We start from the raw sequence: 128,602 nt of genomic DNA on the forward strand, positions 1-128,602 counted from the left end.
AGGTTTCCTAAGATATTACTGTAAAACAGCAAATTTACCTAAATCTTTCTTAAACTTACTATGTTATTGGTGGATGTGGAGTGTCCACTGGTGGGAGTGGGGAATGTCTTTCCCACTGAGTATTGGGGGTCAAGTTCTTACAACATTTTGAGAAAAAGAATTTTCTAAGACTTGCAGGGAGAATGAGTGATTTTAATTTGTGTAGAGTTATATACCTTGGTTTGCAAAGTCCCATGTTCCTTAAGCCAGTCCTGGAAAAAGTGCAGCTGGGGCCTTAGCAGAGCTAAAAGCAAAGCCAAGGTCCAGAGTTTTCATTTCACAGTGGAGTTGAGTCTGATGTAGTATTAGGGTAGTCATAATCCATCAGTCAATTCTGTGTGTCTCACATGGCTGTGAGTCATGTGGGAGAATGCAGGGGAGTCTGTCCTCTGCAATAGGAGAGACAGGAGCCTGGCACGCAGGAGAGGCAAGACAGGGAACTTTTTTTGTTTAGGAGTTTAAATATTTTAGATTTTGCACCCTTGCAGTGGCCATGCCTGTTCTGGTCATTGACTCACTCCCAGGTGTAACTGACAGGTATCTTCCCACATCATCCAGACCTTACTGGGCATGTGTCTATTATCTAGTCCCTTCCCCCAGTGATTTGTGGGAAACAGATTTGGAGAATGTTAGCTGTAGTTTTCTGGCAAAGCTACATAAATGGCATGCCTATATTATTTATTCTCCCCTTTGATCCTTTTCTGTTAAATAATAACCAGGTTATTATAACAGTATCAACTACACAGAATGCTCCTAAGTGTCAGATATTATTAGACCATTTATATTTTATATCATTTAATTATCACAATCATTTGAGGTGGATATTATTATCTACCTTTTAAAGATGAGAAATATGCAACTGAAATATAGTAAGTAAATTGTTCCAGGTAACATTGCTTTTAAGTGGTAGAAGTGGGATAAAAATCCTAGGCCTATTTTGTTCTAAACACCATACACTTTCCATTATACCAAACTGGGCTCTCTTTTGTGTTCCATTGGTCTATGTGCCTGTTATTATGCCAGTACCAGGAAGTATTGATTACAGTGGCCTTGTAGTATAGTTTGAGATCTGGTACTGTGATTCCTCCAACTTTGTTCTTTCTCAAGATTGCTGTGGCTATTCAAAGTCTTTTTTGGTTCCATAAACATTTTTGGAATACTTATTCTAGTTTTGTGAAATATTCTGATGGCATTTTATTAGGAATTGAGTTAAATCCATAGATTGCTTTAGGTAGTATGGACATTTTAATGATGTTAGTTATTCCATTCCACAAACATGGTATATGCTTCCACTTATTATCTTCCTTAATTTCTTTCTTCAATGTCATATAGTTCTATGAGTATAGGTCTTTTATCTTTTCAGTTAAATTCCTAGGTACCCTATTTTTTTGTTGTTGCAATAGTAAATGGAGTTATTTTCTTAGTTTCTCCTTCTGATAGTTCACTATTGGTGTATAAAAATGCCATCAACTTCTAGGTGCTGATTTTGTATCCTGCATCTTTGTCGAATTTATTTATTAGATCTAGTAGTGTTTTTTGGTGGAGTCTTAGGATTTTCTATGTACAATATTATGTCATCTGCAAATAATGAGTTTTACTTCCTCCTTTCCAAATAGGATGCCTTTTCTTTCTTCTTGTCTGGTCGCTATGGCTAGAACTTCCAGTACTATGTTGAATAAGAGTGATTAAAGTGGATATCCCTGTATTTTTCCTGATCTTACGGGAAACCACTGGCTTGCTATATTATCTTATTGATGCTTACAAAGGTAAGGTTGCTTTTGGAGGAAACATGTCTAGTGCCTAGTGGCACTTCAACTAAACATCTCCAAATGGGGTCTTGAAATGCCTCACATATAGTAAACACTACTCTATTGGGGCTAATATCATATTTTCTCATTTGACTTTTAGCCTGCAACTTCTCTTATGATAATATTTTTCACTATTCTTTTAGGTTTCAAGAGATTTTCATTACAGAATTCTGATATTTTATAAGTAATGTGTGTATACCTTATCTATAAACTTAGGGTTCATTTTTTCAGATGTGATATATTTTTTACTACCATAGCAAAGGTGATGCCAATATCATTTATATGGAAAGTTGAGGTTGGACTTTGATAGGAAAATGGCCCAAATTGCTGAAATTTGGATCAATCTAGGGAGAAAATATTTAAAAATAAAGATGCATGGTAATTTAGAAAGAAGTTTTTATTTATGCCATAATTGAGAATGATTAAAGCATAAAGAAAAATGTTCCAAAATATTATTAAGTTTAGTGTATGTAATGTAAGTTTATTTAAGCCCTATTTATTTACTTTTATCTCTTAATAAATATATTTTGGTGAAAAAAATAAATTTATATTATTCTAAATCTTGTATCTTTATTGATTTCAGAGAGAGGAAAGGAGAGGGAGAGAGAGAGCTAGAAACATCAATGATGAGAGAGTCATTGATCGGCTGCAGCCCGCAACCCGGGCATGTGCCCTGACTGGGAATCGAACCCTGATTGCCTGGATCCTAGGTTGATGCTTAACCGCTGAGCCACGCCCGGCCAGGCTAATCTAAATCTTAGATAACCTACATCTATAAACCAAAGTGATTTTAAACACCATAAAAGTACTAAAAATAAAAAAGAGCCCCTCCTGATTGCTTAGCTTACAATATGAACTTATAAAGTAAGCTAACACAAACAGAGTTCATTATAATAAAGAGATTTAGCTGTTGGGTACACAATTAATGAGGGGAATTATTTATAGCACAGAAAGAGGACTGAAGGCTACTGAGGACCACCAAAAGCAAATTATGTTATCACTTTATTTTAATGTAAGTTCCATAGCTACTTGGTAGATCTTTTAATAAGATGTAGAATAAAAAGTTATTTTATTCTCTATGAAGTGATATCTGTATACTCCCAGAGTTTGAAGAATAACACTCAAATACTTGTTCAAAATTATTCTATAAATTGAATGTAAGCTAAGGTATCCATTTCTCTTTGACTTACTTAGTTATGTAAACCCCAGGGTTCCAAACTATATAGAATCCTAGTCTATTTCAAGTATGAACATGTTCATACCTGTTTTCAAATAATCTTTTTGTTCATATAATGATCATTTTGTCAGCAGCTTAATAACCAAGTTTTAATAAGAATACAATAATCCTACCATAGCCATAGATGGGTCCTGACACTTTACATTTTGTGTTAACTACAGTTTTAACTTTGTCCTTTTTTTGTTTACTTTGTCTCCCTAGTTAGTACATTGCAGCTGTGCACTACTTAAAGAAGCAATTTTAATCACGTCCTTTCTTAAAGATGTAGTATTTCTACTTTCTTGTGACAATTTCTGGGTTACCTCATCCTGTCAGATTGAAAGCCTTCTGTAAGCAGAGACCCTGCACGCTTTCTTGCCATTGTATCCCCATAAAAGTTAACACATGCCTAGTATAGAATAGGTACTCAAATTTTTTGATAAATGAATGAATGAATGAATGAACTTTAGGAAACTAATTGAGAAAGGCTATTAACTTTCCCAAATTCATAGGGCTTACTATCAAATGATAGAGCCAAGCTAGAACTCAGGTTTTCTGTCTAATAGCTGCTCTTTCTCTCTAAGAGATACAACTCTGATAAAGGAATGGATTTGGTAAGTATACTTTTTGTTATACCAATAAATAGTACATGCAGGTGGGTGTTTAAGCACACACACATATATAAACATACACATATAAGTTCATCATTATTGATTATTTCAATACTCACTCTGATGAACCTTCTTCCAATATCCTTGCCTCTCATTATCTGGCACTCTTCAGTTGATTTTATCTTCTACCCCATGGAGAACATTTATTCTCATAGTCATACCTTTGACATAATTGCAACCCCTCCATTATCTCAATTTCAAAAATTTTATTCTCTGACCATCTTTTCTTTCCAGCTCATACCTTCTAGTACCCTGACTCCAAAAGTCTGTGTCCCCATTGGTCCTACAAACAATTGATCCTACCATATTTTCACTGTCTTCAACTTGCTCATATGTTCCTTTCTTTCCTTACTCACTTTAAATTTAATCAGTTCCTTATAGACATACCCTCAGTTACCCTAACTCTCTCTCACTTCATCATACTCACTTAGTTAAAGCCAATTCTCTGCCTACTCATTGCTTGAACCCATGAAGCTGAACGTGTCTGAGAAAAAACACAAATATGCTGACAAGTTTCGCTTTAAAGTTAATAACCACTAATTGTGAGTGAAATTGTAAACTGAACTGCCTTAGTTTATTTTTTCTTCCACTTTCTTAGACAACTAAAATTCCTTAGTTTATTCTCTCTTCCATTTTCCTAGACAACTATATATACTTTCCACGCTCCTCAAAGCTTTAAAATCTTCTCCACAGTCTTCACTCTTGTCTGAGCAACTTGTTTCTCACTTCAATGAGTAAACAGAAACAGAAGACAATTTTTACAAGCACCTACAACCTACTCTACTCACTTCTCTGCATCTCTGCCTATGTATGCTACCTTTCCCCCTGTTAACTATGAATGACTTGCCTATACACCTGGCCAGAGCAGATCCTGCAATCTCTGTATCATATTCCATTCTACTAAATAGTCAAGGATATTGTTCTAGATATTCTCTTCTCTCTCTTGGAGCATCATTCTTTTTCACTCTATTAGATTTTTTTTTTTACCAACAAAGAACTTCCTGTTATTTCTTCCAGATAAAAAATAAAATAAAACCTCTCAGGATTTCATCTCCCTTTCTAGCTACCCTATTTTCCTTCTTCCCTTTACAGAAATACTCTTTGTAAAGTAAGCTATACGTCTTATCTCCATTTTATCTCCTCACACCACTTCACTTACTCTCCAATGATGTCCAAACTGTTAAATTCGGTACTTACTGGGTAGGCTTAATCTTTCTGGACCAATTAGCAACATGTGACACATCTGATTACTCTTCCTTAAACACTTGCCTTTTGGGGATTTCCAGGACCTATACACACCTGGTTTTCCATTACCTTTCTAAACACTCCTTTTCATTCTTTACCTCAATCCTAAATTCCAGACTTGTATATATAAATGCCTACTTGGCATATCCACTTTGATGTTGAATATTCATATCAACTTTTATGTTTCCAAAGTTGAGTTCATGATAGCATTCATCATCCCAAAACATTCTCATGCAGGTATCTCATATCTCAGTTAACTGAGTCATCATGGACTCATCTCTTTCACACGCATATATATTATTCTTTTTATTGAATTTATTGGGGTGACACTGGTTGACAAAATTATACAGGTTTCAGGTGCACAATTCCATAACACATCATCTGCACACTGTATTGTGTTCAGCACGCCAAGTCAAGTCTCCTCCATCACCATTTAACCCCCTTATATCCTCCTACACCTCCCACACCTCCATTCCCCATGGCATGTATCAACAAGTGCTCTACTTTCAAAATATAAACCAGCCCAGCCAGGCATGGCTCAGCTGTTGAGCATCGACCTAGGATCCAGGAGATCGAGGTTCAATTCTCAGGCAGGGCACATGCCCAGGATGTGGGCTCGATCACCAGGTGGGGTCATGCAGGAGTCAGCCAATCAATGACTCTCTCATCATTGATGTTTCTATCTCTCTCTCCCTTTCACCTCCTCTCTCTGAAATCAATAAAGATATATTTTAAAAATACATATATAAACCAGATGTCAAACCAGTTCTTACTATCCCACTGTCATTACCTCTTGTGTGTATTATTGCAATAGCCTCCTAATTGGTCTCCATCCTTCTACCCTTAAATTTTTGCAACTCTTTTTCAATACAGAACCTAGAATAAACCTTTGAAAATGGAAGTCTGATTGGGCCACATCTCTGTTACAAAGCCTTTCTAGTGATTCCCTGCTTCACTCAGAATAAAAAGCAACATCTTGACGATAACTTACAAGGACCTACATAATTTGGCTCCTCATTATTTCTCTGACATCATTGACTACTCTTCCCCTTATATCTACTCCAGCTACACTGGCCTTCTTGTTGTTCCTTGAATATGCCTGGCACACAAACACCTCGGTGTTTTCTGGTCTGGAATATGCCTTAACCTTATATCTATATAGTTGTTCCCCTGCTTCCTTCAGGTCTTAACTCAAAAGTCACCTTTTTCAGTAAGACCTTCCCTAGCCATCCTTTATAAAATTTCATTGTCCTGCCTCCACATACCTCTTCCATCTTTTATCCCTTTTACTTTCTTTTCCTAATTAGTATGTATAACTTTCTAACATTCTATATTTTTATCTCATTTATTACTATTATTGTCTACCAGCACTACTATTAAAATGAGGGCAGAGACTCAAAACAGGCTGGTCCCACACCTAGCTGTGGCAGATAAAAATAGGGAAGCATAGCTCCACTTCAGCAGTCCCCTCTGAGGAGCAAGGGGTCCCAGCTCTATACCACACCCCTGAACCCAGAGTTCCAGTACCAGGAGAGAAGTCCCCATAACTTCTGGCCGTAAAAACCAGCATGCACTGAGGCTGAGTGAGAAGGAAGGCTGCTGGAGACCCAGGCAGTTTCTTTTAAAGGGCCACATACTGACTTAGACTCACTCCTTCTGAGCTTCAGGGCTAGAGCAGCAGCTCAAAAGGCACCAGATACATACAGGGAGGAACTGAATTGTCTGGCATCAGGACAAGAGCTGCAGGGGTAGCTTTCTCCCAGACAGAACTGGCAGAAGCCACTGTTCCATTGATGATCCCTCACCCCACAAAGCTCACTGGCAGGAGCCATATCTGAGACTCCATCGACTTGGCTATCACTGTTCTCCCTGCCCTGATAATTCCCTGAGACCCTGTCCCACCCAACTTGTAGGCCCACCCAAGCTGTTTCCAGTGGCTTTTCCATATAAATGGCCTGTCTTGGCTCATGCTTCAGGCTTTCTTAAAATCTCTCAAACAAGCAGCAACTGGCCTCAGCATGCCCCATGCCTCTCACTAAATGGCCCTAGGCTCTGCACTAGTGCCAGCAGGCCTCGGATCACAGCTTGGCCTCTCCTGGGCACCACCAAGCCAATCACAAGTAGTAGCCATATGCATATGGCTTTGTAGCTCCTGCCGGGTCACCCAAGGAAGAACACAGGTGGTGGCTGACATTGTCCTGCACATCCTAGAAGGCACCAGAGCCAGAGCACCCAATGGACAGCTTTGGACCACATCAAAGCAACACTCAACCACCTCCACAAGGGACACACTCAAGGTACAGACTCAGCAGGTACAAGAGCACTGCTGAAGTAAGTCCTACTCTGTGGGGTGGGCCCCTGCACAGATGATCCTTCAAGGTGGTTGCAGCCAGTCCCTGCAGCTGATCAGATTGGTGGGTAAATCTTTTCCATTGATGTCCCAGCAGCAATCAAGACTCAACTACAACAGGGGGGTTTACAGCCCACATTGGGTGGGGGTACACCTGGAGTGCCCAGCTCAGGTGAACAGGGAGGCTGTGTCACTGGACTCTACAGGACACCTACTACATTAGGTCACTCTACCAAGACAGGGGCATGTAGCAGTTCTACCTAATACATAGAAACAAACGGGGGGTGGCTGTCAAAATGAGGAGATGAGCAAACATGTCCCAAAAGAAAGAACAGAACAGAACTCCAGAAAAAGAAATAAACAAAATGGAGAGAAGCAATCTACTAGATGAAGAGTTCAAAACACTGGGCATAAGGATGTTTAATGAACTTAGGAGAAGAGTAGATAAATTTAGTGAGAACTTCAACAGCATAGAAAAGGACATTAAAACTATAAAAATATTCAGTCAGAAATGAAGGGTATACTAACCGAAAGAAAGAATAATTTACAGGGAATCAACAGTAGATGAAGCCCAGAGTCAAATAAATGATTTAGAATATAAGGAAGCAAACAGACAAACAAACAAACAAAAAAACCCCACCCAATCAGAACAAAGAAGGAGAAAAAGAAGAGTAAAAAAAAAAAAAAAAATGAGGATAGTGTAAGGAGTCTCCAGGATAACTTCAAGTATACCAAAAGTCTTATCATGGGAGAAATGGAAGGAGAAGAGAGGGAGCAAGAAATTGAAAATCTATTTGAAAAAATAATGACAGAAAACTTCCCTAACCTGTTGAAGGAAATAGACATACAAGTCCAGGAAGTGTAGTGTCCCAAACAAGAGGCCCACACTAAGACACATCATAATTAAAATGCAAAAGGTTAAAGACAAAGAGAGAATCTTAAATGCAACAAAAGAAAAGCAATTAGTTACCTACAAGGGAGCTCCCATAAGACTGTCAGCTGATTTCTCAACAGAACTTTGCAGACCAGAAAGGACTGGCAAGAAATATTCAAAGTGATGAAAAGCAAGGACCTACAATCAACATTATTCTACTCAGCAAAGCTATCTTTTAGAATCAAAGAACAGATAAAGAGTTTCCCAGACAAGAAAAAGTGAAAGGAGTTCATCACTAACAAACCAGTATTACATGAAATGTTAAAGGGCCTTCTTTAAGAAGAAGAAGAAAAAAGATAAAAAATATGAATAACAAAATAGCAATAAATACATATCTATTAACAACTGAATCTAAAAAAACCCAAAATAAACAAAAAGCACAACAGAAACAGACTCACAGGTACAGAGAATGTTATGACAATTGCCAGATGGGAGGGGTTTGGGGAAGATGGGTGAAAAAGGTGAAGGAATTAAGAAGTACAAATTGATTGTTAAGAATAGTCATGGGGATATAAAAATACAGCACAGGGAATATAGTCAATAATATTTTAATTATGATGTATGGTGTCAGATGGGTATGAGATTTATCAGGATGATCACTTAGTAAATTATGTAATGTTTAATCACTGGGGTGTACACCTGAAACTAATACAATATTGTATGCCAACTATAATTGAAAAATTAAAATAATGATTTAAAAGAAAAAGAGAAAAGCGGAGCAGATCTTTTCTTTCTTCCTTTCTACTTCCCCTATACTAAACTGGTTTAGTTAAAAAAGGACCTATTTCACTTATTCTATCATTCATTTTATTTTTCTCTTTTTTATACTTCTGTCCAGCCCTAGCCATAGTTTGTCTAAATATTTCTATTTGAGAGTCCAGTTTTATTCCAAATGTGAAAAAGAGCCCCCCCCCCCCCCATTCACCCTAAAATCTTAATCCTAAACCACAGGCTATAACATAGAATGCAGCATAGCTCTACATTAGGGTATCGGATGCTAGGTCAGCTAATAATAAAGAATCTTTGATTCCCATTCTACTTTGTTGTTTGGTTGGAGAGAAACCCTGCAGGGAGAAGGGCAATTAATAAGGCACAATCCAGGAATTCCTAGGTTCCTGACTATTACATCATCCAATAAAAATGTAAACTTTTACCTCTAGCAGAAACTATCATTCAAGTACTCTACAAAAATTCAGAGTTCATTAATCATTGCTCTAAAAAGATTAAGACTCTAAAAAAATTAAACTGGTATTTTTGCATTATTGCTGTGCAGTATTGCAATTTTAAAAATTTCCTCAAGTTTTTCATACACATACAACTACAACAACAACCACAACAATACCCTTCTTGAAGCAGCAAGGGTAATGACTTCCACTTAATGCTTCCTCATATCTAACTTTGTACATGATGGGTACTATTACTCTCTGACAATTCTCCCATCATCCCATCATCATATAATGTAATTTTAAAAAGGGTAACCTAAAATGTATTTATTTATTTAGAAAATAAAATAAGGTACTTAGGGATAAATTTAACCAAAGAGGTAAAAGACCTGTGCTCAGAAAATTATAAGATACTGAAGAAAGAAATTGAAGAAGATACAAACAAGTGGAAGTCATATACCATGATCATGGGTAGGAAAAATTAACATCATTAAAATGAACATACTACCCAAAGCAATCTAAAGATTCAATGCAATTCCTACTAAAATACCAATGACAGACCTAGAACAAATATTTCAAACATTTTTATGGAACCATAAAAGACCCCAAGTAGTCTCAGCAATGTTGAGAAAGAACAGCAAAGTTGGAGGTATCACACTACATGATAATAAACTATACTGCAAGGCCATAGCAATTCAAACTGCAGGATATTGGCATAAGAACAAACATATAGACCAATGGAACACAACAGAGAGCACAGTAATAAACCCACATATTTATGGTCAGTTAATATTTGACAAAGGAGGCAAGAACATACAGTTAGGTAAAGATGCTTTCTTCAATAAATGGTGCTGGGAAAATTGGACAGATACATGCAAAAAAATGAAACTAGACCACCAACATACGCCATACACAAGAATGAACTCAAAATAGATTAAAGACTTAAATTTAAGTCACAAAACCATAAAAGTCCTAGAAGAAAACAGGCAGTAAAATTTCAGAATTTTCTCATAGCAATATTTTTGCTGATATATCTCCTCAGGCAAGGGAAATAAAAGAAAAAATAAACAAATGTGACTACATAAAACTTAAAAGCTTTTGCATAACAAAAGAAACCATGAACAAAATGAAAAGGGAACTCACTAAATGGGAGAACATATTTGCCAATGATACATCTGATAAGTGGTTAATTTCCAAAATATATAAAGAACTTACACAACTAAAAACTAAGAAGACAAACACTTCAATTAAAAAATGGGCAAAGCACCTGAATAGACACTTCTCCAAAGAGTACATACAGATGGCTATTAGACATATGAAAAGATGCTCAATGTTACTAATCATCAGAGAGATGAAAATTAAAACCACAATGAGATATCACCTAACAACTATCAGAATGGCTATCATCAATAAATCAATAGTCAACAAGTGCTGGTGAGGATGTGGAAAAAAGGGAACTCTAGTACACTGTTGGTGGGAATGCAGACTGGTGCAGCCACTGTGGAAAACAGTATGGAATTTCCTCAAAAAATTAAAAGTGGAACTGCTTTTTGTCCCAGTGATCCTAGGAATATATCTTTAGAAACCCAAATACTAATTTGAAAGAATATATATACACCCCTATGTTCATTGCATCTTTATTTATAATAGGCAATATCTGGAAACAGCCCAAGTGCCCATCAGCAGATAAGTGGATAAAAAAATCTGTGTTACATTTACACAATGGAAAACTACTTGGTCATATAAAAGGAGGAAATGTTACCTTTTTCAACAGTGAATATTGACGTGGAGATTATTATGCTAAGTGAAATAAACCAGTCAGAGAAAGACAAATACCATATGATCTCACTTATATGTGGAATGTAATAATCAAAATAATTTAACAAACAGAACAGAAACAGAAGCATAGATACATAGAACAGACTGACAGCTGTCAGAGGAGGGGGGGTGGCTGGATGAAAGAAGGTAAAGGGATTAGCTAAAGAAAAGTTATATCAGGGACTTATTGAGAAAAGCGAACATCTATTATAGGGTTAGTATAGCTTCAGCTAAATATTCTAAACCTCATCATATACAGTAGCTAACATTTTTAATGATTATCCTAATATCCAATGAAATTCTCATGTGTCTTATGAATTACACAAGATTAATTTTAGGACAGTGATGGTGCTAAATATATTCTATTATAACTGATTTCTATGAAAAATGATAAGCCATAAATGGAGCCTGTGGCAAGTTAAAAGTTAACCACCATATTTCATTAACCAAAACAAATCATATCACTGCCCAACATTCTAACTATATGAGATTTACTACATACAAATTAAATATAGTCAGCCAGTCCTCAGGTTTCCAATTTCCACTTAAAATACATTTGGTCATGACCAAAATATGTATTTTCTTCTTTCACTTATACGATGTGTGGCCATTGCCATGTCACTATCAGAGAAGGAATAGGAAACCACAAATCAGGTCTAATTTTTAGAAAATATCTCTCAGTGAATAGAAAAGTTTCAACTCTAGCTAATTTAATCTGAGAACAAACAGATTAATGTATCCCATAGGTGTGTCATTGTATTTCTCACTCTGACTTTGTAGTTCACACTCGGGTCCTTGCTGTGACATAAACTACTTATGAGTCAGTTGTATAAGACAAGAGAACATAGTAGATACCACTTTACAAACAGAAAAAGTATATGATAGTTTGAAGGGTTCTCCCCAAAGACACATGCTGGATTTTTAAAAACAAGTATTTACAGTTATCTTGGAGAAAGAATTTATGTTCTTACAAAACAATTTTTATGCATGGATTTTTTCATGCTATAGCCTAAAAAGAAGACCCTGAGATAAGTTATGGCCCACAAAATACTGAAAACACATAAACATTAAGACCTACTTTTATAAAGTATTAAGAAAAGAGATTTGCCTTGGATTTAATAAAATATTTTCTATTTTTAAAACAGCAATGAATTGAGCTTTGTGTATAAAAGATTATATATTGACAAATATGTAAAATGAAATCCTTTATCAATCAAATAGTTACAGTAAGGTAATTCAATGATACACAGTCAGCTATGATTCAATCATGATTTCTGGGGGCATCCTGTCCTTAGATTACCTTCAGCTTGTGTTTTGTAACACATCAAAATGATATTAAAGGCAGCATTGTGATAGCACCAACTTCATTTTTAACAGTAAGTAAACATCTATGCATTAAAAGAAACCTAGTATTGAGTAACTATCATTCACAGGTATCACTCTAAGTGTTTTACTCACAGCAACCCCATGAGAAATATATTATTACCATTCCAGTTTTACATTGCACAAACCAAGACTCAGGAAAGTAACTTGATTACAACAGTTAGTTAATGAGAAACCAGGAATTTAACCTAAGTACCCGGGAACACAAATACCAATGCTCTTTATTATTGTAATAATCTATTCCTTTCACCCTAGTTATCTTTGTTAGTAGCTTTTACTGAGCAACTGCTGCAACAAGCACCTAAGGAGTTAAACATATACTGATGCTGGGGTGCCATAGGAAAGATTCTGATGAAATAGGCCTGGTCACTGAGAATTCTAAAGGCTCCCAGTTGATCCTAATGTGCAACTGAGAGTGAGAACCACTACTCTATATGTTAATTCCACTTTCTATGCCTGATGGTTTGTGAGAAAAATAGACCATTCCTTGCCCTCAAAAAAGATATGAAACATATGAAATCCAACTAAAAGCACAACTTACATTTCAGAAAAAAAATTCCATAAGTTAAAGCCAAATACTGTTTATGTATCTTTATGCACAAAATATGGTACAAATGAATATATAATTTGGTTCTTCCTAAAGTAAACAAAATGTTTATAAAATTGATAAATTACTGGTTGATTATATTAGAAAATGTTCCCCCACTGTGTTTCTTTAGTGAGTTTCTCTATAAACTTAAATTATAATTTAACTAAATGTTATTTTCACATTTGTGAAAGCAAAGACCATGAATTGCAAATGAGAGAAAAATACACCTGGCAATGATGTAAATTCAATTTAAAAGCAACAACAACAACAAAAATTAACCAAGTAATAAAGTACTAAAATAGTATATAAATATTCATGAAGGAGCATTTAGAATAAGGTAATGTTTATCAGGGAATACTTCCTAGAAAATGGGAATTTTACACCAGTGTTGTATGGAGTGAAAAACCCAAATAAAAAGAGAGAAAAAGGGATGACATTACAGATAGAAGAAGAAAAAGCAAGACCTGTGGAGGAGAGGGGAGTAGAGAGAATAAGGAAAGAAGTAAGGGGAAAGGAAGAGGGGAGGGGAAGATAGGGAGAAATACATGGGAAGTGGAAAGTTTAAAATGTGGAGTTAACTTTGAAGAGGGAGTATAACACAGTGGTTAAAGTGGGTGTGAGGCTGTGGAGTCTGACTAACTAGATTTGCTTCCAGGTTCTGCCAGTTACTAGCTGTCTGGCCTTAAGGTGGTTATTTTGCATCCCTCTGAATAAGTTTCAATATCTGTAAAATAGTGGGAACACTTATTTGCACTTTATGGGTTATTTTGAGGATTATGAGTTTTATATATATATATATAGTATTTAGGATGGTACCTGGAACATCGTGTTAGCTGTGTGTGTGTGTGTGTGTGTGTGTGTGCGCACATGTGTAAAAGCAGGCATGTATATGTGTACAAAAATAGGCAATCATTTGAATTTACATCAGAGAAAGAGGTTCAGAAAGTTAAATAGCTTGTCTAAGGTCAAACAGCTGGGATGGATTATGCAATAAAGTTTTAAAAAGGTATTGGGACTAATTTTCAGAATTTATTTGATATAAATGTAAGAATTTGTGCTTGGAGAAACAGATAAAAAGAAAAATGTTTTATGCTACTTAGAGCCATCAGATAGTGGAACAATTATAGATAGACAAGAAACAATTTCTCAGTTATGATAGACAAAAATGGGTTAGTTTATTCAGTATCTTTGGAGAGCCAAGGTATTCTTCTTAAAATCTTTGCTAATACCTAGCCTTGACCCTTAGAAAAACTGGGGAAATAAGCAGAGTGGATGCAGCTGCCGCTAGGACGGTCTTCAGCCCTACTAGTGGTGCCTTCTATGTCTTGAATTTCCCATTATAATTAACTGTGTGTTATGACCTAGGAAGTTAACTACTGATTATGAGTGCTAGATAGAGTGAGAATGAAAAGGCACAGATCATTAAAAACAATGGATAGCCTGGCTGGCGTGGCTCAGTAGATGAGCATCAACCTATGATCCAGGAGATCATGATTAGATTCTTGGTCAGGGCACACATCTGGGTTGCCGGCTCGATCCCCAGTAGGGGGTACGCAGGAGGCAGTTGATCAATGACTCTCATCATTGATGTTTCTATCTCTCTCTCCATCTCCCTTCCTCTTTCTGAAAATCAATAAAAACATATTTTAAAAAATGGATAATCCCTTCTGAGATTCCAGGGAAGCGGGGGGGGGGGGGAGGGAAGAGATTAACTGAAGAATTTATATGCATTTACGCATTGCCCATGTACACAAACAATAGGGTGGTCAACATCTGGGACTGGAGGGAAACTGGGTTGTGAGGGGCAAGGGAGAGAACAAAAAGGGGGGATATTGGTAATACTCTCAAAAATAAAAATATGAAATAAAAATAAATAAATAACAAAAAACAATAGGTAATTCCAATAAATACCATGTCTAACTTTACAAAGTATTACAGTTTTTTGTGGGGTTTTTTTGCAGATTTGTGGGTTTTATTTAAATTTTTTATTATTTAAAAATTTTTTTTATTGTTGAAAGTATTACAGGTATGGCCCATTTTCTAGGCTTTACCCCCCTCCCCCTATCTCCCACCCATCCCTCAGTCTTCATCTGTCTATTGTCTGTCTCCATGGGCTGTGCATAAATACTTATAAGTTCTTTGGTCAATCTCTTCCTGTCCTCCTTCCCGCTACTTCCCTCTGAGATCTGTCAGTCTGTTTCATAATTTCATGTTTGTGATCCTATATTTTTCATCGACTTACGTTGTTTCTTAGATTCCACATACAAGTTAGATCGTGTGATATTTGTATTTCTCTGACTGGCTTATTTCAATTAGCATTATATTCTCCAGGTCCACATTTCCTCCTTTCCTGGATGCCTTTGATTTTTCCTTTTTGTTTGATCACTGTGGCAAGGACATCCAGGACTACGTTGAATAATAGTGCTGAAAGTGAACAACCCTGTCTTGTTACTGTTTTTAAGGGAAATGGTTTTAGTTTTTGCCCATCGAGAATGATGTTAGCTGTAGGTTTGTCATATACGGCCTTTGTAATGTTGAGGCATGATCCCTCTAACTACTTTGCTGAGAGTTTTTATCAAAAATGGGTGCTAGATTTTGTCAAATACTTTTTCTGCATTTATTGATATGATTGTATGATTTTTGTCCATTTTGTTTATGTGATGTATCACACTTATTGATTTGGGAATATTGTACCAGCCTTGCATTCCCAGAATAAATCCCACTTGCTCATGGTGTATGATCTTTGTAATGTATTGCTGGAACCAAAATGCTAATAATATTTTGTTGAGGATTTTAGCATCAATGTTCATCAGGGATATTGGCCTGTAATTTTCTTTATTTGTAGTGTCTCTCTCTGGTTTGGGGATTAAGATAATTCTGGCTTCAGAAAAAGAGCTTTGCACTCTTCCCTCCTCTTGAATTTTCTGGAATAATTTGAGAATAGGTGTTAATTCTTCTTTGAATGTTTGGTAAAACTTGCCTGTGAGTCCATCTGATCCCAGACTTTTGTTTGCTGGGAACTTTTTGATTACTGCTTCAATTTCATTAGTTGTTATTGGTGTATTCAGGTTTTCTGATTCTTCCTGATTCATTTGGGCAGGTTGTATTTTTCTAGGAACTTGTCCATTTCACCCAGGTTGTCCAGTTTGTTGGCATATAGTTTTTTTGTAGTATTTTCTTATGATTCTTTGTATTTCTGTGGTGTAAGTTATATTGCCTCTTTCATTACTGATTTTATTTATTTGGGTCCTCTCTCTTTGTTTTTTGGTGAGTCTGGCTCAAGTTTCATTAATCATATTTATCTTTTCAAAGAACCAACTCTTGGTTTCATTAATCTTTTGTACTGTTTTGGGTTTTTTTTTAGTCTCTATGTCAGTTATTTCTCCTCTGATCTTTACTATTTCCTTCCTTCTACTTATACTGCAATTTTCTTGCTGTTCTCTTTCGAATTCTTTTAGTTGTAGTGTTAGATAGTTTATTAGAGGTTTTTCTTGTTTCTTGAGGTATACCTGTAATGACATGAACTTCCCTCTCAGGACTGCTTTCATTGTGTCCCATAGATTTTTGGTTGTTGTCTGTTCTATTTCATTTGTGTCCAGGGAGTTTTTATTTTCTTCCTTGATCTCTTTGGTAACCCATTCATTGTTTAATAACATGCTGTTTAGCCTCCATGTGTGAATATTTTTGAGACTTTTTGTAGTGGTTGAATTATAATTTCATGCCACTGTGGTCCAAGAAGATGCTTGATATGACTTCAATCTTCTTGAACTTGTAGAGGCTTGTTTCCCCCCCCCCCCTTTTATTTGTTTATTTAATTAATTTTTTAATTTTTTAAATTTAAAATATTACAAATGCCCCTTTATCTCCCCAATGACCCATTCCACCCCATCCCACCACCCTCCCCAGTCCCCCTCCCCACCATTGTCCGTGTCCTTGGGTTGTGCATATATGCATATAAATTCTTTGGTTACTCTCTCCCCCTCCACCCACCCACCCTCCTCCCTCCCTCTGACATTCCTCAGTCTGATCTATGCTTCCATGTCATTGAATCTATTCTGTTCATCAGTTTATTAAGTTGTTTTTTGTTTTTGTTTTTTAATTATTATTATTTTTTTAAATATATCTTTATTGATTTCAGAGAGAGGAAAGGAGAGGGAGAGAGAGAGATAGAAACATCAATGATGAGAGAGTCATTGGTCGAGCCCACAACCCGGGCATGTGCCCCAACCGGGAATCGAACCCCGATCGCCTGGATCTTAGGTCAACACTCAACTGCTGAGCCATGCCCGGCCGGGCTATTAAATTCTTTAGATTCCACATATAAGTGAGATCATGTTATGTTTGTCTTTCTCTGCCTGGTTTATTTCACTTAGCATAATTTTCTCCAGGTCCATCCATACTGTCCCAAAGGGTACAAGAACCTTCTTCTTTATAGTTGCGTAGTATTCCATGGTATATATGTCCCACAGCTTTTTTTATCCACTCATTTACTGATGGGCACTTGGGCTGTTTCCAAATTTTAGCTATTGTAAATTGCTCTGCTATGAACATAGGGGTGCATATATTCTTTCTGATTAGTGTTTCAGGATTCTTAGGATATATTCCTAGAAGTAGGATCACTAGGTCAAAAGGCAGCTCCAGTTTTATTTTTTTGAGGAACCTCCATACTGTTTTCCATAGTGGTTGCACCAGTCTGCATTCCCACCAGCAGTGTACTAGGGTTCCCCTTTCTCCATATCCTCGCCAACACAAGTCGTTTGTTGATTTGTTAATGGTAGCCATTCTTATAGGTGTGAAGTGATACCTCATTGTGGTTTTAATTTGCATCTCTCTGATGATTAGTGATGTTGAGCATTTTCTCATATGTCTCCCGGCCATCTGTATGTCCTCTTTGGAGAAGGGTCTATTCAGGTCCTTTGCCCATTTCTTAATTGGGTTTTTTGTCTTCCTCTTGCTAAGTTGTATGAGTTGTTTGTACACTTTGGAGACTCGTTTTTTGTCCTAACATGTGGTCTATTTTTGAGAATGTTCCATGTGCAATTGAGAGTAATGTATTTTCTGTTGCTTTGGGATGAAATGTTCTGTAAATACCAATTAAATCCAATCGATCTAGTGTTTCATTTGTCTGTTTCCTTGCTGATTTTTCATCTGGATGATCTCTCCAGTGATGACAGTGAGGTGTTAAAATCTTCCCTATTATGATTGTATTGCTGTTCAGCTCAACCTTAAAGTCCACTAAGAAAGTTTTATATATTTAGGTGCTCCTGTATTGGGTGCATATATGTTTATTAAGGTTATATCCTCCTGTTGGATCGATCCTTTTAGTATTATGTGGTAGCCTTCTATGTCTGTTGCTATAGTCTTTATTTTGAAGTCTATTTTGTCTGATATGAGTGTTGTTACCCCAGTTTTTTTTTTTTTTTCATTTCCAGTTGCATAGAATTTTTTTTTCCATCCCTTCACTTTCAGCCTGTGTGAATATTTTGATCTGATGTAGGTCTCATAGACTACATATATATCAGTCATGTTTTCTTATCCACTCAGCTACCCTATGTCTTTTGATTGGGCATTTAATTTGTTTACATTTAAGCTTAATAATGATATGTACTTGTTTATTCCATTTTTTCCCTTTATGCCAATTATACCGTTCTCTCTATAATTCTTATTCTTCTTGAAGCAGTCCTTTTAATATTTCTTGCAATACTTACTTGCTGATATTGAATTCCTTTAGCCTTCTTTTGTCTGTAAAGCTCTTTATTTCACTTTCAATGTTATTTATTTATTATTTATTTATTTTTGTACATTTTTATCCATTTTTTTTCTTTCCCCCCCATTTTAAAAAATCTTTATTGTTGAAAATCTTACAGATGCCCCCTTTTTACCCCATTGATCCCCTCCACCCTACACCCAGGCCTTCTCCAGACCAATGTCTGTGCCCATGGGTTATGCTTGTAATCATATAAGTTCTATGATTACTCTCTCCCCACCAATTCTCCCATCCCCACCTTCCCTCTGATATCCCTCAGTCTGTTCAATGCTTCTATGTCTATGGATCTATTTTGTTCATCAGTTTATTTTGTTTATTGCATTCCATATATAAGTGAGATCCTGTGATACTTGTCTTTCTCTGACTGGTTTATTTCACTTAGGATAATACTCTCCAGTCCCTGCATGCTGTCCCAAAGGATAAGAGATCCTTCTTTTTTACAGCTACATAGTATTCCATGCCATAAATGTACCACAGCTTTTTTATTTTTTAAAGATACCTTTATTGATTTCCAAGAGAGGAAAGGAGAGGGAGAGAGAGAGATAGAAACATCAATGATGAGAGAGTCATTGATTGAGCCCACAACCGGGGCATGTGCCCTGACCGGGAATCAAACCTTGATTGCCTGGATCCTAGGTTGACGCTCAACTGCTGAGCCACGCCCGGCCGGGCACCACAGCTTTTTTATCCACTCATCTACTTACTGGGCACTAGGGCTGTTTCCAGATCTTAGCTATTGTAAATTGCGCTGCTATGAACATAGGGGTGCATAAATTCTTTCTGATTGGTGTTTTGTGTTTCTTAGGAATATATTCCTAGAAGTGAGATCACTGGGTCAAATGGCATTTCTGTTTTTAATTTTTGGAGGAAATTCCAGATTGCTTTCCATAGTTGCTGCACCACTCTTCATTGCCACCAGCAGTGTACTAGGGTTCCCTTTTCTCCACACCCTCAGCAGCACCTGTTTGTCAATTGTTGATCGTGGTTTTAATTTGCATCTCTCTGATGATTAGTGACTTTGAGCATTGTTTCATATGTCTCTTGGTCATCTGTATGTCCTCTTTGGAGAAGTGTCTATTTACATCCTTTCCCATTTTTTAATTGGATTGTCTGCTTTTTGTTAAGTTGTATGAGTTCCTTATATATTTCAGATATTAACCTTTATCAGGTGTGTCATTGGCAAATATGTTCTCCCATACCGTGGGCTCCCTTTTCATTTTGTTGATGGTTCCTTTTACTGTGCAGAAGCTTTTTATTTTGATGTAGTCCCATCTGTTTATTTTCTACTTTGCTTCTGTTGCCCTAGGAGATGTATCGGCAAACATATGGCTACGAGAGATTTCTGAGATTTTGCTGCCTACATTTTTTCTAGGATTTTTATGATTTCACGTCTTACATTTAAGTCTTTCATCCATTTTCAGTTTATTTTTGTGTATGGTGTAAGTTTGTGGTCTCGTTTCAGTTTTTTTTTTGCATTTATCTGTCCAATTTTACCAACACTATTTATTGAAGAGACTGTCTTTCCTCCATTGTATGCATTTGCTTCCTTTGTCAAATATTAATTGACCATAATGGCACGGGTCAATTTCTGGGTTCTCTGTTATCTTCCACTGATCTATATGTCTATTCTTGTGCCAGTGCCGGGCTATTTTGATTACAGTTGCTTTGTAGTATAACTTGATATCTGGTATTGTGATCCCTCCAACTTTGTTCTTCTTTCTCAAGATTGCTGTCCTTATTTGGGGTCTTTTTTGGTTCCATATAAATTTTCGAAGTGTTTGTTCTAGATATGTGAAATACGTTGTTGGTATTTTAATGAGGATTGCATTGAATTTATAGATTGCTTTGGGTAGCATGGACATTTTTATGATGTTAATTGTTCCAGTCCATGAACATGGTATATTTTTCCATTTTTTTATATCTTCCTCTATTTCTTTTTTCAGTGACCTGTAGTTTTCCGAGTACAGATCTCTTACATCTTTGGTTAAGTGTATTCCTTTGTATTTTATGTTTTTAGTTGCAATGGTAAATGGGATTGTTGTTTTAGTTTCTCTTTCTGAGAGTCCATTATTGCTATATAAAAATGCTATCAATTTCTGGGTGTTAATTTTATATCCTGCTACGTTGCTGAATTCATTTATTAAGTCTAGTAGTTTTTTGGTGGAGTCTTTAGGATTTTCTATATACAATATCATGTCATCTGCAAATAACCGTTTTACTTCCTCCTTTCCAATTTGGATGTATTTTATGTTTTCTTCCTGCCTGATCACTGTACTATATTGAATAAGAGTGGTAAATGTGGACACCCCTGTCTTGTTCCTGATCCTAGGGGAAATTGTTTTAATTTTTGGCCTTTATTATGTTGAGGTATGATCCCTCTATTCCCACATTGCTGAAAGTTTTCATCAAAAATGGGTGTTGGATTTTTACCGAATGCTTTTTCTGCATCTCTTGATATGGTCATGTGGTTTTTGTCTTTCAATTTGTTTATGTGATGTATCACGTTTATTGATTTGCAAATCCTGTACCAGCCTTGCATCCCTGAAATAAATCCCACTTGGTCATCGTGTATCACCTTCAATTTTAAATGATAGCGTTGCTGGATAGAGCAGTCTTTGTTGCAGGTTCTTGCTTTTCATTACTTTGAAAACTTCATGCCAATCCCTTCTGGCCTGAAGTGTTTCTGTTGAGAAATCTGCTAATAGCCTTATGTGGGTTCCCTTGTATTTCACTAATTGTCTCTCTCTTGTGGCCCTTAGGATTCTTTCTTTGTACTTAACATTTGCCATTTTAATTATGATGTGTCTTGGTGTGGGTCCCTTTGGGTTATCCCTGATTGGGAGTCTCTGTGCTTCCTGAACTTACGCAGCTTTTTCTCTCACCATGTTAGGGAAGATTTCTGTGGTCATTTCTTCAAACAGATTTTATATTCCTTTCTTACTTTCTTCTCCTTCTGGTACCTTTATGATGTGGATGTGTGTTTTTTTTCATTTCCTATTGTCCTAGAATTCCCTTAAACTACCCTCTTTCTTCTTAATTCTTTTTTATTTGTGTTCCTCGGTTTGGGTGTTGTTTTTTTCTACCTTGTCTTTCAAATCACTGATTCTATCCTCCACTTCATCCAGCCTACTTTTAATTTCTTCCAGTGTATTCTTGATGTCAGGTATGAAATTCTTTATTTCCATATGGCTCTTATTTAGGGTCTATCTCCTTTTTCACGCTATACAGCTGTCATTAAGTTCTTTGTAGTTCTCACTAAGTTATTTGTGCTTCCTTATAACCATTATTTTGAACTCTGTGTCTGATAAATTGCTTGCTTCCATTTCATTTAGTTTTTTTTGTTTTTTGTTTTCCCTGGAGGTTTTTCCTTTTCTTTCATTTGGGGTTCTTTGTTGTCCCATATTAGCTGTCTCTTTGCTATTGTTCCTATGTGGAAGATGGAACTTCCATGACTCCCAGTCTTTTTGAAGTGGCCTTATGTAGTAAGTGTCCTGTGCGACATGGTGGTAAAATCTCCTTGACCTCCTGAGCTGAATGCCCTAGTAATGTCCCTTGTGTGGGTTATGTGGACTCTCCTGTTGTAATTTGGAGCTGATTGTTGGCCTTTTTTTTTCACCCCACAAAAATGAGCTTAGCCAGCTGGAGATGAGAGTGCAAATCCAATCCTCCCTTCAATTGGGGTGACACAGGCCCTCAGACCTCGAGAGGGGAGCTAGCTGTTTGCCTTCTAGCTTGATGATGTCCGTTCAGAGACCCTAGGGGAGGCTACTAAGGGGTCACACCAGATGACCCAGCTGTGGGTTATATCCCCTTTCCCTTGTGAGGCTGCACCAGCAGGGTTGTGCAGGCAGGGCTTGGAGATAGAGAAAAAGTCTGCCTCCTCAACTTGAGGTTTGCTTCCCCTTGGGAGGAGAGAGCTGCTTACCTTTCTATCTTTGCAGTGCTCTGCCAGAGGCCCTGTTGGAGTGCTCTGAGTGAGGTCCAACATCCAAGCTCTGGTTTTCGTTCCCTTCCCCCAGTGGATATGAGTTTAGCAGGGCTGGGCTGACAGAATCTGGGGATGCTAGTATAATCCACCTTTTGATTGAGGTGGCAAAGGTCCTTAGGTTTCAAGACCGGAGGCAGGTGCTCTCCTTTAAGCTCCATGCCAGAGCTCTGGACGGGAGGATCCAGGAGGGGACACCAGATTTCACAGTTCTGATCTATGACCCCTTTACCCTCTGAGGCTGCACCTGCAGGGCAGAGCATGTGGGGCTTGGAGTAATAGATCAGAGCTTCCCCCTCCACTTGGGGTAGCACTGGCTCTTGTAGGGGGTGTGATAGAGAGCTTGTTACCCCCCTCTCTCCTTGCAGCTCACTGTGAGAGGCCCTGATGTAGATCTTCAAGGGGGTGGCTCTAGATGCTCCACATCTGACCTGCAATTCCTAACCTCTTTGGGTCTGCACTTGGCTGGTGATGAAGACAAGTTTTGGGAAGGCAAATCCAGGTGGCCTCTTGGGGGTGGTGCAGGTCCTTAGCCCTCAAGAAGGGAGCTAGTAGCTTGTCCTATAGCTCCAGTGGCACCCCACCACAGCTCTTGAAGGAAGGCTCCTTGGGGGGTCACACCAGATTTCACAGTTCTGATTTGTGACCCCTTTCCCTGCAAGTCTACCCCTGCAGGACGGTGCAGGTGGGACTTGAAGTGATAGATCAAGGCTGCCTCCTCTGCTTGGGGTTGTGCTGGCTCTTGTGGGTGGTGGGAGAGAGCTTGTCACTCCGCTCTATCCCTGCAGCTCACTGTCAGATGCCCTAGTAAAGGCCTCTGAGAGTGGGATTCAAAGACCCAGTTTTGGTTTGCACTTTGTTCCTGTGTAGGTCTGTGTTATTGGAGATGCAAATCCAGGTGGCCCCTTGTTAGAGGTGGTGCAGGTCCTTGGCCTTCAAGAAGGGAGCTAGGTGCTTGCCCTACAGTTCATCGGATCCCCACCAGAACTCTTGAAGGGAAGCTCCTAGGAGGTCTCACCAGATTTCACAGTTCTGATTTGTGACCCCTTCTCTCTGCAAGTCTGCCCCTGCAGGTCTCTGAGGGGAGGATTCCAAAGTCCCAGTTCTGGTTTGCACTTTGTTCTGTGCTTGGCTTATGGTGCAGGTAGATTTTGGAATGCAAATCCAGGCTTTGGGGATGCAAATTCAGATGGCCCCTTGGGGTGGAGAAGGACCTCAGCAGGGTAGTCAGCTGCTGGTTTTCTAGTGTGGTGGCACCGGGCCAAAGATCCTGAAGGGAGGCTTGCAAGTGCATTTGTCCCCCTAATTCTGAAGCTGCCTGTAGCCTGAGGCCCTGCCCAGGGTGCCTTACTTTGAGGATTGTGACCACCTAACCCCTGGGGGGGAGGGGACAATTGGCCCTTGTTCCCCAGCCACTCAGTTCAATGTTCATCTAAGACTGTGTATAGTTTCTCCAGAAGAAAAAGCACTGTTCAGGTCCCTTTTGGGTAGAGCCTTACTTCTTTATACCGGACTCAACCTTGGCAGGGTAGTGTCACCAGTATTTGGAGGACAGGGTTAGTGCACTATCTCCAGCTGATGCTATAAGAATAGAAGTGCTGGACCCTGGGAGATGGCATCTGACTTCACAGCCGCTGCCCCTGGGTGCATGGTCCAGTCCTTTCTGCGTCTCCACCCCTCTTACCAGACTCTGTGTAGCTTCTTGTTTTCTCCTTGGATATAATTCTCCTGTTCAGGTGTCCTTCTGTTGTTAATTCAAGTTAATTGCTCTAAATTTTAGCTGTAACTCCAATTTGGTGCTGGGAGCAGGTGTGTATTGCTTTCACCTATTCTGCTGCTATCTTCAATCTCCAGATTTGTGGGTTTGTTTTTTTTCAGTATTACAGATTGTTGAGAGCAAATTTACCACTTTAAGTAAGCTTCTGATTAGGGGAAATGAGATAAATATATATTTCTTGAATATGCGCACATTGGCTACCCAGCAAGGGAAACCTACATGATAACATGGTGACAGATGGGGAAAGCTAAAATCTAGAAAGGAGTTTATTAAAAAAATAACCAACTCATGAAAAATTAAGACCTGATTATAATGATAATGGACAATTTCAAACTGGGTTTTTAGAGACACATAAACCTAATGCACATTTTATTGAGTCTGAAAATGTTTGACTTAAAGACAGATGAGACAGGAGTAACTGCAAAAAAGAGAATGAAAATTTACTAAAATACAAAAAGAAGGGTGACTTGTTGAACAAAAAGATACATTTCAGCCATTAATGTTTAAATACAAGAAATAACTCTGACTGCATTAATTCCTAGCAGATGTATTTTTGTTGCATAGACTATTTTTTAATTATGAGAGAGAGAAAACTGCAACACTATAAAGATACAAGAAACTTTTCAGCATTTTATTGATTTTATGAATGGAGATTAATAAAAAAATAGGATTTACAATACAATGAGCAGATTATTTACCTCTTGTACTTTCAACAAAGGAAAATTAAAATCCAATGGAATAAGCAATTAGGTTATAAATTTTAATCATTATAAGTAGCAAAATATGAAACTCCCTTAGAGATCTATTATATACTGCCCCTCAAAATTAATATTAAAATTTCTTATCTAGCCAAACAGTGTAAACATTTCAGAAAACTGTTGTTATTCAATTTACCATCTAGAAGCATAACAATCTATTTCTATCAAATAAGAAGTAAACAACATATGGCACGCAATATTTATTGCCTCTTATTGCAATCAGATATTCCATTTTACCAAAAACATCTATAAATATGAAGCAAAATTCTTAAGAGAATAAAAAATATTACCAGTATTCTACAAACAGGGCTGTTTTGTCGAACTCTGTAAACTAGAGATTTGAGTTTTAACATTGTTTGTCATTAAAGATTTCTACTTTTTCAGAAATACTATGCTTGAATTACCACATAAGATTTCACTAAAAATTAGCATGATAGGTATTAACCCTATTTTTCGTAGTGTTTTCTTTTCTTCTGTTTTTAATCCTCACCCAAGGACATGCTTTTGTTGATTTTAGAGAGAGAAAGGAAGGAAGAGAGAGAAACGTCGCTGTGATGTGAAACAACGATTGGTTGCCGCCCATGCACCTGGACCAGGGATTGAACCCGCAACCTGGGTATGTGCCCTAACTGGAAATTGAACCCATGACCTTTCGGTGTATGGGGCGACTCTCCAACCAACTGAGCCACACTGGCCAGGGCCACAGAGTGTTTTCTTGTCTTCTAGAAATGAGCACAGAGAGGAGGTAGAAAACAGAAAGAAGGTAGAAAGGTGGTAGAAAACAAATATAATCACATAACAAATGAGTGAAAAGGTCACTGGAATCAGAGTTACTGAAAATATACATGTACAAATTGTACAAAATATAGTTATGAACTGGTGCACAATTAGGAAATTTTCATTGAAGCAAAACTTATAAAGTTATCAAGTTATCATTTCTTAAATATAACAGATCACCAGATTTATCGAGCACCTATTACATTAAGGCACTTTAGGAACCACAAGAAAACATAAAGCACTATCCTTCCCAACAAAAAATTTACAACTTAGCAAGGAAAATAAGATATATACATCTGGAAAGTCAACTAGCATTGTAGGCAGTATATATATATAAGTACTCAATGCACATGAAATGAGCATGAGTTTAGAAAAGGGAAAGACAGGATGTGATGAGAAAATGGTTTCTAGGTATGAACCTTAAGTTTTATTTTGAAATATAGGTAGGATTCTGACAAATAAGTAATGTGGATGGAATGAATATTCCAGGAAGAAAAAACTATAAAAATAAAAGTGGAAATAGAATGTAAAACACAACAGTAACAAAGGAGAAGAAATTAAATATACAAGGCATGCACCCGAGAGGCAATGAGTAAAACAGATTGGTGCATACAATATAGAAGAATTAGAGAAGTTTAAAATATAGCTGTTGGGCCATACGAAAACATTAAACTGAGTATGAAAGTAACATGTTAAAAATGATGATTTTTGTGAATTAATCTAGAAAGAGTACATAATAAAGTGAATTAAACTGGGTAAAAGCAAAAGCCAGGGAGCATGATAACAGCAATGGGAAAACAGAAAGAAGAATGCGCGATGCCAAACATAACTTTAGAAAGAACCGCAGTTGATGATGAATATATATGAGAGATCAGGAGAGAAAAACTAACCAAGAGGACTAGACAGGTGGTTTTATTCTAATTATTTAATCTTCTGTGCCTCAGTTTTCTTGTCTATTATAATGAAAATATTCTCTAGAGTTCAGTTCAAATCCAAAATAATTCCATGATTTGATGGCTTCGAAATTTCAAGCCTGGGTAACTAGGAGAGTGATAATACTAGTAGTGGCAGAAATGGTTTTACTTAGAACAGTGGTTTAGCCTGCATCAAAATCATCTGGAATGTTTCTTAAACTGCAGACTGATGACCCCACCCCCAGAATTTCTGATTGGGAAGGTCGGAGTGCTGTCAGAGAATTTGTAACTTCCCAGATGATGCTGATACTACTGAAAATGAAATCACAGAATTATATACCTAGTTCCATATAGAGTTATAGTTGCTTCTTCTGCTGGTTTCCATAGCACTTTCTAAATATATGTATTACTTCACATTGTTAACACTTCATGTTGTATTATATTATTTTCTTTCATGTCTACCTGTTTCATTAGACCCTCAAGTTTTAGAGGTTGAGGCACATCTTATCTTTTATTCCCAACATCTAATAATTCCTAAAACATACCAAGTGAAAGAAAATAACAACGAGATAGCACTTTTGCTTAAAGTAGCAATTTAAAAAATCAGATGGAATCAAAGATTTATGCACAAAGATATTCAATAAAGTAAAGGTGAGATACATTAGAGATAATAGACTATTAAGTAGACATTTAAAATCACTTAAAATTAACTAATAGTATTAGAAAATGTTCAAGACGTTAAATTGGATACAACATTTTACATACTTTAATCCAAATAAAAATATGATATGTATAATACACATATGAGTAGTAAAATAATAAAATATAATTTGGGTTATCCATTGGTGATAATATTTCAGTTTTTAATAACTTTTTTGGTGTTTTAAAAATTTTATAACATTAACATATACTATATATATATATATATATATATATATATATATATATATATATTATAATCAGAAAAGTATTTTAAATCAATAAAAAGTTTATAATAATTTCATCAACTCACAGTTCACCTGTAATATATCATATCAGAGCTGAATGCAAATAATTCTGCAGAGCTTTTATTTGCTTCTTAACTTTAATTTTATTCAATAATTCTTAATTTTAAATAAATGCTTATGGAGAAAGTACTCTAGATAACCATAATGTTAGGTCCTAAGGATAACCAATATTCACAAGACATTTTCTTTAGAATTTATTAACTGGCATGTAAAGTTTCCTTCTAAATGCTAGATAACATATCAAATGTTAGGGGGTTTATCATATTTGTGCCTTGGTATTTTGCTGATGTATTTTCAAAATCCCTTTCATGTCAGACATAGAATTTTTTTTTCAGAAAAAAAGTAAAATCTAAGTATAATTCTTAATACTAAGAATTCTTAAATTTGGATTTTTATTTTGAATATCTGAGAACATTTGTATTTGCTATGAACACCTTTCCTTTTAGTCATCATGATAACAAATGAACAATATTCATGACCATGAAAAATTTTCCTTTTAAGATTCTTGATTACAATGTGTCTAACAAGGTGAAATAGCATTAAAAAAAATAGGATAGTATTTGAACAATCCAAGCCCCCCAAATCACTTATACCTGATATTATTAGATAACTGAAGCAAAAATCATCAGTAGGTGTATATACAAGAGCAAGTTCACATACCTTTTATATCTCTGGGTTCCGTTAACAGCACCTAGTGGTCTGGCAAAAAAGGAGAGCTCAATTAATACTGACTGAAATAACAACATAACTATAATATTTAATTATCATTTACTTGTGTTTTAAGAAAAAAAAAGGTTAATAGAAAAAATTAATTCCTGCTTTCTATGATTTACAGTACAAGGTAATGGCCCTTAAGCTTTTTGAGTATGAAGACCCCTTTTTAATATCAAAAAGATTCCCAGAACCCCACATGACAGTAGTTGTTCTCTTCAGTGTCACTGAGTAAATAACTATATGACAGTAACTTTGATAAATTCAATAACACTTTTAAATAATTGTGTTTCAAGGATTTTACTTAAATTACAGTCAGTTCCAAAACGTGGATCACCTGCAATAACTCAGAGCTCTTGATCCTTTAGGGAATTACTACTCAAAGGAGTATAGCTTTGGTCAAGATACACATACAATTTAAATCAATTGATTACAATAAATAGTTTTGAAGTGCCTACTAGGTGCCAGGCACTATGAGAGGGCCAGATGATAAAAGATAAATTGAGTCCCTACCTTAAAAAAGTTCAATATAGTAAGAAACACTAACTGAAAATTATAAACACAATCTGCCAGTACAAAAATCACATAATTATACAGGGAGGTAGTGAGGTGGCCCCCCAAAAGGTTCTTATGGATGGCATCTGAGCAGAATCTTAAATGTAGAATAGGAATTACTGGGGTTTAAGAGAAGGTGGAATTCCAGGTTGAATGCCAGCCCAAAGCAAAGCCACAGAGGTAATAGCTGGCATCAAATAGACTTGGAGGCAAAGCTCTGGATTGTTGCTCTACAGTAATGTATAAATCAAGCAATTGCAGAGTATAATCCTAAAAGAGACAGAAAGAGGCCTAATCATGAAGTACCTTATGTAACTATGTTAAGGAGCTTGAATCTTATCTTACAAAGGACTGGGGAACCATTTAGGGCTTTAAGCTGAGGAATGGCATAATCCAACTTCTGCTTAGATAGAGCTTTATGGTAGCTGTATAGGAGGTGGATTTGAAAGAAATAAGAATAGAGGTAAGGAAAATATTTGTTGAATAAAATGAATGACTGAATGAATGAAGCCATCGTAGTCCAGACAAAAGACAGTGAGAGTCAGAACTATGATTATGGTAGTAGGAGTAGAAAGGAAAAGATTCAAAAAATATCTGAATCAGCAGGGCCTAGAGACTGATAAAATGTGAATATAAAGGATAAGAAGTAAAAAACAAATCCTGGTTTGAGTGAGTGGGTGGAAAATGGTATCACCAAATGAAATTCAAAATACTCAATAAAGAAGAGCTCTTTTGCGGAAAAATGACAAGATCTATTTTTCCTGCCCTGTGAGACAGAGATATTGAGCAAGAGTTAGATAATGGGGTTTGAAGCTCAAGTGAGAGAAATGTAAGATAGACATATATACATTTGTTAGTTATCATCACATAGGTAATAGAAAAAGTATAAATTAGTTCACCCCAGGAGAGAGTGTAAAATTATAAAAAATATTTGCATAACAGAATCCTGGGAACACCTACATTTAGAGGGTGGAGAGAAGAAGAGGAGTCCATGAAATTCACAAAGTACAGTTAAATATGTACAGAACCAATAAAAATGTTTGTTTAACAGTGCTATGAAGTGGAAAGTTTCAAAGAGAAAAATGCAATAAATATTATGAAGTGAAGTTTTGTTATTTAGTAAGATAACACATTTAAAAAATGTTCATCAAACTTGGAAATTAGATAAGTAACAACTATGATAAATATCAGAAGTGGAAGGGAAAATCAGATTGCAGTTGGCCATAACTTCCATTATCTGTTCAAGATATTTATTGCGTGCCTTCTACTTGCCAAGCATGATACTATATACTGGGCATACAGTGGTAGACAAAATAGACATGGGTTCCTCCCATTATAGAGCTTTTACCATGTAGTTAGGTGCCTACATCGCCACTGGGCTGGAAAATGGAGAAAAAAATATTTTTAAGCTTTTATTTATTGACTTGAGAGAGAGAAAGAGAGGGAAAGAGAGAGAGAGAGACAGGGGATTGGAACTGCAACCTTGGCATATCAGGACGATGCTCTAACCAATGGAGCTATTTGGCCAGGGCTGGAGAAAAATAATTTTAATGAGAAATTTGTTAAAAATTAAGAAAACTATTTGAACCATTTTCCTGGTTGGACAGAAGAAATATATTCTCTATTATGAAGAAGACACAAGATTATATATTTATACACACACACATATACACAATGTCATAGTTCTGAATTAGCTGAGCTACAGGAAAACCTACAACTTGAATTTTTTTCCTATCCCTTTTTATTCCCATTTTAACAAATGAGAAGAAGAAATGAAATAGATTTAAAATTAAGCTGTATTGTACAAAACTAAGAAAGAGCTACTTGCCTGCCAAGGATATTAAATGATGTAGAAAAGAATTAAGATGAAAAACTACTGACCAGAATTTTGTTTTGTTTTGTTGTCATACAAGATTACTGAGCATATTATAGATGGGATGACTACTAAATTATATAGGCAATTGACTATATTAGAGTATCTTTAGGCTCCCTTGAAATTTGGGGACTCAGGTGTGTTTTTTCTTTTTTATCCTGTATGCCATGTGTTACCATAATGTGGAACTTGAAATCATGCTTGTTCAACTAAATAAAGCAAGCCACCATAGCAGTTACAAATATGAACTGATTCCAGTAAAATGACTTTCCAAAGTTATATTAGATTATACAGAATTAGAAAATAAAGAAGCTTACTGATATGGCTCATTTGACTTTTTAGTTTGACATGGCAGTAAAATTTTAGATCTAACTTCCCTGGTTATGAGATGAACTAAACTACATAGTTATGATTATTACATTATATAATATATCATATATCTTTCTATTTTTATATGCTCTCATTGTTTACTGACCAATTAGTCCATATAATTCTAGCAAACATCAATGAATTATTTCATGTTCCATACCTATTTCCTAGCCCCCTCACTTAGGAAATGTGCTTTCCTGGGCCTATCTAGAAAACCAGTGATCAGGTTCAGCAGATTATATGCATCTATATCCCTATAACTTTTGGAATTTTTCACCAAGAACACTGGTATTTCAACTATTCTTTCTAAATTTAAGACTTTCAATATTTTCCAATCTTATTTCTGTTTTTCATCCTGGGTACTTATAATTTGGACATTTTTCCATTTTAATTCCTATCCTGCTCTTTATGTTTAATAGGGTATATCCTCATAGCTACTTCTGAATACTTCTTTGTTTTCCTATTTTACTCTTATCTTTGTTGTTGTTATTCTAATAGTAAGCAAACTCTCTAATTTCAATTTGAAGTTTTAAAATCTTTTGATCTCTCTAGACATTATGAAACTTAATCATTATTCTTTGCCACTTTAAAGATGTTGTTAGGTACCTGTACTTGCCCCAAAATGTGAATAAAATAATCCTCTCATTCCATTTCTTTTTCTTAAATGGTCGTATTATTTTAGCAAGTGTATTCTTCAAATCCTTGATCTCTTCAACATTTCACTGTCACTCTCTAAAAGATATATTACCTCACACCAGCCAGAATGGCTATTATCAAAATGTCAACAAATAACATGTGTTGGTGAGAATATGGAGAAAAGGGAATCCCTGTGCACTGTTGGTGGGAATGCAAATTGGTGCAGTCACTATGGAAAACAGTAGGGAGATCCCTCAAAAAACTAAAAATAGATCTACCATATGACCCAGAAATTCCACTTCTGGCTGGGTATTTATCCAAAGAAAATGAAAACACTAATTCAAAAAGGTATGTGTATCCCTATATTCATTGCAGCATCATTTACAATAGTCAAGATATGAAAGCAACCCAGGTGTCCATCTATAGATGAACGGATAATGTGGTACATATATACAATGGAATATTATGCAGCAATAAAAGAATGATATCTCGCCACTTGCAACAACATGGATAGAACTAGAGGGTATTATGCTCAATAAGCAAGACAAAGAAAGAGAAATACTGTATGGTTTCACCTATATGTGGAATCTTAAAAACAAAAACAAAAAACCAACAAAACAAATGAACAAATAAAACCCAAACAGACTCATAGAAATGGAGACCAAAGGGATAGTTGCCAGAGGAGAGGGGGTAAGGGGTATAGGTGAAAATGTAAAGGGGGATGTAGTCAATAATATTGTGATAAGTTTGCATGGTGAGAGATGATTACTAGAATTAGCAAGGTGATCACATTGTAAGGTATAAAAACATCGAATCACTATATAGTACACCTGAAACTAATGCAACTAATATAGTATTGCATAGCAAGTATACTTAAACAAATAATTAAATAAAAACAATCCACAGCAAGTGATAACTATAGCCAAGAGAAATACAGTTATAGAAGCTGAAATTTAGTATGAGAATCCCTTTTTTTAATAGGAAAAAGCTTTTATTCAAACACACAACTTCAATAACACAAGGGGAATGCACCCAATTACCAGTAAACAAATTGGTTTTAGTAGACATTCTATCTTTGCCACGTTTCTTCCAATGTAGAAATTCCAACCAAAGATATCAAATATAGATATGTATGCCTGTTACTTGTCTCTAATCAGTTCTATAGGATTTGGAGACAGATTGGAAACATTTCTGTTACCTGGAAGCAAGAGCTAAGTTCCTATCCATGATAAGCTTGCATATGCCTTTGATTTTTAGTTATGAACTCTCTGTGCAGGTTCCTGACACTTCCAGAACTCAGCGAGCAATAACATTTAACCTTTAAAGTGAATTACCACTGAATTACATTAATATTAAGAATACTCTGTGTATGTGTTTGTGTGTGTGTGTGTGTGTATAAATAGCTACATAGAATTCAGATGGGAAAGAATGCAAAATGCTCAGAAGAATAGAAATAAAAATTAAGACTTTGTAATCCCCTTTTAGCTGCCATTATTTACAGGTGTTATAATCATGTTTGTAATCAAGTATATTGTACTATGAAGCAGAACAATTTTCCTCAATGAGAAAATACAGGATGTCAGGAAATTAGTATATACTTAAATGACCACCTAACCTTGAATAATTTTTTATTTTTATTTATTTATATTTTTAAATATATCTTTATTGATTTCAGAGAGAGGAAAGGAGAGAGAGAAAGAGATAGAAACATCAATGATGAGAGAGTCATTGATCGGCTGCCTCCCGCACACCCTGATTGGGGATCGAGCCCGCAATCCGGGCATGTGCCCTGACCAGGAATCGAACCCCGATCGCCTGGATCCTAGGTCAACGCTCAACCGCTGAGCCATGCCCGGCCAGGCTTGAATAATTTTTTATACCTCAAAATTAAATTACTGGGTGGGGAAATGGAATGATGCAACAATAGAAAGTATGTCAGGAAGCCACAAAGCATACAGAGTAAATATGCATCAGAGTGCTAGATATATTTTGGCATTTAAATGGATTGTCTAGATATTTCTTAAAATCCTCAGTAATAAAAAGAAAAGCACATTAAAAGACTTTATATTTTTCTTGGATGTTTTTTCAGGCTTATTATTTTATGATTTCAAATTTCAAGGCAAGAAATAATAAACTATAGCCAAAATACATATTTTTTTTTTTTACTTTTTTTGGAAAGTATTACTGTTTTAAGTGCATTGTAATAAGAGGGTGAAATTCTGAAGTTATTTTATCCAGGGTGGGGAAAAAGTAGGTTTATAGTTATTGGTATGGAAAATAATATAATAGATAATAATACAAGAATAAATTCTGTTTTGTGTACTCACAACCATAAACCTACTTTTGTCACACTCTGTACAGTAAATAATATTAAGATCTATATGAAAACCAAAGTGCTAGAAAAATAAGACATCTTACTATTTTCTCAATAACACTTATTCCATTATTAAGGCTTCATAATACATTGTGGAATAAATTCCATAAGGAATATACTCACAACTGGAGCTATCTAGTGCTATAAATAAATAATGACACTGACAATTCTATCAACTATTTTTTAACATACCACAAGAAACTATTAAACAGAACAAGTGAGACTTATGAATTAATCAGTAAACTAAATGTCTATTAAGAGATCTAACATTTGCTATGACACATTTCTAGGACAAAAAAAATATGGTGACAAGAACAATACTACTATTACAATTATTCTACTATTGCTGCTGCTTCTCTTAACAATAATATAATAACTCCTCTCTTTTATTGAACATTAGTTGTATTTCTTGTGATCTGCTAAATACAGTCATGTATCATTAAATGACACAGACACGTTCTGAGAAATGTGTCGTTAGGCAATTTTGTCATTGTGGGAACACAATAAAAAACACACAAACCTAGATAACATAGCCTACTACACACCTAGACTACATAGTATAGCCTATTGCTCCTTGGCTACAAACCTGTACAGGATGCTACTGTACTGAATGAATACTGTAGACAACTATAACACAATGGTGTTTGTGTATCTAAACTTTTATACAACTGGAAGCCCCGTAAGTTGGTTTACATCAGTATTACCACAAATATTTGAGTAATGCGTTTTGTTATGATGGCTACGATGTCACTAGTTAATAGACATTTTTCAGCTCCACTATAATCTTATGGGACTACTGTTGTATATGTGGTCCATTGTTGACTGAAACAGCATTATGTGGCACACAACTGCTCTGTTAAGTGTTTTATTTCATTTAATCCTTACAATAACTATGATGAAGGTATAACTACCCTCATTTTATAGATGAGGAAACTAACAAGAAGTCACAGGTAGCAGAGTCAGGATAAAACAAAGCAAAACAAATAAGAGGTGTAACCCTAAAGCTGACAATATTAAAAACTACCTTTTACTGATTCCTAATATCTCTAGAAACTTTAGTTGCAGACTACTATAAATAAATATATAATTTTCCAAAAATCTTGTTTCTTTCACAAATTTTTAAAACAAAAACCAAGCCATCGAAATTTATACAGTGGATAATTCCAATATTTCTTATATAAAAATGAGCAGAATACTTACTCTGTATCAAGCAAGTTTCCTTAATATTAGCTACACTACTAATTTAATTGAAACATTAAAAATGTACTTTGAAAACCTAGAAATATAATTCCTGGTAATCCTTTTCTGATCCCACAAAAATTTTCAGTTATAAAGTATACTCTACAATGTTTTGCTAAGACCAAATTTGAGTACCAGCATATAAGTGTCATATTCCCAAATCTTCATAAAAATAGCCAAAGAAATATGTAAAGAGGGGAAAAAACCCTTGCATCATCACAAATCTCTGGAGTGATATCTATATACCAGAAAGAAATTTTGAGAAATTTCTGTTTGATATAGACTAAATCAAAGGCCAGGCTGAAGGAAGGCACCAAAGACTTCCTGATAAAGAGAAGTGGTATCAAGAAGTGAGAACCTTACCAATAAGTTCACACACAGGATTTTCCATCTGGAAGGAAGGAAGGAAGAAAACAGGAAAGAAGAAAGAAACCTCTTTTGGAGATAAACTATATATTTGTATTTGTAAACATAATCTCTGGAATGATATTTAAAAGTAACAAAAGTAATATGTTACCTATTTGTGGAGGAGGAAACAGAGATTAGGAAGTGAGGGACAGAAATGGGAGGGAAAGAGACAGACATATATATGGTGTGTATGTGTTTTCACTTTGAGTCTATTTATTCAAACTAAATAAAACAAAAATAAGCAAACAGGAGGTCCCAGATCTCTCCTCCTCTTCTACAACTACCCTATTCACTCAATTTTAATTCTTCATATGGCTTCTACCTCCCCCACCCTAATTGCACTGAAACTCTTAAGTTCATGCACAGAGTACCTAGTGAGAAACTTAACAGACACTTTCATATATAGATAAATGAACAGATTCAGAAATGATTTTTGAGGTAGAGTCCATAGTACTTGGTGATAGACTCAATGTGGAATATAAGAAAGAGGAAGGTGTAAAGAATTAATCCCTGCTTTCTGGTTTCAGCAGTATGGGCAAATGTTTGTGCCATTTACTGAACTGGAGAAAAGAGAGCAAAACAGGCTTGTGGGGTGTGTGTGTGTTGCAGTAGGGGGAATCACTAGTTGACTTATAGACATGTTAAATAGGAGATGCCTAAGAGGCATCAGCTTATAAAATAGACAGTGGGGTTTTTGAGGCTGGAGTTCAAAGGAGAAGTTTAGCCTAAAGTTTGAAATTTTGGAATAATCTTTGTATAGATGGAATTAATAGTTATAGAAACGGAAAAGCCAATCAAGGAAGAGAGCATACAGAAAAAAAGAGGAACCAAGACAGATGCTTCATGACCTCTAATTTTATTTTATTTTTTTAAAAATATGTTTTTATTGATTTCAGAGAGAGGAAGGGAGAGGGAGAGAGAAATAGAAACATAGATAAGAGAGAAGCATCAATTGGCTACCTCCTGCACGCCTCCTACTGGGGATTAAGCCTGCAACCCGGGCATGTGTCCTGACCAGAAATTGAACAAGCAACCTCCTGGTGCATGGGAGGATGCTCAATCAACTGAGCTACACAGACTGGGCTGAACTCTAATTTTAGAGGGCAGATAGATCAAGAGGAGCCAGCAAAGGAGATTGAGGAGTGGCAGAGGAGGGAGTAAATCAAGGAGAATATGTTATCATGGAAACTAAGAAAAGAGAGCACTTAAAAAACAAGGGTGTGACAGGCCAAGACAAGGAGACAACCAAAGTGTCCCTTGATAGATGACTGGATAAAAAGATGTGCTACAAAATATACAATGAAATACTACTCAACCATAAGAAAAGATGAAATACACTGTTTGTGACAACATGGATGGACCTTGAGAATATGCTAAGCGAAATAAGTCAGACTAAAAAGTTAAGAACCATATAATTTCACTTATATGTAGGGTATAAAACTGAAAGCAACAAATGAACAAACAAGAACAAACAAACAAAAACTCATAGACACAGACAATAGTATGGTGGTTACCAGAGGGAAGGGTGGTGGTGGTAGTAAAGGCTAAAGGGGGCCAAATATATTGCGAGGGAAGATGATTAGATTTTAGGTGGTGGGCACACAATTCAATATACAGACCATGTATCATAGAATTGTATACTTGGAACCTACATGATCGTATTAACCGTTACCCCAATATATTTAATAAAAAATAAAATAAATTGAAAAATCAAAAAAACCAAGGGTGTGGCTAAATTTTTGGCATATTCCAATGAATGAACAGTAGAATATATGGTTTATTAAAAAAAAACATTTAATTAAGGCCACTGAAAACATTTTGTAAGAAAAAACATGAAACAATGTACCTTTTGAAGTTACTTTTTAAAAAACAAATGAATGACTTATAAAATTCATGGCAGTAAAGATAAAATTTTAACAGTTATCAAATTCTGCTCTAACCTGGATATATTAAAAAATGACTACCATGCCCCATTTTGTGTTAAGGATACTTATGAATGCAACAGGAAAGTTTGGTTTTATATTCAATGACTTCTAAGTTAATGCCATTAAGTTAGGAAAAAGCAGTAATTGGTAAATTATAAAGTCAATAATATTAACCTGCCATGGTATTTTAAGACATTGGCACACAATACAATATACAGATGATGAATCATTAGAATTGTACACTTGAAACCTATATAATTTTATTAACCAATGTCATTGCAATAAATTGAATTTAAAAATGTGTCAAAGACTTAAATGTAAGGCCTGAAACCATAAAACTCCTAGAAGAAAACAGGAGCAAACTATCTGATGTTAGCCTGAGCATTATCTTTTTGGATATGTTACCATGAGCAAGGGAAACAAAAGCAAAAATAAACAAATGGGACTTCATCAAACTAAAAAGTTTCTGTACAGTGAAGGAAACCATTGACAAAATGAAATGGGGAAACCTACTGAACAGCAGAATATATTTGCAAATATATAAGAAAGTCACACAACTCGGTAACAAAAAAATGAACAATCCAATCGAAAAATGGGCACAGGACATAAAAATATATTTCTCCAGAGAAGACATACAGATGGACAACAGACATATGAAAAGATACTCAACATCACTAATCATCAGGGAAATGCAAATCAAAACCACAATGAGATACCACCTCACACCTGTCAGAATGGCTATTATCAAAAAGTCAACAAATAACATGTGTTGGGAGGAGGTGGAGAAAAGGGAACCTGTGTGAACTGTTGGTGGTACTGCAGATTAGTGCAGCCATTATGGAAAACAGTATGAAGATTCTTCGAAAAACTAAAAATAGATATACCAGCCTAGCCAGGCGTGGCTCAGATGTTGAGCATCGACCTAGGATCTAGGAGATCAAGGTTCGATTCCTGGTCAGGGCAAATACCCAGGTTGTGGGCTCTATCCCCAGTTGGGGGCGTGCAGGAGACAGCCAATCAATGACTACTCTGTCATCACTGATGTTTCTATCTCCCTCTCTCCCTCTCCCTTCCTCTCTCTGAAATCAATAAAGATATATTTTTAAAAAAGGAGAAAAAAGATATACCATATGACCCAGCAATTCCACTTCTGGATATTTACCTAAAGAAAATGTAAAAAAAAAGAAAATATATACACACCCCTCTATTCATTGCACCATTATTTGCAATAGCCAAGATATGGAAGCAATTTGGGTGTCCACTGACAGATAAATAAATATGCATACACACACACACACACACACACACACACACACACACACACACACAGAGGAATATTACACAGCAATAAAAAAGAATGAAATCTTGCTATTTGTGACAATATGAATCCAGAGGGTATTATGCTAAGTGTAAGAAGTCAGACAGGGAAAGATAAATACCATATGACCTCACTTATATGTGGAATCTAAAAAAAACCTAATGAACAAATAAAACAAAAATAGAAACAGAGACAAAAGGGATGGTTACCAGAAGGGAGGGGGTGGGGATAGTTGAAAAAGATGAAAGGTAATATAGTCAATAATATTGTCATAAGTTTGCATGGTGACAGGTGATTACTAGCATTAGTGGGGTAATTGCATTGTAAAGTGTAAAAATGTCGAATCACCATATTTTACACCAGAAACTATTATAACTAATATAATATTGTACACTAACTATACTTAAATAAAAAATAAACAAAAATATCTATTTCTACCCTATATCCTAGTAATTCCACTTCCAGTATATACCTTAGAGAACTCTTGCAAATGTGTACAATAAGATACAGTGAGTTACTATAGTATTGCTCATAATTGAAAAAAAAATGAAAGCAACCTATAAATGTTCATCAAGATAGAAAGAAATAAAATGCACCATATTTACATGATGGATTATTACATACATATACGAATGTACATACATCAACATGGGTAGATCTCAAAAACAATGTTGAGTAAAAAGTATGGAAGCTAGGCAATATTAGTGTAAATTTCAAAACACATACGCATATTTATGCATAGAAACGAATACCCAGTACTTCATGAAAGTAGTTGACTGCAGAAAGGAGAGCAGAGAATAAGATGAGAGAGTGTGATCTAAGGGGATTTCAACTTCATCTATATTGTTTTACTTATTTTAAGAAGGACTTGACACAAATGTGACAAAATATTAACTGTTGTAAATTCTTAGTGGAGGTGAAAACGTGTATTTAATATATTATTCTTTATATTTTTTATATTTAGAAAATTTATCATAAAATTAAAATTTCTTACAAAACTACAGAAAATCATGTAATATTGAGAGAATATGCTATTAAACTTCTTTAAAAAAAACAACCAATATTTCCTTCTAATATTGAGGAGGCTGATAACTACATATTACAATCACCAAATATCACCATTTATTATTAAATAGCAATGAAATCTTAGAAATCATTATATAAATGGTAAGTATGTGGATGTATTTTTCCTAAGTATTCAAGATTATTTTTCATTTTTTTCTAGTCACTTGAATCTTACATTCAGCTTTTCATCTGTGTTCCTTGTGCTCATCTTCCTATGGAAGGCACTCAAACCCATTCTTCTTGTCTTTGAACATCTGTTCCTGCCTCATCTATTTGCCTCAGCTGATAGAGTTTTACCTCTTCTGCAGCTCTAATCTCTTTCACCTGTCACTTGAAGAGTTCTAGGGTAGACAATTTTGCAAAAGAACAATGAACCTGGCTGGTTCATTCTGGGTCAAGGCACATGCCAGGTTGCGGCTAGATCCCCAGTGGGGGGCATGTAGGAGGTAGCTGATCAATGACTCTCATCGTTGATGTTTCTCTCTCTCTCTCCCTCTCCTTTCATCTCTCTGAAATCAATAAAAACATGTTTTAAAAAACAATGAAATCAGGAAGTTGTTCTCTGCTTGCCTAGTGAAACAATTTTTCCATCATGAACAGGAAAGACCTTCAGTTTTTACCACTCTAGTATTTCTAGGAAACTGAATTTTCTTATGGAAACCAGAAAGACTGCCAACCAGCTGGAGTAATTCTTCCTTTTACTTTTACACTAAATGGGCACCTGAGCTACAGAAAGCAAGAAGTAGAAGTGGTCTTATTTATGATTCCTCTTTTACAATCTGCTATACACATTAAAAAGTACTGAAAAAAAGGGGACATCTGTAATATTTTCAACAATAAATTTATAAAAAAGTACTGGATTAGGAATCAAGGAGGCCTGAATTGAAGACAAACTCCGTTTCCTCAAAACTTGCTTGAGCAAATCATATTACTTATCTGTGCCTTGTTTTTCCTCTTTTAAAAAATTGGTGCCCGGCCTGGCGTGGCTCAGCAGTTGAGCCTCGACCTAGGATCCAGGCGATCAGGGTTCGATTCCCGGTCAGGGCACATGCCCAGGGTGTGGGCTCGATCAATGACTCTCTCATCATTGATGTCTCTCTCTCTCTCTCTCCCTCTCCTTTCCTCTCTCTGAAGTCAATAAAGATATATATATATTTTTTAAAAAATTGGTGAATAGAGGATAATGCCTACCCTGGTTGCCTCAGATTACTTTAAGTATAAGAAACATTTTGTAAATTATGAAATTCCATCCAAATCGAGTTATATTAGGCAATATGGGATTTATATCACTCTATATTAGAATGTTCATTTCCATTACACAAACAGAAGCAAAATATAGACTTCTAGTCTCAATTCCAAACTTATTCTATCAGAATCTATAGAGGTAAGGCAAGCCATCTGTATTTTTAACAATTTGAGAAATACTATATAATACTACACCATTTGCATTTCTGGTGCACTCCTTTCTTCCTACTTCAGTGGAAGTTTAACTGTTATGTACCATTTAATTTTCTAATCATCTTGAAATAATTTACTAAAAAGTAACAAAAATCTTGTATTGTCACAAAACCACCCAAATTAACATTAAAAATTAAATAATTTATATTTCAATTGCAAATTATTTTATAAAGGTTTTTAACTTTAAAAAAGCAAAGCTTGTTACGTGCAACACAGTGCATTGCAAAATATTTAGAGAACTAAGAATGATTAATCATGAAAATAACTCAATTTCCTGGGGGAATTATAATTTACCACATTAACTTCGTTCATGTCAAACATTAACACATTCAATAGTGGCTGAGTTAAGATACTGCATTGGTTCTTTACATCTCAATTATCACAGTAAAAACTCACAGATACTTTAAAACACATCTTTCTAACTATCCATTTATCAATACATGACTGATGTTGCTTCAGTTAAACCTTCATGTTTAGCGTTAGCTAAGTTCCAAAAGAACAATTTGGGAGGTCCTATGCCTATTATCTTCATAGCCCTGTTATACAGGTGAAAGAAGAAAGTAGTTGCCTGCTTAGGTGAGACAGGGTAGGAGTTATTACTAAATCCAGTAGAGTGTAAGAAACAAAGCTAAGATCCAAGATAACCCAAAACTATAACAAATATGAATAAATTTCCAGATTTCATCCTAACATGTTTAGGAGACTGAAGTTATTGATCTTAAATGTTTAACCAGTGTATCCAATAATAACACTTAATATATTCTCAGAGACTATATTAACCTGAACAACACAAATATCCATCAGGAAAATGGGTGAATAAATTATGATATATTCACACAGTGCGATACTCTCAAACAGTGAAAATTAATGAACTATGGTCACATGCAATAACACAGGTAAAGAACATCATGAGTTACAAAAGCAAGTCAAGAAGAAAATGCAGTATGATTTCATTTACACCAAGTTGAAAAACATGCAACATTAAATAACATAATATTTAGGGATGCAAATACTATGGTAAAACAATAAAGAAAAACAGGAAAATTATAAATTTGAGACAGATTGCCTCTAAAGAGGGAAGGAAAGGAATATGATTAGGAAAAGGGGTACACAAGGGAATTTAAAGGGAATGCCCATTTTCTTAAATTGGGTGACAGGCCACAGGTGATTCCTGTATTGCATTTGTTTATTCTGTACTCATGTTTTGCAAATACTATTTTATAGGTATTCAATATTTAACAAAACAATTAAAATTTGATGTCTTTCCTTTCTATATTTTCTTGTAATAAAACAAGTTTACGATTTTAACAAATTTCAATTCCTTGTTTTCAACAGCAGCGGTTACAATTGAATATAGATATATATTTTAGTTCTATTACTATGCCTAAGATTAAAAAATCTAAATCTAACTTTAAGAAATAAGATATTCAATAAAAATTAGAGTAATTTTTGGAGTCAAAATTAGTTCAGAACTCATTTTTTATCTTAAAAACTTAATCTTTTAAGATATAGGCTATGCATATATTTTTTTCACTTCAGATGGACATAAGTAACAAATTTCCTTACTGAACAAAGGTCTTCAGATCTTGATTTTACTAAAAACCTAATCCTATCCTAAGGAAGCCTTTCTTAAGAAATTCAACAATATGGAAAACACTTTAAAATATTTTTTTAAAGGCTTGTTCTTATTGGTTACCTAATTATAACTACAAAATATTTACATAAAACCTCATCATGCTTAAGCTTTAGTGGATTCTTCTGGTGTACATGTGGATTTATTGAAAGGACTGTGTTAATACATATTAAGCTCCTAGGGAATAACTTTAAAAAACATTTTTTTACCTTTATACCAAATTCTCAAACAGTGAAATACATTGGTTAGCATGGAAAGTGATAAAACAATGAAACCTACCAAGTTTTGTCTGTCTCTTTGGAAATACATCTTACTTCTCAAATACACACACACACAGATAAAAAAATAAAAATAGTATTTATACTGTTTCATCTATGGAAGTGGTTTCCAGATTAACCTTATAGTCAAAAAGGTTTGTTTTCTCAGCATCAAGGATTTATAATTAGGTACTAGTCTGAAGCCAACCAATCATCATTTACTGAAGAGTAAAACAGTAGCTTTTAGAACCATTTTGGATCAATAGGAAAACATCCTAAAAATAAAAAGCAGCTCAGCCTATTATGTACTCATTATTTTCCCCACATATTGAAATTTTAAAGATGAGGAAAATTTTAAAGCCAAACTTACAAAATTCCTCACTAAGAGAATGACTATTCTAGCTATTTCCCCCAAAGTAACATCCCTTATCTCTTCCTTGGAATTTCCAATAGTTCTTAATTAAAATGCAGTGACAACAGCGTCAAAAATCCCCTTCGTTCCCATAAATCTAGAGATGGCGTCTTATAAATTATCTTTAGTTTTAATAAGTCACATATAAAACACCAACTGCTGTTTAGTATCTCGATTAACCTCCCCGCCCACTATAGTTTAGAGATTGAGTAGTAATTTTCGTATTTTACACCATCTATTGTAAAAAATAATAATATATTACGAATACATATATCTCACAGCAACTTTACCTCTTAAAACTAAGTTTACTTTTCCGTCCTCCCCTTCTAACCTAAAAGTTTAAGGATCACGCTCCCTTTTAAAACTTCAACTGAATGAACATCACGTTTCGAAATTGCCAACCCCGTTTATCCCTTAGGTTCTTATTCCATGATTATAACTTTAAAAAAAAAAGTACTTAAAAGCCCTATACCTTTTTCCTTCATCCGTAAGATTTAAGCTCTGAGAACAGAATTGAGGGACCAAAGATAACATCAAATCTGAGGGAAAAGGTGGGGCGGAAGGGTAAGAAGAGTTCGGAACTAGTTGAGCTGAGTGAGGAAAACCGTTAGGCGCAGGTTAGGCTACGGGGCAGGAGGGGGAGGGGCGTGACCTCTGGCCCTAGAGTTCTCACGTCCCCTAAGCGACAGCCTTCCACTCTAACTGCCTCAGCCGGCGGCAGCCATTTTGGCATTGCCTCAGCTCCGCCCCTAGAGCGCCGATAGCTCCGCCTCCCAGCCCGCCTGCGCAGAAACAGGAAGTGGGCTCTCAAACCGAGCTGCTAGGCCGGTCGCAGGTCTGTACCTTGACGGAACTCCGAGTGCCCTCACGTCAGACCCGTGCCGCTGCCCGGGCTGTCGCCTCTCAAGAAAAGTCGTGGGACCATGTCGAATATGGAGAGTATCCTTTCGCGTCTGAAAAGCTGCTGCTCGGGCTTAGTGAAGGGGAGGCAGGGGCTAGGGCCCTGGGAAGAGCTCGGTGGCGGTCATCTTTTAGGTCTAGTTGTGAAGGGGCGAGGTCGCTGACGCCTATTGGTAAGCGCTAGCAGCTTGTTTTGTTTGTTATTGTTTTCTGATAGCCGCCGCCATCCTAGAATCGGGGGACTTGGAACTGTTTTGGTGAGAGGCAGAGTCGCCGAACTGGTTTGAGAACATTCTTCAGCTTGAATCCTCCCTTGTTGAGGGCTTCTGTCACCTGTTCTTTCAGTGGATTTATCCGCTGCTTAGAAATAAATCCGGGGGGATGGTGTGGAAACAGAGGCGGCAGGAGTTTGCCAGAGGTTTGGGGTGGAGGTAATAGGTTTAGAATGCAGTAGCTTCTGTGGAACTCCTTCCTTTTTCTGGATGGAGGTGACTGGTAATAAGGTGTAAGTGCTTAATATCAGCCCTCCAAAGTAAGTTGAGTGCGTGTGTGTTAATCTGATTTAGCACATGAGTAAACTCATGTAGTTACTTAAAGTATAAAAATTAACCAGTTGTACCTGCGTTCCCACTTAAGCAACGGGGTTAGGAACCAAGCTGTGTGAAACCCTGAATTGAAGAAGGATGAATTGCTTTCCACAACTGAAATACTGTACTGTCACAGGTTTTCCATGTCGCTGTAATTCTTCCCTTTTTCCAGGAGTTGGCATTATAGAAAATAAAGTTGGTATCTTGCCATTGAATGAAACTTGGCAAAAATGACAAAATGTGAGTAATAGTATTTTATAGCTTATTTTAAAGCTCTTTGCCTTCATTAGTTTGTAAGTCTGAAATATGTCTAGAAAGACTTTTGTGAGAGGATTACATTATATAAACCATACTGGGAGTATTGATAACACATACTGGTGTGAACTATCCAAGATAAACCAAGAATAAAATGTGAGGAGGTGCAGAATAGATCATTTTATGAACAAAGTAGATAAGTAAAAGGCTCAGTTATCACTGCAGTTTAAAGGATATAATTTATGAAAGTGTAGCCCTGTTAGATGATCTTTTAAAGCAGTGTCATAAAGGAAAGACCACTGAAGATCAGTTTCTAATTCCAGTTTTGCCTCTTAAGAAACATGTGAGTTAGAGCGAGTCATATAGTCTCTGCAGTCAAAGATGACTCATCTGTTCATATACTAACCAACCTGCCAACCTTATAAAGCTGTTACGAAGATAAAATGAAGTGGAGGTGCATACTGAATCATAAAGTTTTGAACAAGCTGTTAATTATTAAGAAATAGAGTATTAATTGCTATGTCTTTCCCCAGAACTTTTGGAAGGATTTGAGGTAATAGCTCTAAAATTGCTTTTTCTACTCTGATAATGCAAATTAATTTTCCTCTACCTAAGCCTACCCTATGTGATTTTCAATAACAAGATAATTGGTTACTAATTTCTTTCACTGAAATTTATGTATGCCTGACCATAATTAAAATTAATAGTACTGTTATCAATAGTTTATACCTTAAAATGAACTGTTAACTACCCTTCAGTCTGTCAGAAGTGAGGAGGTCTTGACTGATATCATGTGCCAATGATTCCTTGGTTCCATTTTGTAGATTCCAGACCTTTTCCTTATAGTAGAGGAGGAAAATGACATACTGACTCAGACCTGTTTTTCATAAATAACTTGAACTGAAACTTGAGTAATATTTATTACCTATGTATAATGCAAAAAATTCATTGTTACAGTATATAAGAAGATTAAATGTGCTAACAATCGAATTAGCATGGTAATTGTGACTTCTTTGTTTGAACAGTTAAAACACTGAATTTATCATGGTGGATTAGATCAAATCTCAATTTAAAGAACTCAGCGGAATGACCAAGTTTATTGTAACATGTTCATATAGGTGTTTTATAAGTTTAGAATTAATAGCAATATGTGTGCATTATTAGTGTTTCAGGAGTAGTGTTTGATTAATTATAGGAGTTATACAATTGAAGAGGAATAATTAAGGATACTTTCCTACTCCCCTACACCATGCTCTTATTTATTTATTTTTGCTTCTCTCTGTTATTACCCCTCATTTTGTTGTTTTGTTGGATCAAGAATGTTTTCAGGAAGTTTTCCATGTCATCTTTCTAATCTAACCCACTGTCTCCAAAAAACTAGAAATCTGAGAGCACCAGTTCCCACCAGTTCCTACTCTGTGGTCCCTTTTCCCCCTATGTTTTCCTTTCCATTTTAGCCATTTTTTCACTATTTTAATCAAATGTTTACTTATTTATCTCTTACATTAGATTGAGTTCCTTGAGGATGGGGTCCTTACTTAGTCTTTGAATCCTCATTTCCTTGCACAGCACTCGGCCATTAGTGGACACAAAGTGGGTAAATTACCTTCTGCTAACAATTCATTATTAACATATATTGAGTCTCTTCTATAGGCTGAGCAATGTAGCCAGGCTGTTGATACAGAGGGTTATAAGACCCATTCCCAACTCTGAGCAACTGTTGATCAAACTAAGCCAGGACACACTTGGGTGGGGATAAATAGCAATATAAGGTAGCACATACTAACTTAGATGAATACTAGAACAGTGATTCTTGATCCCATGTGTGGATTTACTAAACTCCTTGAAATTGTATGCAAAATTTTCTGTGTTAGTATGTGCCTTTTTCCTGGGGGAAATATCTATAGCTGACATCTGTTTTTCCAAGGGATTCTAACCTGAAAAAGGTTGAGAAGCAATGAAGTAGGTAATAGGTACTGCATACATTCTGGGAGTACAGAAAGGGATGTGAACTGGACTGGTATCTTTGTCTCCTTTTGTAGTCTCCCAGACAGATGAGACTGTGTTTTAGTCAAATATTGCTAGCTATCTTAAAAATGTCTGTTAACCACTATAAATGGTTTTATATCCTAAAGCAGAAGTAATTCTCCGACGAAGTCACTGAGGCTTTCCTAGTGTTGACAAATGTGATTTTTTTACCAAGATATTAATAATATTTTATATTTTACCTGACAGTAGTCTTATAATTTATGGACTGGCTAGCTAGTAGAATGTTGTGTCTTATAAGAAGTATTGCAAGTAAAGATTACTTATGGTTCATCATTTAATGCCATTTGAGTACCAATTCTGAGCAATTCACTATGAAGTTAAAATGTAAACAAAAGTTGAGCCAGATTGTGTTCGTTTTTATCTTTTATTCAGCAATTGCTCCTCAATTATCCATTTCTAGGCTTCAGTTTTCCCATCTGTAAAATGGGGAAAGTTAAGTGATCTCTAGGGTTCCTTTTTTTTTTTTTTAATATGTCTTTATTGATTTCAAGAGAGGGAGGGAGAGATAGAAACATCAATGATGAGAGAGTCATTGATCGGGTACCTCCTGTACACCCCGAACAGGGGATCAAACCCTCAACCGGGGCATGTGCCCTGACCGGGAATGGAACCTTGATCTCCTGGATCCTATGTCGATGCTCAACCTCTGAGCCACACCCGGCCAGGCTCTAGGGTTCCTTTCAGTTCTGATGATCTCCCTGTTTTTCTGTGATCCTCAACTCTACCTTCCAGAAACACACAGGGATGATCAAGATGCAGGTAGCTGAAAAAGGGGAAACTGATATGTCATAACATTTCTCATCAAATGTATGCATAGACATTCTGTGGTATTGGTACCACTGCTTTATTCTGGAGCAGGCAGGCACTAGTGGAACATTTTTATTTTCTTCCTCTTACCTCCTTTTTATTTTTATCCTCTACTTCCCCCTGACCAAAGGATTATATAATCCTACTTTTGGCACTTGGAATCAAAGAGCCTTCTGCCCTACTGTGTTTGAATAACTTACTTTCACTTGGTGTTGCTCCACCCAAACGGACCTGAGATTTTTACTATGAATTTCTTCTAGGAATCTTGAAGCAGATTGAAATCTTAAAGCAAGGCTTGCTTCTCTATACATAATGAATATGTTTAACCCTAATGATTCTTATTTATTTAAATTTTAAAGCAATAATATATTAAGACATAGCTGATTATTATCCTTTGCCTCCCAGTAGTGTAACTGCAAATAAATGAAACCAGATTTTATTTTATTTTATTTTATTTTATTTTATTTTATTTATTTTATTTTATTTTATTTTATTATTTTATTTATTTTATTTTATTTTATTATTTTATTTTATTATTTTATTTTATTTATTTTATTTTATTTATTTTTTTATTTTATTTTATTTATTTATTTTATTTTATTTATTTTATTTTATTTGTTTTATTTTATTTTATTTTATTTTATTTTATTTTTTATTTTATTTTATTATTTTATTTTATTTTATTATTTTATTTTATTTTTTATTTTATTATTTTATTTTATTATTTTATTTTATTTTTATTTTATTTTTTATTTTTGTTTAAAATATCACAGATATCCCTTTTTCTCCCGAATGACCCGTTCCACCCCATCCCACCCTGTCCCATCCCCCTCCCCAGGCCCTCTCCTCACCATTGTCTTTTTCCTTGGGCTGTGCATCTATGCATACAAATTCTTTGGTTACTCACTCCCCCTCCACCCACCTGTCCTCCTCCATCTGCTGTAGAATGTTTTAAACAGACAATGGGTCTTTTTATTCCCTGACTAATCACATTACCCAATTAAGATGGATGACTTAGCAAAGTCATGAAGTGGTAATGATGGTTTATTGAACACCTACTATGTGCCAAACTTTGTGCTGGGGATTTTGTATATATTATCTCAAACTCAAAACAACACTGGAAGACAGGTAGTAGTATACTCATTTTATAGAAGAGGAAATTAAAGCTAAGAAAGCCACAGCACTTGTAAGCATACAGTAAAATATCTGGCCTGGGCTCCAAAGTCTCTGCTGTGTTCACTTTTGCACAGTGACTCCACAACTTACAGTGAAATCCTGTTATGTTTGATGGAGTCCTAGGGTTATGTAGAGCTACTTTTTCTATATATTGACATTCAACTTGAGATTTTGTTGAAAAGAGTGTGGAAAACCATGAATCTCCATAATCACTTTAGGAATAGCCTAGTTTAGATTATCATGAAGACAAGTCTGGATCATAGATATTTTCTATTAAAAGGTACACCTTGATGTAATGTTTTAAATTTTAATTTTGTAGAATTGGAAGGTGAGGAATTATACTTTCAGAAAATTTGAAATAATTGAAATGGTCAGATGATTCATTTGATTTCCTTATTACTTCCTTATCAATCCCAAGGACCAGGTAAATTAGGTTTTTGCTTGTGCATGGGTTTTGACAGGAGGAGGGAAACCTTTTGCCATTAATGGAGGTGTTTGAGAGACCAGTTTCTCAGTCAGTGTTATTGTTTATGTTAGCCAAAAAGCAAGTATGATGTCATGTGCTAAACTTCACAGGAATTAAGAGGAGGTGGTAGGGAGGGGAAAAAAGAAGGGTACATTAGGCAAAGGAACTATGTATGGAAGCCACAGTCAGATAACCGTTGGAGGCCAGCATCACTGATGCACAGGGTGCTGGAGCCTGGGATAACTCAACACCTAGTTTAGGGCCTTATGCATCTTTCTATACATGTTAATAAATATTACTGTTCAGCCTGACTGACATGGCTCAATGGTTAAGTGTCAATCTATGAACCAGGAGGTCACAGTTTGATTCCCCATTAGGGCCTGAGTTGTCAGCTCGATCCCCAGGAGGGGGCATGCAGGGGGCAGTCGATCAATGACTCTCTCTTATCATTGATGTTTCTATATCTCTCTCTCTCTCCCTTCCTCTCTATGAAATCAATAAAAACATATATTTAAAAAAATATATTACTGTTCATCTTTTTAAACTTTCAGTCCATCAACAATAAAGTATTTCAGCCATTGCTTTTCCAGTCGGCAAAGAAAAACAAATGTTGTCTTAATACTAATGACTTTGCCAAGTTGAATTTATGATTAGTCAGCGAAGGAGATTATTCTGCCAGTGTTATTTTTCCAAATAGAAAAATACTCCAGGGATTTATGGCCAACTAAAATATTGCACCGTATATCAAGTCTGGTTCATAGCTCAATTTAGTAGTTGAATTGATTCCATTGTTTTTCACATCAGCAATTAATTCCCCCAGCTCAGTATAGAGGATATTCACTTATTGTAGTATACACCAAGGGCTATGATTTGAATTAGCAGACACCTGAATCTAAGAATCTCATAACCTGCATGTAAAAAGTACCCAAGAGTTAGAGGCAAGGCTTTAGATTCAGGGATGTTTTGATTTCTGGTATGGGGCAAAATATTTGTTATCAGAAAAACACTGGTGTTACAAGTTGTCTGGACTAGATAGACACACATGAAGATATTTGGTGGTGGTGATAATCTAGGCTATGTAGTCGTTTTCTGTGTATTCATGTGATTACACTTATTTCTACTTAAACTGTACTAAAACTGTTGGTAGTCTTGTCTCTACCATATTCTTTTGTAAGGTTGAGGTCAGGGTATTCATCTCATTCATTGCTGAATGTATAGAACTATTTGGAATAGGAACTTAATGTACATCTAGCGTCATGATAGTTCCTATTTTTTTGAAAAAATATATCTTTATTGATTTCAGAGAGACGGAAGGAGAGGGAGAGACAGAAACATCAATGATGAGAGAGTCATTGATCGAGCCCGCAACCCGGGCATGTGCCCTGACCGGGAATCGAAACCCGATCGCCTGGATCCTAGGTCATTGCTCAACCACTCAGCCACGCCTGGCCGGGCGATAGTTCCTATTTTTTTAAATTGAAATTTTAATTTAGCTAGAGAGAGGAGGGAGGGAGGGAGAAAGAAAGAAAGAAAGAATGAGGGAGAGAATGAGAATGAATGTATACACACATGCATTTTCTGCTTTTATGGGACTGAATTGTTAACTCTGAATTTATTACAAGTGTAATTTTCAGAACTGCTAGTAATTATGGTATAATCAAATTTCATGCTTTATTTCACTAATCATTGTTGCATTATATGAAGGACTTTTCATAATTGACATATCCTTCCTGGCAACTAAAAGTAAATTACATTTTAAATCATTTGAGTTCCTTTAAAATTTATAAGTATTCAGGAGTGTTAAGTTTTAGACTATTTACTAAGCCCAACATGCCCCCCCCCCATGTGGTTCTTTTGCATTTATTTATTTATTTATTTATTTATTTATTTGTTTATTTTTAAATTTGAAAGTAAAACAGATGCCCCGTATTTCCTCCAACTGATCCCCTCCACCCTGCATCCGCCCCACTGCTAGGCCTTCCCCATAGCATCGTCTGTTTCCAGGTATTATGCCTTTATGCATATAAGTTCTTTGATGGATCTCTCCCCACCCACTTCCCACCCCCACCTTGCCGCTGAGATCCCTTAATCTGTTCCATGCTTCTATGTATCTGGATCTATTCTGTTCCTCAGTTTATTTTGTTGATTATAGTCCACATATGACTGAGATCATGTGATACTTGTCTTTCTATGACTGGCTTATTTCACTTAGCATAATACTTTCCAGTTCAATCCATGCTGTCCCAAAGTGTAAGAGATACTTTTCTTTTTTTTACAGCAGCATAGTATTCCATGGTGTAAATGTCCCACAGCTTTTTTATCCACTCATCTACTGATGGGCACTTGGACTGTTTCCAGATCTTAGCTATTGTAAACTGTGCTGCTATGAACATAGGGGTGCATATATTCTTTCTGATTAGTGTTTCAGGATTCTTAAGATATATTCCTAGAAGTAGGATCACTCGGTCAAAAGGCAGCTTCATTTGTAATTATTTGAGGAACCTCCATATGGTTTTTCGTAGAGGTTGCGCCAGTCTGCATTTCCACCAGCAGTGTACTAGGGTTCCCCTTTCTCCACATCCTCGCCAGCACATGTCATTTGTTGATTTGTTGATGGTAGCCATTCTGACAGGTGTGAAGTGAAGCCTCATTGTGGTTTTAATTTGCATCTCTCTGATGATTAGGGAGGTTGAGCATTTTCTCCTGTATCTTGACCATCTGTATGTCCTCTTTGGAGAAGTATCTATTCAGGTCCTTTGCCCATTTCTTAATTGGGTTGTCTTCCTCTTGCTGAATAGTATGAGTTCTTTGTATACTTTGGAAATTAGCCCCTTATCAGTTACATCCTTGGCAAATATGTTTTCCCAGACCATGGGGTTCGTTTGTATTTTGAGGCTGTTTTCTTTTGCTGTGCAGAAGCTTTTTAGTTTGATGTTGTCCAATATGTTTTATTTTTTCTTTTGTTTCTCTTGCCCTAAGAGATGTATCAGTGAAAATTCCACTACGTGCCATGGGATGTCTGTGACTTTATTGCCTATGTTTTCTTCCAGGATTTTTATGATTTCATGACTTACGTTTAAGTCTTTTATCCCTTTTGAGTTTATTTTTGTGTATGGTGAAATTTGGTGGTCTAGTTTCATTTTATTGCATGTATCTGTCCAATTTTCCCAGCACCATTGATTGAAGAGACTGTCTTTACTCCATTTTATGCTCTTGCCTCCTTTGTCAAATATTAACTGACCATAATGGCGTGTGTCTATTTCTGGGGTCTGTTCTGTTCCATTGGTCTCTATGTCTGTTGTTGTATCAATACCAGGCCGTTTTGGTTACAGTGGCTTTGTAGTACGTGTGATCCCTCCCACTCTGTTCTTTTTTCTCAAGATGGCTGCAGCTATTCGGGGTCTTTTTTGGTTCCATATAAAGTTTTGAAATGTTTGATCTAGATCTGTGAAATATGCTGTTGGTATTTTAATAGGAATTGCATTGAATTTATAAATTGCTTTGGATAGTATGGACATTTTAATTATATTAATTCTCCCAAACCATGAGCATGGTATATTCTTCCACTTGTTTAAATCTTCCTCTGTTTCTTTTTTCAGTGTAATGTAGTTTTCTGAGTATAGGTCTCTTACATCCTTGGTTAAGTTTATTCCTAGGTATCCTATTTTTTTAGTTGCAATGGTAAATGGTATTGGTTTTTTAGTTTCTCTCTCTGAAAATTCATTGTTGGTGTATAAGAATGCCATTGATTTCTAGCTGTTGATTTTGTATACAGCTACCTTGCCAAATTCGTTTATCAAATCTAGTAGTACTGTGATGGAGTCTTTAGGGTTTTCTGTGTACAGAATCATGTCATCTGCAAATAATGACATTTTTACTTCCTCCTTTCCAATTTGGATACCTTTTATGTTTTCTTCCTGTCTGATGGCTGTGGCTAGGATTTCCAGTACTATGTTGAATAAGAGTGGTGAAAGTGGACATCCTGTCTTGTTCTTGTTTTTAATGGAAATGGTTTCAGTTTTTGCCCATTGAGTATGATGTTGGCTGTAGGTCTGTCATATATGGCCTTTATTATGTTGAGATATGATCCTTCTGTTCCCACTTTGCTGAGTTTTTATCAGAAATGGGTGCTGGATTTTGTCGAATGTTTTTTCTGCATCTGTTGATATGATCATATGATTTTTGTCCTTAATTTTGTTTATGTGATGTATCACATTTATTGATTTGCGGATGTTGTACCAGCCTTGCATCCCTGGAATAAATTCCACTTTGTTGTGGTGTATGATCTTTTTAATGTATTGCTGGATCCGATTTGTTAGTATTTTGTTGAGGATTTAAGCATCTATGTTTATCAGGGATACTGGCCTGTCATTTTCTTTCTTTATAGTGTCATTATATAGTTTTGGGATTAGGGTGATGCTGGCCTCATGAAAAGAGTTTGGGAGTTTTCCCTCCTCTTGAATTTTCTGGAATAGTTTGAATAGAATAGGTGTTAATTCTCTGAATGTTTGGTAAAACTCGCCTGTAAATCTATCTGGTTCAGGACTTTTGTTTGCTGGGAGTTTTTTGATTACCGTTTCAGTTTCATTAGCTGTTATCATCCCATTCAGGTTTTCTACTTCTTCTTGATTCAGCTTTGGAATGTTGTATGCTTTAGGAATTTGTCCATTTCCCCCATGTTGTCCAATTTGTTGGCATATTGTTGCTCATAGTATTTTCTTACAATTCTTTGTATTTCTGTTGGGTCAGTTGTTATATCACCTCTTTCATTTCTGATTTTATTTATTTGGGTCCTTTCTCTTTGTTTCTTGGTGAATCTGGTTAAAGGATCATCAATCTTACTTATCTTTTAAAAGAGCCAGCTCTTGGTTTACTTGATTTTTTTTGTATTGTTTTTTCACTCTCTATGTCATTAATTTCTCCTCTGATCTTTTTTATTTCCTTCCTTCTGCTTCCTGGGGGTTTTTCTTGCTGTTCTCGTTCTAGTTCTTTCAGTTGTTGTGTTACATGATTCATTAGATCTTTTTCTTGTTTCTTGAGATAGGCCTTTAATGCTATGAATTTTCTTTTCAGGACCGCTTTCCGTGTGTCCCATAGATTTTTGGTTGTTGTCTGTTGATTTTCGCTTTCCATGAAAAGAGAAAATGAAAAACAAAGTTATATCAATGGATCGAGAGGAGAGAGATAAAGCCTGGACAGAGAGGGAGTCCAATAAGAGATTTGGGGGAAACTATAGAGGAAAGCAGTAAACTTGTTGGTTATAATGATAAAGTCCCAGTCATTAAGCAGGGATATCAAGATAGTAGAAGCAAGGATAAAGCAAAACAAACAAATAAACAAAACAAAGTAGAGAAACCAAACAAAAAACAAGCTAAGCAAAACAAAATTCTATTATAAGAAAAAAAAAATTAGTTAAAAAATATTTTTAAAAATAATTAAAAAATAAAAAATAATTTTTATAAAATTTAAAAAGAAGGAAAAACATAATTTTTCCCCATTCTCTTCTTCCTAAGGGAAAAAGAGAAAAAAACAAACAGAAACAAAACAAAACGAGAAAAAAAAAAGAAAGAAGAAAAAGACGGTCAATCAGGTGAGTTTCTTCTGGGCAGCTTATGTTGTATGCTGCTCGCTGTTTTGTAAGCTGATTTCAGTTCTCCTGGGAGGTACTTGTGTATCAGCCAGTGTGAGGTGGTGTCTGGGTTTGGCTCTGGTGTCCTTCGGTAGATGGTTGATCTGAGGCTCTCTGTGGACCACCTCCTCTTGTCAGCTATTTTACAACTTTGTAGTTACCTGGTCTTACTCCAGAGTCTTTTTGTAGAGTCTTTAGGGTGCAGGATGGCTAGTGTAGCTCAGGGTATCACTTCCCTTAGAGGTTTCACTGTCAGGCACTCACTGTGAGGGAGTTAGTCTCTGCTCCACAGCCAGTTCCTCAGTCCCTACCATATCCTCTGATTCTAATTCCCCATGCACTGGCCTGCTGCAGTTTCAGATTGATTTCAGCCTGTTGCCTTTTCTGTGTGGGCCCTTTCAGCAGCCTGGGCTCAGTGGGTTTGATTAAAGAACATTGCAGTGAGCTCATTGCCTGCCCAGCCCCCAGCAGGAGTTTTCAGTGTTTCCTCCAGTTCCCAAACAACAGTCCCTGAGAGTCTTATTCTTGTAATGTCCTCCTGTGAGCTGTTCTCCCTTCCCCCTCAGGACTGTGTCATGTGGGTGTGTCTGGGGCCTCAGTGATCGGACCAGCCCCTTTCCTGTTGAGGGTGGTGCTCCCAGGCTGCAGGAGAGGCAGGTGGGCTCTGCCCCTCCCTTCCAGGCTCTGGTTGGCTAGTTGCACCAGGCCCACCCCACCAGGCCCACCCCTCAAACAGGCTACTGTGCAGACACCAATCCCAGTTCAGCTGGTCTGTCTGCCCAGTGCAGGCACAGAAGGTGAGAACCAGTCCCGTGATCAGAACTCAAAAACACACAAAACAACACACAAGCAGAGAGTTTGCCCTGCAAGGTCCTGCTGCCCGAGTGCCAAGGCACCCAGCAGGAGGGGCCCCAAAGTCAGCTCCAGGCAGCTTCCCGCACTGCTAATCTCAGCAAAGCTGGGGTGGCTTCCTGTACCACCAGGGCGCCCCTCAGGGCTGTTCACAAATCCCAACCACTCCACACTGGGAGCTCAGGGAGGGAGGGCTCTCCTCTTCTTCCCCGTCCCACGCTGCTCAAATGGTTTCTGGGGCTCAACCCAATGCCTTATAGGGAGGCAGAGGATCCCTGTATGTGGCTGCTCAGTCCAACCTCTGGTCCCTTACTACTGGAGTGCCACACACTCTGGGACCCCCTTTCCTATGATGAGGGCCCTGAGCTTTAGACACAGGTCCTGTCAGCTATTAGAAGCTTTGCTTCCCTATGAAGGCACCTTCCCCTCCTTGCAGACTCACCACTTCCCTGGGTCCCTCTGCCTTCCACACGGGGTACACTGCTCACCTCTCCTCCACTCAGGCTGTGAGATCCCCTCTTTTGGAGGCCGGTCCACACTCTTGAGGGGAGGGAACTTTGCAGCCTACAAGCCTCAGGGCTCGGAGCCCAGCACAGACTTCAGGGGGGACTCCCCTTTTCTATGTCCCCCCTCTCTTACCAGACTGTATGATGTCTCTTCAGTGCTCCCTACTTGCACTCTTTCCACTCAGATCTGTTTCTCTGGTTTTTCCAAGCTGGCTACATAGTATTTTAGGAGTAAACAGAGTCTGTGGCTCGGAGTGGGAGCGCTCTGCTGCTTTTCACAGTGCCGCCATCTTCCGTCTCCCTGCCGTTGATATTTTAATGGGGATTGCACTGAATCTTTAGATTCTTTTGGGTAGTATGGTGATTTTAATGATGTTAAATCTTCCAGTCCATGAACACGATATATTCTTCCACTTGTTTGTATCTTCCTCTGTCTCTTTTTGCAGAGTCCTGTAGTTTTCCAAGTACAGGTCTTTTACCTCCTTGGTTAAGTTTATTCCTAAGTATCTTAATTTTGGGGTTGCACTGATAAATGGGATTTTTATTTTTTTTTTTAGTTTCTCTTTCTGAGAGTACATTATTGGTGTATAAAAATGCCATTGATTTCTTGGTGTTAATTTTGTATCCTGCTACTTCGTTGAATCCATTTATTAAATTCAGTAGGTTTTTGGTGGAGTCTTTAGGGTTTTCTATGTACAATATCATGTCATCTGTGAATAATGAGAGTTTTATTTCCTCTTTTCCAATTTGAATGCCTTTTATGTTTTCTTCTGTTCACTGTGGCTAGGATACTGTGTTGAATAAGAGAGGTGAAAGTGGACACCCCTGTCTTGCACCTGTTTTTAGGGGGAAAGGTTTTAGTTTTTGCCCACTGAGTATGATATTGGCTGCAGGTTTGTCACATATGGCCTTTATTATGTTGATGTATGATCCCTTTATTCCAACTTTGCTGAGTTTTTATCAAAAATGGTGTTGGATTTTGTGGAATACATCACCTCAAGTTTATTGATTTGCAAATATGTACCAGCCTTGCATCCCTTGAATAAATCCTACTTGGTCATGATGTATGATCTTCTTAAAATATTGCTGGATCCGATTTGGTAATATTTTGTTGAGTATTTTAGCATCTATGTTCATCATGGATATTAGCCTGTAATTCTCTTTCTTTGTAATGTCTTTATCTGGTTTTGGAATTAGGCTAATACTGGCCTCTTCAAAAGAGCTTGGAAATGTTCTTCCCTCTTGGATTTGTTGGAATAGTATGAGGAGAGCAGGTGTTACTTCTTTGAATGTTTGGTAAAACTCCCCTCTGAAGTTGTCCGGTCCAGGGCTTTTGTGTGCTGGGAGGTTTTGTTTTTTTTTATTACTACTTCAACTTCATCAGTAGGTATTGGCCTATTCATGTTTTCTGACTCTTCCTGATTGAGTTTTGGCAGGTTGTATTTTTCTAGGCATTTGTCCATTTTGTCCAGGTTGTCCAGCTTGGTAGCGAATAGTTGTTCATAGTATTTGCTTACAATCCTTTGTATTTCTGTTGAGTCAGTTGTTATTTCACCTCTTTTGTTTCTGATTTTGTTTATTTGGGTCCTCTCTCTTTGTTTCTTGATGAGTCTGGACAACGGTTCATCAATCTTGTTTATCTTTGCAAGGACCCAGCTCTTGGTTTCATTGATTTTTTTGTATTTTTTTAAGTGTCTCTGTCATTTATTTCCACTCTGATCTTTATTATTTCCTTCTTTCTACTTACTCTGGAGTTTTCTAAGTCTTTAAGTTATGGATTATATAGTTTACTAGAGCTTTTTCTTGTTTTCTGAGGTAGGCTTGTAGTGCTATGCACTTCCCTCTCAGGACTGCTTTCATTTTGTCCCGTAGATTTGGAGTTGTGTGTTCATTTTCATTTCTTCCCAGAAAGTTTTTGATTTCTTCCTTGATCTCTTTGGTAACCCATTCATTGTTTATAACATGCTATTTAGTCTCCATGTGTTTGAATGTTTTTTAGTGTTTTTATTGTAGTTGACATCTAATTTCATGCTGTTGTGATCTGAGAAGATGCTTGATATGATTTCACTCTTCTTGAACTTGTAGAGACTTGTTTTGTGTCCTAACATGTGGTCTCTTTTTGAGAATGCCTGACATGCACTTGAGAAAAATGTATACTCTGTAGCTTTGGGGTAGAATGTTCTGTAAATGTCAATTAAATCCATCTAATCTAGTGTGTCCTTTAGGGTCACTATTTCTTTGTTGATTTTTTGTCTGGAAGATCTATCCATTGAAGTCAGTGGGGTGTTAAAGTTCCCTATCATGACTGTATTGCTGTTAGTCTCTCCCTTAAAGTCCTCCAGAAGTTTTTTTATAAATTTCGTTGCTCCTATAATGGGTGCATATATGTTTATCAGAGTTATATCCTATTGTTGGATCCACCTATTTAGTATTATATAGTGACCTTTCTTGTTATAGTCTTCCTTTTGAAGTCTGTTTTTTCAGATATGTGTATTGCTACCCCGGTTTTTTTTCATTTCTTTTTGCATGGAAAAATTTTTTTCCATCCCTTCACTCTCATCCTGTATGAGTCTTTTGTTTTGAGGTGGGTCTCTTGTAGACAGCACATATTTGGGTCATGATTTCTTATCTACTCAGCTACCCTATGTCTTTTTATTGAAGCATTTAATCCATCTACATTCAAGGTTATTATTGATAGGTACTTATCTATTTCCATTTTATTTCTTTATTCCTATATTTCTCTTTCTGTTTCTGCTTTTTATTACAGCAGTCTCTGTAACATTTCCTGAAATGCTGGTTTGGTGGTGATTAACTCCTTTTACCTTGTTTTGTCTGGGAAGCTCTTTATTTCACCATCTATTTTGAATGGTAACCTTGCTGGAATGAGTTGTCTTGGTTTCAGATTCTTGCTTTTCATTACCTTGAATACTTCATGTCATTCCCTTCTGGCCTGTAGAGTTTCTAATGAGAAATCAGCTGACAGCCTTATGGGAACTCCTTTGTAGATAGCTGATTGCTTTTCTCTTTTTGCCATTAAGATTCTCTTTTTGTCTTGAATTTTCGGCGTTTTAATTATGATGTGTCTGGGCATGGGCCTCTTTGGATTCTTCTTGCTTAGGACTCTGTGCCTCCTGAACTTGTGTGACTTTTTCCTTGACCAGGTTAGGGAAGTTTTCTGCCATTATTTCTTCAAACAGGTTCTCTAACCCTTGCTTACTTCCTAGATCTTCTGGCACTCCTGTGCTGCAAATATTGTTACTTTCATGTTGTCTCCCAGCTCCCTTAAACTGTCCTCCTGTTTTTTCTTTTTTTCTTTTTGTTTCTCTGATTGAGCGATTTTTTTCTACCCTGTCTTCGATTTCACTGATCTGATCCTCTGCTTCCTCTAATCTGCTGTTTATTCCTTCCAATGTATTCTTATTTCTGCTTTGTCATTCTTTATTTCCTCCATAGTTTCCATATTTTTTCTTATCATCCTTACAGTCAGTATTCTGAACTCTGTATCTGATAGATTGCTTATCTCCATTTCATTGAGCTCTTTTTCTGGAGACTTCTCTTGTTCTTTCATTTGGGGCTTGTGGTTTTTTTTCTGTTTGTTTGTTTCCCCATTTTGGCTGCCATTTTGGGTTTGTTTCTATGTATTAGGTAGATCTGCTTTGACTCTCAGTATTTTTGGAGGTTCTCTGGTGAAGGCCAATATCAGATGCTGTTTTTGACTGGCCTTGATTACCTTTTTTTTGGAGCTGTCGATAACCCATGGCTTATGCTTCCGTCTGCTGAGGCTGGGTGCCTTTGGACAGGACCAAGATGCACATCAAAGTCTGCTTTACCATGGCCAGGGGCCAGAAACAGATTAGGCAGACTCAAAACACCCGGAGGTCTGCATCTGCCTGCAAGCTGAATAATTTGAATCCCTTAATGAGCTTCAGCCTGTAAAGTAGAGGAAGGTGTAAACTTCACAGGGTGGGGCAAAAGGTTTTTCAATGGGTGGGGCAGTTGTTTCTGCCCCAGGCAAGAACTGCCTGGCTTACAAAGGTCTGTCTGAGAAAGATGTCCTATGTAGTGTGTGGGAATGACTCAGCATAGGAATCCAGATTGCTGCCCTCTGAGCTCTATTTCAAGAACCCACATCCCTGAATTCTCCTCACACAGCTCAAGGTGAGTGGCTGTACAGTAATCTTTGTGCATTGACCCTTTAAGAGTGTGCCTGCATTTCTAGCCAGTCTCTCCCTGACAGAAACTCTGCTGCTTTTCACAGCCAGATATTATGTGGGCACCTTTCTCAGTTCTTGTGCTCTGTGCTGGGTATCCCAGCTTGAGGTTTAGACCCCAGAGTTCTTATTGGGAACCCCCCACAGCTGAGTAATCCCTCTGGACCTTTAGCTGCTACCTGTAGGAGCCCAGCCAGCCCTCTTGTGCCTCCGCACTTCCTGCCAGTCTCTGTGCAGTCTCCACTTTAGGTCCTGGGTTATGAGGATCCTCTCCAGCTGGTAGTCTTCAGTTGATTATTCAGAATGGTTTTTCTATATTTTAATTGTAATTCCAGTTTGGTCCTGGGAGAGTGCCATTGTAGCATCCACTTAATCCTCAGCCCTCTTGGAATCCCAGCCCAATATGTTTTCAAAGAGAAAATATTTCTGGTAGGAACATAGAAATAATTTGTGCAAGGAAGTAACTGTTTACATACAGCTCTTTTCCAAAATGAACATTTAAAAACTGTGTTATTGCTCATTCTTAGGTAATTTTATACTTTTAAGGTGTGAACAATTTAAACAATAACCATTTCATATAATGGATAATTGAGAAAATTGCCATACACAGGGAAACAGATTTTGATTTGAGTTGCAATTTGTTTTAATATTCAAATCAGAATTATACTTCTGTATACTTAAAATGCCAATAGGGCACATACGCCATATATTGCATTATATCTTGGTTGCTTTGGGAATCATCTTATAATCACACAATATTTCTACAGTGAAATATGATAAATTAAAGACTATGTATAACTTGTTAGTTGAGATCAGGATTTGTCATCATATTTTTCAAGTCAGGTTTTGTTTTGCTACCAAATACTATGTATAACTTTCAGTTTTTAGAACTTTTTGAATTTTGGAATTGTGGATAAGTGATCATGGAGATAGATAAACAGATAGGAAGGGAGGAAGGAAAGAAAGAAGGAGCAACAGATGCATTTCAGCATATACCTATATATTTATAAGGCTATATATGTATATCGTAAGACTCAAATAGAGATCCATGATCTCTTTTTTTTTTTTTTTTAATATATCTTTATTGATTTCAGAGAGAGGAAAGGAGAGGGAGAGAGAGAGAGATAGAAACATCAATGATGACAGAGTCATTGATCGAGCCCACAACCCGGGCATGTGCCCTGACCGGGAATCGAACCCCGATCGCCTGGATCCCGGTCGACGCTCAACCGCTGAGCCACGCCCGGCTGGGCGAGATCCATGATCTCTTATCATGTTGCTTATGATAGCAACAGAGACATTACAGTATTTCAACTATTCCTGCAGAAGAGTATACTGAATCAGTATTTTATAAACCTAGATGTTCATGAAAATCACCTGGAAAACTTTTAAAAACTACAGATTTCTGATTCCCATGCCATATCTACCAAATTGTACATTCCAGAGGTTAGGTTCAGAACTCTACTTTTTTTTAAAGAGTGTTATTGATAATTATTATATTGCTCATCTGTGATGAGATTTCAAGATCAAGTCAAAATGGGAAAACTAAAACAGGACAGTTGTAAAAAGCATTTTCCAAAGCTAAATGTAATTTTGAAATTCAGTTTTAAAAGCTGTCCTTTATTCTGTGTCTATTAAATTAAGCTTCTTAATAGGGCATTTTCTAACTTTTATATTCTTAGTTTTGTCAGTTACTAGAGAGTTTTGTTAAAATCTTCCAAGCTTGATAATTTCCTCTTTGTCAGTTTTATATATGTATGTACAAAGATACTTGGAGGCTATATAGAGGTACATGGACATTTAGAATTATTTAAACAACTTGTAAATATACTTTTTATCATTTTTTAAATTTAATTTTTTCCATCACCATTTATCCCATCTATGCCCTCTTCCACCTCCCCCCATTCTCCTCCCTCCTGCAATCACCACGCTGTTGTCCATGTCCATGATTTTTTTTGTCTTTTCTTTTTGGTTCACCCTTCCCTCCAACGCTTCTCTACCAATCAGAGCTGTCTGCCTGCTCTTTATCTATGAGTCTGTCTCTATTTTGCTTGGTAGTTCAGTTTTTATAGTAAACCCTGCTTTTTAAAAATTTCAAACACTACTTTAGGTAGTCCATTTTGATTGATACTAAAACATATACACCAGCATTTTAGGTTAATATTTGTCTGTTACAACTTTTTCTGTCTTTTTACATCCAACCTTGTCTTCTTGATGTTTTCAAGTCCTGTTTCCCAGGTACGTGCCCTTGAACGGGAATTTAACCTGTGACCCTTCAGTGCGTGGGGCAACAAGCTAACCATTGAGCCACACCTGCTAAGGCAAGAGTAGGGATTCTTGATTTAAGTTTAATGAGAGTATTAGGAGTTGCCAGAAATCTAAATCCTGTATTTCCCCTAGGTGCAATTAATTCATACTCACTAATTCACTGTTTGCAGTGGCTTCATGAAACAACCATGATAATGTGAATCCATTATACATCCTTCGAAAGTTACCTTAGTGGTTTTTTTTTTAATTAAATTTATTGGAGTGACATTAAAATTTTATAGGTTTCAAGTGTACAGTTCTATAGTATATCATGTGTATATTGCATTGTGTTCCCACCACCCAAATGCAAATCTTTTGTCACCATATATTTGACTCCCATTACCCTTTTCTACTCCACCCTCTCTTCCCTCTGGTAACCACCATAGTGTTATCTGTGCCTGAGTTTTTGTTTTTCGTTTTTGTTCATTTGTTGCTTTCAGTTTTTTATCCCCCTTTGTTTGAAAATTCTGCTCAATTTGATTTTTGTAAGTAACCTGAATTTTCACTATGGTTCCTTTAAAGTTATTTTAGTCTTTGGTATTCTGAGGTTTATTTGATGTATTTAAGTGCGGATTTTTAAAAATTTATCTTTATTGTTGAAAGTATTAGAGATGTCCTCCCTTTTCCCCCCATTGACCACCTCCTCACTCCTGCCCCCTCCGAAGGCCTTCACTGCACTATTGTCTGGGTCCACAGGTTATGCATATATGCAAATAAGTTCTTTGGTTAATCTCTTCCGCCCCCGCCCCTTCCCTCTGAGATTCATCTGTCTGTTGCATGTTTCCATGTCTCTGGATCTATTTTGTTTGTCAGTTTATTTTGTTCATTAGATTCCACATGTAAGTGAGATCATGTGATATTTGTCTTTCTCTGTCTGGCTTATTTTGCTTAGCATAATAATTTCCAGGTCCCTCCATGTTGTCTCAAAGGGACAAAAAAGAGATCCTTTTTTTACAGGTGCATTGTATTCCATTGCGTAAATGTACAGCAGCTTTTTTATTCGCTCATCTGATAGGCACTTGAGCTGTTTCCAGTGCGGATTTATTTTTATTCATCGTGCTTGGGATTTTTTCGGGGGGGGGGGGGGGGGGGGGGGGGGGGGGGAGTGGCGGTGAAATGCTTCCTGAATCTAAAGTCCCCTCATCTGTTATGAAAGACTCAGACATTATCTCACTGAATATAACCTTTCACACACTGTTTATTATGTCTTCATGTGATTCCTAATATTAGACCTTTTTCTGTTTTCTCATTTTCTCTTTAATATAATCTTATTTTTTCACTCTAACCTCAAGTCAGATCTATATTCAGTGTGCTAATTTTCTCTCCAGTTTTATCTAGTTTTCTTTTATCTCCTTTGCTCAACCCCCAGCTGTGAACCAAGGCCCATAATGACAGTTAATCTTGTCATCTCCTTTACTAGGCTCATAAGACTGTTTTGTATCCCACCCTTATGCTAATGTATCCTTCAGGAGTTCTAGCTTTGTTCGGAAAGTTCAGTTCTAGCACCTCATCTTGTGTGGGCCCAATAGAAGACTTTGGTTTCAGGGCCTTCAGTGCTTACCTAGTACTGATGTGTCACTTTTCTTTTTTGATTCTGTTTCCTGAGGATTTTCCTTCCTATTTTGTAAGCTAAGTTCTGTATTTAAAAGGCCATTGTTGTAGTTTATCCAGTATTTCAGGGGTTTTTCTAAATCTCTAGGCTTACGTATTTATGGGAGTGGTTCATGTTTTCTTAGAATGAAGGAGAAAAAAAGCTTTTGATACTAAATGGACTTTTGTAATGGATCTTTTTTTTTTTTGACAGTATTTTATACCATGATCAATCTTATCTATTAATGTTAAATAATTCAGCAGTCAGTCCTCAGTATTTGCGGCTTATAGTAATTTTCAAGTTTAAGGGAGTTGAAATTATTCTTTAGAAACAACGAAGAATATATTAATTACAGAAATTCATCTAAAATAATTTGCTTCTTTTTTTTTTATATATATATCTTTATTGATTTCAGAGAGAGGGCAGCAGAGGGAGAGAGAGATAGAAACACCAATGATGAGAGAGTCATTGGGGATCGAGCCCGCAACCCGGGCATGTGCCCTGACTGGGAATCGAACCTCGATCTCCTGGATCCTAGGTCGATGCTTAACCGCTGAGCCACGCCTGGCCGGGCATAAAATAAATTTTCTTAATTCAGTGTTTATAGTGACTTGTTCTACAGAGACAGTGATTCTATTTGGAGGATGCTTTGGGAAATGAAAAATTAATTTATTTTCCTTTTATTGCCATGTGTATTAGTGATTCAGATTCTCAACAGGGTTTAATTTTGCCCCCCCCCCCAGTAACCTTTGACAATGTCTGTAGACATTTTTATTGTTCCAGCTGCAGGGTAGGGTGCTTGTGTCATCTAGAGGATAAAAGACAGGGATACTCATAAACTTCTGGAGTTCACAGAACAGCCCTACAACAAAATATTTTCTGACCCAAAATATCAGTAGTGTTTAGGTTGAGAAACCCTATTTATAAAAGGAGCTATAACTTTCAGTCATCTAGCTAAAATTGATAAATCTTGTAAAGTATATTTTCCATTAAAATTACCCAGAAATTCATGCATATATACTTATTTTTTCTTGATGAAAAATACAAAGTAGCAAAGTTATCCCTCTTATTATCCATAAATAAGGTGTTAAATTAGAAACATGAAGCCATTGAGAGATGAACAATGTAGCTTAATTTATGACTTATCTTTGGTGAATAAAAACTAAAATAATTCTTGTTTTCTGATAGTGATATAATCAATACAGAAGCGAGCCCTTTAAGTTATTTACTACATGTGTACCTTTCAAAAACTTTTATAAATTTCCTGAAGAAATACAGAATCAAAATTAGAAAGAAAGTTGATTTTACCATTTTTATAAAGGGCAGAAAAACACAGAAACTTCCTAACTAGTGATGTAATCATGACACAAACCAGTTGTTTTTTCATATTCATGTGCATGTACTCTGTTTTAGAACCTCTGAATATCAGTACTCTTCCAGGGCTTTTTTCCCCTCTGCATGTACAGCTTTGGATGGTTTGAGCTCCCTGGAGGCTAACGAATGTGATTAATAGTGTAAAAGTCCAAGAAAAATAGTTCTTGTACAAAGTAGGCCTATAATTACTTGCCTTATAGCTTCTAGAACTATTTTTCATATTTTTTTCTGTGTCATGAAAATGAAAGATTTATGATTTGGCTTATTGAGGTCATTGAACAGAGCACTTTTCTTCCCATAGTTATTATTATTATTTCAATTTATCTTTATTGTTGAAAGAATTACAAATGTCCCTTTTTCCCCCCCATTGACCCTTTCTACCCCATACCCACCTCCCACCCCAGGCCTTCACCACACTATTGTCTGTGTCCATGGGATATGCATTATTATTTTTAATATGTTTTTATTGATTTGTTTTAGAGAGAGAGGAAGGAAGAGGGATAGAGAGATAGAAACATTGATGAGAGAGAAACATCATTGATTGGCTGCCACCTGCACACCTCCCACTAGGGATCGAGCCCTCAACCCGGGCATGTGACCTGACCAGAAATCAAACCCTGACCGATTGGTTCCTGGGTTGACACTCAACCACTGAGCCACACCCGGTTGGGCCCCATTGTTATTTTTTTAATTTAAATTTTTAATCTTAAAATAGTTCTAGACTTAAAATTGCAAAAATAATGCAGAGTTATGGTATTCCCTTTACCAAGCTTCTAATGTTAATATCTTACAAAACCATAGTATAATTATCAAGAAAGAGAAATCAACATCACTACAATATTATTAACTACAGCTCTTACTTGAATTTCACCAGTTTTTCCACTAATGTCCTTTTTCTGTTCCACAGCCTGATGCAGGATCCCACATTCCATTTAGTCAGCCTGTTACCTTAGTCTTTGCCATTCTGTGCCAGTTCTTCAGTCTTTCTTTGCTTTTCATGAACTTTAACTTGAGAGTGCACTGGTCAGTTATGTCATAGAATATGTCTTAGTTCACGATTGTCTGATGTTTTCTCTTGAGTAGATAAAGGTTTTGTTTTTGGCAACAACACCATAGAAGTGATGCTGTAATCTCAGTTCATCATTTTAGAAGGTAAATGATGTTGAAATGTTTTGCCTCTAGTGATTTTATCCTAGGTAAAGTTTGTGTCTATCAGGTTTCTCTACTATAGAGTTACTATTTTTATTATTATTTTTAATCCTCACCTGAGGATATTTTTTCCATTGCTTTTAAGAGAGAGAGACAGAGAGAGAGAGAGAGAGAGAGAGAGAGATGGATGGACATCAGTGTGAGAGAGACATCATTTGGTTGTCTCCCCCCCTGCCCTGACTGGGGCTGGGGATCCAACCTGCAACCCGGGTACCTGCCCTTTGTCGAAAATCGAATCCAGGACCCTTTAGTCCATGGGCCAACGCTCTAACCACTGAGCCAAACCAGCCAGGGCTAAAGTTGCTATTTTTAATAAATATTTTCTTGCTGTTAATGTAATGAAGTTTTTAAATAGAAGATGTGGAATAGATAAAGGTTTTTCTGTTTTCTTAAATACTGTGTGAATAGTTGGTTTAAATAGCATAATCTTATTTGATAAGTTTATAAATTTAACGTCTTGTTTGCAGTTAGTTATTGGGAAATGACTTTTTTTGAATAGCCTTAACATATATTTACAGAACACCTATTTAACTTGAAGTTTGCTGCAAAAGAGCTTAATCGGAATGCCAAGAAATGTGATAAAGAAGAAAAGGCTGAAAAAGCCAAGATTAAAAAGGTAAGCTATTTTAATATTTTTATCTTTTTTAAAACTCATGACGTGAACACAATCAATCATGGAAGAGTGGACGTTTCAGTTTATTTTACATTGAAGAAAGGTTACTGGCTTAGAGAAAGATGTATCACATGATCTCACTTATATGTGGAATCTAATGAACACAATAAACTGATGAATAAAATAGAACCAGAGACATGGAAACGTGGAACAGACTGAGGAATCTCTGGGGGAAGAGATTAACTGAAGAACTTATATGCATATATGCATTACCCATGAACGCAGACAGTAGGGTGGTGAAGGCCTGGAGCAGGGTGGAAACTGGGGGGGGGGGGCAAGGGGAAAAAATGTGGGGGACATTTGTAATACTCTCAACAATAACAATAAAGATAAAGATTACTGGTTTTAGCATTCCAAACCATATACATATATATGTTTAAATAAATTATTTATTATCTGACAGTTAATAAAGGCTCCTTTTTGTTTATTAATACTTGTATGTTCAAGTATGGCTCGCATTCAGAGTATAACTTTTCTGTTGACTATGTCTAAAGATTGCCCTTTGATTTGTAGCCCAAACTACTTTTACTTAGAAGTATAAAGCTTATATATAAGAATAATATTTAATGTTTTTTGGCTCATTTAAATTTTTATAGTCTCTGAAGTTTTATATCTAAACAGTGCTTTGCATTAATGTGTATTGTGCTTTTGTATTTCCTAGGAGGGTGAACAGGATCAGCTTATAGCTGTGATGTATTTTACACTAAAGGGATAAAAGCAAAATCAACAAAAAAGCCATAAAAAAAGAAGGAAATCCTTCCATTTGTAATAGTGTGGATAGATCTTGAGGGCATTATGCTAAGGGAAAATAAATCAAACAGATAAAGGCAAATACATGTGATCTCACTATGTGTAATCTTAAAAACAACTCATAGATAAAGAGAACAGATTGGTGGTATCCAGAGGAGGGGGATGGGGGTGAGTGAAAATGGGAGAAAGTAGTCAAAAGATACAAACTTTTGGTTATAAAATAATTAAGTCCCGGGGATGGACTGTGCAATGTGGTGACTGTAGTTAATAATACTGTATTGTATATATGAAAGTTAAGAGAATAGATCTTAAAAGTTCACATTATAAGAAAAAAATTATAACTGTGTATGGTGATGGATGTTGAATAGGAAAAAAACTTGGAAAGTGTGAAGTTTCATGTACTGGTATCTTTATTACATTGCTCTTTATATTATTGAAGACTTGGAAATAAACTAAATTCCCAGCATTAAGGGATCTTTTTTTAAAAAAATTTATTAAATTTATTGGGGTGGCATTGGTTAATAGGATCATATAGGTTTCAAGTGTACATTTCTTTGACACAAGATCTGTATATTGCACTGTGTGCCCACCAGGATCTTAATCGATGCATATTCTCAAATTTCTGTTACTGCTGTACCTTCTCCATTTTGCTGCTTTGCAGGTCCATGTGAGCTATTTAATATTTTCTTCTAAATTGGCTTTTGCTATTAGAGCAAGAAAAGCTTAAGTCTGTGTTATATTTATTTCAAATAATACATTTAAATAAATGCATAATTAAGGTGAAGATGCTTGTCTGTGTAACATTCAAAGTCATTTTATGTACTCTCTGTAGTGTTTGTACCAGTCATGAGGAAAGCCCTGGTTAGTGGCACTTGCATACTACCAGCCTTTAGAAATGATGATGTAGTTATATATTTGACTTAAAAAGATGTTTCTTTTTAAATTAGGTGAGAAAACAGTATGCTTTATGCATTTAATTTGTAATAAATTGATATTGTAATCTATAGGCTTATGTACTTGGAATACCATACACTAAAATATTAACAGTGGTAATGGCTCAATGATGGGATTATGGGGAATTTTTAAAAATAGGTTAATTTGGGGTTGTTTTCCTCTTTTTAAAATATCTTTTGTTCCCCTTTTTTGCCAATATTTACTGTTGCTCTTTGTTTTCACTACTATTTACTTTTGCTCTGTGTAAAACAGGCTATTCAGAAAGGGAATACAGAAGTTGCAAGAATACATGCTGAAAATGCAATCCGCCAGAAGAACCAAGCAATTAATTTCTTGAGAATGAGTGCTAGGGTTGATGCTGTGGCAGCCAGAGTTCAAACTGCAGTGACAATGGGCAAGGTAAGGTTTAATATCTCTAAAAATATCCTCATCTGAGGATATTTTTTCCATTGCTTTTAGAGAGAGTAGAAGGTGTGTGTGGGGGGAGAGAGAGAAACATCAATGTGAGAGAGACACATTAATTGGTTGCCTCCGGCACGTGCCCTGATGGGCCAGGGATTGAACCTGCAACCCAGCTACATGCCCTTGACTGGAAATTGAACCTGTGACCCTTAAGTGCATGGGCCGACACTCTAACCACTGAGCACACTGGCTAGGGCAACAGCAGGAACTCTTGATGTAAATTTAATGAGAGTATTAGGAATTGCCAGAAATCTAAATCCATTTCAAGGTGCTGTAGGGTGTTAATAAAGGCCTTTATGGGCAAGAGAGACATAGTCAGAGTGCTTAGTGAGGAAAATGATTTTGGCTGTGGCTTTTAAACTAAAGTCTATGAATTGTCTTTCAATGAAGAGTCAAAGACCAAAATACATATTGTACTTTTATTATTAAGAAAAAGGTAGCCCGGCCGGGCGTGGCTCAGCAGTTGAGCATCGACCTAGGATCCAGGCGATTGGGGTTCGATTCCTGGTCAGGGCACATGCCTGGGTTGCAGGCTCGATCAATGACTCTCTCATCATGAATGTTTCTATCTCTCTCTCTCCCTCTCCTTTCCTCTCTCTAAAATCAATAAAGATATATTTAAAAAGAAAAAAAAAAGAAAAAGGTAGACAAATTTTATAAGTTGATCTGTAAGTAATATATTTAAGAGACTACCTAAATTTTGAGATTACTTATAGCATGCTCAATCTTTTTTTTTCGTACTCCCAATAGGTAACCAAGTCCATGGCAGGTGTAGTTAAGTCTATGGATGCTACACTGAGGAGTATGAACCTTGAAAAGGTAAAAAAATTATTTTATGTTCAGATAGCATCTTTTCAGTGTAACTTTTTCTTATGACCATATTTCTTTTTACAGATTTCTGCCTTGATGGACAAATTTGAACACCAGTTTGAAACACTGGATGTTCAAACACAACAAATGGAAGACACAATGAGTAGCACTACAACCCTAACAACACCACAAGTAAGAATAGTTTCTTTACTTAGAATAACTTTTTAAAATTACCTGAGTTCAAAATATAGTGGCTTTGTGAGCCAAAATCATGTCTAGAATGTGAAGTAAACATGGGGTAGCCCCCAAATGCAAGTAGGAAGTTATGCTCTGCCCCTGGATTCCTGAGGACCTGTTGGAAGATGCCATTCCCTATCTTATTTTGAAGTTCTAAGAATTATACTAGGTCACATGTCTAGAGAGTTTGGTTCTACCTGGGTGCCAGTGTTCCTTACTGATGAAGGCATTTATCTAGAGGCTCACTGAGGCCAATAGGTATTGGGTATTGTCCTAAGCCTCAGCAAATTCATCTCATTGCAAATAATTTTTGCTTTCTTCCTACTCTTTAGGTTGTGTTATTTTTGCACAAGTCACAGGTGAACAAATAGTAAATTACAAGGTCAGTTATTTTTCAGAAAACTACGATGTTTTCTAAACCTGCAACTTAGAGATATGCTACAGAGAAAATTAAAATTTGAAAATATTTTGCATGTGACACGAGCCAGAAACAAAGTTTTGTGAAATTTAGATATTCACATAGAAGATTTGTTTTGTTATCACTCTTTTTGATCCCGGTTCCTATCACATGGTTAATCAAATGAAAAAGAACTTGGTACTACTACTTTGCTAATATGGAGAAAATGTAATTTACAGAATAGGAAGAAATTAACAATTGTCCATCAATATTTTAATGCCAGTGACTCTTTTTACAAAAAGGTAAATAATAAGAGAACAAGCTTATATTTAGGTTTTAGAGTAAAGAAAGAATTCATGTGTATGTTTATAGTGAGCATATATATTTAGCCATTACTTTTATACCTTCTCTAGAACCTTGATCCCCAAAATGTGGTTCAGGAATCAAGAACATTTGTATCATCTGGAAGCTTATTAGGAATTCAGAAATTTAGACCCCATCCACAGACGTACTGAATCAATCATTTTAACAAGATTCCCAGGTGAATTTTATGTACCGAGTTCGAGAAACACTGTCTTGGAGTTTCTGATTCTTATGCAAGCACCTTAGGTGATCCCCAGGTGATTATAAGCTGTTCAGATAGCATCTTTTCAGTATAAGTTTTTCTTATAACCACAAGTTTGTGAAACACAAATGAATTGGAATAATGACTTGAAATCAGGAACACTTGGATTTCACTCTACCACTAATTAACTTTGGGAGCTTAAGATATTTACTACCCTGGGCCTCAGTATATTTAGCTGTAAAATGTAGAGGTTGGATCCAATGATATTTAAATCCCTTTTACCTCTGAAAAATCTTCATTTATTCACCCAACATTTGCTGAACACCTTGTGCTTAAGGTATTGTGCTAGGTGCTGGGGATAGTCAAATATATACAAAACATTCTTCATAAAAACTCAATCAAAACTTACAACAGAAACAGAAGAATTTGGTTTAACACAGTTCCCAAATTTTCATGCCCTGCTAATGAGCAGGTAGAATTTAAATTGGCATATCCACTTTGGAAAAGCAATTGGTAATATCTACAGTCTGTTTTTAATGTAACAGCCAGAGTGATCCTGTTAAAACATGTCAGATCATGCCACTTTTCTGCTTAAAATCCTTTAGTGCCTCCACATCTCCCTAAAAATAAACGCCAAATCCCTTACAATGGCCTGTAATGCCCTATAGGATCTGCCTCTCTCTGCTTCTCTTACCTTATCTCCTGTCACTGCTTAGCACTCTGCTCAGCCACTTGGCCTTGTTAATTCTCAAACACACCAAGTACATTTCTGCCTCAGAGCTGTTCTCTTGCAGTTTCCTTTGCCAGAATATTCTTCCTCCATCTAGCAGATATCCTCATTGCTGACCCTGCCTCCTTCAGTTCTTTATCATTTTCTCAACGAGGTCTTCCTAACCATCCAACTTAAAAGTACATCAAGAGCACACCCACTATTCTGTATACTCCCTATAGCCCTGCTTTATTTTTCTTCATAGTACTTATCACCATTTAATATACCATACACTTTTTAAAACTTTTTATTTGCCCCCCCTTCATGTGCACACACTAGAATGTAAGTTTAAAGAAAGCAAGGATAGCCCTGGCTGGGTAGCTCAGTTGGTTAGAGCATTGTCCTGGTATGCCAAGGTTGTGTGTTCAATCTCTGGTCAGGGCACATACAAGAATCAACAACAAATCGATATTTCTCCCCCCCCACTTCTTTCTCCCCCTTCCTCTCTCTAAACATCAACTTTTTAAAAGGCAGGGATTTTTATTATTTTTGTGCACTGATGTATTCCTGGCACTTAAAATGATATCTGGCATAAAAAAGGTTCTCAGTATTTGTTGAGTAAATCAGAGTATATGAAAATATATGTAACTTGTAAGCTAATACTTCTACTTCCAAATTTATACACAAAGAAACCCCTATGTGTGTACAAAGATACTTATACATGAGAATGTTCATGGCACCATTGTCTATAATTGGAGGAAATTAGAGGAGGGGAATCTAAATGTCTAGAAATTAATGGGTAAGTGAAATTGAGTGTATTTCTATACTGTAGTATCATACAGGAGTGAACGTGAGTAAACTAGATCTGAACATAATTAGATCTTAACAAGGTTGAATAAAAAAAGCAAGTTGCAGAATAGTGTGCATGGTATAATACTATTAAGTAAATTTTGAAAACATAAATAATGCTATTTTAGATATAAAGTCAAGACAACAAAGTGTAAATACACATAAGTATTCAATCTATTATTTTCAGAACTTTTCCTGCATTTTGGGTCACCTCAATAAATTCAATAAAAAGGGAAAAAAATAAAAATTAAAAAGTTAATGAAAGAGAAACTAAGGCCCAACAGCAAGATTAGTGAGTTGCTTAAAAATCATACACCTTGTTAATGGTAGAGCTGGGGCTACATCTTAGAACTCCCACCAGTATCTCCAAAATATTTTTTAACAAGTTAAAAACTAGTTGTTTTGGATTAATAAGACTCTATTTCCTGAGAACTCCTGTACTGTAGTAAATATCTCAATATACTTATATTTTATTTATCTCTAAATATTTTAAAGAGTAATCCTGAATATCAAAGTTGTATTAACTAGCAGAAAGAACAATTATGATTAATATAAAATTCAAATCTATTACACTTCGAATACAAGCAAAGTGGTTTAGAAAGGAGCTTTATAAATTGGTTCACATTGTTAAAAAGAGCTACATTGCCCAGGTTTCAAATTATATGTGAATATCACTGCTAATATCTATATTTTTTGAGTATAAGTGCTTGGGGACTCAATTTTTAAATTTTATTTTATTTTTTCCATCACCATTTATCCCCTCCATGCCCTCTTTCACCTCCACACACCCCCTCCCCCCACAATCACCACACTGTTGTTCATGTCGAGTTCTCTCTTTTTTTCTTTTTTGCTCACTCCCTCCATTCCCCCCCCCAACACTCCCCCTCCCCTACCAGAGCTGTCTGCCTGCTCTCTGTGAGTCTGTCTCTGTTTTGCTTGGCAGTTCAGTTCATTAAATTCCACATATGAGTGAAATCATGTTGTACTTGTCTTTCTCTGATTGGCTTATTTCACTTAGCATAACTCCATTGCCATACATTGCTGATATTTTTAACATAACCTCATAGTTTAAGGCTTTGTTATTTAACATTACTCAGAAATAAATCTTTTTGAAGTCATTCAGCTCCCTCTGGTGGTAAAAAATATTTTTTAAAAATTTTCTTTTAAAAATTGTAGACCCGTTTCCCCTTTTAAAGCAAAACCAGGAACAGAAACCACCCAAACAATAATTGTCATTAAAATACAAATTCTCATATTCTTGTTCTAGAGCCAAGTGGATATGCTGCTTCAAGAAATGGCAGATGAAGCTGGGTAAGAAGTTATTCAGGGGATTTAGTTAATTTTGATTTAGTATCTGGAGGTCCTAAAATTATGTAATGTGGATAAAAATATTTGTCATTGCCACCAATGATCAGAGTTAGGTTTTTGGCCCTAGAAGTTAGTGTTGGAAGGGCCTTTGAAATGGCATCCATCTCTTTGCCATGCTCATAAAAATGTGACTTTGTTCAGATCATTCTATTATTTTCTTAAAAATCTCTGATGATACATTCATTTATGGTGTGATAAGAGATGGAGGAAGGTAATTGAGAAGCAGGAGTGTTTAAATATTTTCTCAATACCTTCTGTATTTATCAAATATAGCAAATGTTTGGATTCTTTTTATTAAAAGAGTCTTCCAAAAGAATTCTTCTGTGATTAGGCCACTAAGTGTTAAGCCCAGTTTGAGTCCTGCAAACTAAGTGATATGTGCAAAATGTCCAGGGGTTTTAAAAGATGGCAGCATTGCATCGTTGCAGGTAGTCATATATATATTTAAGTAAATAATTGACACCCTTTGTTGTACTGTTGTTAGAGATAGGGTATTTTTCAAACCCTTCGTGTTTGAGGGGAATGACTTGCCCATGATAATACCTGTGCTATAGAAGTCATGTTATATCAGTATTCTCTAGTATATTACAGTCTCCCATCTCGAACAGTTTGGTTCTCGACCAAATTGTTCATGGAAAAAAAGTCTCCATTGTCAAACAAAACTTTGAAACTTCGGTTCTCGAACTGATAAGCCTTCCATGCTGATACCTGTATGATCAGTCACATGTCTCTCAGGTGACAAACAAAGGAGAGAATGTGCAAGTAGCTAAACCTTGTGTTGTTAACGTCTCACGAAATTGTGCTGTGAATATTTTAATATTTTTTTGTTTTTGTTACTGCTTGTTATTATTAAATGTGCACAGTAAGTCATCATGGGTCCTAAGAAGGTTAGTGATAGCAGCAGCAAAGTGAAAAGGAAAGTTGTGAAAACAAGGTTAGAGCTTTAAAAAGAAATACTGTAATTGTAAAGTATGATCGAGGTGTTCACGTGTCTGCTCTGGCTACCTAGTATGACATGGCGAATTGGACGATTAGCACAATTTTAAAACATAAAGAAGCCATCAAGAGTGCTGATGTTGCTAAGGGTGTGAGAGTGCTTGAGAAAAACGATCACAGGCAATTGAGAAAGGTTAGAACGGAATCATTTGGGAGTCTGGAACGGATGAATTCAATTTATACTATTTCTAATGAGGAAAACAATGATTCACTTCTCAATGAAGAAATCACTTTTCAAACAGCTTTCTGGAACGAATGAAGTTCAAGAACCAAGGTTCCACTGTATTTAGTTTAAGAGACCATTGTAGGTAAAGAATAAAAATATATTTTCTCAAAATAAAGATTAAAATTGGGTGATATTGAAGTTTTTATACTTCATCCTCAAAGGTAGAGTAGTAGATTGGAATAGGGTTTATATACTCTATCCTTTTCTCCTGGAAAGGGAAGAATTGAAGACACCCAGAAAATAGAGTTGATGAATATTATTTTAGTGTCTAAGCTAATACCGGATTAGAATGAACAGTTAAGTTTATCAACTGTTTAGATAAGTAATGTATCAATAATGAATTAAAACCCAGGTTAATAAATCAGATTTTGCAATATTTGAGAACAGTCCTGGCGGTTAGGTTGTACACTGTTTTGCTTTGTTAGTATCTTGATGTAGCCCACATACCAACAGGGAAGATAGCAAGAAAGGTGATTTTTGTTAAATAGTTAAGAGACCAAAGCATTGTGTGTCAGAAGACATCATCTTAGTAATATGAAGCTAGTTTTTGTTCCTACCAAAAACAAAATAAGAAGATTGGGCTTGAAAGTACAGCAAAGGAGGTCTTGTAAAATGAATATTGCCACATTACAGCCTTGCTGACCCTCAGTGGAAATCAAGTTCAGTAATAATTTTTTGAGGAGATTTAGAGCAGGATTTCTCAACCTCAACACTATTGACATTTTGGGCTACATAATCCGAGGGGCTATCCAATGCATTGTAGTATGTTTAGCAGCATCTCTGGCCTCTGCCCATAAGATAATATCCCTACCCCATTGTGACAGTCAAAAATTCATCCAGACTTTGCCGAATGTTTCCGGGGATGAGGGGGATGTTGGGGGCCAAAATCAAGAGAAATTAGTTATGTCAGTAATGGATGTTGACTGGAGCAGTAGAAATAGATAGAATCACTAGAAATACTGATACCCATCCTTAAAGATATTTAAGTATCCGAATTCTGTTTGAGTTTATGATTCCCTCAACAAAATTTTAGCATAGCATATCTTTACTTTTATTGTTACTTAAAAGGTAACAATCTGTCTGTACACTCTCCTAATGACTTTTAAAGTTACTATATTCCTGTAGTGTTCTCACACTGAAGTTGGCATACACTGGTCTAGATATAGGCAGAAGGCTAGTTTATATCCTAGAGGAGTAGGTGCAATGTAGATTAAAATCACAGGCCTTGGAGGCAGAAAATCCTGGGTTCAAATCCCGTTTATCACTAGGGTGGATCTTGGGCAAGTGAACTTAATTTTTCTACGCTTCAGTTGTATGAAGTGGATGCAAGTAATGATTCCTGCTAAGGGTGGCTCAGGAGCTAGACACACTGAACTTGAAGTTAACTCAAATGTTAGATATGGATCCTGAGGCTACATTTATCTAAACTGTTTTATCTTTTTTTTGGCATATTAAACTTCCTTTATAATAGGAGTCATATAGTAACCTCAGTAAATTGAATATATTGTATGATTTTTATTTTGGTCTTTTGTTCAGATGACCAATCATTTTCCTACCTTTTATTAGCTTTTCTATTTACATTTTTAAAATTTAACCAGTTTTATTTTTATTTAAATTAAGGTAAAATGCTAGGTGGAATATTCAAATTTGCAATAATCCTATTTTATTACTTTTATAATTACATAAGGAGTAAAATGCCTATATTCACATTCATTTATGCTAATTATTTTTAAATTGTAGCCTTGATCTCAATATGGAACTACCACAGGGTCAGACAGGATCTGTCGGCACCAGTGTTGCTTCCACAGAACAGGTAGAAGTTGTGTTTTATCTTGATTAGTATGAACTTAAAGTGTGAATTAAATACATATTGTATAAATATTTATTTTTATATATATGTAAATGTATATACACTTTTTTTGTAAAGAGTACTTTCTACTATAATATGACATCATGAATTAGCAAACTATGATTAGCCTTTATTTCTCAATAATGGACATTTTCCATTTCCATCCACATTTCATTTAAAGATTGAATTTGCTCCCCTTCATAGTTTCTGCTTTATTTCGTTCTCCGTTTATTCTGGAATATTTAAAAAAGTATATTTTTACTGTTGGTTTTTGTGTGAATTTTTGAGACAATATTTTAATGTCATTTAAAATGTGAGCTATTTAAAATATTAGTGATTTATATTTGTCACAGCCTTCTGACTTTTAAAATTTTCCTTCTTCAGGATGAACTGTCACAGAGACTTGCTCGTCTACGTGATCAAGTGTAAAGAATTGGTGCTTTTTACTTCACCTGCTTCAGAAAAATTTCGTGTGTATATATAGATAAATTGCACTCCAGTTACAAAAGAATGCTTAAATGCTATTTATATTTAATGCTTTCTTTTGCCATCTTGTACTTTCTAATAATTCCAGAGGGTTTTCACCATGACATATTTTAGTTTTGTATATTATGTTGAAAAGCGTGAGGAACATTCTTTTTTGTAGATGACTTTGACCAAGCAAGCATTAGTTTGTTGTATATGATACATTTTCCTCAAAAATTGCATCAAAAATCTGGCAACAAAGTACTACAGAAGAAAGTACAGAATAAAGGTTTTGGTTTCTTTTTAATTCAAAGTTGTTTTGAATCTCTGCATTCACATGCGATGCATAAAAATAAAAGCAGGGAAAACATGTTTACTTAACATGCTTACATAACCCAAAATACCTCAGTTAGTGTCATATGATGGGCAATGCTATTTTTTTTTAATACATTTTTTTATCTTTAGAGAGAGAAGGGAGAGGGAGAGAGAAACATTGATGTGAGAGTGAAACATCCATCAGTTGCCTCCTGCATGCGCCCTGACCTGGAATCAAACCAGCAACCTTTCTGTGCATGGGAGAACATCCAGCCAAGCCACACCAGCCAGCGTGACAATGCTGTTTTTTTGTTTTATGTTTTGTGTTGTTTTTGCTGTTCAAGCACAAATGCAGTTGACTTTTATTTTTGTGTTCACCAGCTTTTAAATTTAGGTTATTATTGCAATTTTTACCCAGTAATTTAATGACTATTATTTGAATTCCTGAAATTTAAAAAAATTTTCATTGATAATTTTCCAATATAACTAGAAAAAATATACAACATTAAATTAAAGAAATTAAGGTTTGCTCAGTTTTTAAATTTTTTCTTTGCTAAATCACTATTGTTAAGACTCAGAGAAATTTAACCTTTCATACTTTCAAATGAAATTGAAACACATTTTAAATGATTCTCCTATTTCTACTCTACCCTTAGTACACTGTATTTAAAAGATTAATTCACATGGCTTTAATATCATTTACATTTTCCATAGGATTACTGATTGCTTTTTGAAAATCTTAGCCTACATTTTAAAAACAGCCAACAAACAATAACAAAGAAAACAAAATTGAATCTATTCAAGTTACAGCTACCATAAGCCCTGGTCAAATGTATTTTTCCTTTTATCTTAAACATTTTTTAAATATGTCTTTTTATTGATTTCAGAGAGAGGAAGGGAGAGAAAGAGACATTGATGATGAGAGAATCATTGATCGGCTTCCTCCTACACAACTCTCACTGGGGATTGAGCCTGCAACCCAGGCATGTGCCCTGACTGGGAACCGAACCGTCACCTCCTGGTTCATATGTCGATGCTCAATCACTGAGCCATGCTGGCTGGACTGTTCTTTTATCTTAAGCAAAAACTCTTCAATAACTGGGAAAAATGAAGTAGAAATAAATGTTAGAGTAAAATCTTTTGCCTAGCCATGTGAATAACTTCCAGAGCAATGGAAGTTGGGTGTACAACATAGGGGGTGGGGGACACAGAAAAGTCCTATGGTCAAAAAAAGATTTTGGGGAAAAGCATTTCCATTAGTTCAATTTCCATATTAGAAAATCCATTGTTAAGTCATGAAGGCATTCAAAGTGCAATTATGGAGACTTTTTTGCTAAGTATTCACCATTCATATATGTTTCCTATTGTAAATGAGAGTGTGTATAAATGAAGATTATTTTTACTGGTTAATGAAATGAGAAGTTACTCTTTTGCTAAGTTTCAGTTAAACTTACTTAACTTTCTTGGTACTTGACTATATGGTATGACCTCAGTGTGGTAATCTTTCATTTTGTTTATAATTGATGTTTTATCATTTTTACTGAAAGGGTAAGTTGTTTATATTGGAACATCCTAGGGAGGCATAGATTATTACTGACTAAAATTGCTATGAAATAAGAGTTATCTCATTTTCCATTGGTGGGATTTGTAGCTTTTGTTCTTTTAAATTTAATAAAAATTGTTCGTCGTGAATATGGCTTACCTAAATCTAGAAATATACATGGTTCTGACCTAAAAATAAATATTCATAGTTTTGTTTAACAGCCATATCAGATTTGTTTTTTAAAAACATTGTTCTTTGATTGACACCGAGTTTTACTTTTGGATTTATTGATTACCTTGCAAATATAATAAAAATTTTTTTTTGCAATTTGTTCTTAGAGCCGCGCAACCTGTGAACTCTTACCTCGTTAGTATAAATTGCATTTTTAGTTTGATAAGTGATTTAATAATTGAAAAGTAACACATGCCAGATTATACTATCTTGTATACTCTCTTGAAAGATGGACATCATAGCACCTTTCATTTACCTTCAGTTTTATCAGTCTAATTTTCTCCTGATTTTTTTCTAAGTATTTGATTATATCATTTGAAAGAATATATAAGGTCAAATGCTCAGAAACATTTTACTGCACTTTCACCATATAGACCATGTGCATATTATTTAAAGAGGTCTTAAAAAGTGCCCTTGACAAAACTAATATCCCTGATCCTATTCTTGATGCCTAATTTTTTTTACCTTCCTATGAACCAACCTAGATAAGCATTATGGGCTTTATTATTTTATCTGGTTAATTTATTACCAGTCATTGCTACAGAAAGGAAACAGGAACAGGAGATAGAACAGGTAAATTATGATAAGAGGTGAGTTTTCTTTATAATTTAGAAAGTTATGGGAATGGAACCTCTGACCAGACAATCTAAAGAGAATCTAAGTGTAGTATATCTATAAAGAAAATAAGAACACAATGATTGATAGGATGCCAAAGACAAACTTAGCCTAATTTTTTATGGATTTACTGAAGTTGATACATAAGAGCTCCAAGATAGTCTTAAATTGGCTCTAGTGTAGATGGTGGAGGAAAAAAGCCCTGAATCCAGTCTATAGTGATTGATGTGGGTTTCTAGCTGTGGCTCTGATATTAACTTCTAATTTGGATAATTCTCTTAACCCATTCTGGGCCTTGATTCCCTTTCTACAGATATTTTCAGAGTACAATAGGTCCTTATTTAAAGTCATAAATACTTTCTGCAGCTTTAAGTGAAACAACATATAATGAAACCTGTTTTACTGTAGGCCAGTGATTTTCAACTGGTGTGCCACAAGAATTTTTAAAACATGCAATACCTGACTATTTAGTCAAGGGCATTGACTGCTTTTCCCTTAGATTGTCAAATGAAAAATAACAGCTGACACTACTAGAGCCATCCGGTGTGAATGACTTAAAACTATACCTATTTTTTTGTTGTTGTTGTTAGAATGGCAAAAATATATTTTTTGGTATTGCTGCAGAATTTTAGTAATTAGTTTATGTGTGCCCTGAGATGAAAAAGGTTGAAAATCACTGATATAGGCCAATTGATATAAACAGGAGTTAAATTCTTATGGCACTGCATCAATATTATAATAAAACAAAACATCATTCGATGACCTGTTGTATATTGGTTGTATAAATTGAAATGAGTTGTAGTGTAGTACATTCCCTTTATTCTTCTCTGTTTTCTACTATCCCCCCAAAAGAATTCCAAATGCCTTATTAAGGTGTTAATGGGTCTTAGAATCTTTTGTCTCAGGAGACCTAGAGAACATCTAGTTCACTCTACCACCCATTTTACAGAAGAGGAGATCAGAGGTTTAGATCCACTATATTTGTTGACCATCTGTTGTGTGTGAAGAATGGTTCTGGGTACTTTGATATACTGTAGTTTATTTAATCCTCAAAAGAATCGTGTGAACTGGTGGATTATTGTTATCCCAATTTTTAGAGAAAAGGATGTGTTGATTGAGTAAATTGCCAAGATTTATGGAGTTGCTAAAAATCAGAGCTAGGATTTTATTACAAATACATCTGACTTCAAATCCAGTGCTCACGGCACTGTACTACACCTGGATTCTAACTGGAATTACAAAACAGGTCTTCTTATACCTCATCCACATTTTATCCCCACTGTGTAATTTTCTGATTCTATTGCCGAGACAGATGGTGAAAGATAATAATCAATTCTTGACTAGGGGTAGTTCATCTCAAGACAAACAGGTGTTTAGCAGAGTGTTCTTAGGAAAGGATTGGTTCTTTTTTCCTGAGCCATCTGAGCTATCAGAAAAAAACATGACTTTCTTCCAAAAGTTAACAAATGGAATTAATTTGTTACAAAGTCAGCTAAGTTGTATTCATAATAAAGCTTTTCATTTTCCACACTGGAAAAGTTTCCAAGCAAAAAGATAAATTGGTAAAAATCATTAGACTGAAATTGCAAAAATAAAATCTATCCAACTGACTGATGATATTGTATATATTCTTGTAAATACACTACTTTCCTATGTAGTAGCAGGTACAAAGTTTTTGAAAATGCCTTACTTCAAATAAATGACTAATGTGCCTGTGGTACTTATTAAGTATATGTTTACCACTCACTCATGAGTTATTTGTCTGCCAGATAGCTAAAATCCTTCCAACCTTCAGTTAGAAAAGTCCAAGTAGAACACTAAAGGAAAATTTATGCCTACTAAAATAAATTACTTGTTCTGTTTTATGTTTGTTCTCAAATTTAGAAAGGAAAGGAAAAAAGTCTTCATTTTATATGTCACTTGATCATTAAAATGAAGTTGGGTCCCATGTTCCAAATGAAAGATTATAAAATGAACTCTGTGTTTATTTCTTAGAAACCTTACTTAAACTTGATCATGCCAGCAATTGACATATTTAGCTTTTGCTTTATAAAAATGACATGAAATCATTGGGAGGAAAAAAGATTAAAATTTTTGGAAAACAACATCACACAGTGATTTTATGTCACTTCCATAAAGGGGTTTTGTTGTTGAAGTAATGCAATAATTAACAAGGCCTTTCTATATGGACTTTTGATCATTTCTTTTTTAGATTCAGTCAAACATAAAGTCTAAGAGTTATTGAGATTAAATGAATGATGTAACGGGAGAGTGAGATCACCAACATGGAAACAGGTTGCCCCTGACTTTGTGCGCCCTCAGAAGAATAACAACTATTCAAGAATAAGACACCACTGAGAAAATTCTAGAACATGGGCGTGAAGCTGAAGCACCCCTCCACCCCCACACCACAAAGAACAAGACAGACTACATTAGAAGGGTAAGAGAAGTGGCTCCATGTTGACCACATTGCCCATTCCTCATTCCTGCACCATGCAGAGGTCTCCCCTGAGCCTCAGCTTCTAGTAGGAAGAGAATCCCAGGGGGTGGGAGTCAGCACTCCCAGCATTGTGGGTTGCTTTGTGGGAGCCCCTACTCAGATCTTGCACCACAGGGATTTTAGGGGAATATGTAGGGCTCAACCACTGTGAATCTGACTGTGACAGAGAAGGGGGAGGAGTTTGCAACAACCAGCGCAAAGATCTTGGCAGACCAAGTTCATACCTGCAGTGTGTAAGTAGTAATCACAAACAGTTGCTTTGCTCATCTTCAGAACAAAGTCCATGGTGCACTTTGACCAGGGAACTTGGCAGGGTGCAGATCTGCCTGATTTGGATCCTCAGTTAGTTTTACCTACCTTAGAGTCAGGTTTGCCCACACCCAGGCAAGGAGCCAAATTACAGCCCCACCTCCTGTATGGTTGATATTTTAACAATATTAATTATTTCAATCCTTATAAGAAGTGCTAAAAGGAATACTTTGAGTGGAAGTAAAAGAATGCTAATTAACAAAAATGTAGTGCACATCTCAAGGTAATGGTAAATATGTAGTCAGATTCTGCAATATGGTAATATCAGTGCACAATTCATTTACATCTCTAGTTTAAAAGTTTTAAAAACAAATGAGTAAAAATAACCATAACTACAGTCTGTTATTAGTTATACAATACAAAAAATATAAATTGTAACATCAATAACCTAAAATGTGACAGAGAAAAGAAGTAAAAGTGTAGTCTATAAATTCTATGAAGTTAAGTTATTAACTTAAACTTATTAATATTATAAGTTTAAGATGTTTTGTGTAAGCCTCATGGAAACCACAAGGAATAATCCTCTAGTAAGTATACAAAAGAACATGACAAAAAAGTTAAAGCATACTGATCAAAACACACACAAAAAAGACAACAAGATAAGGAACAAGGGATCTACAAAACTACCAGAAAACAACAAAATGGTAATTGTAAAGCCTAACCTATCAATAATTACTTTAAATATAAACAAACTATCTGAAGATGTGAGTAGCTGAATGGGTAAACACAAACAAAAAAAGCCAAGATCCAATAATATGCTATCTATAAGAGACTCAATTTAGCCTTAAAGAGACATAGACTGAAAGTAAGGGTATGGAAAATGGCATTTCAAGCAAATTTTAACAAAAGAAAAGGGGGGGGGGTAGCTATACTTATATTAGGCACAATAGACTTTAAACCAAAAATGGTAAAAGGAGACAAAGTAGTCATTATATAATGATAAAGAAGTCAACACTTCAATAAGATTCAATAATTGTAAATATTTATGTTCCTAATATTAAGAATACCTAAATATACAAAGCAAAAACTAGCATAGCTGGGTGGAGAGATACACAGTTATACCGTAATAGTTGAGGACTTTAATACCCCACTCTCAACAATGGGTAGATCAGGCAGACAGACAGAATCCATAAGGAAACAGTGGATTTGTACAACACTGTAGATCAATGGACCTAACATACATATATAGAGCATTCTATCCAACAACAGCAGACTGTACCTTCTTTTACATAAAACATTTTCTAGGATAGACCATATGTTAGACCACAAAGCAAGTCTTAGCAAATTTAAGAAGATCGAAATCATACCAAGTATCTTCTACAACCACTATGAGAACAGACTGACAGCTGTCAGAGGGGATGGAGGTTGGAGGCTAGGTGAAAAAGGTGAAGGGATTAAGCAAAAAACAGCAAAAAACACAGACAACAGTATGGTGATTATCAGAGGGAAAGGGGGGTGGAAGTAGGTAGAAGAGCATAAAGGGGATAAATGATTATGAAAGACTTGACTTGGGGCGGTGAACATATAATATACAGATGATGGGTTATAGAATTGTACAACTGAGACCTATATATTATTTTGTTTTAATTTATCTTTATTATTGAAAGTATTACAAATGTCCTCCTTTTCCCCCCATTGATACCCTGCACCCCAACCCCTAGGCCTTTACCCCACTATTGTTTGTGTCCCTGAGTTATGCATATATGCATACAAGCTCTTAGGTTATTCTCTCCCCACCCCCTCACCTCCCACCCCTGCTTTCCCTCTGAGATTCCTTAGTCTGTTCCATGCTTCTATGTCTCTGGATCTATTTTGTTCATTGGTTTATGTTGTTCATTAGATTCCACATATGAGTAAGATCATGTGATACTATCTTTCTTTGACTGGCTTATTTCGCTTAGCATAATGCTCTCCAGGTCCCACCATGCTGTCTCAAAGGGTAAGGGATCCTTTGTTTTACAGCTGTATAATATTCCATGGTGTAAATGTCCAAGATTTTTGATATGATTTCAGTCTTCTTGAACTTGTAGAGACTTGTTTTATGAACAAACATGTGGTCTATCTTTGAGAATGCCCCATATGCACTTGAGGAGAATGTATATTTTGCAGTTTTGGAGTTCTGCAAATGTCAATTAAATCCATCTGATCTAGTATATCATTTAGAGTCACTGTTTCCTTGTTGATTTTTTTGTCTGGAAGATCTATCCAGTAAACTCAGTGGGGTGTTAAAGACCCCTACTATGGCTGTACTGCTGTAGATCTCTCCTTTAAAGACCTCCAGAAGTTTGTTTGTTTGTTTGTTTGTTTTCAGTCTGTGTGAGTCTTTTGTTCTGAAGTGGGACTCTTGTAGACACCATATATTTTGGTCATGTTTTCTTTTCCATTCAGCTACCCTATGTCTTTTGGTTGGAGCATTTAATCCATTTACATTTAAGGTTATTATTGATAGATACTTATCTATTGCCATTTTATTTCTTTATGCCTATGTTTCTTTCTCTATTTCTACTTCTTATTGCAGCAGTCCCTTTAAGATTTCTTGCAATGCTAGTTTGGTGGTGATAAACTCCTTTAGCCTTGTTTTATCTGGGAAGCTCTTTATTTTACCACCTTTTTTCAATGATAGCCTTGTGGGATAGAGTATTCTTGGTTTCAGATCCTTGCTTTTCATTCCTTTGTATACTTCATGCCATTCCCTTCTGGCCTATACATTTTCTGATGAGAAATCAGCTGACAGCCTCATGGGAGCTCCTTTATAGGTAACTGATTGCATTTATCTTGCTGCCTTTAAGCTTCTCCCTTTGTCTTGAATTTTTGGCATTTTAATTATGATGTGTCTGGGCATGGGCCTCTTTGGATTTGTCTTGCTTGGGACTCTCTGTGCCTCCTGAACTTGTATGACTTTTTCCTTGACCAGATTAGGGAAGTTTTCTGCCATTATTTCTTCAAACAGGTTCTTTAACCCTTGCTTACATTCTCCCTCTTCTGGCATTCCTGTGATACAAATATTATTACATTTCATGTCACAGTGTCCTTAAACTGTCCTCCTGTTTTTTCATTGTTGTTTCTTTTTGGTTCTCTGATTGAGTGATTTTTTTCCACCCTGTCTTCTAATTCACTAATCCAATCCTCAGCTTCCCATAATCTGCTGTTTATTCCTTCCAATGTATTTCTTATTTCTATGTCATTCTTAATTACCTTCGTAGTTTCCATTTCTTTTCTCATGCTATTGAGCATCCTTATGATCAGTATTCTGAACTCTATATCTGATAGATTGCTTATCTCCATTTCATTGAGCTCTTCTTGTGGAGAATTTTTTTTCTTTCACTTGGGGCTTGTTTTTGTTGTCTCCCCATTTTGACTGCCTGTTTTCATTTGTTTCTATGTACTAGGTAGATCTGCTAGGACCCTCAGTCTCTTGGATGGTCTCTGGTGCAGGCCAATGTCAGGTGCTGTTGTGACTGGCCTTGAGTACCCTGTTTGAAGCTTTCCATACTTCACAGCTTGTGGTTTCCTCTGCTGGGACTGGGTGCATTTGGAAAGGACCAAGATGCACACCAAGGTCTGCTTTTCCAAGTGCTGGGTCCAGAAGCAAATCAGGCAAAGATTCAAAGCTCCCAGAGGCTGCTTATTATTCAGTCTTCTAATGAGCCTTAGGATGTAGAAACTCCACAGGGTGGGGTAAGCAGTTTTCTAGCAGGGTGGGGCAGTTGCTTCCCCCCCTAGGCAAAAGCTGCTTAGACAGTAAGCATCTGCCTGAGAAAGATGCCCTTTGCTGTATGGGGGAGTGACTCAGCACAGGAATCCAGAGGGATGCCCTCTGAGCTCTACTCCCCTGAGCCAGCAATCCCCGACTCTCCTCACACAGTTCTAGTCCACTCTGCCCTCCCTCCGCCAGAGCCCAAGGTGAGTGGCTGCACATGAAACTGTGTGTTGGTCCTTTAAGAGGGTGCCTGTGTTTCCAGCCATCTCTCCCTGGCAGAAAGAAACCCCTCTGCTTTTCACAGCCAGATGTTATGTGGGCACTTTTCTCAGTTCCTGTACTCTGGGCTGGGGAATCTATCTTTGGGTTTAAACCCTAGAGTTCTCAGTGGTATCCCCCCACACCTGAGATATTCCTTCAGAACTTCAGCTGCTGCCTGTGGGAGCCTAGCCAGCCCTCTTGCACCTCCGCACTTCCTACCAGTCTCTATGTGGTCTCCGCCTTACGTCCTTGGTTATGAGGGTGCCCTCCAGCTAGTCTTCAGTTGCAGTTAATTATTTAGGATGGATTTTCTATATTTTAGTTGTAATTCCAGTTTGGTCCTCAGAGTGTCAGTGTAGCTTCCACTCAATCTGCTGCCATCTTGAAATCTCAAACCTAAATAATTCTATTAACCAATGTCACCCCAGTAAATTCAATGAAAATTTAAAAAAATACCGAGACTTGTGAAATGTGGCAAAAGCAGTCCTAAGAGGGAAGATCATAGCAATAATTACATTAAGAAGCAAGAAAGATCCCAAATAACCTAACTGTATGCCTTATGAAACTAGAAAAATAAAAACAAAATGACCCCAAAGTTAGGAGAAGAAAGCTAATAAAAATCATTGCATGGTGGGGAGGGGGGTGTAGGTGGGGAGAGATTAATCAGGGAACTTGTATGTTTATGGGCATAGCCCATGGACATGGACATTGTGTGGGGAGGGCCTGGGGGTGGGATGGATGTGGGGTGAAGGGGATCAGTGGGGTTAAAAAAGCGACATCTGTAATGGTCTCAACAATAAAGATAAAGAAACATTTAAAATATGTATATATGAAAAGAACTCTTTGTGACCAAGAAAAAAATATATATATATTGATAGAATATTATATCAAATATGCTGCCTAATAATATTTTTTGTATAGCTGTTTATCTATTGTATAGATATGTAAGTAAATGAATGGATAAGTGCAAGAAAAAAATAAATAAAATACTATAATGCAATTGTGTCTTCTATGACCTTAGAAAATAAAATTACAAGAATCTAGATCAATAGCAGTACTTGACAACATTACTATGCATTTTATACAGTGTATCAATAACTAAATTATATTCTCTAAATTTGATTCTAATTTGTAGGTTGAGGTCCTGTATATCAGAAAAACTTTTTCTTCAAGACTTAGAAACTAAAAAAAAAACAAAAAAGAAAAAAAATCATTGCAAATGCAAATTAGAGAACAGAAAAACAATAGAACAGGATAATCAAACTAAGAGTTGGTTCTTTGAAAAAATAAATTGACAAAACCTTAGACTAACTACAGCAAAAAAGATAGGATCCAAATCAAGAAAATTATGAATGAAAAAGACATTATAACATGTACCATAGAAATTGAAAGACTCATGAGGAACTACTATAAACAAACTGTACTACCTAGAAGAAAAGGAAAAAAAATTCTTAGAACCATGCAACTTACTAAGATTGAATCAGGAGGAAATAGAACAACTGAATAGACTATTTATTAGTAAAGAGATTGAATCAGTAATCAAAACTCTCCCAAAGAAGAAAATCCCAGGACCAGATTGTTTCATTTGTGAATTTGACCAAACATTTAAAGAAGAATCAACACCAATCCTCAAATTCTTCCAAAAGCTCAAAGGAGAGGGAACACTCCCAAATTTATTTGATGAGGCCAGCATTATCCTGATGATGCTACTAGAAAAGAAAACTACAGGCCAATATCGCTGATGAATATCCCTCATGCAAAAATGTTCAATGACATTGAACTAACAAACCAATTTTAACAACACATTAAATGTATTTTTTACCATGATCAAGTGGGATTTATCCCTGGGATATAGGATGATTCAACATAGTCAAATCAATCAATATGATACATTAATAGAATGAAAGTAAAGAATGGTATTTATCTCAATAAATGCAGAACAAGGATTTGACAATTCAACATCCTTTCATGATAAAAAACTTTTAACACATTAGGCATAGAAGGAATATATCTCAACATAATGAAGGCTATATGTGACAAGACACAGCTAAAATTATACTCAGAGGTGAAAGGTTGAAAGCTTTTCCTCTAAGATAAGGAACAAGGCAAGGGTACCCACTCTCACCACTCCTATTCAACAGTACTAGAAGTCCTAGCTTGAACAATAAGGAAAGAAAACAGGCATCAGAATTGAAGTAAAATTTCTCTATTTGCAGGTGACATGATTTTATATATTAAAAATCCTAAAGACTTGCCTGGCTGGGCATGGCTAAGTGGTTGAGTGTCGACCTAGGATCCAGGAGATCAAGGTTCGATTCCCAGTCAGGGCACATACCCAGGTTGCAGGCTCAATCCTCAGTCGGGAGTGTGCAAGAGGCAGCCGATCAATGACTCTCATCATTGATGTTTCTATCTCTCTCTCTCCCTCTCCCTTCCTCTCTCTGAAATCAGTAAAGATATATATATTTTTTAATCCTAAAGACTCAACCAAAACACTGTTAGTTCTAATCAATGAATTCAGTAAAGTTGCAGGATACAAAATTAATATGCAAAAATCAGTTGCATTTTTATATACTATTTTCTGAAAAAGAAATCTATCTAATTTGCAATAGCATCAAAAACAATAAAATACTTAGGAATAAATTTAAGGAGGCAAAAAATCTCTACTTTGAAAACTATAAGACATTGAAGAAATTGAAGAAGACACAAATAAGTGAAAAGGGATCTCATGTTCATGGATTGGTAGAATTAACATTGTTAAAATGTCAATATTACCAAAAGCCACCTATAGATGCAATGCAATCTTTATCAAAATTTCAATGGCATTTTTTACAGAAGTAGAAAAGATTACTCCTAAAATTTACGTGGAACCACGAAAGACCCTCAGATGGCTAAAGAAATCTTGAGAAAGAATAACAAACAGGAGGTGGCACAGTTCCTGACTTCAAGGTATACTATAAAGCTATAATCATCAAAACAGTATAGTACTGACATAAAAACAGACAAATAGAACAATGGAATAACATCAAGAACCCAGAAATAAACCCAAGCATATACAACTAACTAATACTTGACAAGGGGACCAAGAATATTCAATGGAGAAAGTACAGTCTTTTCCATAAATGGTACTTGGATAAATTGGATAGTCACATGTAAAACAATGAAACTGGACCTATATCTCACAGCACTCACAAAATGGATTTAACTCAAAATGGATTAAAGATTTAAACATAAAACTTGAAACTAGGAAACTCCTGGAATAAAACAGGAATAAAGACACTTGACATGGGTTTTGGTAATGATTTTTGGATATGACACACCTAAAACACAAAATAAAAAACAAGTGTGACTGCATCAAATTGAAAAGCATCTGCACAGCAAAAGAAACCATCAATGAAGTGAAAAGAAACTTATGGAATGGAAAAAAATTGTAAACCTCCTGATAAGGAGTTAATATCCAAAATATAAAAAGAATTCATAAACTCAGTAGCAAAAAAAAACCCCAAATAACCCAACTTAAAAATGGGCAAAGGACCTCAATAGATATTTCTCCAAAGAAGGTATAGGAAAGGCCAACAGGTACATGAAAAGATGCTCAGCATCACTAGTCATTAAGGAAATGCAAATTAAAACCACAATGAGATATCACCTCATGCCTGTCAGAATGGCTATCATAAATAAATTAACCTGCAGCAAGTGTTGGCAAGGATGTGGAGAAAAGGGAACACTTGTGCACTGTTGGTGGGATTGTAAATTGTTACAGCCACTATGGAAAACAGTATGGAGGATCCTCAAAATAGAACTAGTAATTAATTCAGCAATTCCACTTCTGGGAATCTGAAGAAAACAGAAACACTAATTCAAAAAGATATCTGCACTCATGTTCATAGCAGCATTGTTTGCAATAGCCAAGACATGGAAATGACCTAAGTGTCCATAGATGGTTAAATGAATAAAGAAGTTGTAGTAAATATATGCAATTGAATATTATTCAGCCATAAAAAAATGAAGAAAACGTACCATTTGCGACAGCATGGATAGACCTTGAAGACATTATGCTAAGTGAAATAAGTCAGAAAGACAAATACTGTATAATTTCATTTATATGTGAAGTTAAAAGAAAACTCAGAAAAAGAAGATCGGATTTGTGGTTCCCAGGAGTGGAGGGTGGAGGAAAGAGGAATTGGAGAGGAATTGGTAGTCAAAAGGTACAAACCTCCTGTTATAAGAAATAAATACTACAAATAAATAAGTACAACATGACGGCAAACACTGCTGTATGATATATAGGAAAGTTGTTGAGCGTAAATCCTAAGAGTTCTCATTACAAGCATTTTTTCCTTTTTTTATTTTATTGTATTATATGAGGTGGATGTTAGCTGAACCAAATATGGTAATCATTTTACAATATATGTAAATCAAACCATCATGCTGTACACCTTAAACTTATACAGTGATGTATATCAGCTATTTCTCAATAAAACGGGGAGGATGCTTTTCCAGATAATGGAAAGAAAAGATAGATACCCATTGTTTAGAAAAAGATAGCAATAGAGACTTACCAGTTCAGTATGCCTTTTTGAGATTCTCCAGGTAGAACTATTTACAAAAAAAAGAAAATTGAATCCAGAGTCAAATTCATTATTCCCATTAGTGTTGCACCCATTGTAAGCTTCGTGAAGAACAGTCATTACTTAGGGTGAGGATAGCAACACCATTCCACTTATAAGGGTCCTGAAACTATCTTTCTTCTAACTGACCAAGAAGGACTGGACCTGTGGAAGAGACTTCCTTTTGCCATAAATCTCCAGGTAGAACCATGCCTGAGCCACCCCAATTCTTATGAGGCTGGGTGTGAGGGTATAGAGTGAGAAAGAGGTTCAAAAGGGTAACACTCATTGAAATAGGAGCTTATCTTATTAAATAACTATTTATTCAGTACTTACTATGCACAAAGCCCAAACTTGTTTTCATTGTACTGCCCAGATAGGTGTTGATGGTTCCAAATATTGAAAGATTTTGTTTTTGAAAGATGAGGCAATAACATATATGAAGTACCAGTTATATAGCTATGCACTATTTTACCTGTGTTACTTCATTTAATCCTCCCAACAACCTCATGAGGTGAATGTAATCTAATTTTACAGATAGGAAAACTGAAACTCAGGCTGTTACTTGTCCAAAGTAATGATAATTAACACTTTTTGAACACTTGCTATATGTCAAGCACTATTCTAAATGTTCTCCGTCTATTAACTCTTTTAATCCTCACAACTTCTATATTACAGATGAAGAAATTATTAAGAGGCATGGCTGAATTCACACCAAATTATTAAGTTCTTTCCATTTTCAGGGACCCCAGATAAGCTCAGATAAGATCTGCTAAAGAGGGTTTATTATAAAGATATGTAGAGAAATACAGAGGTCAGAACACCATTTTTATAATCATAAAACCAACCCTCCTAGATAACTGGAATCTTTACATACTCAGGATACAACAGTAGTTCTAGAAGTCTAAGAAGATATATGGATTATGAAAAACATATCTTTTGACCCTACCTCTAATATTACAGCATTTTGGTGATTCAATGATCACCATTATCAACTTACTCTACCTGTTTCTATTGCTCCAGTCAGCACCAATTATTGCTATACCACTCTGTTTTTCTATTTTTCATGCCCCTAATCCCTCTTCCTCATCACCAAATTAATTTGAGGATCTGATGGGCTCATCATTCCACTAGGCCCCCTGCTGGGTGAAACTCTTCTGTTAGACTGTCTCATAGCCAATTGAAAAGCCCATTATATATGCTGTCTGGGTGGGATAGTCACCTAAGGATAAGAAAGTCCTCAGAAACGATACAGTGAGCATAGGAAACACCTTAAATGTCCTGTCCTGTATATTGACTGACTCATAAGCCCATATATGGTTGTACCATGTCACTTCTTTTATATTTTGGTATACTAACATTTTCATAGCATTGGGTCCCGACACCTTTTCCATTATTTTGATAGTACAATACTAAAATCCAAGATCAGGCCCAGAAGGCATGAGTTTGTCTCTGGTATCCCAGATTTCCTTTTTCTTTTTTTTAATCCTCACCTGAGGATATTTTTTTCCATTGATTTTTTAGAGAGACTGGAAGTGGGGGGAGAGAAACATTGACATGAGAGAGACACATTGGTTGGTTGCCTCCCACATGTTGCCCCAGCCACGGCCAGCGATCAAACCTGCAACCGAGGTATGTGCCCTTGACCAGGAATCGAACTCGAGAGTCCTTGAAATAAATATTCCATTAAGCAATATCAAAATTCACACATTCAGTTTGAATTTCTTTATCTATATACAGCAGCAAGTCAACTGCCTAGCTAGATATTAGAGAGATAGAAATTAAGTCAAAATAGGTTTTGACTGGGGTGAGGGTTAATGCATGTAATGCCCATTGACCAGAACTAGTGTGTTAGAGAATTGGATTGCCAGGGCTGGGCAATGTGAGGAGAGTGTCTGGCAGAGTCACAAAAGAAAGGTGGGAAGTGTATGCTGGAGACAGACTTTGTCAACCTCCCCACTGCGCTTAGTCTATCATCCCAGAATTGATTACCCCACTTTTCAGTGGGAAATGATCTGATCCCAACCATCCTGATGTGTTTTACAGGCCTTAACATATGTTTACACATTTATTTCATCCTTCTATAAATATATGCCATTTTAATGCTATCTTTTCCAAATTGCAGGGCAATGTGAAGAAGTGAAAAGGGCAGCTCTCACAAAATACCACTGAAAAGAAAGAAATCTTCCAAATCTGCCTCTACTCTGTTACAAAAATCCCATTCAGAGCAGCCTCTGATCTGTCCACTGCTTTTTAAATATATACTTACTTAATAATGTGATTTATTTAGTGACAATGTAAGTTGACATATAAGATAACATGCACAGTAAATGATGGGGAAGGTCTGCTCAAGTTGAAAAGAATCAAGAGCAATATATTCAACCAATCTGACTTCGATGCTACCAGTGATGGGCTGCTTCTTGCGTCCCGGAGTGGGCCATATATTTTAAAACAGCTCCCTAAAAAAACATTAAATATAAAGTTTAATACACTGGTCCTACTTCTACCATGTGAAAAGCTATAGAAAAATAAAATTCCTTTCCACATTATAATCGTTCAAACAATTCTCTGAACACCCTGCTTATATATATTTTTAGTGTAATAACACTTTTTAAAATACTGAATTTATTGAGGTGGCATTGGTTAGTAAAATTATACAGATTTCAGGTATACAAAACTACAATAGATCATCTGTATATTGTATTATGGGTTTGCAAGCCCAAGTTAAGTATCCTTCTATCACCATTTATCCCCCACTTTCCCTTCTCTACCTGCCCCCATCCTCCTTCCCTCTGGCAATCACCATGATGCTGTCTTTGTCCATTAATCTTGTTTTTCTTTACTTAATCCCTTCACCCTTTTCACATAGCCCCCAATCCCAAGGAGAGGACCTGAATAGACATTTCTCCAAAGAGGACATACAGGTGAAAAATAGACATATGAAAAGATGCTCAACTTCACTAATAGAGAAATGCAAATTAAATATGAGATATCCCCTTACACCTATTAGAATGGCTATTATCAACAAATCAACAAAGAACAAATGGTGGCCAGGATAAAGAGAAAAAGGAACCCTCCTGCACTGTTGGAGGGAATGCAGACTGGTGCAGCCACTGTGGAAAACAGTATGGAGCTTCCTCAAAAACTTAAAAATGGAACTGCCATTTGATCCAGTGATCCTACTTCTGGGAATATATCCAAAGGAAACAGAAACACTTGCATCCCTGGAATAAATCCCACTTGGTCATAGTGTATGATCTTTTTAATATATTGCTGGATTCAATTTGCTAATATTTTGTTCAGGATTTTAGCATCTATGTTCATTGGGGATATTGTCCTGTAATTCTATTTCTTTGTAGTATCTTTATCTGGTTTTGGAATTAGGCTAATGCTGGCCTCCTAAAAAAATGTTTGGAAGTGTTCCTTCCTCTTGGATTTTTTGAAATAGTTTGAGGAGGATAGGTGTTAGTTCTTCTTTGAATGTTTGGTAAAACTCCCCTGTATAGCCATCTGGCCCAGGGCTTTTGTGTGCTGGGAGTTTTTTTTTTGTATGTGTTTTTATTTCTTTTTTTTTTTTTTTTTTTTTTTTTTATATCTTTACTGATTTCAAAGAGAGGAAGGGAGAGGGGGAGAGAGAAAGATAGAAACATCAATTATGAGGGTCATCATTGATCGGCTGCTTCCTGCACACCCCCTACTGGGGATCTAGCTCGAAACCGGGGCATGTGCCCTGACCGGGAATCGAACTGTGATCTCCTGGATCATAGGTTGATGCTCAACCACTGAGCCACACCTGGCCAGGCTGTGCTGGGAGTTTTTTGATTACTGCTTCAACTTCATCAGTAGTTATAGGCCTATTCAGGTTTTCTGAGTCTTCCTGATTGAGTTTTGGAAGGTTGTATTTTTCTAGGAATTTGTCTATTTTGTCCAGGTTGTCCAGCTTAGTGGTGTATAGTTGTTCATAGTATTTTCTTACAATGCTTTGTATTTCTGTTGCATCAGTTGTTACTTTGCCTCTTTTGTTTCTGATTTTGTTTATTTGGGTCCTCTCTCTGTTTCTTGATGAGTCTGGCTAAAGGTTTATCAATCTTGTTGATCTTTTCAAAAAACCAGCTCTTAGCTTCATTGATCTTTTTTATAGTTTTTTTAGTCTCTCTGTCATTTATTTCTATTCTGATCTTTATTATTTCCTTCCTTCTACTTACTCTGGGCTTTTCTTGTTCTCTTTTTAAGTCTTTAAGTTGTAGGGTTAGATAGTTTATTAGAAGTTTTTCTTGTTTTTTGAGGTGGACCTGTAGTGCTATGAACTTCCCTCTCAGGACTGCTTTCATTGTGTCCCATAGATTTGGGGTTGTTGTGTGTTCATTTTCATTTCTTTCCAGGTACTTTTTGATTTCTTTCTTGATCTCTTTGGTAACCCATTCATTGTTTAATAACATGCTATTTAGCCTCCATGTGTTTGAATGTTTTTAGTGTTTTTATTGTAGTTGATTTCTACTTTAATGCCATTGTGGTCCGAGAAGATGCTTGATATGCTTTCAATCTTCTTGAACTTGTAGATACTTGTTTTGTGTCCTAACATGTGATCTGTTTTTGAGAATGAATCCTGTGCACTTGAGAAGAATGTATATTCTGGAGCTTTGGGGTGAAATGTTCTGTAAATGTCAATTAAATCCACCTGATCTAGTGTGTCATTTAGGATCACTGTGTCTGTTGATTTTTCATCTAGAAGATTTATCCAGTGATGTCAGTGGAGTATTAAAGTCTTCTACTATAATTGTATTATTGTCAGTCTCTCCTTTAAAGTCCTCCAGAAGTTTTTTTTTTTTTATATACTTGGGTGCTCCTATATTGGGTGCATATGTTTACCAGGGTTATATTCTCTTGTGGGATTGATCCCTTTAGTATTATGCAGTGACCTTCATTGTCTCTTGTTATGATCTTCATTTTGAAGTCTATTTTGTCAGATTTAAGTATTGCTACCCCAGCTTTATTTTCATTTGCATGGAAATTTTTTTTCCGTTCCTTCACTTTCATCCTTTGTGAGTCCTTTGTTCTGAGGTGGGTCTCTTATAGACAGCATATATATGGGTCATGTTTTTGTTTTTGTTTTGTTTTTGATATATCTTTATTGATTTCAGGGAGAGGAATGGAGAGGGAGAGAGGGATAGAAACATCAATGATGAGAGAGCCATTGATTGGCTGCCTCCTGCATGCACCCTACTGGAGATCAAACCCGCAACCAGGGCATGTGACCTGACCTGAAATTGAATGACAGTCTCCTAGATCATAGGTCAATAATTACTGAGCCACTCTGGCCAGGCTATTTGGGTCATGATTTCTTATTCATTCAGCTACCCCTATGTTTTTTGATTGGAGCATTTAAGCCATTTACATTTAAGGTTATTAGTGATAGGTACTTATTTATTGACATTCTTTCTTTATGTCTATATTTCTCTCTTTCTCTACATTTCATCTACATCTTTTTATCCCAGCCTCTTTAGCATTTGTTGTAGTGCTTGTTTGGTAGTAATAAACTCCTTGAGCCTTTTTTTTTGTCTGTGAAGCTCTTTATTTTACCTTCAGTTTTGAATGATAGTCTTGCAGTAGAGTAGTCTTGGATTCAGTCCCTCACTTTTCATTACTTTGAATACTTCCCACCACTTAGTTCTGGTCTGAAGTGTTTCTATTGAGAAATCAGCTGTCAATCTAATGGGTGCTTCCTTCTAGGCAACTTTCTGTCTCTCTCTTGCTGCTTTTAAGATTATTTCTTTATCTTTAATGTTTGCCATTTTAATTATGATGTGTCTAGGTGTGGATCTTTTTGGATTCATGTGGATTGGAACTCTGTTTCTTGAACTTAAATGACTTTGTCCTTCACCAGTTCAGAGAAGTTTTCTGTCGTTATTTCTTTTCTTTTTTTGTTTTAAAATGTATCTTTATTGTTAAAAATATTACAGATGTCCCCCCTTTTCCCCACTGACCCCTTCCACCTCAGACCCACTCCCTGCCCCAGGCCTTCACTATACTTGTCTGTGTCCATGGGTTATGCATATATGCACATAAATTCTTTGGTTAATTTCTCCGCACCCACCCACCCCCGCCTTCCCTCTGAGATTCATCTTTTCCATGCTTCTATGTTACTGAATCTATTTTGTTCATCAGTTTATTATGTTCTTTAGATTCCACATATAAGTGAGATCATGTGATATTTGTCTTTCTCTGCCTGGCTTATTTCACTTAGCATAATATTCTCCAGGTCCATCCATACTGCCCCAAAGGATAAGAGATCCTTCTTTTTTACACCTGCATAGTATTCCATGGTGTAAATAACCCTACAGATTTTTTATCCAATCATCTATTGATGGGCACTTGTGCTGTTTCCATATCTTAGCTATTGTAAATTGTGCTGCTATGAACATATGGGTGCATATATTCTTTCTGATTAATGTGTCAGGATTCTTAGGATATATTCCTAGAAGTGGGATAACTGGGTCAAAAGGCAGTTCCATTTACAATTTATTTTGAGGCTCCTCTATACTGTTTTCCATAGTGGTTGCACCAGTCTGCATCCCTACCAGCAGTGTACCAAGGTTCCCCTTTTTCCACATCCTTGCCAGAACGTGTAATTTGTTGATTTGTTGGTGGCAGACATTCTGACAGGTGTGAAGTGATACCTCATTGTGGTTTTAATTTGTGTCTGTCTGATGATTAGTGACTTTGAACATTTTTTCATATATCTCTTGGCATCTGTACGTCGTCTTTGGAGAAGTGTCTATTCAGGTATTTTGCTTTTCTTCCTCTTGTTTAGTTGTATGCATTCTTTCTACACTTTAGAAATTAGTCCCTTATCAGATGTATCTTTGGCAAATATGTTCTCTCATACTGTGGGGTTCCTTTGTATTTTGAGGATGATTTCTTTGGCTTCGCAGAAGCTTTGTAGTATGATGTCATTATTTCTTTTAACAGGTTCTCTAATACTTGCTTGGATTCTTCTTCTGTTATCCCTATGATGCAGATGTTGTTACGTTTCATGTTGTTCCAAAGCTCCTTTAAACTGCACCAATTATTTTTCTGATTGCTGCTCTGATTGGGGTTTTTTTTTCTTTTTTCTACCTTGCCTTCTAATTCACTGATTTGGTCCTCAGCTTCTTCTAATCTACTGTTAATTCCTTCCAGTGTATTCTTTATTTCAGCTTTGTCATTCTTCATTTCCAATGGATTCTTATTCAAGCTTATGAAGTTCTAATTAAGTTGCTCATAATTCTCACTAAGTTGTTAGAGCATCCTTATAACAATTACTTTGAACCCTATATCTGATCAATTGCTTGCTTACATTTCACTTAGTTCTTTTTTCATTTGGGTGTTGTTTCTTTTTCTCCCTATTTTATTGTGCCAGTTTTCTGGGGTACCTGGTCAAGGCTGCAGGGCATGAACAGGGCCTTATGCCCAGTTGTCCCATCTCACCGGGTCAGGCAGCTAGGTTCTGATGGCAGGTCTGTGTGTCTAGGAGGCATTGGGTCATGATGATAGCACCAGGTGCAATACATCAATGCTGTAGGCAAGTTAGGCAGGAGGTCAGTCCCACTATGTAAAGGAGTCAGGAAGGCAGGCAGGCATGATGGGTCAGGTCAAGAAGGTGCTGCAGGCAGGCCATGCCTGCCATGTCAAGGAGGCACAGCAGGCAGGCAGGCCAGCCATGAATACCACATCAAGGAGGTGCTGCAGGCAGGCAGGCCAGGCATACTCAGTCAAAGTGGCAGGCTAGTCAGTCAGGCAGGCCATGTGGGATGTGTCCAGGAGGCACAGCAGGCAGGAAGGCAAGCCATGTGTGCCAGATCAATGAGATGGTGCATTTGTCCAGGAGCACTAGTTCAGGCAGGCTGGGTCATGGCATCAGGCTGGTTCAGGTAGTGCTGTGTCTTCACCCCCAGGGCCTGAATGCTGGTCCGTGGCCTTGGGCACTGGGTCAGGGCTGTTCCCCACAGCCTCCTCCTGAAGAGGACTGTGAGGATCCTCCAAAGTAGTGTACTCTTCCCTCTCAATCAGAGAGAAGTGCCCAGCTAAGAACCTTGGCTGCTGCCAGCAGCTCCTCGGCCACAAGTTCCTGAACCTTTAGGGAGCTACCACACTGACTGACAGATACCTGCCATACTTACACCCACACACAATCACCCTCGCACACACTCACCCACTCACACTCTCATCCTCAGTCAGTTCCTGTCTACTGCCACCTTCTGAGCCTCTTGAGCATTTTTCATATGTCTTTTGGCCATCTGTATGTCCTCTTTGGAGAAGTGTCTATTCAGGTCCTTTGCCAATTTTTTAATTAGATTGTTTGTCTTCCATTTGTTGAGTCATATGAATTCCTTGTGTATTTTGGAAACTAACCCTTCATCAGATGTATCCTTAGCGAATATGCTCTCCCATACTGTGGCATACCTTCATATTTTGAGGATGGTTTCTTTTGCTGTGCAGAAGCTTTTTAGTTTGATGTAGTCTCCTTTGTTTATTTTTTCTTTGTTTCTCTTGCCCTAGAAGATGTATTGGGGAAAATTCTGCTACATTACATGTCTGTGATTTTACTGCCTATGTTTTCTTCCAGGATTTTTATGCTTTTGCAACTTACATTTAAATCTTTTATCCATTTTGAATTTATTCTTGTGTAGGGTGTAAGTTGGTAGTCTAGTTTCATATTTTTTTGCATGTACCTGTCAAATTTTTCCAACATCATTTACTGAAGAGACTGTCTTTACTCCACTGTATGCTCTTGCCTCCTTTATCGAATGTTAATTTTCCATAATGGTGTAGGTCAATTTCTGGGGTCTTGGTTCTGTTCCATTGATCTGTGTGCCTGTTGCTTTAGCAGTACCAGGTTGATGGGATTACAATGGCCTTGTAGTATCGTGTGATATCTGGTATAGTGATCCCTCAACTCTGTTCTTCTTTTTCAAGATTGCTGCAGCAATTCAAGGTCTTTTTTGGTTCCATATAAATTTTTGGAATATTTGTTCTAGTTCTGTGAAATATGCTTTTGGTATTTTAATAGGAATTGCGTTGAACCTATAGACTGCTTTGAGTAATATAGACATTTTAATGATGTTAATTCTTCCAATCCATGAACATGGTATATTATTCCACTTATTTATATCTTCCTCTATTTCTTTTTTCAGTGTCCTGTAGTTTCCTGAGTACAGATCTTTTACATCCTTGGTTAAGTGTATTCCTAGGTATCTTATATTTTTTAATTGCAATGATAAATGGTATTTTTTAGTTTTTCTTTCTGAGAGTTATTGTACAAAAATCCCACCCAATTTTGGATGTTAATCTTGTATCCTGTCACCTTGCCCAATTCATTTATTAAATCTAGTAGTACTTTGGTGGCATATTTAGGGTTCTCTATGTACAATATCATGTCATCTGCGAATAATGAGTTTTACTTTTCCTTTCCAATTTGGATGCCTTTTATGTTTTCTTCTTGTCTGATCACTGTGGCAAAGATGTCCAGTCTTATTTTGAATAAGAGTCGTGAAAGCAGACAACCCTGTATTTTTTCTGTTTTTAAGGGAAATTATTTTAGTTTTTGCCCATTGATAATGATGTTAGATGTAGGTTTGTCATATATGGACTTTATGATGTTAAGGTATGACCCCTCTATTCCCACTTTGCTGAGAATTTTTGTCAAAAATTGGTGTTGGATTTTGTTGAACGCTTTTTTGGTGTCTATTGATATGATCATAAGATTTTTGTCCTTCATTTTGTTTATGTGATGCATCACATTTATTGATTTGTGAATATTATACCAGCCTTGCATCTCTGGAATGAATTCCAGTATTTCATGGTGTGTGATCTTTGTAATGTATTGATGGATCCAATTTGCTATTATTTTGTTGAGGATTTTAGCATCTATGTTCATCAGGGATATTGGCCTATAATTTTCTTTCTTTGTAGTGTCTTTATCTGGGATTTTGGGATTAGAATAATGCTGGCCTCATAAAAAGAGTTTTGGAGTCTTCTCTCCTCTTGAATTTTCTGGAATAGTTTGAGAAGAATAGGTGTTAATTCTTCTTTGAATGTTTAGTAAAACTTGCCTGTAAATCCATCTGGTCCTAGACTTTTGTTTGCTGGGATTTTTGATTACTGCTTCAATGTCATCAGTTGTTATTGCCCTAATAAGGTTTTCTGATTCTTCTTGATTAAGTTTTGGAAGATTGTATATTTCTAGGAATTTGTCCAATTCATCAAGGTTGTCCAGTTTATTGAAAAATTTTTCATAGTATTTTCTTATGATTTTTTGTATTTCTGTTGGGTCAGTTGTTATATTGCCTCTTTCTTTTCTGATTTTCTTTATTTGGGTCCTCTCTCTTTGTTTCTTGATGAGTCTGGCTAAAGATTTACCAATCTTATTTATATTTCAAAGAACCAGCTCTTGGTTTCATTGATTTTTTGTATTGTTTTTTTTAGCCTATATGTCATTTATTTCTGCTCTGATCTTTATTATTTCCTTCCTTATATTTACACTGGGCTTTTCTTTCTTTTTCATTCTTTTAGTTGTAGTGTTTATTAGAGCTTTTTCTTGTTTCTTGAGGTATGTCTGTAACGCTATGAACTTTTCACTCAGGACCGGTTTCACTCAGGACTGTCCCATAGATTTCTGGATTGTTGTGTGTTCCCTTACAATTGTTTCCAGGAATTTTTAAAAATTTCTTCCTTGATCTCGTTGTTAACCCATTCATTGTTTAACCCTTTGCAGTCGTTTGTCTACTCTCAGCCACCAAAGCTTTTTTACCGTTCCGGTCATATGTCTGCTCTCAGCCACCACAGCAAGGAACCGTACGAATCTTAACTCTATTCATTCATGTATCAGTTCATAATTTCTCTGAAAGCTCTTAATTCCGACCAGTATGACACCCATGTCCAAATTTAATACGACTGCAAAGGGTTAATAGCATGGTTTTTAGCCTCCATGTGTTTGAATATTTATTATTTTTTATTGTTGTTGATTTCTAGTTTCCTGCCATTGTGATCTTAGAAGATTCTTGATATTATTTCAATCTTGAACTTGTAGAGACTTGTTTTGTGCCCTAACATGTAGTCTATTTTTGAGAATGTTCCTTGTGCACTTGAGAAAATGTATAGTCTGCTGCTTTGGGATGAAATATCCTGTAAATGTTAATTAAATCCATTAGATCTAGTGTGTTATTTAAGTTGTCTGTTTCCCTGTTGATTTTTTGTCTGGATGATCTATCCATTGATGACAGTGGGGTGTTAAATTACCCCAGTATGACTGTGTTGCTGTTGATTTCCCCCTTAAAGTCCACCTAGAAATTTTTTATATATTCAGGGGCTTCTATATTAGGTGCATATATATTTATAAGTGTTATATTCTCCTATTGAATTTGTACCTTTAATGTTATATAGTGACCTTCTTTGTCTCTTGTTATGGTCTTTATTTTAAAGTCTGTCTAGTCAGAAATAAATATTGCTGCCCCAGCTTTTTTTTTTTTTTTTCATTTCCATTTGCATGGAATAATTTTATTCCGTCCCTTCACTTTCAGCCTGTGTGAATCTTTTGCTTTGAGGTAGGTCTCTTGTAGACATCATATATATAGGTTACGTTTTCTTATCCATTCAGCTACCCTATGTCTTTTGATTGGAGTATTTATTCTGTTTTCATTTAAGGTTGTTATTAATATATGCTTATTTAACTCAATTTTTCCTCTTTTTGTTGATATACCTTTCTCTCAATATTTCATTTTTCTTCTTAAAGCAGTCCTTTTATCATTTCTTGCAATGCTAGTTTTGTGGCACTGAACTTCTTTAGCCTTCTTTTGCCTAGGAAGCTCTTTATTTCACCCTCTATTTTGAATGATAGCCTTGCTCAATAGAGCAGTCTTGGTTGCAGGTTCTTTCTTTTCATTACTTTGAAAACTTCATGCCATTCCCTTCTGGTCTGAAGAGTTTCTGTTGAGAAATCTGCTGACAGCCTTATGGGTCCTCCCTTGTTGGTCACTGCTTCTCTCTCTCTTGCGGCCCTTAATAGTTTCTCTTTGTCCTTAACATTTGCCATTTTAATTATCATGTGTCTTGGAGTGGTCTCTTTGGGTTCCTTTTGTTTGGCACCCTCTGTGCTTCCTGAACTTATCTGACTTTCTCCTTCCACAGCTTAGGGAAGGTTTCTGTGATTATTTCTTCAAACAGGTTCTCTATTCTTTGCTTATTTTCTTCTCCTTCCATAACCTCTATGATGCAAATGTTTGTTTTGTTTCCCTTTATACCAATGTTCCCTTAAACTGTCCTCTTGCTTTTTAAGTATTTTTTCTTTTTGCTGCTCTGAATTTTTTTCCTTATCTTCTAATTCACTTATATTCACTTATTTGATCCTCTGCTTCATTGAGCCTCCTTTAATTCCTTCCAGCATATTCTTGATGTTGGATATAGTACTGTTCATTCTACCTGGTTCTTATAATAGCTATATCTTTTTTCATAGTAACATAGCTTTCACTAAGTTCGTTGTATTTCTCACTTAGTTCCTGGAAGTTCCCATTAAGTGTCTTGTGGTTCGCACTAATTTCCTTGTGCAACTTTATAACCATTACTCTGAAGTCTATTTCTGATAACTTGCTATCTCCATCTCATCAGGGTCTTTTTCTAGTGATTTTTCCTTTGCTTTAGTTTGGGAGTTTGTTTCTTTGCCTCCCCATTTTAGTTGTCTCTGTGTTTGTATATGTGTATTAAATATAAAATTGCTATTTCCCAGTCTTGCGGGGTGGGCTTTTATAGTGAATGTCCCATGAGACCCAGAGATGTATTTTCCTTATACTTCTGAGATGTGTGCTCTAGGCATGACCCTTTTGTGGGTTCTTTGGGCTCTCCTGTTGTAATTGAGTCTAGACTGTTGTCCCATTGGTGGGAGGACTTTCCTCTCAGCTGGCTAACTATGAGGTTCAGCCACTACCATGTTGTATGGGCTGTTGTACAGGTGCTTACAGGGCAAAACAAAACACAACCAAACTGACAGAAAACAAACAGGAACCTACAAAATATACTGACAATCACAATGAAAACAACCCAAGAGAAAGCAGAATTAGGAAAGTGAAGAGAGAACACAACTACTAAGGCAAAAAAGAGAGAAAAAGATATTATTGCTAATAGTAAAAATATTCAAATAAACAATATACTGGGATAAATAAGGGGCAAAATAAAGATTTTGAAAAAAAGAAGGGAGAGCAAAAAAATAAGGGTAGAGAGCAGGAATAGGAAAATGGTTAAAAAAGACAGGAAAACAGAGAAATAAAGGGAGGAAAGTTATGCCAAAGGAACAAGAAGAGAGAGAAAGGTAAAGCAAGAGTAAGGAAGGAGGCCAGTAAGAGAAATGGAAGAAACAATAGAGAAAAGCTATAAACTTAATAATTATAACAATAATATCCAAACAATAAAGCAAAGAATATCAAGAAAACCTTGGGAAAGAAACAACAAACAAGGAAAGCAAGACAAAGCAAATTTCAAAAAAAATTATTTTTAAAGCCCAGTAAATGAAATTTGTCTGGGCACTTTATATTGTCTGAGGCTCACTATTTTGTATGATGATTTTAGGCCTACTTGGAGGTACTTTTGTGTCAGCCAATGTCAGGAGCTGTCTAGGTTTGGCTCTCAGTGTCCTTATGTAGCTGATCTGAGGTTGACCTGAGAATCTCTATGGACCACCTCCACCTGTCAGCTATTTCACCTCCCTCCTGTGGTTACCTAGTTTTATTCCAGCATCTTCCAATGAGGGTCTTTAGGGTGCAGGCAGGCTAGTGTAGCTCAGGCTATTGGGCCTCTTACTTAGAGATTTTGCCATCAAGCCCGGCCGGGCATGGCTCAGCAGTTGAGCGTCGACCTAGAGTCCAGGTGATCGGGGTTCGATTCCCGGTCAGGGCACATGCCCTGTTGCAGGCTCGATCAATGACCCTCTCATCATTGATGTTTCTATCTCTCTTTCTCCCTCGCCTCTCTCTGAAATCAATTAAGATATATTTAAAACATAAAAAGATTTTGCCATCAGACACTCACTGCGAGGAAACTAAACTCTGCTTCAAAGCCAACTCCTCAGTTTCTATCCATCCTCCAACTCTGGTTCCCCCTAAAATGTTCTGATGCAGGTTCAGATTGAATTCAGTCTATTGCCTTTTCTGTATGGGCAATTTCAGCTGACCTGGGCTCAGTGGGATTGATCAAAAGAGACTTTGGTGAGCACATTGCCTGCCCAGCCCTCAGAAGGAATTTTAAGCATTTTTTCAAGTTCCCAAGCAATACTTCCTGAGAGTCTTACTCTTGTAATGCCTTCCTGTGAGCTGTTTTCCCTTACCCAACCAGATACCCCATTGGGGGTATCTGGGGTTTCAGAGAGTTGAACCAACCACTTTTCTATTGGAGGTGGTACTCCTAGCCTGCAGGAGAAATAGACATACTCCACCCCTCCTTTCCCAGTTCTGGTTGCTTGATCTCACAGGGCACTCAGTTCAAACTCTCCTCAATTCAGGCACAGAATCCAGCTTTCCCTGGCCTGTCTCCCTAATATGAGCCAGGAAGGTGGATGCTATGGGTTGCCATCCAAAAATAAAAAAACATATTAAGTAACAGACAAAAAACCTGCTTTGCGAAGATCTGGTGCCCTTGTGCTTCCAGTCTAAGCAGGAGAGGTTACAAAGTCAGCCCCATGCAGGTCTCCTGCACAGCTGATCTCAGTACAGCTGGGGCCTTAGTTCCCAACTCTGCTCACTATCTCAGCTATCTTCAGAGCTGGTAAAAACTCCGGCTCAATCCCCGCCGGCAGGTCTAGTCTCTCTCCTGCGGTGGGAGGGCTCTCTTCCTCTTCCTTGCACTACACAGTTTAAATGCTTCCTGGGGCTCTGTATAATGCCTTACAAGAAAGCAGACGGTCCCTTTAGGTTTCTGCTGGGTGCAGCCCACAGGACTCTTTCTATTCTAAAGTCACACACTGCAAGATACCTTTCCTGCAGTCAGAGCCTAGAGTGAATTTCTCCTGCTGGGGTTGCTGCCATTAGGTACATTCTTTCACTGGGAAGGTGTGGACCCCACCTCACAGGCAGACTGTTCCCCTGTCTCCCTCTGCCTGCCGTGCATGGACTCTCTTTCCCTCACTGCTCAGGGTTTGAGATCCGTGCTTTTGGATGCCAGTCCACACTCCCAAGGGGAGGGATCTTTGCAGCCTCTAAGCCTTGGGCCTTGAAGCCCAGCATGGGTTTCAGGGGGGACTACCCCTTTCCATGCCTCCCCATCACTTACCAATCTCTACGATGTTCCTTCAGTGCTCCTTAGTCAAAATACGTTCAAATCAGCTATACTTTTCTTGTTTTTCCAAGCTTACTATGCAGTATTTAACTGTACATCTAATCCATGGCTGGGAGCAAGGTCACTCTTGTTAGAGTGTAGCCATCTTTGAAGTCCCCTCATCATAATTTTTAACACACTTACTACATGCCAGATAGGGGCCCATTCATTACCAGGCTTATCTCATCTAATTCTCAGAATAAACCCACATGGTGAGTATTATTATTTTGTCTGTAGTAGATCTCAGGCCTTCTAACTCCATGATTTTTCACTCTGACTCTACATTAATATCACTGGGGAGCTTTAAAAAATCCCAAAGTCAAGGTCACACCCCAGAACAATTATCTCAGAATTTCTGGATGTTGGGCACTTTGGTTACTTTTAAAAGTTCTCTCTTTCTCTACCTGCCCCCATCCCCCTTTCCCTCTGGTAATCGCCATACTGATGTCTGTGTCTAAGAGTTTTTTTCTTAATCTCTTCAAGTATTGAACCTAGCATGCACTCCCACGTCTGACAGCTGTCAATCTGTTCTCTATGAATCTGTTTCTATTTTGTTTGTTTATTTTCTTCATTAGATTCTACATGTATGTGAAATCATATGGTATTTGTCTTTCTCTTACTGGCTTATTTCACTTAGCATAATACCTCCTAGATCTTTCTATGCTGTTGCAAAGGGTAAGATTTATTTATTTTTTTTTTATGGCTAAGTATTATTCCATTGTGAAAATGTACCACAGCTTTTAATGCACAATCAATACCACGAAAGACATTTGTTCTGAAACCTGACTGCACATTAAAATCACTTGGAAAGCTTAAAAATTGAATCTTAATTTTACTAATTGAATCTAATTCTCTGAGCTGAAGCTGTTTAAAGGTTGCCACCTAGCTGATGGAGACTGAGAAACCCCTGTTGCAGAAATTGGTTTGCCACCTCCTTGAGCTTTCAAGAGTAAGGACTATGGAAATGAGTGCTGATCAGTACCGGGGAGGGAACTGCCAGGAGACAACAAAGACAAATGGTATTCACAAATTTTCCAAGGGTTTTCCTGCCCAAAGCAAGTTTATAACCCTCTCACCCCTTCCCTAATTCTGGGAGTTTCTTCTCTTATCTTCTATTCCCCAAAGCAAGTCTCCATCTATGCCCTTACGAGAGATGCACAACATGACATAATTGTTAGGTGTAAGTCTCTGAAACCAGACTGGCACTTGCTACCTGGGAAAACATGGGCAAGTCACTGAAGCTCTTTGTGACAGAGTATTTTCATCTGTAACATGTTAATAATTGTATTACTTACCATAAAAGTCTTCTAATTGTCATTGAAAGGACTAAGAGAGATGATTCATGTAACATGCTTAACACATTGACAAAGTGTAAGTGATCAGTAAGTTTTAGCTAGCCTCTGAGCCTCAGTTTCTTTATGTGTCGACAGAGGATGAACAAACCCACTCTAGCTATCTCAGAAAGCTATTGTTATTATCAAAACACATTATATATGTGCAGATCACTTTATAATCTGAACTAGACCATATAGCTACAAGAGATTATCAGTTCTTATCGTTTTCCTTAAGGTATATAGAGAGAGTAAGGGTCCTTGTCAAAAAAGTTAAAGGAGTCCCTAAAGTCATTTAATCTTGGGGCTAGAAAGGCTTTTAGAAACCATTAGTCCACTACCTTCATTGTTCAGATGCTACAAATGTTAAGTTAGAGAAGAAAAAAGACTTGCCCAAGATCACCAGAAATTATGGCAGGGCTAACAGGAAATCTCAGGATGACTGATTCTGGGTAAGGCTTTTGTCTCCATCTCAAATTCTCTCCCTCTTTCTGTTCCTATCTTCCTGCTTCCCTCAGCTCCCAAGCCCTATTCTTCATGTCCTGAACTGTAAAAACAGAGGCTGAGCTGCCATGTACCATTAAACAAGAGGACTGCTCTTTTTTAGAAGCCATAGAATCAATGTGATCAATTAAGATTCCTCCTTACAGCTTGTGTGCAGTACAGTCTGTGTGAGTCAGGAACTTAGGAATCCCTTTGAAATAAGGAGTGAGTGTGGCATATTTCTAATAGTCTGTACTTTTGGACTTGACTCAGCTAGGACACACTGGTCTCAAGTCCCTAACACACTAAATGAAAAACTTGAATACTCAGATCGGGACTTCCCTCCCTTATCTAGTTTACAGATGAGACATGATGGTTTTTTGTCTCTGGTCAGATTAGATGAGAGTTTTAAAAATGCACTGTTTGGAGATTAGAGGTTTGTTGAGGGGAGGGTGGTATGTTGAGTCACAGAGTTAAGGCAGATAAGATAGAGGAATTGGCTGCAAATTCAGGGTTATGTATGGTCACTTAGAAGTCACACTCATGAGAAATTATCTTCCAGACTTTTAAGGTATGGTGCTTGAAATCTCACTATTATCTATTATCACTACCCCATTTCATACACGAGATTGCATATGTCAAAGAAACACCAATCAGAAAGAATATATGCACCCTTATGTACATAGCAGTGTTATTTACAATAGCTAAGATCGGGAAACAGCCCAAGTGCCCATCAGTAAGTGAGTGGATAAAAAAGCTCTGGTACATTTACACAAAGGAATACTACCCGGCTGTAGAAGAAGGAACTCTTACCTTTTTTGACAGCATGGATGGACCTGGAGATTATTCTGCTAAGTGAAATAAGCTAGACAGAGAAAGACGAATACCATATGATCTTATTATACATGGAATCTAATGAACAAAACAGAACCAGATGCATGGATACATGGAACAGACTGACAGAGGTCAGAGGGGAGGGAGATGGGGAGGACTGGATGAAAGAAGATGAAGAGATTAGCCAAAGAATATATATGCATAGCCCCTGGACACAGATGACAGTGTAGTGATGGCCAGAGGTGGGGGTGGAGGATGGGTAAAGGTGGGCAAAAGAGGGGGAATGAAGGCACTTGTAACAGTGTCAACAATGAAAAAAACACATAAGACTTACTACCAATAATTTCAAAAGAGCTAAAATTAAATCCAGCAATATCCCCATTCTCCTCTGCCACACACAATATAAATAAATGGATAAATAATGAATTAATTTAAAAAGTCAGTATCTATCAATATTTCCTTTAAAAATCATGACAAGAAACCTTAATTTGCCCTCCAACAGTGTTACATGTTAGTTCCAGTCTGTTAGACAACATTGAGACGAATTAATATGACCTGGAAGTTGATAAAACCTATGATAGTTGCACTAACTTTTATTTCAAGAATTTAATAAATAGAATCACTTTGAATATCCCAAAAGGCCTGTCTTCCCATTCTCCCCAGGCATACTTAATTTCCATGGCAAAATGTTAGTCTTACCAGATTTCTACTGACTTGGACGGCAGGTGCCCAGATTTATTAAGGCTAAAATAAAGGCCAAATTATTCAATAAGGAAGAATGAGCTGTGGAATGCTGCTAAGAATCCTATTTCAAAGTCAGAGAATATCAATTTATAGCCCCTAGATTATATGTGTGCCCCTTAACTTTTCAAAGTTTAAATTACAAACAACAGTTCTAAATATGTTTGCTTCAAAAGAGTCCCTTGGCAGGAATAAAATAACCATTTGCCCACATTTTGATAGCATGAAATCAGTGGTATGCTGAAGCTGTCTAGGACTGACCCATGAGAGAGAGCCTATTGTTAAGTTTTCAGGAAATCTGCAAGCTGGTTGACTTCAAGTAGCTTGAAATTGACCATAATGGGAGCATATCCTCCAAGACAAATCGGGGCTCTCTCATTTTATTTGTCTTCAGAGAGCCGGTTGTTAAAATTATATTGGATTCATTCTGCAGGTTTTTAGGCATTAATCATTTCTGCTGCAGAGAAACTGAGGAGGTATAGCCTCTCTGGACCACTGACTGCTGAAAGAATTCCTCCAGCATTTGAAAATTTTCATAACTGTCCAGCCACATCCAATCTTCTTTGGTAGGATGGTATCTTGGTCAAAAGAGTTCACATTTTCTCAGCAGCACCCATTATGGTAATTATAAAGCCGTAAAGAGAACTCCAGTGATGAACTTTCATTCTTCACAAATCATTGCAAATCACTTTTTTCATAAAACATCTTAAAAGGGTGTGACTCAAGGTCTGGGAATAGGCTATCAGGAGATAACTATGAACAAAACCAGATACAGGCTCTTCTCACTCCATTCCCTCTCCCAATGAGAATTTACCATCTGGTCAAGGAGACAGATGATAATCTCACACTAGCCCAGATAAATGTAAAAATACACTTGTTAAAAGTACTAGCCCTGGGTGAGCACTATCTTTGTAATCCTATCAGATAGTCATTTCTCCAGTAGTTTCATTCCATGCATTCAGTGATGAGTATGAACTAAATCTCTCTGCAACTCTACAAGGTTCCTTCTCTGTAGTTCTCTCCTCTCTGGTACTTTGCATTGGGAACCCTAGCCAACCTGTTACCTTTGTTTCCTTAACTCAGGGAGTTTTCTCTCCCTGGGTTCTCATTCCTGGCTCTGTGTCCTGGAAATTCTCCCAAGGCAGTAACCTGGGGCAATTGTAGAACTCATCTCATTTGTTTTTGTTCTTTGTTGCCTGATATCCAGTATCTTAAAAACTGTTATTATATATAGTTTCTCTGTCTTTCTTGGTTGTTTCAAGCAGTTGGGTAAATCTGGTATCTGTTACTCCATTTGGACAGAAGGGAAAGTTGAGGGAACTGAATGTGATCTGATATTCAAGATAGTTGCCTTTAAGATATTACCCTCCATGGTTGTGCAGGATTTTGTCCTCAGTGTGTATGTGAACTTGAAGGCCACTTAGGATGAAGCTGATTGCAGAAGACTGAGGATACTGGTTATGATGCCTTCCACATTTATGCATAAGGGAGGGTGTGGCTTACAAATGGTCATTATTAATTTTCTTTCCCATCAACTGTTCCTTCCTTTTAGTCATACATGTTGATTTTCCTCTAGGGAAACATTCCTTTCTCACTTTCAGTCTATGTGAGTCCAGTAGGACTGACATTACTCCGAAGCAAGTAAGGTTGTCATATGACCCAGATTTGACAAATCAGAATCACTGTCTTCTAAACCACAGACATTTGGTTTAGGAATGGGTAAGTTGGTCTAAGATTTAACTCCAGAATGTTTTCTGGAACTATTTAAAAAGAGATTTATTTCCACTGGACTTGGAGCTGATTAGATGTAGGAATAGAACTGCTCAGTGCCACCCCTTCCCCACCACTCAGACATACACAAAAAGAAAAGTAGAGACCAACTCCTTTTGATATTTTTGAGTCCCTGAATCTTCCTAGAGTTTTCAGTTATTAATAAATTTCTTTTATTGCTGAAACCATTTTTAGCTGGATTTCTACCAATTACAGATAGAAAGTTTTGAGTCATACGTAAGTAATCATTGTCATCAGAGGATCATAGTAAGGGAAGTAAGTGATTACACAAATAATTAAAATACAAAATATGAAATGTTCAGTCTTAATGGTACAAATAGCATGATTTCAGAGAAGGGATAAATTATAATAAAAAGATAAAACTACTATTGATTGTGTAATTACATTAAGTGTTGTTTATACATTGTCTCATTCAATTTCCATAAGAGCCTGGTCGAGTGGGTATTTATTCCTATTTAACTGAAGAAACTGAACCTTAGAGAGAATAGGTAACTCTCCCAAGATCAAACAACTAGAAAATGTCAGAGGCAAAAGTGTAAACTGTCTCTCTCACTTCAGTGTTTTTATCACTTCTTTATGTTACAGTTGTGGCTTTAAGGAATCTGAGGAACTGAGAAGGCTGTGTGAAATGGACTTTGGAAGATGGTTGCTGGAAGAAAGGGTGGGTATTTCAGGTAACAAGAAGGGCAACAGCAAAGGGACAGAATAGGCTTGGGGATGGCTGGATTTATAGGGGGAGGAGTAAGAAATGAGTGAAAATTCTGCCTGGTACTCTAAGATCAAGCTCTTGAATTGCTTGATGGTTATACTCCAGTCCCTTCGTGGCTGATGAATTTTCTCTTTATCTATTCTTTCTATTCTGGTCTATCCCAAGCAGCTTTGCTTCTTGATCAATTTATCCTTGTTTTGTTTTGATTGTCATACAGGCAGAGGTATAGGAAAGCTTGAGAGTGAGGCAGGGCCCACACTATTGATTGATGGAGTTAACACACAAAACAGATGGCACCTTTTGCTTTCATGCACCTCATACTTTTGCTTTTACTTGGCATCCTTCACTATATATTTATCATATTTATAACAACTATCATATCAACATTTACTTTAAAGAATTCAGATCAAAAAGCATGTGTTACTTAAGAATCAATCCTTCCACTTCTAGGAATATATCCTAAGAATCCTGAAACACTAATCAGAAAGAATATATGCACCCCTATGTTCATAGCAGAGCAATTTACAATAGCTAAGATCTGGAAACAGCCCAAGTGCGCATCAGTAGATGAGTGGATAAAAAAGCTGTGGGACATTTACACCATGGAATACTATGTATCTGTAAAGAAAAAGGTTCTTGTACCCTTTGGGACAGTATGGATGGACCTGGAGAAAATCATGCTAAGTGAAATAAGCCAGGCAGAGAAAGACAAATGTCACATGATCTCACTTATATCTGAATCTAAAGAACTTAATAAACTGATGAACAGAATAGATTCAATGACATTGAAGCATAGATCAGACTGAGGAATGTCAGAGGGAGGGAGGAGGGTGGGTGGGTGGAGGGGGAGAGAGTAACCAAAGAATTTATATGCATATATGCACAACCCAGGGACATGGACAATGGTGGGGAGGAGGACTGGGGAGGGTGATGGGACGGGGCGGAATGGGTCATTGGGGAGATAAAGAAACATTTGTAATATTTTAAAAAAATAAAAAGTAAGCAATCTAAAAAAAAAAAAAGAATCAATCTTATGATTCTTTCTATACCAGGCACTGATCATTTCACAGATATTTGCTCATTTAATTCTCATAATGACTTTATGAGATAAGGACATGCTATTATTTCAATTTTTCAGACAAGGAAACTGGGGCATGGAGATGTTAAGTAATTTGCTCAACATTAAAGAACTAGTAAAGTGTGGAGCTAAGATTTGTACCCAGGCAATCTTGGCTTCACATTCCACGTGTTTAACCACTGTACTGCAGAAGGTGCTGGAGATGCAAATCCCCATAAGGACACATGCATCCAGGCTATGATTTTATTTCTTCTCTTTGGCTTACAGCCATTCCTAGAAATCATTCAGAGACCCTCCCAACATGACTAGGCACTAGAGATGTATGTCTGATTGACAGTTCTCCTACCATGAGTCCATTTATCCTCATCTTTAGGGTACGATCCAGACAGTATTGACCCCTGGAGACTTTAAAGATTTTAGGAGGCATGTTTAATGCCTCAATAGTCTTCCCTTTTATTTTCCTTTCTAGTGAGTTGCATTTATAGGGTGCCTGAGGCAGCAATGCCCCCCTTTGGCATGTCAGTGCATTGTGCAAACACATAGGGCATCTGCCAAGATTGTTTGGTCTTCTACCTTAGCTAACATTAGGATTTAGATTGTGTATCTCCTTAACACTGAATAAAAATGTGAAAATGATTGAAAAAGCAGTGGCGTACTTTAGGGTTGAAACATTTATTCTTTGTTGATCCAAGTAGAAATCTGGATTCTTTTTTTTCATGTGGTTCTTAAATTGCTCTGTTTCAGTGAATTCTTAATACCAATGTGGTTAACTTTAAAATTGACTTTCAAAAGTCCAGAGTGTTAACCACAGATGTTAAATTTAATGTTATGTGGTTGTAACTACAATTAAAAATAACATAAATAATGAAAAATAAAAATAGATAAAATCAAGCTTTCAACAATAATGGTTTTATCTGATATCTTTAATTAATCAGCAGTTGCCCCATTTCCTTGCTACAGAATATTACTTTAGCTTATGGGAGAGGCATTGGAAAAGGGAAAGAGGCTTATCTGTACAGGACATCATACTATGGGGAACATTTTTAAACGAAGGTAAATTGAAACAAACTGAAGCCTTTCAGATTCACACAATTCTTATGATGATATTACTTCCTCTGACTGAATCATTGTACTTCTTCTTTCTATTTAGGTCAAAATCATCTTTCCTACAATTAGCAACATTTGAATATAGACTACATAGGATACTAGAATTTCACCAATGTTAAAAGTCCTGAATTTGATAATTATACTATTGTTATATGTGATACTGCATTTGTTTTTGAAAATACACACTGAGATATTTAGAGGTGAAGAGTTATAAATTTTGCAATATACTCTCAAAGATTCAGTAGGAAAACCAAAGGGACATATTTTTCTTTAAACTCAAATTTTGTTGACAAAATAATTCACATGATGGCTTTTCTAAATGTTTCAAGCAAATGAAGCAAATGCAGTTTTGTCTTTAAGCTAATTTACAATGCATCTTAACTACTCTCTAGTATAAATGTGATGCCAGATGTTGCCAGACATGAACTGTCAAAATATGATGTGTCTGTTTCAGTGAACGCAGTGAGTCAGAACTTATTTGTTTATTCTTTTAAGAAAGATTATTACATTCACCCTCATGTAGAATGCACTGACTATTGTTTGAACCACATTCAATACGGGGGCATTGAGAATCTCAGACTTGGACAGAGTATATATTTAACTTAGGAATGTTTTCCAAATATAATATTATTTGAAAATCCAATTGGACACATTACAAATGCACATCACCTTAGTTCTTTGCAATGAACCTTGGAAATCAGGAAAAGCTACATATTTATAAAATGCTTTTGGCAGCAAACAGCATGAAATATGTTGACCAATGTTCAGACACACTGTTTAGTCCACAATTTGGTAATAATGTGGTGTTCATTAAATTGTTCTCAGAGTTTGCCTTCGCTTTGAATAGGAACTCAGTCTTTTCTCCCTTTGATCATATTAATGTATGGTTCTCAGATGCACAAATTGAACCATTTTTCATCAGGCTGGTGAAAAAAGGAAATTAAGAGAAAAAGAAAAGGAGAAAAAGAAACAACTTTAAAAAGTTCTTCTATTATTCTTGGGCCTTTCTGGGTAGCCAAGAACTAGATGTTCCAGAAGCTTCAAGATAGCTGGTAACTATATTGAACATTAGAGAGTTTGCTACACTTATGGTGTGTTAATTGAATTCCCTTTGCCAGTGAGCAGCAAACATGGTAGGTGACCTCCTAAATGAAACTGAAGAATGGGCTCCTGCAAATCAGTTATCATCTCAATGTTGGTAAGTAGGAACACATCTTGCAGATCTGTGGGGAAAGGGAGCAGGGTAGACTGACAGTGCAAATGAAAGCTGGAGGGACTTCACACAGTTCCTAAGGTGATTGACCTCTGCTACCCCACATGAAAGCCAAACAAGAGGCAAACAGGAACTGAAAGAATTAGACAGTAAATCACAGAGCTGAATTATTCAGCACTGCTATAGGATGCTTCCAAATGTTTGATAAATGGGTAGTAGATTAAAGTGAGACACAGTGAAGTAGAAGGACAGTCATGAAGCCTATCTAGCATGAAGGCCAACATCTGCTTGTTTAATTGCATTGATACATTCCTAGTGGGGAAAAGAAAATGATCTTAATATAGCATATACTCTACTCCTCCCCCTCTGGATAACTGATCATTTGAAAATTCTTTTCTGTTGGCTATTTCCTATGTGAATCACCACCTCTTGACCTCACCTCCAAAAAAATTTAAAAAGGAAGGAAAAGATTGTGTTGTGACCTCTGTCTAATTGCAATATGATTCCACATGCCAAAAAGGAAAACCATGTAACAAGCCCCAGATGCTATTAATAGGACATTTGAACAGTCTGTTTAAAGTCTAGATAATGTTTAAGGAATTTAAGATTGTCCTTTAAATGAAAAAAGTGAGGAAGCTCAAGGTTTGCACTGATTTTCTTCCCTCTCTGGTGTTTGGACAGTAAAAAGTACAAATGAAATAATGTGAAAAACAGATGAAAGTGGAAAAGGAAAGCACCAAACAGATAAGGAAAAACCTTTATTTTTTAGTCATTTTCTGCTACTCAATTTTATCTACTGAAAGTCATTGGCAATTTTCTTCCTGGACATTCTTTCTATTTCTACACTACTGAGAGATACTTTTATATGCATGGTGTGCACGCTATCTCTCAAGGACTTGAAAATGATTAAGAAATAGATGACAATGAATTAAACCATATTCATGGTTGTACATTATGTTGAACATAAAAAAGAGCTATTGACAAAATTAGTTCACTCACATTTTCCCTGAAAATAGAAAAGACAAGATAATTTTGTTAAGGAAACAAAAGGGAAGGGCCATCGACAGAGGATGAAAAAGTACCTCAGCTGCAAGGGCAGCAAGCAGAGGAACTAAACAACTTTGAAGTTCTATCCAAGTCCGTTAGGGTTAATTTGGTAGAGAGGAAAACACACTAGCCAAGAGACCCTGGTCTCATCTGCTCTGTTGCTCAATGAATGTGTGACCTTGGATAAGTCACTAAACCTTTTTCAGAGGGCCTCAGTTTCTTCATATGTAAAGTGAGAATAATACTTTTTTAATCTTAATTGTGCAAGACCCAAAATATTTATGAACACTTTACTGAAAACTTAAAGACATAAATCTTAAGGTTATGCTTCTGATTATTATTATTATATTACCATACTTGAGTAGCTAATAAAGCTGCTTTTGTTAGGACAAAAAGCTAGGGCTTGCACTGCACTGGAGCCAATAGAAGTTAGGATAAAATAGCTAATGTTGTTTAAGCAATTGCCATGTGCCAAGAACTGCACTAAGCCTTTTTGTGCATCTTCATTCAGTCCCTACAAGTTTCTAGAGTAAAAATAGTTGTCCTCATTTTACAGATAAGGAAACAGGCTCGGTGATTTGCCCATGGTCATACAGCCAGGAAGTGACAAACCTGGGATTTGAACACAGGGCCTGTCCCAGTTACCCCCAAAATTGCTGCTTTCAAATAGAGATGGAGAAACAAAGGTAAATCAGGCTTTCTGAATGAGGTTCACTATATAAGTCTTGGCCTAAAGAAAATGTTTCCCTTTTAGGAATTCCTGCTTTCAAGCATTGCTATCAGTATTAATGAATGTGATAAAAATCATTCATGCTGAGGTACTAATCCTTCCAAGAATCTAGAGAGAGCAATGCTTAACTCATAGAATGAAAGAATAACAGTGATATTAAAGACCTTGTAGTACTGAAGTCAGTGGACAATTGTCTCCTTTGTCTACATTTACAAATGTTCTTAATTTTTCTGAGCATTAATAGCCATGTTTCCTTAGCCTTCTAGGGTGCAGCAAACACACCTGGGCTTGAATCCTTTTCTGGCTTTTACTGTCCTTAGAAGAATATTTAACTTTCTTGAGTTGAGGTCTCTTAATCTGCAAAAAATGATAATTACTATTACCTCACAGAGTTACTCTGAGGATTCAATGAGACAATGTATGTCAAAGTATCTGTTTCATAGTATAACTCGAAATATAATAACAATAACTAACAGTTATATAGTATACATTATGTTGCAAACATTGTTATGTGACCTTATTTACATTAACTTACGTAACTGTAATGACCTTATAAAGTAGGCACTATTATTATCCTTATTTTATAGTTGAGGAAACTGAAGCACGGAGTGGTCACACAACTATGAAGTGGCAAAGCCAAGATTCAAACAAGCAGAATGGCTCTCAGATTGCTGCCTACCAGTGAGAATTTTCAAAAGAAGACAGTCCATAAAAGAAAAAAAACCCCAAGCATTGGAATAATTAAAACATGGCTAGATTGTTTTGACTTCTAAAGGTGTGTATTTTTTATCTTTATTTTATTTTTTAAATATATCTTTATTGATTTCAGAGAGAGGAAAGGAGAGGAAGAGAGAGATAGAAACATCAATGATGAGAGTCATTGATCGAGCCCGCACCCCAGGCATGTGCCCTGACCGGGAATTGAACCCCAATTGCCTGGATCCTAGGTCGACGCTTAACCACTGAGCCATGCCTGGCCGGGCTGAAGGTGTGTATTTTTAAAAAAGCAGTGGATAAATTTGGGAGTATTTGTTTAAAAGTGAGCAACAACAATAATAACATTAATGACAGATAACACTTATTCAGCCTTTACTACATACTAGGTCCTATATTACCTTTCAGTAATTCTGAGCTTTAAGTATTCAATAAGTATTAGTAAGTACTACTGTATTCTATCATGATTATGAAGGTTCCAGTCCAGTAGGAGGAATACAACATGTGCACAGATAATTAGAATATAATGTACAAAGTGCAAAGTAACAAGAAACATTAAAGTGATCAGGGAGGTCAGAAGCAAGAGAGGAAAGTTCTGGGGTAGGAATATATATGCCACTGATAATCAAAGAAAGTTTAAAAGAGATAGCCATTTACAAGAAGGAACTTGAAGAGAGGGTAAAGGTTGCAAAATGCAGAGCAGGAAGAGAAATCAAATTCTACCAGAAGATAAAGACACAGTAAGATGCACAGTATGTTTTGTGAATGACAGGTAATTCATTTCGGTTGTGAAGGAGGCTGTAAGGGATGAACTTAGCAAATTAAAATGAGATAAGATTTGAGGAATGGGAGATTTGAATGTCAACGTGACTTTGAACCTCATTCTGTGAGAAATGAAGAGTAATTGGAGACATAAAAGTGTTTTTGGCATGAATAAAGAGCTCAATATTAGGAAAAATAACCTAGCAACAAATATAGGATGAATTAGAGGGGGAGTGAATAAAGGAAAAAAATCTAATTAGGCAGCTACATATTGCAATAGCCAGTTTACAATGACACGCAGAAAGAGAGGATTTTCTTCTGTGTCAAAAGACCAAGTCAACATATATATAAATATACTCACTAAGTTCCTACTGTGGGCCAGGCGCTTGGTGAGTTGAGCAGTCCCTCTACTGAAGGGGTTTTAGTAAATTATAATTTACTAATTCTACCTTTAAAATCTCTTAGAAGCACATTCTATGAAAAAGGAGACTTGGTAAACAGAAGTTTAATTTTTTAGGAAACAATTTGAACTATGCAATCAAAAAAATAATCACCTTTTAGAGATGGACAATAATCAAGCATGCAAATACTCATGAATCCACAGCCACAACCTGTAATTAAATCTATAACCAGTAGATGGCGGTTGTAAACTTTCACCTAGACAAAAACAAGTGGCTTTCAACTCATAGAAGGAAGCAAAAGAGGGATGAGAGAGAAGAGGAAATAAGAGAATGAGAAGATGTGTGAATGGAAGGGAAGGGTTGTTGGGGGAGGGAGTGGGAGATAGTGGGGTGACAGAAACTATGCTTGCAGTTCAAAAGTCTCCCTGAGATATACTTAGTTCAGAGCTGCTTTTCAGCAGTTAAATTTGCAGCTAGCCCTGCTGGTGGGGAAAAAGTATTAGTTTCCAGGCAGATATTGAATAGGAGAATGTTCTTATTCCATAATCCCTCCAACTGAGTTTAGTAAAGAGAGGGAGTAGCTGTATTTGAAAAGTGCTGCACAGGGCTTTTGACCTTGGGTAGTGAGAAATGTGACCTGAAAAATGTCTTAACTATTCTGCTCCCTGGGTGTCTCTTTCTTTCTAGTTAAGTGGAAAATCCTATCAGAGGAGGAGCAAAATTGGAACAGACAAGTTCTCAATATATTACTGGGGGCATTTACGAAATTCAAAACAAACGGGATATACTAGTCAAAATGACCTTTCGAAACCCAGGTGGAGACTGTCTCCAAAAGAAGGAGTACTTATGAAAATGCCCAAAGGTGGATATTGGCTGTGGTCCAGTAATGGATAAGGAATTACAGGAGTAAAGATAAATAAGGGAAGGAAGGAGGTAGAAGACCATCTTGCCTTTTTTTTTTTTTTTTTTTAGAATATAAATTCATTCTACTTCCTTTTAGTGCAGTCAGAGTATCTTGAGGTAAATAAACATTGGTTCTATCTTCCTGAGTAGAGATAGGAAGATCAGGAGTTCAGAGATGTTAAGGGAAATTTTTACCCAAATATCCTGTTTTTGCAACTGCAAATTTCTGTATGTCAGAAGTAGGACATGGCTCTCACCAGTCTAAAACCAAGGGCTGTTTTCCCTTCTGAAGAATCTAGGGGAAATTCCATTTCCTTTTCTTCTCCATATTCTAGAGGCCAACTTCATTCCTTGACTCAGAACCCCTTTCTCCTATCTTCAAAGCCATCAACATTATATCTCTTTGACCATTGTTCCCCTGTCACATCTCCCTCCCTTTTTTGTTGAATTTATTGGGGTAATGCTGATTAACAAAATTATACAGGTTTCAGGTGCACAATTCTAAAACACATCATCTATACACTGTACTGTGTGCTCACCACCCCAAGTCAAGCCTCCTTCCATCAGCATTTTATCCCCCTGTACCCTCCTCTATCTCCCCACACCTTCTCCTCCCCCTGGAAATCACTACACTGTTGTTCATGTCCATGAGTTTCTTCTTATTTATTTATGTTTTTGCTCAATCTTTCCACAGCTCCTATCCAGCCCCTTCCTGATAATTGTTAGCCTGTTCTCTATGTATGAGTCTGTCTATATCTTGCCTGTTAGTTCATTTTGCTCATTAGGTTCAACATATGAGTGAAATCATATGGTACTTGTCTTTCTTTAACTGGCTTATTTCACTTAACATAATGCTCTCTAGGTCCATCCATGCTGTCACAAACGGAAAGATTTCCTTTTTTTTTTATGGCCAATTAGCATTCTATTTTGTAGTATAGCAGTATTCCAAGTAGTATACCATTGCTTTTTCATCTACTCATCTACTGATGGACACTTGGGCTGCTTCCAAATCTTGGCTATTGTAAATAATGCCGCAATAATCATAGGGGTCCATATATTCCTTTGAATTGGTATTTTGAGTTTCTTCAGATAAGTTCTCAGAAGAGGAATCACCAGGTCACAAGGCAGTTTCATTTTCAATTTTTTCAGGTAACTCCATACTGCTTTTCACAGTGGCTGTATCAATCTGCATTCCCACCAAGAGTGCATAAGGGTTCCCTTTTCTCTACATCCTCACCAGCACTTTTTTTTGCTGATTTATTGATGATAGCCATTCTGACAGTTGTGAAGTGATATCTCATTGTGGTTTTAATTTGCATTTCTCTGATGATTAATGAGCATATTTTCACAATCTTATTGGCCATCTGTGTGTCCTCTTTAGAGAAGTGTCTACTCAGGTACTTGGCCCATTTTTAAATTGGATTGTTTGATGTTTTTGGTGTTGAGGTTTATAAGTTCTTTATAAATTTTGAATATTAACCCCTTATCAGATGTATCATTAGAGAATACGTTCTTTTATCCATTCTGAATAAACTCAAAATGTATAAAGAATTTAGATGAAAGTCGTGAAACCATAAAACCCTATAAGAAAACATAGGCAGCAAAATCTCAGACATCTCATATAGCAGAATTTTCACTGATACATCTCCTAGGGCAAGAGAAACAGAGGGAAAAATAAACAAATGGGACTAAGTCAAACTAAAAAGCTTCTGCACAGTAAAAGAAACCATCACAAAAATGAAAAGGGAACCCACTGGATGGGAGAACATATTTGCCATTGACACATCTGATAAGAGGTTTATTTCCAAAATATATAAAGAACTCATACAGCTCAACAAAAGGAAGACAAATAATCCAATTAAAAAATGGGCACAGGTCTGGCCGGTGTGGCTCAGTTGGTTGAGCATCATCCCATGCACAAAGAGGTCACCAGTATGATTCCCAGTCAGGGCATTTGCTGGAGTTGCATGCTCAATCCCTAGTAGGAGCTATGCAGAGGCAGCCAATCAATGTTCCTCTCTCATTGATGTTTTTATATCTCTCTCCCTTTCCCTTCCTATCTCTCTAAACATCAATAAAAAAGTATATTAAAAAAATGGGCAAAAAACCTGAATAGACACTTCAGCAAAGAGGACATACAGATAGATGGCCAAAAGACATATGAAAAAATGCTCAACACAACTAATCATCAGGGATATGAAAATTAAAATTACAGTGACATATTACATAACATCTGCCAGAATGGCTATCATCAATAAACCAACAAACAAGGACTGGTGAGGATGTGGAGAAAAGGGAAGGCTAGGCCCTGGCAGGCATTGCTTAGTGGTTAGAACTTCAGCCCGTGAACAAAGGATCTCGGGTTCAATTCTTGGTCAAGGACACATACCTGGGTTGCAGGTTCATTCCCTGCCCCCATTGGGGTGCATGAGAGAGGCAACCAATAGATGTGTCTCTTGCACATAAATGTTTTCTTCTCTCTCTCCCCCTCCTCTTACCCCCTCCCTTCCACTCTCTCTAAAAATCATTGGAAAAAACATCCTCAGGTGAGAATTAAAAAAGAAAAAAGAGAACCCTAGTACACTGCTGGCGGAAATGCAAATTGGTGCAGCCACTATGGAAAACAGCATGGAATTTATTCAAACAATTAAAAATGGAACTACCATTTGACCCAGCAATCCCACTCTTAGGAATATATCCTAAAAAGCCCCAAACTCCAATCAGAAAGAATATATGTACCCCTATGTTCAAAGCAGCATTATTTACAATAGCTAAGATCTGGAAACAGCCCAAGTGCTCATCAGTAGATGAGTGGATTAAAAAAAAGCAGTGGTACATTTACACAATGGAATACTATGCAGCTGTAAAAAAGAAGGATTTCTTAAACTTTGTGACAGCATGGATGGACCTGGAGAATATTATGCTAAGTGATATAAGCCAGGCAGTGAAAGACAAACATCACGTGCTCTCGCTTATACGTGGAATCTAAAGAACTTAATAAACTGATGAACAGAATAGATTCAATGACATGGAAGCATAGATGAGACTGATGAATGTCAGAGGGATGGAGGAGGGCGAGTGAGTGGAGGGGGAGAGAGCAACCAAAGAATTTATATGCATATATGCACAACCCAAGGACACGGACAATGGTGGGGAGGGGGACTGGGGAAGGGGAAGGGACAGGGTGGAATGGGTCATTGGGGAGAAAAAGGGACATCTGTAATATTTTAAACAAAAACAAAAATTAAAAAACAAACAAAAGTTTTTTTAAATAGATAGATGATAGATAGATGATAGATGATGATAGATAGATGATGATAGATGATAGATGATAGATAGATGATAGATAGATAGATGATAGAGAGATAGATGATAGATAGATAGATATAGATGATAGATGATAGATGATAGATAGATAGATGATAGATAGATGATAGATGATAGATGATAGATAGATAGATAGATGATAGATAGATAGATAGATAGATAGAGATAGATAGATGATAGATAGATAGATGATAGATAGATAGATGATGATAGATAGATAGATGATAGATAGATAGATAGATAGATAGATAGATAGATAGATAGATAGATAGATATATAGATAGATGGTAGATAGATGGTAGATAGGGATATAGATAGGTATAGATAGAAGATATATTTTAAGGGATTGTGGGGGCTGACAAGTCTGAAATCTGACTGGTAGACTAGAACTTCAGGTACAAGTTGATGCTACAGACTTGAGGCAGAATTTCTTCTTCCCTGGAACCCTCAGTTTTTGCTCTCTTCTTTTTAAAAATATGTTTTTATTGATTTCAGAGAGAGGAAAAGGGAGAGAGAGATATAAACATCAATGATGAGAGAGGGTCATTGATAAGCTCCTTCCTATAGGCTTCCTACTGGGGATCGAGCCCAAAACCTGGGCATGTGCCCTGACCAGGAATTGAATCATGACATCCTGGTTCATGGGTTGATTCTCAACCACTGAGCCACTCCAGACAGGCAAGAGTACATTTTTAAAAATAAGAAGTACAGTACTACTGTTTCATACTATAATAGATAGCATGAGGATGATAGGTGATTATTATTATCAATAATTTGGTCTCAGGCATTTTACATGGAAAATCTTATTTAATCCTCCAAACAACCTCATATTTATTTTAAAGGTAAAGAAAAAAAGATCTAGTTAAGTCATTTGTCCAAATTCACTCACTTATAAGTGGTAGAATAAAAATCCCATTTGACTGGCTCTGGAGCTCAAGCTCTTAACTATACTGCTTCTAAGGTTTTGGCCACTTCTGAAGAATTTGATAAAGTTATATAAAAATTTCTAAACACCAAATAAACACACATAGCCCATATTAGTTCACTCATGATTGATGGACAGCATTTCTTTTGTTTAGCTTTGAAAGAAGAAATGATCTCAAAGCTTACCACTATTACCCCTTTTTAGGACTTGGTAACTTGAAATGACATTGAAAAGTTTTTTATATTTAGTGGCTTATGTCTCCATTGCTACTTTCTCAACTATTTCCTTCCAGGGGTAAAGGGAGGTAGGAAACGCTGAAAATCAGTTCTCCCCAGTACAGTTATTCTTGCCAATTTTATTTGAATGGGCAAAGTTTTAAAGGCAAATGGTGTGCTTATAGTGCCTAATATTCACTTACCATTAAAATTAGAGCTAAGTTTGAGGATAGAGAAAATGGAATATATAAAGGATATTCTCAAGAGAGTAAAGACAAATTGTTTAGACCTTCATTTGATAAGCTTCTTCTGGACACTACGGCTAGCAATTCTCAGATAAAAGGTGAATTGGATGGGGCGTTATGGAAACATGCCTGACTTCCCGCAGATATTGGTAAAGGAGAAATGATACAGAAAATATTTTCAGTCAAATCTTTTTCTTCTATCAAGATATAATTAATTATTAAATAAAATTATTATTTTAACATTACATTATTTATTGAATAACTATATATTATTTATTAAAAGTAACCATTGGTTAATAATTTTCAAAAGGCTATAAAATCAGTTTAATAATATTTTCCTTTATATAGGTCTTTACATTAAAGAACTTATATACTTATTTGCATAACCTATGGACACAGACATCGGTATGGGGAAGGCCTGGGTGTGGGGTGGATTTGAGATGGAGGGGATCAATGGGGAAAAAACAAGACATCTGTATTACTTTCAACAATAACGATAAATTTAAAAAAGAAAACAAAAATGTTTTAAAGATAAAGAGGAACATTTTATGATAAAAATGTCAATCCATGAGGAAGATATAATAATTGTAAATAGATATACATCCAACAACACAGCCCCAAAATATGTGAAGCAAAAACTGACAGAAATGAAGTGATAAATAGACAATTCAACAACAATAGTTGTAAATATCAGTACCCAACTTCTATAATGGGTAGAATGACGTGGCAAAAGATCAATAAAGAATTAGAAGGCTTAAAGAACACTATAAATCAACTCACACTAAAAAAAATCTATAGAACATTCCATCCAAAAATAACAGAATACACACATAATTGTTGATAGACCAGAGGGTAGGCAATAAAACAATCCTCAATAAATTTAAAGGGATTGAAACGATACAAAGTAAATTCTCTGAACACAATGGAATGGCATTAAAAATAAATAACAGAAATAAAATTGGA

At 36.4% G+C, this 128,602-nt stretch overlaps 1 protein-coding gene across 2 annotated transcripts; it reads left to right on the plus strand.

Annotated features, from left to right (window-relative positions):
• The first annotated feature begins 45,220 nt into the window (after nt 1–45,220).
• Nucleotides 45,221–81,860, plus strand: LOC308551618 (charged multivesicular body protein 1B2). Of its 2 annotated transcripts, XM_081126309.1 has the most exons (9): nt 45,221–45,373; nt 68,872–68,969; nt 70,983–71,129; nt 71,943–72,011; nt 72,087–72,194; nt 76,027–76,070; nt 79,090–79,162; nt 79,583–79,668; nt 80,866–81,860. In XM_081126309.1, exons 1-8 carry the CDS (start codon nt 45,358–45,360, stop codon nt 79,625–79,627), a joined length of 600 nt encoding a protein of 199 aa, XP_080982435.1. In that variant the 5' UTR covers nt 45,221–45,357; the 3' UTR covers nt 79,628–79,668; nt 80,866–81,860. The 2 variants fall into 2 exon arrangements, with proteins under 2 accessions (XP_080982435.1, XP_080982434.1); XM_081126308.1 differs by having other exon boundaries at nt 79,583–81,860.
• Nucleotides 81,861–128,602: the final 46,742 nt, after the last annotated feature.

The sequence above is a fragment of the Miniopterus schreibersii genome (assembly GCF_964146895.1).
Source record: "Miniopterus schreibersii genome assembly, chromosome: X".
Lineage (NCBI taxonomy): Eukaryota > Metazoa > Chordata > Mammalia > Chiroptera > Miniopteridae > Miniopterus > Miniopterus schreibersii.

Coding starts and splice junctions, on each gene's coding strand:
- LOC308551618 (XM_081126308.1), top strand. Junction 72,195..76,026: donor CAACCCTAACAACACCACAA/GTAAGAATAGTT, acceptor TTCTTGTTCTAG/AGCCAAGTGGATATGCTGCT. Junction 79,163..79,582: donor GTGTTGCTTCCACAGAACAG/GTAGAAGTTGTG, acceptor TTCCTTCTTCAG/GATGAACTGTCACAGAGACT.